This window comes from Strix aluco, unplaced genomic scaffold, assembly GCF_031877795.1.
Source record: "Strix aluco isolate bStrAlu1 unplaced genomic scaffold, bStrAlu1.hap1 HAP1_SCAFFOLD_51, whole genome shotgun sequence".
NCBI classification, from domain to species: Eukaryota; Metazoa; Chordata; class Aves; order Strigiformes; family Strigidae; genus Strix; species Strix aluco.
Genome location: NW_027436653.1, coordinates 2,074,059 through 2,212,764, shown reverse-complemented (window position 1 = coordinate 2,212,764; position 138,706 = coordinate 2,074,059).

Here is a 138,706-nt window from a genome sequence, read left to right as displayed (position 1 = left end):
GAATTCTCTGCCTGCCTTTCCCCAGTGCTCTGCAAGCTCTCCAAGACAACATAAAATCTGGGGCTCTGTGCTTTCTTTCCTTCTGAACAAGTGTTACTGTTTTCTGCACAAAAGCGATTCTGCGAAGCAATGTGAACACTTCTGCTTCCCAGGCACAGAGAAGGTGCTAGCAAGGAATTCTCTGCCTGCCTTTCCCCAGTGCTCTGCAAGCTCTCCAGGACAACATCAAATCTGGGGCTCTGTGCTTTCTTTCCTTCTGAACAAGTGTTACTGTTTTCTGCACAAAAGCGATTCTGCGAAGCAATGTGAACACTTCTGCTTCCCAGGCACAGAGAAGGCGCTAGCAAGGAATTCTCTGCCTGCCTTTCCCCAGTGCTCTGCAAGCTCTCCAGGACAACATAGAATCTGGGGCTCTGTGCTTTCTTTCGTTCTGAACAAGTGTTACTGTTTTCTGCACAAAAGCGATTCTGCGAAGCAATGTGAACACTTCTGCTTCCCAGGCACAGAGAAGGCGCTAGCAAGGAATTCTCTGCCTGCCTTTCCCCAGTGCTCTGCAAGCTCTCCAGGACAACATCAAATCTGGGGCTCTGTGCTTTCTTTCGTTCTGAACAAGTATTACTGTTTTCTGCACAAAAGCGATACAGCAAAGCAATATGAACACTTCTGCTTCCCAGGCACAGAGAAGGTGCTAGCAAGGAATTCTCTGCCTGCCTTTCCCCAGTGCTCTGCAAGCTCTCCAGGACAACATAGAATCTGGGGCTCTGTGCTTTCTTTCGTTCTGAACAAGTGTTAGTGTTTTCTGCACAAAAGCGATACAGCGAAGCAATGTGAACACTTCTGCTTCCCAGGCATGGAGAAGGTGCTAGCAGGGAATTCTCTGCCGGCCTTTCCCCAGTGCTCTGCAAGCTCTCCAGGACAACATAAAATCTGGGGCTCTGTGCTGTCTTTCGTTCTGTACAAGTGTTACTATTTTCTGCACAAAAGCGATTCTGCGAAGCAATGTGAACACTTCTGCTTCCCAGGCACAGAGAAGGTGCTAGCAAGGAATTCTCTGCCTGCCTTTCCCCAGTGCTCTGCAAGCTCTCCAGGGCAACATAGAATCTGGGGCTCTGTCCTTTCTTTCTTTCTGAACAAGTGTTACTGTTTTCTGCACAAAAGCGATTCTGCGAAGCAATGTGAACAGGCACAGAGAAGGTGCTAGCAGGGAATTCTCTGCCTGCCTTTCCCCAGTGCTCTGCAAGCTCTCCAAGACAACATAAAATCTGGGGCTCTGTGCTTTCTTTCCTTCTGAACAAGTGTTACTGTTTTCTGCACAAAAGCGATACAGCGAAGCAATGTGAACACTTCTGCTTCCCAGGCACAGAGAAGGTGCTAGCAGGGAATTCTCTGCCTGCCTTTCCCCAGTGCTCTGCAAGCTCTCCAGGACAACATAGAATCTGGGGCTCTGTGCTTTCTTTCGTTCTGAACAAGTGTTACTGTTTTCTGCACAAAAGCGATTCTGCGAAGCAATGTGAACACTTCTGCTTCCCAGGCACAGAGAAGGTGCTAGCAAGGAATTCTCTGCCTGCCTTTCCCCAGTGCTCTGCAAGCTCTCCAGGACAACAGCAAATCTGGGGCTCTGTGCTTTCTTTCGTTCTGAACAAGTGTTAGTGTTTTCTGCACAAAAGCGATTCTGCGAAGCAATATGAACACTTCTGCTTCCCAGGCACAGAGAAGGTGCTAGCAAGGAATTCTCTGCCTGCCTTTCCCCAGTGCTCTGCAAGCTCTCCAGGACAACATAGAATCTGGGGCTCTGTGCTTTCTTTCGTTCTGAACAAGTGTTAGTGTTTTCTGCACAATAGCGATTCTGCGAAGCAATGTGAACACTTCTGCTTCCCAGGCACAGAGAAGGTGCTAGCAGGGAATTCTCTGCCTGCCTTTCCCCAGTGCTCTGCAAGCTCTCCAGGACAACATAGAATCTGGGGCTCTGTGCTTTCTTTCGTTCTGAACAAGTGTTAGTGTTTTCTGCACAAAAGCGATTCTGCGAAGCAATGTGAACAGGCACAGAGAAGGTGCTAGCAGGGAATTCTCTGCCTGCCTTTCCCCAGTGCTCTGCAAGCTCTCCAGGACAACATAGAATCTGGGGCTCTGTGCTTTCTTTCGTTCTGAACAAGTGTTACTGTTTTCTGCACAAAAGCGATTCTGCCAAGCAATGTGAACACTTCTGCTTCCCAGGCACAGAGAAGGTGCTAGCAGGGAATTCTCTGCCTGCCTTTCCCCAGTGCTCTGCAAGCTCTCCAGGACAACATAGAATTTGGGGCTCTGTGCTTTCTTTCGTTCTGAACAAGTGTTACTGTTTTCTGCACAAAAGCGATTCTGCGAAGCAATGTGAACAGGCACAGAGAGGTGCTAGCAGGAAATTCTCTGCCTGCCTTTCCCCAGTGCTCTGCAAGCGCTCCAGGACAACATAAAATCTGGGGCTCTGTGCTTTCTTTCGTTCTGAACAAGTGTTACTGTTTTCTGCACAAAAGCGATTCTGCGAAGCAATGTGAACACTTCTGCTTCCCAGGCACAGAGAAGGCGCTAGCAAGGAATTCTCTGCCTGCCTTTCCCCAGTGCTCTGCAAGCTCTCCAGGACAACATAGAATCTGGGGCTCTGTGCTTTCTTTCGTTCTGAACAAGTGTTACTGTTTTCTGCACAAAAGCGATTCTGCGAAGCAATGTGAACACTTCTGCTTCCCAGGCACAGAGAAGGCGCTAGCAAGGAATTCTCTGCCTGCCTTTCCCCAGTGCTCTGCAAGCTCTCCAGGACAACATCAAATCTGGGGCTCTGTGCTTTCTTTCGTTCTGAACAAGTATTACTGTTTTCTGCACAAAAGCGATACAGCAAAGCAATATGAACACTTCTGCTTCCCAGGCACAGAGAAGGTGCTAGCAAGGAATTCTCTGCCTGCCTTTCCCCAGTGCTCTGCAAGCTCTCCAGGACAACATAAAATCTGGGGCTCTGTGCTTTCTTTCGTTCTGAACAAGTGTTACTGTTTTCTGCACAAAAGCGATACAGCGAAGCAATGTGAACACTTCTGCTTCCCAGGCATAGAGAAGGTGCTAGCAGGGAATTCTCTGCCGGCCTTTCCCCAGTGCTCTGCAAGCTCTCCAGGACAACATAAAATCTGGGGCTCTGTGCTGTCTTTCGTTCTGTACAAGTGTTACTATTTTCTGCACAAAAGCGATTCTTGCGAAGCAATGTGAACACTTCTGCTTCACAGGCACAGAGAAGGTGCTAGCAAGGAATTCTCTGCCTGCCTTTCCCCAGTGCTCTGCAAGCTCTCCAGGACAACATAGAATCTGGGGCTCTGTGCTTTCTTTCGTTCTGAACAAGTGTTAGTGTTTTCTGCACAAAAGCGATTCTGCGAAGCAATGTGAACACTTCTGCTTCCCAGGCACAGAGAAGGTGCTAGCAAGGAATTCTCTGCCTGCCTTTCCCCAGTGCTCTGCAAGCTCTCCAGGACAACATAGAATCTGGGGCTCTGTGCTTTCTTTCGTTCTGAACAAGTGTTACTGTTTTCTGCACAAAAGCGATTCTGCGAAGCAATGTGAACAGGCACAGAGAAGGTGCTAGCAGGGAATTCTCTGCCTGCCTTTCCCCAGTGCTCTGCAAGCTCTCCAGGACAACATAGAATCTGGGGCTCTGTGCTTTCTTTCGTTCTGAACAAGTGTTAGTGTTTTCTGCACAAAAGCGATTCTGCGAAGCAATATGAACACTTCTGCTTCCCAGGCACAGAGAAGGTGCTAGCAAGGAATTCTCTGCCTGCCTTTCCCCAGTGCTCTGCAAGCTCTCCAGGACAACAGGAAATCTGGGGCTCTGTGCTTTCTTTTGTTCTGAACAAGTGTTAGTGTTTTCTGCACAATAGCGATTCTGCGAAGCAATGTGAACACTTCTGCTTCCCAGGCACAGAGAAGGTGCTAGCAAGGAATTCTCTGCCTGCCTTTCCCCAGTGCTCTGCAAGCTCTCCAGGACAACATAGAATCTGGGGCTCTGTGCTTTCTTTCCTTCTGAACAAGTGTTAGTGTTTTCTGCACAAAAGCGATTCTGCGAAGCAATGTGAACACTTCTGCTTCCCAGGCACAGAGAAGGTGCTAGCAAGGAATTCTCTGCCTGCCTTTCCCCAGTGCTCTGCAAGCTCTCCAGGACAACATAGAATCTGGGGCTCTGTGCTTTCTTTTGTTCTGAACAAGTGTTAGTGTTTTCTGCACAAAAGCGATTCTGCGAAGCAATGTGAACAGGCACAGAGAAGGTGCTAGCAGGGAATTCTCTGCCTCCCTTTCCCCAGTGCTCTGCAAGCTCTCCAGGACAACATAGAATCTGGGGCTCTGTGCTTTCTTTCGTTCTGAACAAGTGTTAGTGTTTTCTGCACAAAAGCGATTCTGCGAAGCAATGTGAACACTTCTGCTTCCCAGGCACAGAGAAGGTGCTAGCAAGGAATTCTCTGCCTGCCTTTCCCCAGTGCTCTGCAAGCTCTCCAGGACAACAGCAAATCTGGGGCTCTGTGCTTTCTTTCGTTCTGAACAAGTGTTAGTGTTTTCTGCACAAAAGCGATTCTGCGAAGCAATATGAACACTTCTGCTTCCCAGGCACAGAGAAGGTGCTAGCAAGGAATTCTCTACCTGCCTTTCCCCAGTGCTCTGCAAGCTCTCCAGGACAACATAGAATCTGGGGCTCTGTGCTTTCTTTCCTTCTGAACAAGTATTACTGTTTTCTGCACAATAGCGATTCTGCGAAGCAATGTGAACACTTCTGCTTCCCAGGCACAGAGAAGGTGGTAGCAGGGAATTCTCTGCCTGCCTTTCCCCAGTGCTCTGCAAGCTCTCCAGGACAACATAGAATCTGGGGCTCTGTGCTTTCTTTCGTTCTGAACAAGTGTTACTGTTTTCTGCACAAAAGCGATACAGCGAAGCAATTTGAACAGGCACAGAGAAGGTGCTAGCAGGGAATTCTCTGCCTGCCTTTCCCCAGTGCTCTGCAAGCTCTCCAGGACAACAACAAATCTGGGGCTCTGTGCTTTCTTTCCTTCTGAACAAGTGTTACTGTTTTCTGCACAAAAGCGATTCTGCGAAGCAATGTGAACACTTCTGCTTCCCAGGCACAGAGAAGGCGCTAGCAAGGAATTCTCTGCCTGCCTTTCCCCAGTGCTCTGCAAGCTCTCCAGGACAACATAGAATCTGGGGCTCTGTGCTTTCTTTCGTTCTGAACAAGTGTTACTGTTTTCTGCACAAAAGCGATTCTGCGAAGCAATGTGAACACTTCTGCTTCCCAGGCACAGAGAAGGCGCTAGCAAGGAATTCTCTGCCTGCCTTTCCCCAGTGCTCTGCAAGCTCTCCAGGACAACATAGAATCTGGGGCTCTGTGCTTTCTTTCCTTCTGAACAAGTGTTACTGTTTTCTGCGCAAAAGCGATTCTGCGAAGCAATGTGAACAGGCACAGAGAAGGTGCTATCAGGGAATTCTCTGCCTGCCTTTCCCCAGTGCTCTGCAAGCTCTCCAGGACAACATAGAATCTGGGGCTCTGTGCTTTCTTTCGTTCTGAACAAGTGTTAGTGTTTTCTGCACAAAAGCGATTCTGCGAAGCAATGTGAACACTTCTGTTTCCCAGGCACAGAGAAGGTGCTAGCAAGGAATTCTCTGCCTGCCTTTCCCCAGTGCTCTGCAAGCTCTCCAGGACAACATAGAATCTGGGGCTCTGTGCTTTCTTTCGTTCTGAACAAGTGTTACTGTTTTCTGCACAAAAGCGATTCTGCGAAGCAATGTGAACAGGCACAGAGAAGGTGCTAGCAGGGAATTCTCTGCCTGCCTTTCCCCAGTGCTCTGCAAGCTCTCCAGGACAACATCAAATCTGGGGCTCTGTGCTTTCTTTCGTTCTGAACAAGTGTTAGTGTTTTCTGCACAAAAGCGATTCTGCAAAGCAATGTGAACACTTCTGCTTCCCAGGCACAGAGAAGGTGCTAGCAGGGAATTCTCTGCCTGCCTTTCCCCAGTGCTCTGCAAGCTCTCCAGGACAACAGCAAATCTGGGGCTCTGTGCTTTCTTTCGTTCTGAACAAGTGTTACTGTTTTCTGCACAAAAGCGATTCTGCGAAGCAATGTGAACACTTCTGCTTCCCAGGCACAGAGAAGGTGCTAGCAAGGAATTCTCTGCCTGCCTTTCCCCAGTGCTCTGCAAGCTCTCCAGGACAACATAAAATCTGGGGCTCTGTGCTTTCTTTCGTTCTAAACAAGTGTTAGTGTTTTCTGCACAAAAGCGATTCTGCAAAGCAATGTGAACACTTCTGCTTCCCAGGCACAGAGAAGGTGCTATCAGGGAATTCTCTGCCTGCCTTTCCCCAGTGCTCTGCAAGCTCTCCAGGACAACATAGAATCTGGGGCTCTGTGCTTTCTTTCCTTCTGAACAAGTGTTACTGTTTTCTGCACAAAAGCGATTCTGCGAAGCAATGTGAACACTTCTGCTTCCCAGGCACAGAGAAGGTGCTAGCAAGGAATTCTCTGCCTGCCTTTCCCCAGTGCTCTGCAAGCTCTCCAGGACAACATAGAATCTGGGGCTCTGTGCTTTCTTTTGTTCTGAACAAGTGTTAGTGTTTTCTGCACAAAAGCGATTCTGCGAAGCAATGTGAACAGGCACAGAGAAGGTGCTAGCAGGGAATTCTCTGCCTCCCTTTCCCCAGTGCTCTGCAAGCTCTCCAGGACAACATAGAATCTGGGGCTCTGTGCTTTCTTTCGTTCTGAACAAGTGTTAGTGTTTTCTGCACAAAAGCGATTCTGCGAAGCAATGTGAACACTTCTGCTTCCCAGGCACAGAGAAGGTGCTAGCAAGGAATTCTCTACCTGCCTTTCCCCAGTGCTCTGCAAGCTCTCCAGGACAACATAGAATCTGGGGCTCTGTGCTTTCTTTCCTTCTGAACAAGTATTACTGTTTTCTGCACAATAGCGATTCTGCGAAGCAATGTGAACACTTCTGCTTCCCAGGCACAGAGAAGGTGGTAGCAGGGAATTCTCTGCCTGCCTTTCCCCAGTGCTCTGCAAGCTCTCCAGGACAACAGCAAATCTGGGGCTCTGTGCTTTCTTTCGTTCTGAACAAGTGTTACTGTTTTCTGCACAAAAGCGATACAGCGAAGCAATTTGAACAGGCACAGAGAAGGTGCTAGCAGGGAATTCTCTGCCTGCCTTTCCCCAGTGCTCTGCAAGCTCTCCAGGACAACATAAAATCTGGGGCTCTGTGCTTTTTTCCTTCTGAACAAGTGTTACTGTTTTCTGCACAAAAGCGATTCTGCGAAGCAATGTGAACACTTCTGCTTCCCAGGCACAGAGAAGGCGCTAGCAAGGAATTCTCTGCCTGCCTTTCCCCAGTGCTCTGCAAGCTCTCCAGGACAACATAGAATCTGGGGCTCTGTGCTTTCTTTCGTTCTGAACAAGTGTTACTGTTTTCTGCACAAAAGCGATTCTGCGAAGCAATGTGAACACTTCTGCTTCCCAGGCACAGAGAAGGCGCTAGCAAGGAATTCTCTGCCTGCCTTTCCCCAGTGCTCTGCAAGCTCTCCAGGACAACATAGAATCTGGGGCTCTGTGCTTTCTTTCCTTCTGAACAAGTGTTACTGTTTTCTGCACAAAAGCGATTCTGCGAAGCAATGTGAACAGGCACAGAGAAGGTGCTATCAGGGAATTCTCTGCCTGCCTTTCCCCAGTGCTCTGCAAGCTCTCCAGGACAACATAGAATCTGGGGCTCTGTGCTTTCTTTCGTTCTGAACAAGTGTTAGTGTTTTCTGCACAAAAGCGATTCTGCCAAGCAATGTGAACACTTCTGTTTCCCAGGCACAGAGAAGGTGCTAGCAAGGAATTCTCTGCCTGCCTTTCCCCAGTGCTCTGCAAGCTCTCCAGGACAACATAGAATCTGGGGCTCTGTGCTTTCTTTCGTTCTGAACAAGTGTTACTGTTTTCTGCACAAAAGCGATTCTGCGAAGCAATGTGAACAGGCACAGAGAAGGTGCTAGCAGGGAATTCTCTGCCTGCCTTTCCCCAGTGCTCTGCAAGCTCTCCAGGACAACATCAAATCTGGGGCTCTGTGCTTTCTTTCGTTCTGAACAAGTGTTAGTGTTTTCTGCACAAAAGCGATTCTGCAAAGCAATGTGAACACTTCTGCTTCCCAGGCACAGAGAAGGTGCTAGCAGGGAATTCTCTGCCTGCCTTTCCCCAGTGCTCTGCAAGCTCTCCAGGACAACAGCAAATCTGGGGCTCTGTGCTTTCTTTCCTTCTGAACAAGTGTTACTGTTTTCTGCACAAAAGCGATTCTGCCAAGCAATGTGAACACTTCTGCTTCCCAGGCACAGAGAAGGTGCTAGCAAGGAATTCTCTGCCTGCCTTTCCCCAGTGCTCTGCAAGCTCTCCAGGACAACATCAAATCTGGGGCTCTGTGCTTTCTTTCGTTCTAAACAAGTGTTAGTGTTTTCTGCACAAAAGCGATTCTGCAAAGCAATGTGAACACTTCTGCTTCCCAGGCACAGAGAAGGTGCTAGCAGGGAATTCTCTGCCTGCCTTTCCCCAGTGCTCTGCAAGCTCTCCAGGACAACATAGAATCTGGGGCTCTGTGCTTTCTTTCGTTCTGAACAAGTGTTACTGTTTTCTGCACAAAAGCGATTCTGCGAAGCAATGTGAACACTTCTGCTTCCCAGGCACAGAGAAGGTGCTAGCAAGGAATTCTCTGCCTGCCTTTCCCCAGTGCTCTGCAAGCTCTCCAGGACAACATCAAATCTGGGGCTCTGTGCTTTCTTTCCTTCTGAACAAGTGTTACTGTTTTCTGCACAAAAGCGATTCTGCGAAGCAATGTGAACACTTCTGCTTCCCAGGCACAGAGAAGGTGCTAGCAAGGAATTCTCTGCCTGCCTTTCCCCAGTGCTGTGCAAGCTCTCCAGGGCAACATAGAATCTGGGGCTCTGTCCTTTCTTTCTTTCTGAACAAGTGTTACTGTTTTCTGCACAAAAGCGATTCTGCGAAGCAATGTGAACAGGCACAGAGAAGGTGCTATCAGGGAATTCTCTGCCTGCCTTTCCCCAGTGCTCTGCAAGCTCTCCAAGACAACATAAAATCTGGGGCTCTGTGCTTTCTTTCCTTCTGAACAAGTGTTACTGTTTTCTGCACAAAAGCGATACAGCGAAGCAATGTGAACACTTCTGCTTCCCAGGCACAGAGAAGGTGCTAGCAGGGAATTCTCTGCCTGCCTTTCCCAAGTGCTCTGCAAGCTCTCCAGGACAAGATAAAATCTGGGGCTCTGTGCTTTCTTTCGTTCTGAACAAGTGTTACTGTTTTCTGCACAAAAGCGATTCTGCGAAGCAATGTGAACAGGCACAGAGAAGGTGCTAGCAGGGAATTCTCTGCCTGCCTTTCCCCAGTGCTCTGCAAGCTCTCCAGGACAACATAGAATCTGGGGCTCTGTGCTTTCTTTCGTTCTGAACAAGTGTTAGTGTTTTCTGCACAAAAGCGATTCTGCCAAGCAATGTGAACACTTCTGCTTCCCAGGCACAGAGAAGGTGCTAGCAAGGAATTCTCTGCCTGCCTTTCCCCAGTGCTCTGCAAGCTCTCCAGGACAACATAGAATCTGGGGCTCTGTGCTTTCTTTCGTTCTGAACAAGTGTTACTGTTTTCTGCACAAAAGCGATTCTGCGAAGCAATGTGAACAGGCACAGAGAAGGTGCTAGCAGGGAATTCTCTGCCTGCCTTTCCCCGGTGCTCTGCAAGCTCTCCAGGACAACATAAAATCTGGGGCTCATGCTTTCTTTCTTTCTGAACAAGTGTTACTGTTTTCTGCACAAAAGCGATTCTGCGAAGCAATGTGAACAGGCACAGAGAAGGTGCTAGCAGGGAATTCTCTGCCTGCCTTTCCCCAGTGCTCTGCAAGCTCTCCAAGACAACATAAAATCTGGGGCTCTGTGCTTTCTTTCGTTCTGAACAAGTGTTAGTGTTTTCTGCACAAAAGCGATTCTGCGAAGCAATGTGAACACTTCTGCTTCCCAGGCACAGAGAAGGTGCTAGCAAGGAATTCTCTGCCTGCCTTTCCCCAGTGCTCTGCAAGCTCTCCAGGACAACATCAAATCTGGGGCTCTGTGCTTTCTTTCCTTCTGAACAAGTGTTACTGTTTTCTGCACAAAAGCGATTCTGCGAAGCAATGTGAACACTTCTGCTTCCCAGGCACAGAGAAGGTGCTAGCAAGGAATTCTCTGCCTGCCTTTCCCCAGTGCTCTGCAAGCTCTCCAGGGCAACATAGAATCTGGGGCTCTGTCCTTTCTTTCTTTCTGAACAAGTGTTACTGTTTTCTGCACAAAAGCGATTCTGCGAAGCAATGTGAACAGGCACAGAGAAGGTGCTAGCAGGGAATTCTCTGCCTGCCTTTCCCCAGTGCTCTGCAAGCTCTCCAAGACAACATAAAATCTGGGGCTCTGTGCTTTCTTTCCTTCTGAACAAGTGTTACTGTTTTCTGCACAAAAGCGATACAGCGAAGCAATGTGAACACTTCTGCTTCCCAGGCACAGAGAAGGTGCTAGCAGGGAATTCTCTGCCTGCCTTTCCCCAGTGCTCTGCAAGCTCTCCAGGACAACATAGAATCTGGGGCTCTGTGCTTTCTTTCGTTCTGAACAAGTGTTACTGTTTTCTGCACAAAAGCGATTCTGCGAAGCAATGTGAACACTTCTGCTTCCCAGGCACAGAGAAGGTGCTAGCAAGGAATTCTCTGCCTGCCTTTCCCCAGTGCTCTGCAAGCTCTCCAGGACAACATCAAATCTGGGGCTCTGTGCTTTCTTTCCTTCTGAACAAGTGTTACTGTTTTCTGCACAAAAGCGATTCTGCGAAGCAATGTGAACACTTCTGCTTCCCAGGCACAGAGAAGGTGCTAGCAAGGAATTCTCTGCCTGCCTTTCCCCAGTGCTGTGCAAGCTCTCCAGGGCAACATAGAATCTGGGGCTCTGTCCTTTCTTTCTTTCTGAACAAGTGTTACTGTTTTCTGCACAAAAGCGATTCTGCGAAGCAATGTGAACAGGCACAGAGAAGGTGCTATCAGGGAATTCTCTGCCTGCCTTTCCCCAGTGCTCTGCAAGCTCTCCAAGACAACATAAAATCTGGGGCTCTGTGCTTTCTTTCCTTCTGAACAAGTGTTACTGTTTTCTGCACAAAAGCGATACAGCGAAGCAATGTGAACACTTCTGCTTCCCAGGCACAGAGAAGGTGCTAGCAGGGAATTCTCTGCCTGCCTTTCCCCAGTGCTCTGCAAGCTCTCCAGGACAAGATAAAATCTGGGGCTCTGTGCTTTCTTTCGTTCTGAACAAGTGTTACTGTTTTCTGCACAATAGCGATTCTGCGAAGCAATGTGAACAGGCACAGAGAAGGTGCTAGCAGGGAATTCTCTGCCTGCCTTTCCCCAGTGCTCTGCAAGCTCTCCAGGACAACATAGAATCTGGGGCTCTGTGCTTTCTTTCGTTCTGAACAAGTGTTAGTGTTTTCTGCACAAAAGCGATTCTGCCAAGCAATGTGAACACTTCTGCTTCCCAGGCACAGAGAAGGTGCTAGCAAGGAATTCTCTGCCTGCCTTTCCCCAGTGCTCTGCAAGCTCTCCAGGACAACATAGAATCTGGGGCTCTGTGCTTTCTTTCGTTCTGAACAAGTGTTACTGTTTTCTGCACAAAAGCGATTCTGCGAAGCAATGTGAACAGGCACAGAGAAGGTGCTAGCAGGGAATTCTCTGCCTGCCTTTCCCCGGTGCTCTGCAAGCTCTCCAGGACAACATAAAATCTGGGGCTCATGCTTTCTTTCTTTCTGAACAAGTGTTACTGTTTTCTGCACAAAAGCGATTCTGCGAAGCAATGTGAACAGGCACAGAGAAGGTGCTAGCAGGGAATTCTCTGCCTGCCTTTCCCCAGTGCTCTGCAAGCTCTCCAAGACAACATAAAATCTGGGGCTCTGTGCTTTCTTTCCTTCTGAACAAGTGTTACTGTTTTCTGCACAAAAGCGATTCTGCGAAGCAATGTGAACACTTCTGCTTCCCAGGCACAGAGAAGGTGCTAGCAAGGAATTCTCTGCCTGCCTTTCCCCAGTGCTCTGCAAGCTCTCCAGGACAACATCAAATCTGGGGCTCTGTGCTTTCTTTCCTTCTGAACAAGTGTTACTGTTTTCTGCACAAAAGCGATTCTGCGAAGCAATGTGAACACTTCTGCTTCCCAGGCACAGAGAAGGTGCTAGCAAGGAATTCTCTGCCTGCCTTTCCCCAGTGCTCTGCAAGCTCTCCAGGGCAACATAGAATCTGGGGCTCTGTCCTTTCTTTCTTTCTGAACAAGTGTTACTGTTTTCTGCACAAAAGCGATTCTGCGAAGCAATGTGAACAGGCACAGAGAAGGTGCTAGCAGGGAATTCTCTGCCTGCCTTTCCCCAGTGCTCTGCAAGCTCTCCAAGACAACATAAAATCTGGGGCTCTGTGCTTTCTTTCCTTCTGAACAAGTGTTACTGTTTTCTGCACAAAAGCGATACAGCGAAGCAATGTGAACACTTCTGCTTCCCAGGCACAGAGAAGGTGCTAGCAGGGAATTCTCTGCCTGCCTTTCCCCAGTGCTCTGCAAGCTCTCCAGGACAACATAGAATCTGGGGCTCTGTGCTTTTTTTCGTTCTGAACAAGTGTTAGTGTTTTCTGCACAAAAGCGATTCTGCGAAGCAATGTGAACACTTCTGCTTCCCAGGCACAGAGAAGGTGCTAGCAAGGAATTCTCTGCCTGCCTTTCCCCAGTGCTCTGCAAGCTCTCCAGGACAACAGCAAATCTGGGGCTCTGTGCTTTCTTTCGTTCTGAACAAGTGTTAGTGTTTTCTGCACAAAAGCGATTCTGCGAAGCAATGTGAACACTTCTGCTTCCCAGGCACAGAGAAGGTGCTAGCAGGGAATTCTCTGCCTGCCTTTCCCCAGTGCTCTGCAAGCTCTCCAGGACAACATAGAATCTGGGGCTCTGTGCTTTCTTTCGTTCTGAACAAGTGTTACTGTTTTCTGCACAAAAGCGATTCTGCGAAGCAATGTGAACAGGCACAGAGAAGGTGCTAGCAGGGAATTCTCTGCCTGCCTTTCCCCAGTGCTCTGCAAGCTCTCCAGGACAACATCAAATCTGGGGCTCTGTGCTTTCTTTCCTTCTGAACAAGTGTTACTGTTTTCTGCACAAAAGCGATTCTGCCAAGCAATGTGAACACTTCTGCTTCCCAGGCACAGAGAAGGTGCTAGCAGGGAATTCTCTGCCTGCCTTTCCCCAGTGCTCTGCAAGCTCTCCAGGACAACATAGAATCTGGGGCTCTGTGCTTTCTTTCATTCTGAACAAGTGTTACTGTTTTCTGCACAAAAGCGATTCTGCGAAGCAATGTGAACAGGCACAGAGAGGTGCTAGCAGGAAATTCTCTGCCTGCCTTTCCCCAGTGCTCTGCAAGCGCTCCAGGACAACATAAAATCTGGGGCTCTGTGCTTTCTTTCGTTCTGAACAAGTGTTACTGTTTTCTGCACAAAAGCGATTCTGCGAAGCAATGTGAACACTTCTGCTTCCCAGGCACAGAGAAGGCGCTAGCAAGGAATTCTCTGCCTGCCTTTCCCCAGTGCTCTGCAAGCTCTCCAGGACAACATAGAATCTGGGGCTCTGTGCTTTCTTTCGTTCTGAACAAGTGTTACTGTTTTCTGCACAAAAGCGATTCTGCGAAGCAATGTGAACACTTCTGCTTCCCAGGCACAGAGAAGGCGCTAGCAAGGAATTCTCTGCCTGCCTTTCCCCAGTGCTCTGCAAGCTCTCCAGGACAACATAAAATCTGGGGCTCTGTGCTTTCTTTCGTTCTGAACAAGTATTACTGTTTTCTGCACAAAAGCGATACAGCAAAGCAATATGAACACTTCTGCTTCCCAGGCACAGAGAAGGTGCTAGCAAGGAATTCTCTGCCTGCCTTTCCCCAGTGCTCTGCAAGCTCTCCAGGACAACATAGAATCTGGGGCTCTGTGCTTTCTTTCGTTCTGAACAAGTGTTAGTGTTTTCTGCACAAAAGCGATACAGCGAAGCAATGTGAACACTTCTGCTTCCCAGGCATGGAGAAGGTGCTAGCAGGGAATTCTCTGCCGGCCATTCCCCAGTGCTCTGCAAGCTCTCCAGGACAACATAAAATCTGGGGCTCTGTGCTGTCTTTCGTTCTGTACAAGTGTTACTATTTTCTGCACAAAAGCGATTCTTGCGAAGCAATGTGAACACTTCTGCTTCACAGGCACAGAGAAGGTGCTAGCAAGGAATTCTCTGCCTGCCTTTCCCCAGTGCTCTGCAAGCTCTCCAGGACAACATAGAATCTGGGGCTCTGTGCTTTCTTTCGTTCTGAACAAGTGTTAGTGTTTTCTGCACAAAAGCGATTCTGCGAAGCAATGTGAACACTTCTGCTTCCCAGGCACAGAGAAGGTGCTAGCAAGGAATTCTCTGCCTGCCTTTCCCCAGTGCTCTGCAAGCTCTCCAGGACAACATAGAATCTGGGGCTCTGTGCTTTCTTTCGTTCTGAACAAGTGTTACTGTTTTCTGCACAAAAGCGATTCTGCGAAGCAATGTGAACAGGCACAGAGAAGGTGCTAGCAGGGAATTCTCTGCCTGCCTTTCCCCAGTGCTCTGCAAGCTCTCCAGGACAACATAGAATCTGGGGCTCTGTGCTTTCTTTCGTTCTGAACAAGTGTTAGTGTTTTCTGCACAAAAGCGATTCTGCCAAGCAATGTGAACACTTCTGCTTCCCAGGCACAGAGAAGGTGCTAGCAAGGAATTCTCTGCCTGCCTTTCCCCAGTGCTCTGCAAGCTCTCCAGGACAACATAGAATCTGGGGCTCTGTGCTTTCTTTCGTTCTGAACAAGTGTTACTGTTTTCTGCACAAAAGCGATTCTGCGAAGCAATGTGAACAGGCACAGAGAAGGTGCTAGCAGGGAATTCTCTGCCTGCCTTTCCCCGGTGCTCTGCAAGCTCTCCAGGACAACATAAAATCTGGGGCTCATGCTTTCTTTCTTTCTGAACAAGTGTTACTGTTTTCTGCACAAAAGCGATTCTGCGAAGCAATGTGAACAGGCACAGAGAAGGTGCTAGCAGGGAATTCTCTGCCTGCCTTTCCCCAGTGCTCTGCAAGCTCTCCAAGACAACATAAAATCTGGGGCTCTGTGCTTTCTTTCCTTCTGAACAAGTGTTACTGTTTTCTGCACAAAAGCGATTCTGCGAAGCAATGTGAACACTTCTGCTTCCCAGGCACAGAGAAGGTGCTAGCAAGGAATTCTCTGCCTGCCTTTCCCCAGTGCTCTGCAAGCTCTCCAGGACAACATCAAATCTGGGGCTCTGTGCTTTCTTTCCTTCTGAACAAGTGTTACTGTTTTCTGCACAAAAGCGATTCTGCGAAGCAATGTGAACACTTCTGCTTCCCAGGCACAGAGAAGGTGCTAGCAAGGAATTCTCTGCCTGCCTTTCCCCAGTGCTCTGCAAGCTCTCCAGGGCAACATAGAATCTGGGGCTCTGTCCTTTCTTTCTTTCTGAACAAGTGTTACTGTTTTCTGCACAAAAGCGATTCTGCGAAGCAATGTGAACAGGCACAGAGAAGGTGCTAGCAGGGAATTCTCTGCCTGCCTTTCCCCAGTGCTCTGCAAGCTCTCCAAGACAACATAAAATCTGGGGCTCTGTGCTTTCTTTCCTTCTGAACAAGTGTTACTGTTTTCTGCACAAAAGCGATACAGCGAAGCAATGTGAACACTTCTGCTTCCCAGGCACAGAGAAGGTGCTAGCAGGGAATTCTCTGCCTGCCTTTCCCCAGTGCTCTGCAAGCTCTCCAGGACAACATAGAATCTGGGGCTCTGTGCTTTCTTTCGTTCTGAACAAGTGTTAGTGTTTTCTGCACAAAAGCGATTCTGCGAAGCAATGTGAACACTTCTGCTTCCCAGGCACAGAGAAGGTGCTAGCAAGGAATTCTCTGCCTGCCTTTCCCCAGTGCTCTGCAAGCTCTCCAGGACAACAGCAAATCTGGGGCTCTGTGCTTTCTTTCGTTCTGAACAAGTCTTAGTGTTTTCTGCACAAAAGCGATTCTGCGAAGCAATGTGAACACTTCTGCTTCCCAGGCACAGAGAAGGTGCTAGCAAGGAATTCTCTGCCTGCCTTTCCCCAGTGCTCTGCAAGCTCTCCAGGACAACATAGAATCTGGGGCTCTGTGCTTTCTTTCGTTCTGAACAAGTGTTAGTGTTTTCTGCACAATAGCGATTCTGCGAAGCAATGTGAACACTTCTGCTTCCCAGGCACAGAGAAGGTGCTAGCAGGGAATTCTCTGCCTGCCTTTCCCCAGTGCTCTGCAAGCTCTCCAGGACAACATAGAATCTGGGGCTCTGTGCTTTCTTTCGTTCTGAACAAGTGTTACTGTTTTCTGCACAAAAGCGATTCTGCGAAGCAATGTGAACAGGCACAGAGAAGGTGCTAGCAGGGAATTCTCTGCCTGCCTTTCCCCAGTGCTCTGCAAGCTCTCCAGGACAACATAGAATCTGGGGCTCTGTGCTTTCTTTCCTTCTGAACAAGTGTTACTGTTTTCTGCACAAAAGCGATTCTGCCAAGCAATGTGAACACTTCTGCTTCCCAGGCACAGAGAAGGTGCTAGCAGGGAATTCTCTGCCTGCCTTTCCCCAGTGCTCTGCAAGCTCTCCAGGACAACATAGAATCTGGGGCTCTGTGCTTTCTTTCGTTCTGAACAAGTGTTACTGTTTTCTGCACAAAAGCGATTCTGCGAAGCAATGTGAACAGGCACAGAGAGGTGCTAGCAGGAAATTCTCTGCCTGCCTTTCCCCAGTGCTCTGCAAGCGCTCCAGGACAACATAAAATCTGGGGCTCTGTGCTTTCTTTTGTTCTGAACAAGTGTTACTGTTTTCTGCACAAAAGCGATTCTGCGAAGCAATGTGAACACTTCTGCTTCCCAGGCACAGAGAAGGCGCTAGCAAGGAATTCTCTGCCTGCCTTTCCCCAGTGCTCTGCAAGCTCTCCAGGACAACATAGAATCTGGGGCTCTGTGCTTTCTTTCGTTCTGAACAAGTGTTAGTGTTTTCTGCACAAAGGCGATTCTGCGAAGCAATGTGAACACTTCTGCTTCCCAGGCACAGAGAAGGCGCTAGCAAGGAATTCTCTGCCTGCCTTTCCCCAGTGCTCTGCAAGCTCTCCAGGACAACATAAAATCTGGGGCTCTGTGCTTTCTTTCGTTCTGAACAAGTGTTACTGTTTTCTGCACAAAAGCGATACAGCGAAGCAATGTGAACACTTCTGCTTCCCAGGCATGGAGAAGGTGCTAGCAGGGAATTCTCTGCCGGCCTTTCCCCAGTGCTCTGCAAGCTCTCCAGGACAACATAAAATCTGGGGCTCTGTGCTGTCTTTCGTTCTGTACAAGTGTTACTATTTTCTGCACAAAAGCGATTCTTGCGAAGCAATGTGAACACTTCTGCTTCACAGGCACAGAGAAGGTGCTAGCAAGGAATTCTCTGCCTGCCTTTCCCCAGTGCTCTGCAAGCTCTCCAGGACAACATAGAATCTGGGGCTCTGTGCTTTCTTTCGTTCTGAACAAGTGTTAGTGTTTTCTGCACAAAAGCGATTCTGCGAAGCAATGTGAACACTTCTGCTTCCCAGGCACAGAGAAGGTGCTAGCAAGGAATTCTCTGCCTGCCTTTCCCCAGTGCTCTGCAAGCTCTCCAGGACAACATAGAATCTGGGGCTCTGTGCTTTCTTTCGTTCTGAACAAGTGTTACTGTTTTCTGCACAAAAGCGATTCTGCGAAGCAATGTGAACAGGCACAGAGAAGGTGCTAGCAGGGAATTCTCTGCCTGCCTTTCCCCAGTGCTCTGCAAGCTCTCCAGGACAACATAGAATCTGGGGCTCTGTGCTTTCTTTCGTTCTGAACAAGTGTTAGTGTTTTCTGCAGAAAAGCGATTCTGCGAAGCAATGTGAACACTTCTGCTTCCCAGGCACAGAGAAGGTGCTAGCAAGGAATTCTCTGCCTGCCTTTCCCCAGTGCTCTGCAAGCTCTCCAGGACAACATAGAATCTGGGGCTCTGTGCTTTCTTTCGTTCTGAACAAGTGTTAGTGTTTTCTGCACAAAAGCGATTCTGCGAAGCAATGTGAACACTTCTGCTTCCCAGGCACAGAGAAGGCGCTAGCAAGGAATTCTCTGCCTGCCTTTCCCCAGTGCTCTGCAAGCTCTCCAGGACAACATCAAATCTGGGGCTCTGTGCTTTCTTTCCTTCTGAACAAGTATTACTGTTTTCTGCACAAAAGCGATACAGCAAAGCAATATGAACACTTCTGCTTCCCAGGCACAGAGAAGGTGCTAGCAAGGAATTCTCTGCCTGCCTTTCCCCAGTGCTCTGCAAGCTCTCCAGGACAACATAGAATCTGGGGCTCTGTGCTTTCTTTCGTTCTGAACAAGTGTTACTGTTTTCTGCACAAAAGCGATACAGCGAAGCAATGTGAACACTTCTGCTTCCCAGGCATAGAGAAGGTGCTAGCAGGGAATTCTCTGCCGGCCTTTCCCCAGTGCTCTGCAAGCTCTCCAGGACAACATAAAATCTGGGGCTCTGTGCTGTCTTTCGTTCTGTACAAGTGTTACTATTTTCTGCACAAAAGCGATTCTTGCGAAGCAATGTGAACACTTCTGCTTCACAGGCACAGAGAAGGTGCTAGCAAGGAATTCTCTGCCTGCCTTTCCCCAGTGCTCTGCAAGCTCTCCAGGACAACATAGAATCTGGGGCTCTGTGCTTTCTTTCGTTCTGAACAAGTGTTAGTGTTTTCTGCACAAAAGCGATTCTGCGAAGCAATGTGAACACTTCTGCTTCCCAGGCACAGAGAAGGTGCTAGCAAGGAATTCTCTGCCTGCCTTTCCCCAGTGCTCTGCAAGCTCTCCAGGACAACATAGAATCTGGGGCTCTGTGCTTTCTTTCGTTCTGAACAAGTGTTACTGTTTTCTGCACAAAAGCGATTCTGCGAAGCAATGTGAACAGGCACAGAGAAGGTGCTAGCAGGGAATTCTCTGCCTGCCTTTCCCCAGTGCTCTGCAAGCTCTCCAGGACAACATAGAATCTGGGGCTCTGTGCTTTCTTTCGTTCTGAACAAGTGTTAGTGTTTTCTGCACAAAAGCGATTCTGCGAAGCAATGTGAACACTTCTGCTTCCCAGGCACAGAGAAGGTGCTAGCAAGGAATTCTCTGCCTGCCTTTCCCCAGTGCTCTGCAAGCTCTCCAGGACAACATAGAATCTGGGGCTCTGTGCTTTCTTTCCTTCTGAACAAGTGTTAGTGTTTTCTGCACAAAAGCGATTCTGCGAAGCAATGTGAACACTTCTGCTTCCCAGGCACAGAGAAGGTGCTAGCAAGGAATTCTCTGCCTGCCTTTCCCCAGTGCTCTGCAAGCTCTCCAGGACAACATAGAATCTGGGGCTCTGTGCTTTCTTTTGTTCTGAACAAGTGTTAGTGTTTTCTGCACAAAAGCGATTCTGCGAAGCAATGTGAACAGGCACAGAGAAGGTGCTAGCAGGGAATTCTCTGCCTGCCTTTCCCCAGTGCTCTGCAAGCTCTCCAGGACAACATAGAATCTGGGGCTCTGTGCTTTCTTTCGTTCTGAACAAGTGTTAGTGTTTTCTGCACAAAAGCGATTCTGCCAAGCAATGTGAACACTTCTGCTTCCCAGGCACAGAGAAGGTGCTAGCAAGGAATTCTCTGCCTGCCTTTCCCCAGTGCTCTGCAAGCTCTCCAGGACAACAGCAAATCTGGGGCTCTGTGCTTTCTTTCGTTCTGAACAAGTGTTAGTGTTTTCTGCACAAAAGCGATTCTGCGAAGCAATATGAACACTTCTGCTTCCCAGGCACAGAGAAGGTGCTAGCAAGGAATTCTCTACCTGCCTTTCCCCAGTGCTCTGCAAGCTCTCCAGGACAACATAGAATCTGGGGCTCTGTGCTTTCTTTTGTTCTGAACAAGTGTTAGTGTTTTCTGCACAATAGCGATTCTGCGAAGCAATGTGAACACTTCTGCTTCCCAGGCACAGAGAAGGTGGTAGCAGGGAATTCTCTGCCTGCCTTTCCCCAGTGCTCTGCAAGCTCTCCAGGACAACATAGAATCTGGGGCTCTGTGCTTTCTTTCGTTCTGAACAAGTGTTACTGTTTTCTGCACAAAAGCGATACAGCGAAGCAATTTGAACAGGCACAGAGAAGGTGCTAGCAGGGAATTCTCTGCCTGCCTTTCCCCAGTGCTCTGCAAGCTCTCCAGGACAACATAGAATCTGGGGCTCTGTGCTTTCTTTCCTTCTGAACAAGTGTTACTGTTTTCTGCACAAAAGCGATTCTGCGAAGCAATGTGAACACTTCTGCTTCCCAGGCACAGAGAAGGCGCTAGCAAGGAATTCTCTGCCTGCCTTTCCCCAGTGCTCTGCAAGCTCTCCAGGACAACATAGAATCTGGGGCTCTGTGCTTTCTTTCCTTCTGAACAAGTGTTACTGTTTTCTGCACAAAAGCGATTCTGCCAAGCAATGTGAACACTTCTGCTTCCCAGGCACAGAGAAGGCGCTAGCAAGGAATTCTCTGCCTGCCTTTCCCCAGTGCTCTGCAAGCTCTCCAGGACAACATAGAATCTGGGGCTCTGTGCTTTCTTTCCTTCTGAACAAGTGTTACTGTTTTCTGCACAAAAGCGATTCAGCGAAGCAATGTGAACAGGCACAGAGAAGGTGCTAGCAGGGAATTCTCTGCCTGCCTTTCCCCAGTGCTCTGCAAGCTCTCCAGAACAACAGCAAATCTGGGGCTCTGTGCTTTCTTTTGTTCTGAACAAGTGTTAGTGTTTTCTGTACAAAAGCGATTCTGCGAAGCAATGTGAACACTTCTGCTTCCCAGGCACAGAGAAGGTGCTAGCAGGGAATTCCCTGCCTGCCTTTCCCCAGTGCTCTGCAAGCTCTCCAGGACTACATAGAATCTGGGGCTCTGTGCTTTCTTTCCTTCTGAACAAGTGTTAGTGTTTTCTGCACAAAGGCGATTCTGCGAAGCAATGTGAACACTTCTGCTTCCCAGGCACAGAGAAGGTGCTAGCAGGGAATTCTCTGCCTGCCTTTCCCCAGTGCTCTGCAAGCTCTCCAGGACAACAGCAAATCTGGGGCTCTGTGCGTTCTTTCGTTCTGAACAAGTGTTAGTGTTTTCTGCACAAAGGCGATTCTGCGAAGCAATGTGAACACTTCTGCTTCCCAGGCACAGAGAAGGTGCTAGCAGGGAATTCTCTGCCTGCCTTTCCCCAGTGCTCTGCAAGCTCTCCAGAACAACATAAAATCTGGGGCTCTGTGCTTTCTTTCCTTCTGAACAAGTGTTAGTGTTTTCTGCACAAAGGCGATTCTGCGAACTAATGTGAACACTTCTGCTTCCCAGGCACAGAGAAGGTGCTAGCAGGGAATTCTCTGCCTGCCTTTCCCCAGTGCTCTGCAAGCTCTCCAGAACAACAGCAAATCTGGGGCTCTGTGCTTTCTTTTGTTCTGAACAAGTGTTAGTGTTTTCTGCACAAAGGCGATTCTGCGAAGTAATGTGAACACTTCTGCTTCCCAGGCACAGAGAAGGTGCTAGCAGGGAATTCTCTGCCTGCCTTTCCCCACTGCTCTGCAAGCTCTCCAGAACAACAGCAAATCTGGGGCTCTGTGCTTTCTTTTGTTCTGAACAAGTGTTAGTGTTTTCTGCACAAAGGCGATTCTGCGAAGTAATGTGAACACTTCTGCTTCCCAGGCACAGAGAAGGTGCTAGCAGGGAATTCTCTGCCTGCCCTTCCCCAGTGCTCTGCAAGCTCTCCAGGACAACAGCAAATCTGGGGCTCTGTGCTTTCTTTTGTTCTGAACAAGTGTTACTGTTTTCTGCACAAAGGCGATTCTGCGAACTAATGTGAACACTTCTGCTTCCCAGGCACAGAGAAGGTGCTAGCAGGGAATTCTCTGCCTGCCTTTCCCCAGTGCTCTGCAAGCTCTCCAGGACAACATAAAATCTGAGGCTCTGTGCTTTCTTTTGTTCTGAACAAGTGTTAGTGTTTTCTGCACAAAAGCGATTCTTGCGAAGCAATGTGAACACTTCTGCTTCCCAGGCACAGAGAAGGTGCTAGCAGGGAATTCTCTGCCTGCCTTTCCCCAGTGCTCTGCAAGCTCTCCAGGACAACAGCAAATCTGGGGCTCTGTGCTTTCTTTCGTTCTGAACAAGTGTTAGTGTTTTCTGCACAAATGCGATTCTGCGAAGCAATGTGAACACTTCTGCTTCCCAGGCACAGAGAAGGTGCTAGCAGGGAATTCTCTGCCTGCCTTTCCCCAGTGCTCTGCAAGCTCTCCAGAACAACATCAAATCTGGGGCTCTGTGCTTTCTTTCGTTCTGAAAAAGTGTTAGTGTTTTCTGCACAAATGCGATTCTGCGAAGCAATGTGAACACTTCTGCTTCCCAGGCACAGAGAAGGTGCTAGCAGGGAATTCTCTGCCTGCCTTTCCCCAGTGCTCTGCAAGCTCTCCAGAACAACAGCAAATCTGGGGCTCTGTGCTTTCTTTTGTTCTGAACAAGTGTTAGTGTTTTCTGCAGAAAAGCGATTCTGCGAAGCAATGTGAACACTTCTGCTTCCCAGGCACAGAGAAGGTGCTAGCAGGGAATTCTCTGCCTGCCTTTCCCCAGTGCTCTGCAAGCTCTCCAGGACAACATAGAATCTGGGGCTCTGTGCTTTCTTTTGTTCTGAACAAGTGTTAGTGTTTTCTGCACAAAGGCGATTCTGCGAAGCAATGTGAACACTTCTGCTTCCCAGGCACAGAGAAGGTGCTAACAGGGAATTCTCTGCCTGCCTTTCCCCAGTGCTCTGCAAGCTCTCCAGGACAACAGCAAATCTGGGGCTCTGTGCTTTCTTTCGTTCTGAACAAGTGTTAGTGTTTTCTGCACAAAAGCGATTCTGCGAAGTAATGTGAACACTTCTGCTTCCCAGGCACAGAGAAGGTGCTAGCAGGGAATTCTCCGCCTGCCTTTCCCCAGTGCTCTGCAAGCTCTCCAGAACAACAGCAAATCTGGGGCTCTGTGCTTTCTTTTGTTCTGAACAAGTGTTAGTGTTTTCTGCACAAAGGCGATTCTGCGAAGCAATGTGAACACTTCTGCTTCCCAGGCACAGAGAAGGTGCTAGCAGGGAATTCTCTGCCTGCCTTTCCCCAGTGCTCTGCAAGCTCTCCAGAACAACAGCAAATCTGGGGCTCTGTGCTTTCTTTTGTTCTGAACAAGTGTTAGTGTTTTCTGCAGAAAAGCGATTCTGCGAAGCAATGTGAACACTTCTGCTTCCCAGGCACAGAGAAGGTGCTAGCAAGGAATTCTCTGCCTGCCTTTCCCCAGTGCTCTGCAAGCTCTCCAGGACAACATCAAATCTGGGGCTCTGTGCTTTCTTTCGTTCTGAACAAGTGTTAGTGTTTTCTGCACAAAAGCGATTCTGCGAAGCAATATGAACACTTCTGCTTCCCAGGCACAGAGAAGGTGCTAGCAAGGAATTCTCTGCCTGCCTTTCCCCAGTGCTCTGCAAGCTCTCCAGGACAACATAAAATCTGGGGCTCTGTGCTTCCTTTCGTTCTGAACAAGTGTTAGTGTTTTCTGTACAAAAGCGATTCTGAGAAGCAATGTGAACACTTCTGCTTCCCAGGCACAGAGAAGGCGCTAGCAAGGAATTCTCTGCCTGCCTTTCCCCAGTGCTCTGCAAGCTCTCCAGGACAACATAGAATCTGGGGCTCTGTGCTTTCTTTTGTTCTGAACAAGTGTTAGTGTTTTCTGCACAAAGGCGATTCTGCGAAGCAATGTGAACACTTCTGCTTCCCAGGCACAGAGAAGGTGCTAGCAGGGAATTCTCTGCCTGCCTTTCCCCAGTGCTCTGCAAGCTCTCCAGGACAACAGGAAATCTGGGGCTCTGTGCTTTCTTTCGTTCTGAACAAGTGTTAGTGTTTTCTGCACAAAAGCGATTCTGCGAAGTAATGTGAACACTTCTGCTTCCCAGGCACAGAGAAGGTGCTAGCAGGGAATTCTCTGCCTGCCTTTCCCCAGTGCTCTGCAAGCTCTCCAGGACAACAGCAAATCTGGGGCTCTGTGCTTTCTTTTGTTCTGAACAAGTGTTAGTGTTTTCTGCACAAAGGCGATTCTGCGAAGTAATGTGAACACTTCTGCTTCCCAGGCACAGACAAGGTGCTAGCAGGGAATTCTCTGCCTGCCTTTCCCCAGTGCTCTGCAAGCGCTCCAGGACAACATAAAATCTGGGGCTCTGTGCTTTCTTTCCTTCTGAACAAGTGTTACTGTTTTCTGCACAATAGCGATTCTGCGAAGCAATGTGAACACTTCTGCTTCCCAGGCACAGAGAAGGTGCTAGCAGGGAATTCTCTGCCTGCCTTTCCCCAGTGCTCTGCAAGCTCTCCAGAACAACAGCAAATCTGGGGCTCTGTGCTTTCTTTTGTTCTGAACAAGTGTTAGTGTTTTCTGCAGAAAAGCGATTCTGCGAAGCAATGTGAACACTTCTGCTTCCCAGGCACAGAGAAGGTGCTAGCAGGGAATTCCCTGCCTGCCTTTCCCCAGTGCTCTGCAAGCTCTCCAGAACAACAGCAAATCTGGGGCTCTGTGCTTTCTTTTGTTCTGAACAAGTGTTAGTGTTTTCTGCACAAAGGCGATTCTGCGAAGCAATGTGAACACTTCTGCTTCCCAGGCACAGAGAAGGTGCTAGCAGGGAATTCTCTGCCTGCCTTTCCCCAGTGCTCTGCAAGCTCTCCAGGACAACATAGAATCTGGGGCTCTGTGCTTTCTTTTGTTCTGAACAAGTGTTAGTGCTTTCTGCACAAAAGCGATTCTGCGAAGCAATGTGAACACTTCTGCTTCCCAGGCACAGAGAAGGTGCTAGCAGGGAATTCTCTGCCTGCCTTTCCCCAGTGCTCTGCAAGCTCTCCAGGACAACATAGAATCTGGGGCTCTGTGCTTTCTTTTGTTCTGAACAAGTGTTAGTGCTTTCTGCACAAAGGCGATTCTGCGAAGCAATGTGAACACTTCTGCTTCCCAGGCACAGAGAAGGTGCTAACAGGGAACTCTCTGCCTGCCTTTCCCCAGTGCTCTGCAAGCTCTCCAGGACAACAGCAAATCTGGGGCTCTGTGCTTTCTTTCGTTCTGAACAAGTGTTAGTGTTTTCTGCACAAAAGCGATTCTGCGAAGTAATGTGAACACTTCTGCTTCCCAGGCACAGAGAAGGTGCTAGCAGGGAATTCTCTGCCTGCCTTTCCCCAGTGCTCTGCAAGCTCTCCAGAACAACAGCAAATCTGGGGCTCTGTGCTTTCTTTTGTTCTGAACAAGTGTTAGTGTTTTCTGCAGAAAAGCGATTCTGCGAAGCAATGTGAACACTTCTGCTTCCCAGGCACAGAGAAGGTGCTAGCAGGGAATTCTCTGCCTGCCTTTCCCCACTGCTCTGCAAGCTCTCCAGAACAACAGCAAATCTGGGGCTCTGTGCTTTCTTTTGTTCTGAACAAGTGTTAGTGTTTTCTGCACAAAAGCGATTCTGCGAAGTAATGTGAACACTTCTGCTTCCCAGGCACAGAGAAGGTGCTAGCAGGGAATTCTCTGCCTGCCTTTCCCCAGTGCTCTGCAAGCTCTCCAGAACAACATAAAATCTGGGGCTCTGTGCTTTCTTTCCTTCTGAACAAGTGTTAGTGTTTTCTGCACAAAGGCGATTCTGTGAACTAATGTGAACACTTCTGCTTCCCAGGCACAGAGAAGGTGCTAGCAGGGAATTCTCTGCCTGCCTTTCCCCACTGCTCTGCAAGCTCTCCAGAACAACAGCAAATCTGGGGCTCTGTGCTTTCTTTTGTTCTGAACAAGTGTTAGTGTTTTCTGCACAAAGGCGATTCTGCGAAGTAATGTGAACACTTCTGCTTCCCAGGCACAGAGAAGGTGCTAGCAGGGAATTCTCTGCCTGCCTTTCCCCACTGCTCTGCAAGCTCTCCAGAACAACAGCAAATCTGGGGCTCTGTGCTTTCTTTTGTTCTGAACAAGTGTTAGTGTTTTCTGCACAAAGGCGATTCTGCGAAGTAATGTGAACACTTCTGCTTCCCAGGCACAGAGAAGGTGCTAGCAGGGAATTCTCTGCCTGCCTTTCCCCAGTGCTCTGCAAGCTCTCCAGGACAACAGCAAATCTGGGGCTCTGTGCTTTCTTTTGTTCTGAACAAGTGTTAGTGTTTTCTGCACAAAGGCGATTCTGCGAACTAATGTGAACACTTCTGCTTCCCAGGCACAGAGAAGGTGCTAGCAGGGAATTCTCTGCCTGCCTTTCCCCAGTGCTCTGCAAGCTCTCCAGAACAACAGCAAATCTGGGGCTCTGTGCTTTCTTTTGTTCTGAACAAGTGTTAGTGTTTTCTGCACAAAAGCGATTCTGCGAAGCAATGTGAACACTTCTACTTCCCAGGCACAGAGAAGGTGCTAGCAGGGAATTCTCTGCCTGCCTTTCCCCAGTGCTCTGCAAGCTCTCCAGGACAACATAAAATCTGAGGCTCTGTGCTTTCTTTTGTTCTGAACAAGTGTTAGTGTTTTCTGCACAAAAGCGATTCTTGCGAAGCAATGTGAACACTTCTGCTTCCCAGGCACAGAGAAGGTGCTAGCAGGGAATTCTCTGCCTGCCTTTCCCCAGTGCTCTGCAAGCTCTCCAGGACAACAGCAAATCTGGGGCTCTGTGCTTTCTTTTGTTCTGAACAAGTGTTACTGTTTTCTGCACAAAGGCGATTCTGCGAAGCAATGTGAACACTTCTGCTTCCCAGGCACAGAGAAGGTGCTAGCAGGGAATTCTCTGCCTGCCTTTCCCCAGTGCTCTGCAAGCTCTCCAGAACAACAGCAAATCTGGGGCTCTGTGCTTTCTTTTGTTCTGAACAAGTGTTAGTGTTTTCTGCAGAAAAGCGATTCTGCGAAGCAATGTGAACACTTCTGCTTCCCAGGCACAGAGAAGGTGCTAGCAGGGAATTCTCTGCCTGCCTTTCCCCAGTGCTCTGCAAGCTCTCCAGGACAACATAGAATCTGGGTCTCTGTGCTTTCTTTTGTTCTGAACAAGTGTTAGTGTTTTCTGCACAAAGGCGATTCTGCGAAGCAATGTGAACACTTCTGCTTCCCAGGCACAGAGAAGGTGCTAACAGGGAATTCTCTGCCTGCCTTTCCCCAGTGCTCTGCAAGCTCTCCAGGACAACAGCAAATCTGGGGCTCTGTGCTTTCTTTCGTTCTGAACAAGTGTTAGTGTTTTCTGCACAAAAGCGATTCTGCGAAGTAATGTGAACACTTCTGCTTCCCAGGCACAGAGAAGGTGCTAGCAGGGAATTCTCTGCCTGCCTTTCCCCAGTGCTCTGCAAGCTCTCCAGAACAACAGCAAATCTGGGGCTCTGTGCTTTCTTTTGTTCTGAACAAGTGTTAGTGTTTTCTGCACAAAGGCGATTCTGCGAAGCAATGTGAACACTTCTGCTTCCCAGGCACAGAGAAGGTGCTAGCAGGGAATTCTCTGCCTGCCTTTCCCCAGTGCTCTGCAAGCTCTCCAGAACAACAGCAAATCTGGGGCTCTGTGCTTTCTTTTGTTCTGAACAAGTGTTAGTGTTTTCTGCAGAAAAGCGATTCTGCGAAGCAATGTGAACACTTCTGCTTCCCAGGCACAGAGAAGGTGCTAGCAAGGAATTCTCTGCCTGCCTTTCCCCAGTGCTCTGCAAGCTCTCCAGGACAACAGCAAATCTGGGGCTCTGTGCTTTCTTTCGTTCTGAACAAGTGTTAGTGTTTTCTGCACAAAAGCGATTCTGTGAAGCAATATGAACACTTCTGCTTCCCAGGCACAGAGAAGGCGCTAGCAAGGAATTCTCTGCCTGCCTTTCCCCACTGCTCTGCAAGCTCTCCAGGACAACATAGAATCTGGGGCTCTGTGCTTTCTTTCGTTCTGAACAAGTGTTACTGTTTTCTGCACAAAAGCGATTCTGCGAAGCAATGTGCACACTTCTGCTTCCCAGGCACAGAGAAGGTGCTAGCAGGGAATTCTCTGCCTGCCTTTCCCCAGTGCTCTGCAAGCTCTCCAGGACAACATAGAATCTGGGGCTCTGTGCTTTCTTTCCTTCTGAACAAGTGTTACTGTTTTCTGCACAAAAGCGATTCTGCGAAGCAATGTGAACACTTCTGCTTCCCAGGCACAGAGAAGGTGCTAGCAAGGAATTCTCTGCCTGCCTTTCCCCAGTGCTCTGCAAGCTCTCCAGGACAACAGCAAATCTGGGGCTCTGTGCTTTCTTTCGTTCTGAACAAGTGTTAGTGTTTTCTGCACAAAAGCGATTCTGCGAAGCAATGTGAACCGGCACAGAGAGGTGCTAGCAGGAAATTCTCTGCCTGCCTTTCCCCAGTGCTCTGCAAGCTCTCCAGGACAACATCAAATCTGGGGCTCTGTGCTTTCTTTCGTTCTGAACAAGTGTTAGTGTTTTCTGCACAAAAGCGATTTTGCGAAGCAATATGAACACTTCTGCTTCCCAGGCACAGAGAAGGTGCTAGCAAGGAATTCTCTGCCTGCCTTTCCCCAGTGCTCTGCAAGCTCTCCAGGACAACATAGAATCTGGGGCTCTGTGCTTTCTTTCCTTCTGAACAAGTGTTACTGTTTTCTGCACAAAAGCGATACAGCGAAGCAATGTGAACAGGCACAGAGAAGGTGCTAGCAAGGAATTCTCTGCCTGCCTTTCCCCAGTGCTCTGCAAGCTCTCCAGGACAACAGCAAATCTGGGGCTCTGTGCTTTCTTTCGTTCTGAACAAGTGTTAGTGTTTTCTGCACAAAAGCGATTCTGCGAAGCAACGTAAACACTTCTGCTTCGCAGGCACAGAGAAGTTGCTAGCAGGGAATTCTCTGCCTGCCTTTCCCCAGTGCTCTGCAAGCTCTCCAGGACAACAGGAAATCTGGGGCTCTGTGCTTTCTTTTGTTCTGAACAAGTGTTAGTGTTTTCTGCACAAAAGCGATTCTGCGAAGTAATGTGAACACTTCTGCTTCCCAGGCACAGAGAAGGTGCTAGCAGGGAATTCTCTGCCTGCCTTTCCCCAGTGCTCTGCAAGCTCTCCAGAACAACATAAAATCTGGGGCTCTGTGCTTTCTTTTGTTCTGAACAAGTGTTAGTGTTTTCTGCACAAATGCGATTCTGCGAACTAATGTGAACACTTCTGCTTCCCAGGCACAGACAAGGTGCTAGCAGGGAATTCTCTACCTGCCTTTCCCCAGTGCTCTGCAAGCTCTCCAGAACAACAGCAAATCTGGGGCTCTGTGCTTTCTTTTGTTCTGAACAAGTGTTAGTGTTTTCTGCACAAAGGCGATTCTGCGAAGTAATGTGAACACTTCTGCTTCCCAGGCACAGAGAAGGTGCTAGCAGGGAATTCTCTGCCTGCCTTTCCCCAGTGCTCTGCAAGCGCTCCAGGACAACATAAAATCTGGGGCTCTGTGCTTTCTTTCCTTCTGAACAAGTGTTACTGTTTTCTGCACAATAGCGATTCTGCGAAGCAATGTGAACACTTCTGCTTCCCAGGCACAGAGAAGGTGCTAGCAGGGAATTCTCTGCCTGCCTTTCCCCAGTGCTCTGCAAGCTCTCCAGAACAACAGCAAATCTGGGGCTCTGTGCTTTCTTTTGTTCTGAACAAGTGTTAGTGTTTTCTGCAGAAAAGCGATTCTGCGAAGCAATGTGAACACTTCTGCTTCCCAGGCACAGAGAAGGTGCTAGCAGGGAATTCTCTGCCTGCCTTTCCCCAGTGCTCTGCAAGCTCTCCAGGACAACAGCAAATCTGGGGCTCTGTGCTTTCTTTCCTTCTGAACAAGTGTTACTGTTTTCTGCACAAAAGCGATTCTGCGAAGCAACGTGAACACTTCTGCTTCCCAGGCACAGAGAAGGTGCTAGCAGGGAATTCTCTGCCTGCCTTTCCCCAGTGCTCTGCAAGCTCTCCAGAACAACAGCAAATCTGGGGCTCTGTGCTTTCTTTTGTTCTGAACAAGTGTTAGTGTTTTCTGCAGAAATGCGATTCTGCGAAGCAATGTGAACACTTCTGCTTCCCAGGCACAGAGAAGGTGCTAGCAGGGAATTCTCTGCCTGCCTTTCCCCACTGCTCTGCAAGCTCTCCAGAACAACATCAAATCTGGGGCTCTGTGCTTTCTTTCGTTCTGAACAAGTGTTACTGTTTTCTGCACAAAGGCGATTCTGCGAAGCAATGTGAACACTTCTGCTTCCCAGGCACAGAGAAGGTGCTAGCAGGGAATTCTCTGCCTGCCTTTCCCCAGTGCTCTGCAAGCTCTCCAGAACAACAGCAAATCTGGGGCTCTGTGCTTTCTTTTGTTCTGAACAAGTGTTAGTGTTTTCTGCAGAAAAGCGATTCTGCGAAGCAATGTGAACACTTCTGCTTCCCAGGCACAGAGAAGGTGCTAGCAGGGAATTCTCTGCCTGCCTTTCCCCAGTGCTCTGCAAGCTCTCCAGGACAACATAAAATCTGAGGCTCTGTGCTTTCTTTTGTTCTGAACAAGTGTTAGTGTTTTCTGCACAAAGGCAATTCTGCCAAGCAATGTGAACACTTCTACTTCCCAGACACAGAGAAGGTGCTAGCAGGGAATTCTCTGCCTGCCTTTCCCCAGTGCTCTGCAAGCTCTCCAGAACAACAGCAAATCTGGGGCTCTGTGCTTTCTTTTGTTCTGAACAAGTGTTAGTGTTTTCTGCACCAAAGCGATTCTGCGAAGCAATGTGAACACTTCTGCTTCCCAGGCACAGAGAAGGTGCTAGCAGGGAATTCCCTGCCTGCCTTTCCCCAGTGCTCTGCAAGATCTCCAGGACAACATAGAATCTGGGGCTCTGTGCTTTCTTTTGTTCTGAACAAGTGTTAGTGTTTTCTGCACAAAGGCGATTCTGCGAAGCAATGTGAACACTTCTGCTTCCCAGGCACAGAGAAGGTGCTAGCAGGGAATTCTCTGCCTGCCTTTCCCCAGTGCTCTGCAAGCTCTCCAGAACAACAGCAAATCTGGGGCTCTGTGCTTTCTTTTGTTCTGAACAAGTGTTAGTTTTTTCTGCACCAAAGCGATTCTGCCAAGCAATGTGAACACTTCTGCTTCCCAGGCACAGAGAAGGTGCTAACAGGGAATTCTCTGCCTGCCTTTCCCCAGTGCTCTGCAAGCTCTCCAGAACAACAGCAAATCTGGGGCTCTGTGCTTTCTTTTGTTCTGAACAAGTGTTAGTGTTTTCTGCACAAAAGCGATTCTGCGAAGCAATGTGAACACTCCTGCTTCCCAGGCACAGAGAAGGTGCTAGCAGGGAATTCTCTGCCTGCCTTTCCCCAGTGCTCTGCAAGCTCTCCAGAACAACAGCAAATCTGGGGCTCTGTGCTTTCTTTTGTTCTGAACAAGTGTTAGTGTTTTCTGCACAAAGGCGATTCTGCGAAGCAATGTGCACACTTCTGCTTCCCAGGCACAGAGAAGGTGCTAGCAGGGAATTCTCTGCCTGCCTTTCCCCAGTGCTCTGCAAGCTCTCCAGGACAGCATAAAATCTGAGGCTCTGTGCTTTCTTTTGTTCTGAACAAGTGTTAGTGTTTTCTGCACAAAAGCAATTCTGCGAAGCAATGTGAACACTTCTGCTTCCCAGGCACAGAGAAGGTGCTAGCAGGGAATTCTCTGCCTGCCTTTCCCCAGTGCTCTGCAAGCTCTCCAGAACAACAGCAAATCTGGGGCTCTGTGCTTTCTTTTGTTCTGAACAAGTGTTAGTGTTTTCTGCACAAATGCGATTCTGCGAAGCAATGTGAACACTTCTGCTTCCCAGGCACAGAGAAGGTGCTAGCAGGGAATTCTCTGCCTGCCTTTCCCCAGTGCTCTGCAAGCTCTCCAGAACAACAGCAAATCTGGGGCTCTGTGCTTTCTTTTGTTCTGAACAAGTGTTAGTGTTTTCTGCACAAAGGCGATTCTGCGAAGCAATGTGAACACTTCTGCTTCCCAGGCACAGAGAAGGTGCTAGCAGGGAATTCTCTGCCTGCCTTTCCCCACTGCTCTGCAAGCTCTCCAGAACAACATAAAATCTGGGGCTCTGTGCTTTCTTTTGTTCTGAACAAGTGTTAGTGCTTTCTGCACAAAAGCGATTCTGCGAAGCAATGTGAACACTTCTGCTTCCCAGGCACAGAGAAGGTGCTAGCAGGGAATTCTCCGCCTGCCTTTCCCCAGTGCTCTGCAAGCTCTCCAGAACAACAGCAAATCTGGGGCTCTGTGCTTTCTTTTGTTCTGAACAAGTGTTAGTGTTTTCTGCACAAAGGCGATTCTGCGAAGCAATGTGAACACTTCTGCTTCCCAGGCACAGAGAAGGTGCTAGCAGGGAATTCTCTGCCTGCCTTTCCCCAGTGCTCTGCAAGCTCTTCAGGACAGCATAAAATCTGAGGCTCTGTGCTTTCTTTTGTTCTGAACAAGTGTTAGTGTTTTCTGCACAAAAGCAATTCTGCGAAGCAATGTGAACAGTTCTGCTTCCCAGGCACAGAGAAGGTGCTAGCAGGGAATTCTCTGCCTGCCTTTCCCCAGTGCTCTGCAAGCTCTCCAGAACAACAGCAAATCTGGGGCTCTGTGCTTTCTTTTGTTCTGAACAAGTGTTAGTGTTTTCTGTACAAAAGCGATTCTGCGAAGCAATGTGAACACTTCTGCTTCCCAGGCACAGAGAAGGTGCTAGCAGGGAATTCCCTGCCTGCCTTTCCCCAGTGCTCTGCAAGCTCTCCAGGACAACATAGAATCTGGGGCTCTGTGCTTTCTTTCGTTCTAAACAAGTGTTAGTGTTTTCTGCACAAAGGCGATTCTGCGAAGCAATGTGAACACTTCTGCTTCCCAGGCACAGAGAAGGTGCTAGCAGGGAATTCTCTGCCTGCCTTTCCCCAGTGCTCTGCAAGCTCTCCAGGACAACATCAAATCTGGGGCTCTGTGCGTTCTTTCGTTCTGAACAAGTGTTAGTGTTTTCTGCACAAAGGCGATTCTGCGAAGCAATGTGAACACTTCTGCTTCCCAGGCACAGAGAAGGTGCTAGCAGGGAATTCTCTGCCTGCCTTTCCCCAGTGCTCTGCAAGCTCTCCAGGACAACAGCAAATCTGGGGCTCTGTGCTTTCTTTTGTTCTGAACAAGTGTTAGTGTTTTCTGCACAAAAGCGATTCTGCCAAGTAATGTGAACACTTCTGCTTCCCAGGCACAGAGAAGGTGCTAGCAGGGAATTCTCTGCCTGCCTTTCCCCAGTGCTCTGCAAGCTCTCCAGAACAACAGCAAATCTGGGGCTCTGTGCTTTCTTTTGTTCTGAACAAGTGTTAGTGTTTTCTGCACAAAGGCGATTCTGCGAAGCAATGTGAACACTTCTGCTTCCCAGGCACAGAGAAGGTGCTAGCAGGGAATTCTCTGCCTGCCTTTCCCCAGTGCTCTGCAAGCTCTCCAGAACAACAGCAAATCTGGGGCTCTGTGCTTTCTTTTGTTCTGAACAAGTGTTAGTGTTTTCTGCAGAAAAGCGATTCTGCGAAGCAATGTGAACACTTCTGCTTCCCAGGCACAGAGAAGGTGCTAGCAAGGAATTCTCTGCCTGCCTTTCCCCAGTGCTCTGCAAGCTCTCCAGGACAACATCAAATCTGGGGCTCTGTGCTTTCTTTCGTTCTGAACAAGTGTTAGTGTTTTCTGCACAAAAGCGATTCTGCGAAGCAATATGAACACTTCTGCTTCCCAGGCACAGAGAAGGTGCTAGCAAGGAATTCTCTGCCTGCCTTTCCCCACTGCTCTGCAAGCTCTCCAGGACAACATAGAATCTGGGGCTCTGTGCTTTCTTTCGTTCTGAACAAGTGTTACTGTTTTCTGCACAATAGCGATTCTGCGAAGCAATGTGAACACTTCTGCTTCCCAGGCACAGAGAAGGTGCTAGCAAGGAATTCTCTGCCTGCCTTTCCCCAGTGCTCTGCAAGCTCTCCAGGACAACATAGAATCTGGGGCTCTGTGCTTTCTTTTGTTCTGAACAAGTGTTAGTGTTTTCTGCACAAAAGCGATTCTGCGAAGCAATGTGAACACTTCTGCTTCCCAGGCACAGAGAAGGTGCTAGCAAGGAATTCTCTGCCTGCCTTTCCCCAGTGCTCTGCAAGCTCTCCAGGACAACATAGAATCTGGGGCTCTGTGCTTTCTTTCGTTCTGAACAAGTGTTACTGTTTTCTGCACAAAAGCGATTCAGCGAAGCAATGTGAACAGGCACAGAGAGGTGCTAGCAGGAAATTCTCTGCCTGCCTTTCCCCAGTGCTCTGCAAGCTCTCCAGGACAACATCAAATCTGGGGCTCTGTGCTTTCTTTCGTTCTGAACAAGTGTTAGTGTTTTCTGCACAAAAGCGATTCTGCGAAGCAATATGAACACTCCTGCTTCCCAGGCACAGAGAAGGTGCTAGCAAGGAATTCTCTGCCTGCCTTTCCCCAGTGCTCTGCAAGCTCTCCAGGACAACATAGAATCTGGGGCTCTGTGCTTTCTTTTGTTCTGAACAAGTGTTAGTGTTTTCTGCACAAAGGCGATTCTGCGAAGCAATGTGAACACTTCTGCTTCCCAGGCACAGAGAAGGTGCTAGCAGGGAATTCTCTGCCTGCCTTTCCCCAGTGCTCTGCAAGCTCTCCAGGACAACAGCAAATCTGGGGCTCTGTGCTTTCTTTTGTTCTGAACAAGTGTTAGTGTTTTCTGCACAAAAGCGATTCTGCCAAGTAATGTGAACACTTCTGCTTCCCAGGCACAGAGAAGGTGCTAGCAGGGAATTCTCTGCCTGCCTTTCCCCAGTGCTCTGCAAGCTCTCCAGAACAACATAAAATCTGGGGCTCTGTGCTTTCTTTCCTTCTGAACAAGTGTTAGTGTTTTCTGCACAAAGGCGATTCTGCGAACTAATGTGAACACTTCTGCTTCCCAGGCACAGAGAAGGTGCTAGCAGGGAATTCTCTGCCTGCCTTTCCCCACTGCTCTGCAAGCTCTCCAGAACAACAGCAAATCTGGGGCTCTGTGCTTTCTTTTGTTCTGAACAAGTGTTAGTGTTTTCTGCACAAAGGCGATTCTGCGAAGTAATGTGAACACTTCTGCTTCCCAGGCACAGAGAAGGTGCTAGCAGGGAATTCTCTGCCTGCCTTTCCCCACTGCTCTGCAAGCTCTCCAGAACAACAGCAAATCTGGGGCTCTGTGCTTTCTTTTGTTCTGAACAAGTGTTAGTGTTTTCTGCACAAAGGCGATTCTGCGAAGTAATGTGAACACTTCTGCTTCCCAGGCACAGAGAAGGTGCTAGCAGGGAATTCTCTGCCTGCCTTTCCCCAGTGCTCTGCAAGCTCTCCAGGACAACAGCAAATCTGGGGCTCTGTGCTTTCTTTTGTTCTGAACAAGTGTTAGTGTTTTCTGCACAAAGGCGATTCTGCGAAGCAATGTGAACACTTCTGCTTCCCAGGCACAGAGAAGGTGCTAGCAGGGAATTCTCTGCCTGCCTTTCCCCAGTGCTCTGCAAGCTCTCCAGAACAACAGCAAATCTGGGGCTCTGTGCTTTCTTTTGTTCTGAACAAGTGTTAGTGTTTTCTGCACAAAAGCGATTCTTGCGAAGCAATGTGAACACTTCTGCTTCCCAGGCACAGAGAAGGTGCTAGCAGGGAATTCTCTGCCTGCCTTTCCCCAGTGCTCTGCAAGCTCTCCAGGACAACAGCAAATCTGGGGCTCTGTGCTTTCTTTTGTTCTGAACAAGTGTTAGTGTTTTCTGCACAAATGCGATTCTGCGAAGCAATGTGAACACTTCTGCTTCCCAGGCACAGAGAAGGTGCTAGCAGGGAATTCTCTGCCTGCCTTTCCCCACTGCTCTGCAAGCTCTCCAGGACAACATAGAATCTGGGGCTCTGTGCTTTCTTTTGTTCTGAACAAGTGTTAGTGTTTTCTGCACAAAGGCGATTCTGCGAAGCAATGTGAACACTTCTGCTTCCCAGGCACAGAGAAGGTGCTAGCAGGGAATTCTCTGCCTGCCTTTCCCCAGTGCTCTGCAAGCTCTCCAGGACAACATAAAATCTGGGGCTCTGTGCTTTCTTTCGTTCTGAACAAGTGTTAGTGTTTTCTGCACAAAAGCGATTCTGCGAAGTAATGTGAACACTTCTGCTTCCCAGGCACAGAGAAGGTGCTAGCAGGGAATTCTCTGCCTGCCTTTCCCCAGTGCTCTGCAAGCTCTCCAGAACAACAGCAAATCTGGGGCTCTGTGCTTTCTTTTGTTCTGAACAAGTGTTAGTGTTTTCTGCACAAAGGCGATTCTGCGAAGCAATGTGAACACTTCTGCTTCCCAGGCACAGAGAAGGTGCTAGCAGGGAATTCTCTGCCTGCCTTTCCCCAGTGCTCTGCAAGCTCTCCAGAACAACAGCAAATCTGGGGCTCTGTGCTTTCTTTTGTTCTGAACAAGTGTTAGTGTTTTCTGCAGAAAAGCGATTCTGCGAAGCAATGTGAACACTTCTGCTTCCCAGGCACAGAGAAGGTGCTAGCAGGGAATTCTCTGCCTGCCTTTCCCCAGTGCTCTGCAAGCTCTCCAGGACAACATCAAATCTGGGGCTCTGTGCTTTCTTTCGTTCTGAACAAGTGTTAGTGTTTTCTGCACAAAAGCGATTCTGCGAAGCAATATGAACACTTCTGCTTCCCAGGCACAGAGAAGGTGCTAGCAAGGAATTCTCTGCCTGCCTTTCCCCACTGCTCTGCAAGCTCTCCAGGACAACATAGAATCTGGGGCTCTGTGCTTTCTTTCGTTCTGAACAAGTGTTACTGTTTTCTGCACAATAGCGATTCTGCGAAGCAATGTGAACACTTCTGCTTCCCAGGCACAGAGAAGGTGCTAGCAAGGAATTCTCTGCCTGCCTTTCCCCAGTGCTCTGCAAGCTCTCCAGGACAACATAGAATCTGGGGCTCTGTGCTTTCTTTTGTTCTGAACAAGTGTTAGTGTTTTCTGCACAAAAGCGATTCTGCGAAGCAATGTGAACACTTCTGCTTCCCAGGCACAGAGAAGGTGCTAGCAAGGAATTCTCTGCCTGCCTTTCCCCAGTGCTCTGCAAGCTCTCCAGGACAACATAGAATCTGGGGCTCTGTGCTTTCTTTCGTTCTGAACAAGTGTTACTGTTTTCTGCACAAAAGCGATTCAGCGAAGCAATGTGAACAGGCACAGAGAGGTGCTAGCAGGAAATTCTCTGCCTGCCTTTCCCCAGTGCTCTGCAAGCTCTCCAGGACAACATAAAATCTGGGGCTCTGTGCTTTCTTTCGTTCTGAACAAGTGTTAGTGTTTTCTGCACAAAAGCGATTCTGCGAAGCAATATGAACACTTCTGCTTCCCAGGCACAGAGAAGGTGCTAGCAAGGAATTCTCTGCCTGCCTTTCCCCAGTGCTCTGCAAGCTCTCCAGGACAACATAGAATCTGGGGCTCTGTGCTTTCTTTCCTTCTGAACAAGTGTTACTGTTTTCTGCACAAAAGCGATACAGCGAAGCAATGTGAACAGGCACAGAGAAGGTGCTAGCAAGGAATTCTCTGCCTGCCTTTCCCCAGTGCTCTGCAAGCTCTCCAGGACAACAGCAAATCTGGGGCTCTGTGCTTTCTTTCGTTCTGAACAAGTGTTAGTGTTTTCTGCACAAAAGCGATTCTGCGAAGTAACGTAAACACTTCTGCTTCGCAGGCACAGAGAAGGTGCTAGCAGGGAATTCTCTGCCTGCCTTTCCCCAGTGCTCTGCAAGCTCTCCAGAACAACAGCAAATCTGGGGCTCTGTGCTTTCTTTTGTTCTGAACAAGTGTTAGTGTTTTCTGCACAAAAGCGATTCTGCGAAGTAATGTGAACACTTCTGCTTCCCAGGCACAGAGAAGGTGCTAGCAGGGAATTCTCTGCCTGCCTTTCCCCAGTGCTCTGCAAGCTCTCCAGAACAACATAAAATCTGGGGCTCTGTGCTTTCTTTTGTTCTGAACAAGTGTTAGTGTTTTCTGCACAAAGGCGATTCTGCGAACTAATGTGAACACTTCTGCTTCCCAGGCACAGACAAGGTGCTAGCAGGGAATTCTCTGCCTGCCTTTCCCCAGTGCTCTGCAAGCTCTCCAGAACAACAGCAAATCTGGGGCTCTGTGCTTTCTTTTGTTCTGAACAAGTGTTAGTGTTTTCTGCACAAAGGCGATTCTGCGAAGTAATGTGAACACTTCTGCTTCCCAGGCACAGAGAAGGTGCTAGCAGGGAATTCTCTGCCTGCCTTTCCCCAGTGCTCTGCAAGCGCTCCAGGACAACATAAAATCTGGGGCTCTGTGCTTTCTTTCCTTCTGAACAAGTGTTACTGTTTTCTGCACAATAGCGATTCTGCGAAGCAATGTGAACACTTCTGCTTCCCAGGCACAGAGAAGGTGCTAGCAGGGAATTCTCTGCCTGCCTTTCCCCAGTGCTCTGCAAGCTCTCCAGGACAACATAAAATCTGGGGCTCTGTGCTTTCTTTCCTTCTGAACAAGTGTTAGTGTTTTCTGCAGAAAAGCGATTCTGCGAAGCAATGTGAACACTTCTGCTTCCCAGGCACAGAGAAGGTGCTAGCAAGGAATTCTCTGCCTGCCTTTCCCCAGTGCTCTGCAAGCTCTCCAGGACAACATAGAATCTGGGGCTCTGTGCTTTCTTTCCTTCTGAACAAGTGTTACTGTTTTCTGCACAAAAGCGATACAGCGAAGCAATGTGAACAGGCACAGAGAAGGTGCTAGCAAGGAATTCTCTGCCTGCCTTTCCCCAGTGCTCTGCAAGCTCTCCACGACAACAGCAAATCTGGGGCTCTGTGCTTTCTTTCGTTCTGAACAAGTGTTAGTGTTTTCTGCACAAAAGCGATTCTGCGAAGCAACGTAAACACTTCTGCTTCGCAGGCACAGAGAAGTTGCTAGCAGGGAATTCTCTGCCTGCCTTTCCCCAGTGCTCTGCAAGCTCTCCAGGACAACATAGAATCTGGGGCTCTGTGCTTTCTTTTGTTCTGAACAAGTGTTAGTGTTTTCTGCACAAAAGAGATTCTGCGAAGTAATGTGAACACTTCTGCTTCCCAGGCACAGAGAAGGTGCTAGCAAGGAATTCTCTGCCTGCCTTTCCCCAGTGCTCTGCAAGCTCTCCAGAACAACATAAAATCTGGGGCTCTGTGCTTTCTTTTGTTCTGAACAAGTGTTAGTGTTTTCTGCACAAAGGCGATTCTGCGAACTAATGTGAACACTTCTGCTTCCCAGGCACAGACAAGGTGCTAGCAGGGAATTCTCTGCCTGCCTTTCCCCAGTGCTCTGCAAGCTCTCCAGAACAACAGCAAATCTGGGGCTCTGTGCTTTCTTTTTGTTCTGAACAAGTGTTAGTGTTTTCTGCACAAAGGCGATTCTGCGAAGTAATGTGAACACTTCTGCTTCCCAGGCACAGAGAAGGTGCTAGCAGGGAATTCTCTGCCTGCCTTTCCCCAGTGCTCTGCAAGCGCTCCAGGACAACATAAAATCTGGGGCTCTGTGCTTTCTTTCCTTCTGAACAAGTGTTACTGTTTTCTGCACAATAGCGATTCTGCGAAGCAATGTGAACACTTCTGCTTCCCAGGCACAGAGAAGGTGCTAGCAGGGAATTCTCTGCCTGCCTTTCCCCAGTGCTCTGCAAGCTCTCCAGGACAACATAGAATCTGGGGCTCTGTGCTTTCTTTCGTTCTGAACAAGTGTTAGTGTTTTCTGCAGAAAAGCGATTCTGCGAAGCAATGTGAACACTTCTGCTTCCCAGGCACAGAGAAGGTGCTAGCAGGGAATTCCCTGCCTGCCTTTCCCCAGTGCTCTGCAAGCTCTCCAGGACAACATAGAATCTGGGGCTCTGTGCTTTCTTTTGTTCTGAACAAGTGTTAGTGTTTTCTGCACAAAGGCGATTCTGCGAAGCAATGTGAACACTTCTGCTTCCCAGGCACAGAGAAGGTGCTAGCAGGGAATTCTCTGCCTGCCTTTCCCCAGTGCTCTGCAAGCTCTCCAGGACAACAGCAAATCTGGGGCTCTGTGCTTTCTTTCCTTCTGAACAAGTGTTACTGTTTTCTGCACAAAAGCGATTCTGCGAAGCAACGTGAACACTTCTGCTTCCCAGGCACAGAGAAGGTGCTAGCAGGGAATTCTCTGCCTGCCTTTCCCCAGTGCTCTGCAAGCTCTCCAGAACAACAGCAAATCTGGGGCTCTGTGCTTTCTTTTGTTCTGAACAAGTGTTAGTGTTTTCTGCACAAATGCGATTCTGCGAAGCAATGTCAACACTTCTGCTTCCCAGGCACAGAGAAGGTGCTAGCAGGGAATTCTCTGCCTGCCTTTCCCCACTGCTCTGCAAGCTCTCCAGAACAACATCAAATCTGGGGCTCTGTGCTTTCTTTCGTTCTGAACAAGTGTTACTGTTTTCTGCACAAAGGCGATTCTGCGAAGCAATGTGAACACTTCTGCTTCCCAGGCACAGAGAAGGTGCTAGCAGGGAATTCTCTGCCTGCCTTTCCCCAGTGCTCTGCAAGCTCTCCAGAACAACAGCAAATCTGGGGCTCTGTGCTTTCTTTTGTTCTGAACAAGTGTTAGTGTTTTCTGCAGAAAAGCGATTCTGCGAAGCAATGTGAACACTTCTGCTTCCCAGGCACAGAGAAGGTGCTAGCAGGGAATTCTCTGCCTGCCTTTCCCCAGTGCTCTGCAAGCTCTCCAGGACAACATAGAATCTGGGGCTCTGTGCTTTCTTTTGTTCTGAACAAGTGTTAGTGTTTTCTGCACAAATGCGATTCTGCGAAGCAATGTGAACACTTCTGCTTCCCAGGCACAGAGAAGGTGCTAGCAGGGAATTCTCTGCCTGCCTTTCCCCAGTGCTCTGCAAGCTCTCCAGGACAACAGCAAATCTGGGGCTCTGTGCTTTCTTTCGTTCTGAACAAGTGTTAGTGTTTTCTGCACAAAAGCGATTCTGCGAAGTAATGTGAACACTTCTGCTTCCCAGGCACAGAGAAGGTGCTAGCAGGGAATTCTCCGCCTGCCTTTCCCCAGTGCTCTGCAAGCTCTCCAGGACAGCATAAAATCTGAGGCTCTGTGCTTTCTTTTGTTCTGAACAAGTGTTAGTGTTTTCTGCACAAAAGCAATTCTGCGAAGCAATGTGAACACTTCTGCTTCCCAGGCACAGAGAAGGTGCTAGCAGGGAATTCTCTGCCTGCCTTTCCCCAGTGCTCTGCAAGCTCTCCAGGACAACATAGAATCTGGGGCTCTGTGCTTTCTTTTGTTCTGAACAAGTGTTAGTGTTTTCTGCACAAATGCGATTCTGCGAAGCAATGTGAACACTTCTGCTTCCCAGGCACAGAGAAGGTGCTAGCAGGGAATTCTCTGCCTGCCTTTCCCCAGTGCTCTGCAAGCTCTCCAGAACAACATCAAATCTGGGGCTCTGTGCTTTCTTTTGTTCTGAACAAGTGTTAGTGTTTTCTGCACAAAGGCGATTCTGCGAAGCAATGTGAACACTTCTGCTTCCCAGGCACAGAGAAGGTGCTAGCAGGGAATTCTCTGCCTGCCTTTCCCCAGTGCTCTGCAAGCTCTCCAGAACAACAGCAAATCTGGGGCTCTGTGCTTTCTTTTGTTCTGAACAAGTGTTAGTGTTTTCTGCACAAAAGCGATTCTGCGAAGCAATGTGAACACTTCTGCTTCCGAGGCACAGAGAAGGTGCTAGCAGGGAATTCTCTGCCTGCCTTTCCCCACTGCTCTGCAAGCTCTCCAGAACAACATAAAATCTGGGGCTCTGTGCTTTCTTTTGTTCTGAACAAGTGTTAGTTCTTTCTGCACAAAAGCGATTCTGCGAAGCAATGTGAACACTTCTGCTTCCCAGGCACAGAGAAGGTGCTAGCAGGGAATTCTCCGCCTGCCTTTCCCCAGTGCTCTGCAAGCTCTCCAGAACAACAGCAAATCTGGGGCTCTGTGCTTTCTTTTGTTCTGAACAAGTGTTAGTGTTTTCTGCACAAAGGCGATTCTGCGAAGCAATGTGAACACTTCTGCTTCCCAGGCACAGAGAAGGTGCTAGCAGGGAATTCTCTGCCTGCCTTTCCCCAGTGCTCTGCAAGCTCTCCAGAACAACAGCAAATCTGGGGCTCTGTGCTTTCTTTTGTTCTGAACAAGTGTTAGTGTTTTCTGTACAAAAGCGATTCTGCGAAGCAATGTGAACACTTCTGCTTCCCAGGCACAGAGAAGGTGCTAGCAGGGAATTCCCTGCCTGCCTTTCCCCAGTGCTCTGCAAGCTCTCCAGGACAACATAGAATCTGGGGCTCTGTGCTTTCTTTCGTTCTAAACAAGTGTTAGTGTTTTCTGCACAAAGGCGATTCTGCGAAGCAATGTGAACACTTCTGCTTCCCAGGCACAGAGAAGGTGCTAGCAGGGAATTCTCTGCCTGCCTTTCCCCAGTGCTCTGCAAGCTCTCCAGGACAACAGCAAATCTGGGGCTCTGTGCGTTCTTTCGTTCTGAACAAGTGTTAGTGTTTTCTGCACAAAAGCGATTCTGCCAAGTAATGTGAACACTTCTGCTTCCCAGGCACAGAGAAGGTGCTAGCAGGGAATTCTCTGCCTGCCTTTCCCCAGTGCTCTGCAAGCTCTCCAGAAGAACATAAAATCTGGGGCTCTGTGCTTTCTTTCCTTCTGAACAAGTGTTAGTGTTTTCTACACAAAGGCGATTCTGCGAACTAATGTGAACACTTCTGCTTCCCAGGCACAGAGAAGGTGCTAGCAGGGAATTCTCTGCCTGCCTTTCCCCACTGCTCTGCAAGCTCTCCAGAACAACAGCAAATCTGGGGCTCTGTGCTTTCTTTTGTTCTGAACAAGTGTTAGTGTTTTCTGCACAAAGGCGATTCTGCGAAGTAATGTGAACACTTCTGCTTCCCAGGCACAGAGAAGGTGCTAGCAGGGAATTCTCTGCCTGCCTTTCCCCACTGCTCTGCAAGCTCTCCAGAACAACAGCAAATCTGGGGCTCTGTGCTTTCTTTTGTTCTGAACAAGTGTTAGTGTTTTCTGCACAAAGGCGATTCTGCGAAGTAATGTGAACACTTCTGCTTCCCAGGCACAGAGAAGGTGCTAGCAGGGAATTCTCTGCCTGCCTTTCCCCAGTGCTCTGCAAGCTCTCCAGGACAACAGCAAATCTGGGGCTCTGTGCTTTCTTTTGTTCTGAACAAGTGTTAGTGTTTTCTGCACAAAGGCGATTCTGCGAACTAATGTGAACACTTCTGCTTCCCAGGCACAGAGAAGGTGCTAGCAGGGAATTCTCTGCCTGCCTTTCCCCAGTGCTCTGCAAGCTCTCCAGAACAACAGCAAATCTGGGGCTCTGTGCTTTCTTTTGTTCTGAACAAGTGTTAGTGTTTTCTGCACAAAAGCGATTCTGCGAAGCAATGTGAACACTTCTGCTTCCCAGGCACAGAGAAGGTGCTAGCAGGGAATTCTCTGCCTGCCTTTCCCCAGTGCTCTGCAAGCTCTCCAGGACAACATAAAATCTGAGGCTCTGTGCTTTCTTTTGTTCTGAACAAGTGTTAGTGTTTTCTGCACAAAAGCGATTCTTGCGAAGCAATGTGAACACTTCTGCTTCCCAGGCACAGAGAAGGTGCTAGCAGGGAATTCTCTGCCTGCCTTTCCCCAGTGCTCTGCAAGCTCTCCAGGACAACAGCAAATCTGGGGCTCTGTGCTTTCTTTTGTTCTGAACAAGTGTTAGTGTTTTCTGCACAAATGCGATTCTGCGAAGCAATGTGAACACTTCTGCTTCCCAGGCACAGAGAAGGTGCTAGCAGGGAATTCTCTGCCTGCCTTTCCCCAGTGCTCTGCAAGCTCTCCAGAACAACATCAAATCTGGGGCTCTGTGCTTTCTTTCGTTCTGAACAAGTGTTACTGTTTTGTGCACAAAGGCGATTCTGCGAAGCAATGTGAACACTTCTGCTTCCCAGGCACAGAGAAGGTGCTAGCAGGGAATTCTCTGCCTGCCTTTCCCCAGTGCTCTGCAAGCTCTCCAGGACAACATAGAATCTGGGGCTCTGTGCTTTCTTTTGTTCTGAACAAGTGTTAGTGTTTTCTGCACAAAGGCGATTCTGCGAAGCAATGTGAACACTTCTGCTTCCCAGGCACAGAGAAGGTGCTAGCAGGGAATTCTCTGCCTGCCTTTCCCCAGTGCTCTGCAAGCTCTCCAGGACAACAGCAAATCTGGGGCTCTGTGCTTTCTTTCGTTCTGAACAAGTGTTAGTGTTTTCTGCACAAAAGCGATTCTGCGAAGTAATGTGAACACTTCTGCTTCCCAGGCACAGAGAAGGTGCTAGCAGGGAATTCTCCGCCTGCCTTTCCCCAGTGCTCTGCAAGCTCTCCAGAACAACAGCAAATCTGGGGCTCTGTGCTTTCTTTTGTTCTGAACAAGTGTTAGTGTTTTCTGCACAAAGGCGATTCTGCGAAGCAATGTGAACACTTCTGCTTCCCAGGCACAGAGAAGGTGCTAGCAGGGAATTCTCTGCCTGCCTTTCCCCAGTGCTCTGCAAGCTCTCCAGAACAACAGCAAATCTGGGGCTCTGTGCTTTCTTTTGTTCTGAACAAGTGTTAGTGTTTTCTGCAGAAAAGCGATTCTGCGAAGCAATGTGAACACTTCTGCTTCCCAGGCACAGAGAAGGTGCTAGCAAGGAATTCTCTGCCTGCCTTTCCCCAGTGCTCTGCAAGCTCTCCAGGACAACATCAAATCTGGGGCTCTGTGCTTTCTTTCGTTCTGAACAAGTGTTAGTGTTTTCTGCACAAAAGCGATTCTGCGAAGCAATATGAACACTTCTGCTTCCCAGGCACAGAGAAGGTGCTAGCAAGGAATTCTCTGCCTGCCTTTCCCCACTGCTCTGCAAGCTCTCCAGGACAACATAGAATCTGGGGCTCTGTGCTTTCTTTCGTTCTGAACAAGTGTTACTGTTTTCTGCACAATAGCGATTCTGCGAAGCAATGTGAACACTTCTGCTTCCCAGGCACAGAGAAGGTGCTAGCAAGGAATTCTCTGCCTGCCTTTCCCCAGTGCTCTGCAAGCTCTCCAGGACAACATAGAATCTGGGGCTCTGTGCTTTCTTTCCTTCTGAACAAGTGTTAGTGTTTTCTGCACAAAAGCGATTCTGCGAAGCAATGTGAACACTTCTGCTTCCCAGGCACAGAGAAGGTGCTAGCAAGGAATTCTCTGCCTACCTTTCCCCAGTGCTCTGAAGCTCTCCAGGACAACACAGAATCTGGGGCTCTGTGCTTTCTTTCGTTCTGAACAAGTGTTACTGTTTTCTGCACAAAAGCGATTCTGCGAAGCAATGTGAACAGGCACAGAGAGGTGCTAGCAGGAAATTCTCTGCCTGCCTTTCCCCAGTGCTCTGCAAGCTCTCCAGGACAACATAGAATCTGGGGCTCTGTGCTTTCTTTCGTTCTGAACAAGTGTTAGTGTTTTCTGCACAAAAGCGATTCTGCGAAGCAATATGAACACTTCTGCTTCCCAGGCACAGAGAAGGTGCTAGCAAGGAATTCTCTGCCTGCCTTTCCCCAGTGCTCTGCAAGCTCTCCAGGACAACATAGAATCTGGGGCTCTGTGCTTTCTTTCCTTCTGAACAAGTGTTACTGTTTTCTGCACAAAAGCGATACAGCGAAGCAATGTGAACAGGCACAGAGAAGGTGCTAGCAAGGAATTCTCTGCCTGCCTTTCCCCAGTGCTCTGCAAGCTCTCCAGGACAACAGCAAATCTGGGGCTCTGTGCTTTCTTTCGTTCTGAACAAGTGTTAGTGTTTTCTGCACAAAAGCGATTCTGCGAAGCAACGTAAACACTTCTGCTTCGCAGGCACAGAGAAGTTGCTAGCAGGGAATTCTCTGCCTGCCTTTCCCCAGTGCTCTGCAAGCTCTCCAGGACAACAGGAAATCTGGGGCTCTGTGCTTTCTTTTGTTCTGAACAAGTGTTAGTGTTTTCTGCACAAAAGCGATTCTGCGAAGTAATGTGAACACTTCTGCTTCCCAGGCACAGAGAAGGTGCTAGCAGGGAATTCTCTGCCTGCCTTTCCCCAGTGCTCTGCAAGCTCTCCAGAACAACATAGAATCTGGGGCTCTGTGCTTTCTTTTGTTCTGAACAAGTGTTAGTGTTTTCTGCACAAAGGCGATTCTGCGAACTAATGTGAACACTTCTGCTTCCCAGGCACAGACAAGGTGCTAGCAGGGAATTCTCTGCCTGCCTTTCCCCAGTGCTCTGCAAGCTCTCCAGAACAACAGCAAATCTGGGGCTCTGTGCTTTCTTTTGTTCTGAACAAGTGTTAGTGTTTTCTGCACAAAGGCGATTCTGCGAACTAATGTGAACACTTCTGCTTCCCAGGCACAGAGAAGGTGCTAGCAGGGAATTCTCTGCCTGCCTTTCCCCAGTGCTCTGCAAGCGCTGCAGGACAACATAAAATCTGGGGCTCTGTGCTTTCTTTCCTTCTGAACAAGTGTTACTGTTTTCTGCACAATAGCGATTCTGCGAAGCAATGTGAACACTTCTGCTTCCCAGGCACAGAGAAGGTGCTAGCAGGGAATTCTCTGCCTGCCTTTCCCCACTGCTCTGCAAGCTCTCCAGAACAACAGCAAATCTGGGGCTCTGTGCTTTCTTTTGTTCTGAACAAGTGTTAGTGTTTTCTGCAGAAAAGCGATTCTGCGAAGCAATGTGAACACTTCTGCTTCCCAGGCACAGAGAAGGTGCTAGCAGGGAATTCCCTGCCTGCCTTTCCCCAGTGCTCTGCAAGCTCTCCAGGACAACATAGAATCTGGGGCTCTGTGCTTTCTTTTTTCTGAACAAGTGTTAGTGTTTTCTGCACAAAGGCGATTCTGCGAAGCAATGTGAACACTTCTGCTTCCCAGGCACAGAGAAGGTGCTAGCAGGGAATTCTCTGCCTGCCTTTCCCCAGTGCTCTGCAAGCTCTCCAGAACAACATAAAATCTGGGGCTCTGTGCTTTCTTTCCTTCTGAACAAGTGTTACTGTTTTCTGCACAAAAGCGATTCTGCGAAGCAACGTGAACACTTCTGCTTCCCAGGCACAGAGAAGGTGCTAGCAGGGAATTCTCTGCCTGCCTTTCCCCACTGCTCTGCAAGCTCTCCAGAACAACATCAAATCTGGGGCTCTGTGTTTTCTTTCGTTCTGAACAAGTGTTACTGTTTTCTGCACAAAGGCGATTCTGCGAAGCAATGTGAACACTTCTGCTTCCCAGGCACAGAGAAGGTGCTAGCAGGGAATTCTCTGCCTGCCTTTCCCCAGTGCTCTGCAAGCTCTCCAGAACAACAGCAAATCTGGGGCTCTGTGCTTTCTTTTGTTCTGAACAAGTGTTAGTGTTTTCTGCAGAAAAGCGATTCTGCGAAGCAATGTGAACACTTCTGCTTCCCAGGCACAGAGAAGGTGCTAGCAGGGAATTCTCTGCCTGCCTTTCCCCAGTGCTCTGCAAGCTCTCCAGGACAACATAAAATCTGAGGCTCTGTGCTTTCTTTTGTTCTGAACAAGTGTTAGTGTTTTCTGCACAAAGGCAATTCTGCCAAGCAATGTGAACACTTCTACTTCCCAGACACAGAGAAGGTGCTAGCAGGGAATTCTCTGCCTGCCTTTCCCCAGTGCTCTGCAAGCTCTCCAGAACAACAGCAAATCTGGGGCTCTGTGCTTTCTTTTGTTCTGAACAAGTGTTAGTGTTTTCTGCACCAAAGCGATTCTGCGAAGCAATGTGAACACTTCTGCTTCCCAGGCACAGAGAAGGTGCTAGCAGGGAATTCCCTGCCTGCCTTTCCCCAGTGCTCTGCAAGCTCTCCAGGACAACATAGAATCTGGGGCTCTGTGCTTTCTTTTGTTCTGAACAAGTGTTAGTGTTTTCTGCACAAAGGCGATTCTGCGAAGCAATGTGAACACTTCTGCTTCCCAGGCACAGAGAAGGTGCTAGCAGGGAATTCTCTGCCTGCCTTTCCCCAGTGCTCTGCAAGCTCTCCAGAACAACAGCAAATCTGGGGCTCTGTGCTTTCTTTTGTTCTGAACAAGTGTTAGTGTTTTCTGCACAAAAGCGATTCTGCGAAGCAATGTGAACACTCCTGCTTCCCAGGCACAGAGAAGGTGCTAGCAGGGAATTCTCTGCCTGCCTTTCCCCAGTGCTCTGCAAGCTCTCCAGAACAACAGCAAATCTGGGGCTCTGTGCTTTCTTTCGTTCTGAACAAGTGTTACTGTTTTCTGCACAAAAGCGATTCTGCGAAGCAATGTGAACACTTCTGCTTCCCAGGCACAGAGAAGGTGCTAGCAGGGAATTCTCTGCCTGCCTTTCCCCAGTGCTCTGCAAGCTCTCCAGAACAACAGCAAATCTGGGGCTCTGTGCTTTCTTTCATTCTGAACAAGTGTTAGTGTTTTCTGCACCAAAGCGATTCTGCCAAGCAATGTGAACACTTCTGCTTCCCAGGCACAGAGAAGGTGCTAACAGGGAATTCTCTGCCTGCCTTTCCCCAGTGCTCTGCAAGCTCTCCAGAACAACAGCAAATCTGGGGCTCTGTGCTTTCTTTTGTTCTGAACAAGTGTTAGTGTTTTCTGCACAAAAGCGATTCTGCGAAGCAATGTGAACACTCCTGCTTCCCAGGCACAGAGAAGGTTCTAGCAGGGAATTCTCTGCCTGCCTTTCCCCAGTGCTCTGCAAGCTCTCCAGAACAACAGCAAATCTGGGGCTCTGTGCTTTCTTTCCTTCTGAACAAGTGTTACTGTTTTCTGCACAAAAGCGATTCTGCGAAGCAATGTGAACACTTCTGCTTCCCAGGCACAGAGAAGGTGCTAGCAGGGAATTCTCTGCCTGCCTTTCCCCACTGCTCTGCAAGCTCTCCAGAACAACATCAAATCTGGGGCTCTGTGCTTTCTTTTGTTCTGAACAAGTGTTAGTGTTTTCTGCACAAAGGCGATTCTGCGAAGCAATGTGAACACTTCTGCTTCCCAGGCACAGAGAAGGTGCTAGCAGGGAATTCTCTGCCTGCCTTTCCCCAGTGCTCTGCAAGCTCTCCAGGACAACAGCAAATCTGGGGCTCTGTGCTTTCTTTCGTTCTGAACAAGTGTTAGTGTTTTCTGCAGAAAAGCGATTCTGCGAAGCAATGTGAACACTTCTGCTTCCCAGGCACAGAGAAGGTGCTAGCAGGGAATTCTCCGCCTGCCTTTCCCCAGTGCTCTGCAAGCTCTCCAGAACAACAGCAAATCTGGGGCTCTGTGCTTTCTTTTGTTCTGAAAAAGTGTTAGTGTTTTCTGCACAAAGGCGATTCTGCGAAGCAATGTGAACACTTCTGCTTCCCAGGCACAGAGAAGGTGCTAGCAGGGAATTCTCTGCCTGCCTTTCCCCAGTGCTCTGCAAGCTCTCCAGGACAACAGCAAATCTGGGGCTCTGTGCTTTCTTTTGTTCTGAACAAGTGTTAGTGTTTTCTGCAGAAAAGCGATTCTGCGAAGCAATGTGAACACTTCTGCTTCCCAGGCACAGAGAAGGTGCTAGCAGGGAATTCTCCGCCTGCCTTTCCCCAGTGCTCTGCAAGCTCTCCAGGACAACATTAAATCTGAGGCTCTGTGCTTTCTTTTGTTCTGAACAAGTGTTAGTGTTTTCTGCACAATGGCAATTCTGCGAAGCAATGTGAACACTTCTGCTTCCCAGGCACAGAGAAGGTGCTAGCAGGGAATTCTCTGCCTGCCTTTCCCCAGTGCTCTGCAAGCTCTCCAGAACAACAGCAAATCTGGGGCTCTGTGCTTTCTTTTGTTCTGAACAAGTGTTAGTGTTTTCTGCACAAATGCGATTCTGCGAAGCAATGTGAACACTTCTGCTTCCCAGGCACAGAGAAGGTGCTAGCAGGGAATTCTCTGCCTGCCTTTCCCCACTGCTCTGCAAGCTCTCCAGAACAACAGCAAATCTGGGGCTCTGTGCTTTCTTTTGTTCTGAACAAGTGTTAGTGTTTTCTGCACAAAGGCGATTCTGCGAAGCAATGTGAACACTTCTGCTTCCCAGGCACAGAGAAGGTGCTAGCAGGGAATTCTCTGCCTGCCTTTCCCCAGTGCTCTGCAAGCTCTCCAGAACAACACCAAATCTGGGGCTCTGTGCTTTCTTTTGTTCTGAACAAGTGTTAGTGTTTTCTGCACAAAAGCGATTCTGCGAAGCAATGTGAACACTTCTGCTTCCCAGGCACAGAGAAGGTGCTAGCAGGGAATTCTCTGCCTGCCTTTCCCCAGTGCTCTGCAAGCTCTCCAGGACAACATAGAATCTGGGGCTCTGTGCTTTCTTTTGTTCTGAACAAGTGTTAGTGTTTTCTGCACAAAGGCGATTCTGCGAAGCAATGTGAACACTTCTGCTTCCCAGGCACAGAGAAGGTGCTAACAGGGAATTCTCTGCCTGCCTTTCCCCAGTGCTCTGCAAGCTCTCCAGGACAACAGCAAATCTGAGGCTCTGTGCTTTCTTTTGTTCTGAACAAGTGTTAGTGTTTTCTGCACAAAGGCAATTCTGCGAAGCAATGTGAACACTTCTGCTTCCCAGGCACAGAGAAGGTGCTAGCAGGGAATTCTCTGCCTGCCTTTCCCCAGTGCTCTGCAAGCTCTCCAGAACAACAGCAAATCTGGGGCTCTGTGCTTTCTTTTGTTCTGAACAAGTGTTAGTGTTTTCTGCACAAAAGCGATTCTGCGAAGTAATGTGAACACTTCTGCTTCCCAGGCACAGAGAAGGTGCTAGCAGGGAATTCTCTGCCTGCCTTTCCCCAGTGCTCTGCAAGCTCTCCAGGACAACAGCAAATCTGGGGCTCTGTGCTTTCTTTTGTTCTGAACAAGTGTTAGTGTTTTCTGCACAAAGGCGATTCTGCGAAGCAATGTGAACACTTCTGCTTCCGAGGCACAGAGAAGGTGCTAGCAGGGAATTCTCTGCCTGCCTTTCCCCACTGCTCTGCAAGCTCTCCAGGACAACATAGAATCTGGGGCTCTGTGCTTTCTTTCGTTCTGAACAAGTGTTACTGTTTTCTGCACAAAAGCGATTCTGCGAAGCAATGTGAACACTTCTGCTTCCCAGGCACAGAGAAGGTGCTAGCAGGGAATTCTGTGCCTGCCTTTCCCCACTGCTCTGCAAGCTCTCCAGAACAACATCAAATCTGGGGCTCTGTGCTTTCTTTCGTTCTGAACAAGTGTTAGTGTTTTCTGCACAAAAGCGATTCTGCGAAGCAATGTGAACACTTCTGCTTCCCAGGCACAGAGAAGGTGCTAGCAGGGAATTCTCTGCCTGCCTTTCCCCAGTGCTCTGCAAGCTCTCCAGGACAACATAGAATCTGGGGCTCTGTGCTTTCTTTTGTTCTGAACAAGTGTTAGTGTTTTCTGCACAAAGGCGTTTCTGCGAAGCAATGTGAACACTTCTGCTTCCCAGGCACAGAGAAGGTGCTAGCAGGGAATTCTCTGCCTGCCTTTCCCCAGTGCTCTGCAAGCTCTCCAGGACAACATAGAATCTGGGGCTCTGTGCTTTCTTTCGTTCTGAACAAGTGTTAGTGTTTTCTGCACAAAGGCGATTCTGCGAAGCAATGTGAACACTTCTGCTTCCCAGGCACAGAGAAGGTGCTAACAGGGAATTCTCTGCCTGCCTTTCCCCAGTGCTCTGCAAGCTCTCCAGGACAACAGCAAATCTGGGGCTCTGTGCTTTCTTTCCTTCTGAACAAGTGTTAGTGTTTTCTGCACAAAAGCGATTCTGCGAAGTAATGTGAACACTTCTGCTTCCCAGGCACAGAGAAGGTGCTAGCAGGCAATTCTTCCCCTGCCTTTCCCCAGTGCTCTGCAAGCTCTCCAGAACAACAGCAAATCTGGGGCTCTGTGCTTTCTTTTGTTCTGAACAAGTGTTAGTGTTTTCTGCACAAAGGCGATTCTGCGAAGCAATGTGAACACTTCTGCTTCCCAGGCACAGAGAAGGTGCTAGCAGGGAATTCTCTGCCTGCCTTTCCCCAGTGCTCTGCAAGCTCTCCAGAACAACAGCAAATCTGGGGCTCTGTGCTTTCTTTTGTTCTGAACAAGTGTTAGTGTTTTCTGCAGAAAAGCGATTCTGCGAAGCAATGTGAACACTTCTGCTTCCCAGGCACAGAGAAGGTGCTAGCAGGGAATTCTCCGCCTGCCTTTCCCCAGTGCTCTGCAAGCTCTCCAGGACAACAGCAAATCTGGGGCTCTGTGCTTTCTTTCGTTCTGAACAAGTGTTAGTGTTTTCTGCACAAAGGCGATTCTGCGAAGCAATGTGAACACTTCTGCTTCCCAGGCACAGAGAAGGTGCTAGCAGGGAATTCTCTGCCTGCCTTTCCCCAGTGCTCTGCAAGCTCTCCAGAACAACAGCAAATCTGGGGCTCTGTGCTTTCTTTTGTTCTGAACAAGTGTTAGTGTTTTCTGCACAAAAGCGATTCTGCGAAGTAATGTGAACACTTCTGCTTCCCAGGCACAGAGAAGGTGCTAGCAGGGAATTCTCTGCCTGCCTTTCCCCAGTGCTCTGCAAGCTCTCCAGGACAACAGCAAATCTGGGGCTCTGTGCTTTCTTTTGTTCTGAACAAGTGTTAGTGTTTTCTGCACAAAGGCGATTCTGCGAAGCAATGTGAACACTTCTGCTTCCCAGGCACAGAGAAGGTGCTAGCAGGGAATTCTCTGCCTGCCTTTCCCCACTGCTCTGCAAGCTCTCCAGGACAACATAGAATCTGGGGCTCTGTGCTTTCTTTCGTTCTGAACAAGTGTTACTGTTTTCTGCACAAATGCGATTCTGCGAAGCAATGTGAACACTTCTGCTTCCCAGGCACAGAGAAGGTGCTAGCAGGGAATTCTCTGCCTGCCTTTCCCCACTGCTCTGCAAGCTCTCCAGAACAACATCAAATCTGGGGCTCTGTGCTTTCTTTTTTCTGAACAAGTGTTAGTGTTTTCTGCACAAAGGCGATTCTGCGAAGCAATGTGAACACTTCTGCTTCCCAGGCACAGAGAAGGTGCTAGCAGGGAATTCTCTGCCTGCCTTTCCCCAGTGCTCTGCAAGCTCTCCAGGACAACATAGAATCTGGGGCTCTGTGCTTTCTTTTGTTCTGAACAAGTGTTAGTGTTTTCTGCACAAAGGCGATTCTGCGAAGCAATGTGAACACTTCTGCTTCCCAGGCACAGAGAAGGTGCTAACAGGGAATTCTCTGCCTGCCTTTCCCCAGTGCTCTGCAAGCTCTCCAGGACAACAGCAAATCTGGGGCTCTGTGCTTTCTTTCCTTCTGAACAAGTGTTAGTGTTTTCTGCACAAAAGCGATTCTGCGAAGTAATGTGAACACTTCTGCTTCCCAGGCACAGAGAAGGTGCTAGCAGGCAATTCTTCCCCTGCCTTTCCCCAGTGCTCTGCAAGCTCTCCAGGACAACATAGAATCTGAGGCTCTGTGCTTTCTTTTGTTCTGAACAAGTGTTAGTGTTTTCTGCACAAAGGCAATTCTGCGAAGCAATGTGAACACTTCTGCTTCCCAGGCACAGAGAAGGTGCTAGCAGGGAATTCTCTGCCTGCCTTTCCCCAGTGCTCTGCAAGCTCTCCAGAACAACAGCAAATCTGGGGCTCTGTGCTTTCTTTTGTTCTGAACAAGTGTTAGTGTTTTCTGCAGAAAAGCGATTCTGCGAAGCAATGTGAACACTTCTGCTTCCCAGGCACAGAGAAGGTGCTAGCAGGGAATTCTCCGCCTGCCTTTCCCCAGTGCTCTGCAAGCTCTCCAGGACAACAGCAAATCTGGGGCTCTGTGCTTTCTTTCGTTCTGAACAAGTGTTAGTGTTTTCTGCACAAAGGCGATTCTGCGAAGCAATGTGAACACTTCTGCTTCCCAGGCACAGAGAAGGTGCTAGCAGGGAATTCTCTGCCTGCCTTTCCCCAGTGCTCTGCAAGCTCTCCAGAACAACAGCAAATCTGGGGCTCTGTGCTTTCTTTTGTTCTGAACAAGTGTTAGTGTTTTCTGCACAAAAGCGATACTGCGAAGTAATGTGAACACTTCTGCTTCCCAGGCACAGAGAAGGTGCTAGCAGGGAATTCTCTGCCTGCCTTTCCCCAGTGCTCTGCAAGCTCTCCAGAACAACAGCAAATCTGGGGCTCTGTGCTTTCTTTTGTTCTGAACAAGTGTTAGTGTTTTCTGCACAAAGGCGATTCTGCGAAGCAATGTGAACAATTCTGCTTCCCAGGCACAGAGAAGGTGCTAGCAGGGAATTCTCTGCCTGCCTTTCCCCAGTGCTCTGCAAGCTCTCCAGAACAACAGCAAATCTGGGGCTCTGTGCTTTCTTTTGTTCTGAACAAGTGTTAGTGTTTTCTGCACAAAAGCGATTCTGCGAAGTAATGTGAACACTTCTGCTTCCCAGGCACAGAGAAGGTGCTAGCAGGGAATTCTCTGCCTGCCTTTCCCCAGTGCTCTGCAAGCTCTCCAGAACAACAGCAAATCTGGGGCTCTGTGCTTTCTTTTGTTCTGAACAAGTGTTAGTGTTTTCTGCAGAAAAGCGATTCTGCGAAGCAATCTGAACACTTCTGCTTCCCAGGCACAGAGAAGGTGCTAGCAGGGAATTCTCTGCCTGCCTTTCCCCAGTGCTCTGCAAGCTCTCCAGAACAACAGCAAATCTGGGGCTCTGTGCTTTCTTTTGTTCTGAACAAGTGTTAGTGTTTTCTGCACAAAAGCGATTCTGCAAAGCAATGTGAACACTTCTGCTTCCCAGGCACAGAGAAGGTGCTAGCAGGGAATTCTCTGCCTGCCTTTCCCCAGTGCTCTGCAAGCTCTCCAGAACAACAGCAAATCTGGGGCTCTGTGCTTTCTTTTGTTCTGAACAAGTGTTAGTGTTTTCTGCACAAAGGCGATTCTGCGAAGCAATGTGAACAGTTCTGCTTCCCAGGCACAGAGAAGGTGCTAGCAGGGAATTCTCTGCCTGCCTTTCCCCAGTGCTCTGCAAGCTCTCCAGAACAACAGCAAATCTGGGGCTCTGTGCTTTCTTTCGTTCTGTACAAGTGTTAGTGTTTTATGCACAAAAGCGATTCTGCGAAGCAATATGAACACTTCTGCTTCCCAGGCACAGAGAAGGTGCTAGCAAGGAATTCTCTGCCTGCCTTTCCCCAGTGCTCTGCAAGCTCTCCAGGACAACATAGAATCTGGGGCTCTGTGCTTTCTTTCCTTCTGAACAAGTGTTACTGTTTTCTGCACAATAGCGATTCTGCGAAGCAATGTGAACACTTCTGCTTCCCAGGCACAGAGAAGGTGCTAGCAGGGAATTCTCTGCCTGCCTTTCCCCAGTGCTCTGCAAGCTATCCAGGACAACATAGAATCTGGGGCTCTGTGCTTTCTTTCGTTCTGAACAAGTGTTACTGTTTTCTGCACAAAAGCGATACAGCGAAGCAATGTGAACAGGCACAGAGAAGGTGCTAGCAGGGAATTCTCTGCCTGCCTTTCCCCAGTGCTCTGCAAGCTCTCCAGGACAACATAGAATCTGGGGCTCTGTGCTTTCTTTTGTTCTGAACAAGTGTTAGTGTTTTCTGCACAAAGGCGATTCTGCGAAGCAATGTGAACACTTCTGCTTCCCAGGCACAGAGAAGGTGCTAACAGGGAATTCTCTGCCTGCCTTTCCCCAGTGCTCTGCAAGCTCTCCAGGACAACAGCAAATCTGGGGCTCTGTGCTTTCTTTCGTTCTGAACAAGTGTTAGTGTTTTCTGCACAAAAGCGATTCTGCGAAGCAATGTGAACACTTCTGCTTCCCAGGCACAGAGAAGGTGCTAGCAGGGAATTCTCTGCCTGCCTTTCCCCAGTGCTCTGCAAGCTCTCCAGAACAACAGCAAATCTGGGGCTCTGTGCTTTCTTTTGTTCTGAACAAGTGTTAGTGTTTTCTGCACAAAGGCGATTCTGCGAAGCAATGTGAACACTTCTGCTTCCCAGGCACAGAGAAGGTGCTAGCAGGGAATTCTCTGCCTGCCTTTCCCCAGTGCTCTGCAAGCTCTCCAGAACAACAGCAAATCTGGGGCTCTGTGCTTTCTTTTGTTCTGAACAAGTGTTAGTGTTTTCTGCAGAAAAGCGATTCTGCGAAGCAATGTGAACACTTCTGCTTCCCAGGCACAGAGAAGGTGCTAGCAGGGAATTCTCTGCCTGCCTTTCCCCAGTGCTCTGCAAGCTCTCCAGGACAACATAAAATCTGAGGCTCTGTGCTTTCTTTCCTTCTGAACAAGTGTTACTGTTTTCTGCACAAAGGCGATTCTGCGAAGCAATGTGAACACTTCTGCTTCCCAGGCACAGAGAAGGTGCTAGCAGGGAATTCTCTGCCTGCCTTTCCCCAGTGCTCTGCAAGCTCTCCAGAACAACAGCAAATCTGGGGCTCTGTGCTTTCTTTTGTTCTGAACAAGTGTTAGTGTTTTCTGCACAAAAGCGATTCTGCGAAGTAATGTGAACACTTCTGCTTCCCAGGCACAGAGAAGGTGCTAGCAGGGAATTCTCTGCCTGCCTTTCCCCAGTGCTCTGCAAGCTCTCCAGAACAACAGCAAATCTGGGGCTCTGTGCTTTCTTTTGTTCTGAACAAGTGTTAGTGTTTTCTGCACAAAGGCGATTCTGCGAAGCAATGTGAACACTTCTGCTTCCCAGGCACAGAGAAGGTGCTAGCAGGGAATTCTCTGCCTGCCTTTCCCCAGTGCTCTGCAAGCTCTCCAGGACAACATAGAATCTGGGGCTCTGTGCTTTCTTTGGTTCTGAAAAAGTGTTACTGTTTTCTGCACAAAAGCGATTCTGCGAAGCAATGTGAACAGGCACAGAGAAGGTGCTAGCAAGAAATTCTCTGCCTGCCTTTCCCCAGTGCTCTGCAAGCTCTCCAGGACAACATAAAATCTGGGGCTCTGTGCTTCCTTTCGTTCTGAACAAGTGTTAGTGTTTTCTGCACAAAAGCGATTCTGCGAAGTAATGTGAACACTCCTGCTTCCCAGGCACAGAGAAGGTGCTAGCAGGGAATTCTCTGCCTGCCTTTCCCCAGTGCTCTGCAAGCTCTCCAGAACAACAGCAAATCTGGGGCTCTGTGCTTTCTTTTGTTCTGAACAAGTGTTAGTGTTTTCTGCACAAAAGCGATTCTGCGAAGTAATGTGAACACTTCTGCTTCCCAGGCACAGAGAAGGTGCTAGCAGGGAATTCTCTGCCTGCCTTTCCCCAGTGCTCTGCAAGCTCTCCAGGACAACAGCAAATCTGGGGCTCTGTGCTTTCTTTTGTTCTGAACAAGTGTTAGTGTTTTCTGCACAAAGGCGATTCTGCGAAGCAATGTGAACACTTCTGCTTCCCAGGCACAGAGAAGGTGCTAGCAGGGAATTCTCTGCCTGCCTTTCCCCACTGCTCTGCAAGCTCTCCAGGACAACATAGAATCTGGGGCTCTGTGCTTTCTTTCGTTCTGAACAAGTGTTACTGTTTTCTGCACAAATGCGATTCTGCGAAGCAATGTGAACACTTCTGCTTCCCAGGCACAGAGAAGGTGCTAGCAGGGAATTCTCTGCCTGCCTTTCCCCACTGCTCTGCAAGCTCTCCAGAACAACATCAAATCTGGGGCTCTGTGCTTTCTTTTTTCTGAACAAGTGTTAGTGTTTTCTGCACAAAGGCGATTCTGCGAAGCAATGTGAACACTTCTGCTTCCCAGGCACAGAGAAGGTGCTAGCAGGGAATTCTCTGCCTGCCTTTCCCCAGTGCTCTGCAAGCTCTCCAGGACAACATAGAATCTGGGGCTCTGTGCTTTCTTTTGTTCTGAACAAGTGTTAGTGTTTTCTGCACAAAGGCGATTCTGCGAAGCAATGTGAACACTTCTGCTTCCCAGGCACAGAGAAGGTGCTAACAGGGAATTCTCTGCCTGCCTTTCCCCAGTGCTCTGCAAGCTCTCCAGGACAACAGCAAATCTGGGGCTCTGTGCTTTCTTTCCTTCTGAACAAGTGTTAGTGTTTTCTGCACAAAAGCGATTCTGCGAAGTAATGTGAACACTTCTGCTTCCCAGGCACAGAGAAGGTGCTAGCAGGCAATTCTTCCCCTGCCTTTCCCCAGTGCTCTGCAAGCTCTCCAGGACAACATAGAATCTGAGGCTCTGTGCTTTCTTTTGTTCTGAACAAGTGTTAGTGTTTTCTGCACAAAGGCAATTCTGCGAAGCAATGTGAACACTTCTGCTTCCCAGGCACAGAGAAGGTGCTAGCAGGGAATTCTCTGCCTGCCTTTCCCCAGTGCTCTGCAAGCTCTCCAGAACAACAGCAAATCTGGGGCTCTGTGCTTTCTTTTGTTCTGAACAAGTGTTAGTGTTTTCTGCAGAAAAGCGATTCTGCGAAGCAATGTGAACACTTCTGCTTCCCAGGCACAGAGAAGGTGCTAGCAGGGAATTCTCCGCCTGCCTTTCCCCAGTGCTCTGCAAGCTCTCCAGGACAACAGCAAATCTGGGGCTCTGTGCTTTCTTTCGTTCTGAACAAGTGTTAGTGTTTTCTGCACAAAGGCGATTCTGCGAAGCAATGTGAACACTTCTGCTTCCCAGGCACAGAGAAGGTGCTAGCAGGGAATTCTCTGCCTGCCTTTCCCCAGTGCTCTGCAAGCTCTCCAGAACAACAGCAAATCTGGGGCTCTGTGCTTTCTTTTGTTCTGAACAAGTGTTAGTGTTTTCTGCACAAAAGCGATACTGCGAAGTAATGTGAACACTTCTGCTTCCCAGGCACAGAGAAGGTGCTAGCAGGGAATTCTCTGCCTGCCTTTCCCCAGTGCTCTGCAAGCTCTCCAGAACAACAGCAAATCTGGGGCTCTGTGCTTTCTTTTGTTCTGAACAAGTGTTAGTGTTTTCTGCACAAAGGCGATTCTGCGAAGCAATGTGAACAGTTCTGCTTCCCAGGCACAGAGAAGGTGCTAGCAGGGAATTCTCTGCCTGCCTTTCCCCAGTGCTCTGCAAGCTCTGCAGAACAACAGCAACTCTGGGGCTCTGTGCTTTCTTTTGTTCTGAACAAGTGTTAGTGTTTTCTGCACAAAAGCGATTCTGCGAAGTAATGTGAACACTTCTGCTTCCCAGGCACAGAGAAGGTGCTAGCAGGGAATTCTCTGCCTGCCTTTCCCCAGTGCTCTGCAAGCTCTCCAGAACAACAGCAAATCTGGGGCTCTGTGCTTTCTTTTGTTCTGAACAAGTGTTAGTGTTTTCTGCAGAAAAGCGATTCTGCGAAGCAATCTGAACACTTCTGCTTCCCAGGCACAGAGAAGGTGCTAGCAGGGAATTCTCTGCCTGCCTTTCCCCAGTGCTCTGCAAGCTCTCCAGAACAACAGCAAATCTGGGGCTCTGTGCTTTCTTTTGTTCTGAACAAGTGTTAGTGTTTTCTGCACAAAAGCGATTCTGCAAAGCAATGTGAACACTTCTGCTTCCCAGGCACAGAGAAGGTGCTAGCAGGGAATTCTCTGCCTGCCTTTCCCCAGTGCTCTGCAAGCTCTCCAGAACAACAGCAAATCTGGGGCTCTGTGCTTTCTTTTGTTCTGAACAAGTGTTAGTGTTTTCTGCACAAAGGCGATTCTGCGAAGCAATGTGAACAGTTCTGCTTCCCAGGCACAGAGAAGGTGCTAGCAGGGAATTCTCTGCCTGCCTTTCCCCAGTGCTCTGCAAGCTCTCCAGGACAACAGCAAATCTGGGGCTCTGTGCTTTCTTTCGTTCTGTACAAGTGTTAGTGTTTTATGCACAAAAGCGATTCTGCGAAGCAATATGAACACTTCTGCTTCCCAGGCACAGAGAAGGTGCTAGCAAGGAATTCTCTGCCTGCCTTTCCCCAGTGCTCTGCAAGCTCTCCAGGACAACATAGAATCTGGGGCTCTGTGCTTTCTTTCCTTCTGAACAAGTGTTACTGTTTTCTGCACAATAGCGATTCTGCGAAGCAATGTGAACACTTCTGCTTCCCAGGCACAGAGAAGGTGCTAGCAGGGAATTCTCTGCCTGCCTTTCCCCAGTGCTCTGCAAGCTATCCAGGACAACATAGAATCTGGGGCTCTGTGCTTTCTTTCGTTCTGAACAAGTGTTACTGTTTTCTGCACAAAAGCGATACAGCGAAGCAATGTGAACAGGCACAGAGAAGGTGCTAGCAGGGAATTCTCTGCCTGCCTTTCCCCAGTGCTCTGCAAGCTCTCCAGGACAACATAGAATCTGGGGCTCTGTGCTTTCTTTTGTTCTGAACAAGTGTTAGTGTTTTCTGCACAAAGGCGATTCTGCGAAGCAATGTGAACACTTCTGCTTCCCAGGCACAGAGAAGGTGCTAACAGGGAATTCTCTGCCTGCCTTTCCCCAGTGCTCTGCAAGCTCTCCAGGACAACAGCAAATCTGGGGCTCTGTGCTTTCTTTCGTTCTGAACAAGTGTTAGTGTTTTCTGCACAAAAGCGATTCTGCGAAGCAATGTGAACACTTCTGCTTCCCAGGCACAGAGAAGGTGCTAGCAGGGAATTCTCTGCCTGCCTTTCCCCAGTGCTCTGCAAGCTCTCCAGAACAACAGCAAATCTGGGGCTCTGTGCTTTCTTTTGTTCTGAACAAGTGTTAGTGTTTTCTGCACAAAGGCGATTCTGCGAAGCAATGTGAACACTTCTGCTTCCCAGGCACAGAGAAGGTGCTAGCAGGGAATTCTCTGCCTGCCTTTCCCCAGTGCTCTGCAAGCTCTCCAGAACAACAGCAAATCTGGGGCTCTGTGCTTTCTTTTGTTCTGAACAAGTGTTAGTGTTTTCTGCAGAAAAGCGATTCTGCGAAGCAATGTGAACACTTCTGCTTCCCAGGCACAGAGAAGGTGCTAGCAGGGAATTCTCTGCCTGCCTTTCCCCAGTGCTCTGCAAGCTCTCCAGGACAACATAAAATCTGAGGCTCTGTGCTTTCTTTCCTTCTGAACAAGTGTTACTGTTTTCTGCACAAAGGCGATTCTGCGAAGCAATGTGAACACTTCTGCTTCCCAGGCACAGAGAAGGTGCTAGCAGGGAATTCTCTGCCTGCCTTTCCCCAGTGCTCTGCAAGCTCTCCAGAACAACAGCAAATCTGGGGCTCTGTGCTTTCTTTTGTTCTGAACAAGTGTTAGTGTTTTCTGCACAAAAGCGATTCTGCGAAGTAATGTGAACACTTCTGCTTCCCAGGCACAGAGAAGGTGCTAGCAGGGAATTCTCTGCCTGCCTTTCCCCAGTGCTCTGCAAGCTCTCCAGAACAACAGCAAATCTGGGGCTCTGTGCTTTCTTTTGTTCTGAACAAGTGTTAGTGTTTTCTACACAAAGGCGATTCTGCGAAGCAATGTGAACACTTCTGCTTCCCAGGCACAGAGAAGGTGCTAGCAGGGAATTCTCTGCCTGCCTTTCCCCAGTGCTCTGCAAGCTCTCCAGGACAACATAGAATCTGGGGCTCTGTGCTTTCTTTGGTTCTGAAAAAGTGTTACTGTTTTCTGCACAAAAGCGATTCTGCGAAGCAATGTGAACAGGCACAGAGAAGGTGCTAGCAAGAAATTCTCTGCCTGCCTTTCCCCAGTGCTCTGCAAGCTCTCCAGGACAACATAAAATCTGGGGCTCTGTGCTTCCTTTCGTTCTGAACAAGTGTTAGTGTTTTCTGCACAAAAGCGATTCTGCGAAGTAATGTGAACACTCCTGCTTCCCAGGCACAGAGAAGGTGCTAGCAGGGAATTCTCTGCCTGCCTTTCCCCAGTGCTCTGCAAGCTCTCCAGAACAACAGCAAATCTGGGGCTCTGTGCTTTCTTTTGTTCTGAACAAGTGTTAGTGTTTTCTGCACAAAGGCGATTCTGCGAAGCAATGTGAACACTTCTGCTTCCCAGGCACAGAGAAGGTGCTAGCAGGGAATTCTCTGCCTGCCTTTCCCCAGTGCTCTGCAAGCTCTCCAGAACAACAGCAAATCTGGGGCTCTGTGCTTTCTTTTGTTCTGAACAAGTGTTAGTGTTTTCTGCACAAAAGCGATTCTGCGAAGCAATGTGAACACTTCTGCTTCCCAGGCACAGAGAAGGTGCTAGCAGGGAATTCTCTGCCTGCCTTTCCCCAGTGCTCTGCAAGCTCTCCAGGACAACATAGAATCTGGGGCTCTGTGCTTTCTTTTGTTCTGAACAAGTGTTAGTGCTTTCTGCACAAAAGCGATTCTGCGAAGCAATGTGAACACTTCTGCTTCCCAGGCACAGAGAAGGTGCTAGCAGGGAATTCTCTGCCTGCCTTTCCCCAGTGCTCTGCAAGCTCTCCAGGACAACAGCAAATCTGGGGCTCTGTGCTTTCTTTCATTCTGAACAAGTGTTAGTGTTTTCTGCACAAAGGCGATTCTGCGAAGCAATGTGAACACTTCTGCTTCCCAGGCACAGAGAAGGTGCTAACAGGGAATTCTCTGCCTGCCTTTCCCCAGTGCTCTGCAAGCTCTCCAGGACAACAGCAAATCTGGGGCTCTGTGCTTTCTTTCGTTCTGAACAAGTGTTAGTGTTTTCTGCACAAAAGCGATTCTGCGAAGCAATGTGAACACTCCTGCTTCCCAGGCACAGAGAAGGTGCTAGCAGGGAATTCTCTGCCTGCCTTTCCCCAGTGCTCTGCAAGCTCTCCAGAACAACAGCAAATCTGGGGCTCTGTGCTTTCTTTTGTTCTGAACAAGTGTTAGTGTTTTCTGCACAAAAGCGATTCTGCAAAGCAATGTGAACACTTCTGCTTCCCAGGCACAGAGAAGGTGCTAGCAGGGAATTCTCTGCCTGCCTTTCCCCACTGCTCTGAAGCTCTCCAGGACAACATAGAATCTGGGGCTCTGTGCTTTCTTTTGTTCTGAACAAGTGTTAGTGCTTTCTGCACAAAAGCGATTCTGCGAAGCAATGTGAACACTTCTGCTTCCCAGGCACAGAGAAGGTGCTAGCAGGGAATTCTCTGCCTGCCTTTCCCCAGTGCTCTGCAAGCTCTCCAGGACAACATAGAATCTGGGGCTCTGTGCTTTCTTTTGTTCTGAACAAGTGTTAGTGTTTTCTGCACAAAGGCGATTCTGCGAACTAATGTGAACACTTCTGCTTCCCAGGCACAGAGAAGGTGCTAGCAGGGAATTCTCTGCCTGCCTTTCCCCAGTGCTCTGCAAGCTCTCCAGAACAACAGCAAATCTGGGGCTCTGTGCTTTCTTTTGTTCTGAACAAGTGTTAGTGTTTTCTGCACAAAAGCGATTCTGCGAAGTAATGTGAACACTTCTGCTTCCCAGGCACAGAGAAGGTGCTAGCAGGGAATTCTCTGCCTGCCTTTCCCCAGTGCTCTGCAAGCTCTCCAGGACAACAGCAAATCTGGGGCTCTGTGCTTTCTTTTGTTCTGAACAAGTGTTAGTGTTTTCTGCACAAAGGCGATTCTGCGAAGCAATGTGAACACTTCTGCTTCCCAGGCACAGAGAAGGTGCTAGCAGGGAATTCTCTGCCTGCCTTTCCCCACTGCTCTGCAAGCTCTCCAGGACAACATAGAATCTGGGGCTCTGTGCTTTCTTTCGTTCTGAACAAGTGTTACTGTTTTCTGCACAAAAGCGATTCTGCGAAGCAATGTGAACACTTCTGCTTCCCAGGCACAGAGAAGGTGCTAGCAGGGAATTCTCTGCCTGCCTTTCCCCACTGCTCTGCAAGCTCTCCAGAACAACATCAAATCTGGGGCTCTGTGCTTTCTTTTGTTCTGAACAAGTGTTAGTGTTTTCTGCACAAAGGCGATTCTGCGAAGCAATGTGAACACTTCTGCTTCCCAGGCACAGAGAAGGTGCTAGCAGGGAATTCTCTGCCTGCCTTTCCCCAGTGCTCTGCAAGCTCTCCAGGACAACAGCAAATCTGGGGCTCTGTGCTTTCTTTCGTTCTGAACAAGTGTTAGTGTTTTCTGCACAAAAGCGATTCTGCGAAGTAATGTGAACACTTCTGCTTCCCAGGCACAGAGAAGGTGCTAGCAGGGAATTCTCCGCCTGCCTTTCCCCAGTGCTCTGCAAGCTCTCCAGAACAACAGCAAATCTGGGGCTCTGTGCTTTCTTTTGTTCTGAAAAAGTGTTAGTGTTTTCTGCACAAAGGCGATTCTGCGAAGCAATGTGAACACTTCTGCTTCCCAGGCACAGAGAAGGTGCTAGCAGGGAATTCTCTGCCTGCCTTTCCCCAGTGCTCTGCAAGCTCTCCAGGACAACAGCAAATCTGGGGCTCTGTGCTTTCTTTTGTTCTGAACAAGTGTTAGTGTTTTCTGCAGAAAAGCGATTCTGCGAAGCAATGTGAACACTTCTGCTTCCCAGGCACAGAGAAGGTGCTAGCAGGGAATTCTCCGCCTGCCTTTCCCCAGTGCTCTGCAAGCTCTCCAGGACAACATTAAATCTGAGGCTCTGTGCTTTCTTTTGTTCTGAACAAGTGTTAGTGTTTTCTGCACAATGGCAATTCTGCGAAGCAATGTGAACACTTCTGCTTCCCAGGCACAGAGAAGGTGCTAGCAGGGAATTCTCTGCCTGCCTTTCCCCAGTGCTCTGCAAGCTCTCCAGAACAACAGCAAATCTGGGGCTCTGTGCTTTCTTTTGTTCTGAACAAGTGTTAGTGTTTTCTGCACAAATGCGATTCTGCGAAGCAATGTGAACACTTCTGCTTCCCAGGCACAGAGAAGGTGCTAGCAGGGAATTCTCTGCCTGCCTTTCCCCACTGCTCTGCAAGCTCTCCAGAACAACAGCAAATCTGGGGCTCTGTGCTTTCTTTTGTTCTGAACAAGTGTTAGTGTTTTCTGCACAAAGGCGATTCTGCGAAGCAATGTGAACACTTCTGCTTCCCAGGCACAGAGAAGGTGCTAGCAGGGAATTCTCTGCCTGCCTTTCCCCAGTGCTCTGCAAGCTCTCCAGAACAACACCAAATCTGGGGCTCTGTGCTTTCTTTTGTTCTGAACAAGTGTTAGTGTTTTCTGCACAAAAGCGATTCTGCGAAGCAATGTGAACACTTCTGCTTCCCAGGCACAGAGAAGGTGCTAGCAGGGAATTCTCTGCCTGCCTTTCCCCAGTGCTCTGCAAGCTCTCCAGGACAACATAGAATCTGGGGCTCTGTGCTTTCTTTTGTTCTGAACAAGTGTTAGTGCTTTCTGCAGAAAAGCGATTCTGCGAAGCAATGTGAACACTTCTGCTTCCCAGGCACAGAGAAGGTGCTAGCAGGGAATTCTCTGCCTGCCTTTCCCTAGTGCTCTGCAAGCTCTCCAGGACAACATAGAATCTGGGGCTCTGTGCTTTCTTTTGTTCTGAACAAGTGTTAGTGTTTTCTGCACAAAGGCGATTCTGCGAAGCAATGTGAACACTTCTGCTTCCCAGGCACAGAGAAGGTGCTAACAGGGAATTCTCTGCCTGCCTTTCCCCAGTGCTCTGCAAGCTCTCCAGGACAACAGCAAATCTGAGGCTCTGTGCTTTCTTTTGTTCTGAACAAGTGTTAGTGTTTTCTGCACAAAGGCAATTCTGCGAAGCAATGTGAACACTTCTGCTTCCCAGGCACAGAGAAGGTGCTAGCAGGGAATTCTCTGCCTGCCTTTCCCCAGTGCTCTGCAAGCTCTCCAGAACAACAGCAAATCTGGGGCTCTGTGCTTTCTTTTGTTCTGAACAAGTGTTAGTGTTTTCTGCACAAAAGCGATTCTGCGAAGTAATGTGAACACTTCTGCTTCCCAGGCACAGAGAAGGTGCTAGCAGGGAATTCTCTGCCTGCCTTTCCCCAGTGCTCTGCAAGCTCTCCAGGACAACAGCAAATCTGGGGCTCTGTGCTTTCTTTTGTTCTGAACAAGTGTTAGTGTTTTCTGCACAAAGGCGATTCTGCGAAGCAATGTGAACACTTCTGCTTCCCAGGCACAGAGAAGGTGCTAGCAGGGAATTCTCTGCCTGCCTTTCCCCACTGCTCTGCAAGCTCTCCAGGACAACATAGAATCTGGGGCTCTGTGCTTTCTTTCGTTCTGAACAAGTGTTACTGTTTTCTGCACAAAAGCGATTCTGCGAAGCAATGTGAACACTTCTGCTTCCCAGGCACAGAGAAGGTGCTAGCAGGGAATTCTGTGCCTGCCTTTCCCCACTGCTCTGCAAGCTCTCCAGAACAACATCAAATCTGGGGCTCTGTGCTTTCTTTTGTTCTGAACAAGTGTTAGTGTTTTCTGCACAAAGGCGATTCTGCGAAGCAATGTGAACACTTCTGCTTCCCAGGCACAGAGAAGGTGCTAGCAGGGAATTCTCTGCCTGCCTTTCCCCAGTGCTCTGCAAGCTCTCCAGGACAACATAGAATCTGGGGCTCTGTGCTTTCTTTTGTTCTGAACAAGTGTTAGTGTTTTCTGCACAAAGGCGTTTCTGCGAAGCAATGTGAACACTTCTGCTTCCCAGGCACAGAGAAGGTGCTAGCAGGGAATTCTCTGCCTGCCTTTCCCCAGTGCTCTGCAAGCTCTCCAGGACAACATAGAATCTGGGGCTCTGTGCTTTCTTTCGTTCTGAACAAGTGTTAGTGTTTTCTGCACAAAGGCAATTCTGCGAAGCAATGTGAACACTTCTGCTTCCCAGGCACAGAGAAGGTGCTAACAGGGAATTCTCTGCCTGCCTTTCCCCAGTGCTCTGCAAGCTCTCCAGGACAACAGCAAATCTGGGGCTCTGTGCTTTCTTTCCTTCTGAACAAGTGTTAGTGTTTTCTGCACAAAAGCGATTCTGCGAAGTAATGTGAACACTTCTGCTTCCCAGGCACAGAGAAGGTGCTAGCAGGCAATTCTTCCCCTGCCTTTCCCCAGTGCTCTGCAAGCTCTCCAGAACAACAGCAAATCTGGGGCTCTGTGCTTTCTTTTGTTCTGAACAAGTGTTAGTGTTTTCTGCACAAAGGCGATTCTGCGAAGCAATGTGAACACTTCTGCTTCCCAGGCACAGAGAAGGTGCTAGCAGGGAATTCTCTGCCTGCCTTTCCCCAGTGCTCTGCAAGCTCTCCAGAACAACAGCAAATCTGGGGCTCTGTGCTTTCTTTTGTTCTGAACAAGTGTTAGTGTTTTCTGCAGAAAAGCGATTCTGCGAAGCAATGTGAACACTTCTGCTTCCCAGGCACAGAGAAGGTGCTAGCAGGGAATTCTCCGCCTGCCTTTCCCCAGTGCTCTGCAAGCTCTCCAGGACAACAGCAAATCTGGGGCTCTGTGCTTTCTTTCGTTCTGAACAAGTGTTAGTGTTTTCTGCACAAAGGCGATTCTGCGAAGCAATGTGAACACTTCTGCTTCCCAGGCACAGAGAAGGTGCTAGCAGGGAATTCTCTGCCTGCCTTTCCCCAGTGCTCTGCAAGCTCTCCAGAACAACAGCAAATCTGGGGCTCTGTGCTTTCTTTTGTTCTGAACAAGTGTTAGTGTTTTCTGCACAAAAGCGATTCTGCGAAGTAATGTGAACACTTCTGCTTCCCAGGCACAGAGAAGGTGCTAGCAGGGAATTCTCTGCCTGCCTTTCCCCAGTGCTCTGCAAGCTCTCCAGGACAACAGCAAATCTGGGGCTCTGTGCTTTCTTTTGTTCTGAACAAGTGTTAGTGTTTTCTGCACAAAGGCGATTCTGCGAAGCAATGTGAACACTTCTGCTTCCCAGGCACAGAGAAGGTGCTAGCAGGGAATTCTCTGCCTGCCTTTCCCCACTGCTCTGCAAGCTCTCCAGGACAACATAGAATCTGGGGCTCTGTGCTTTCTTTCGTTCTGAACAAGTGTTACTGTTTTCTGCACAAAAGCGATTCTGCGAAGCAATGTGAACACTTCTGCTTCCCAGGCACAGAGAAGGTGCTAGCAGGGAATTCTCTGCCTGCCTTTCCCCAGTGCTCTGCAAGCTCTCCAGAACAACATCAAATCTGGGGCTCTGTGCTTTCTTTTTTCTGAACAAGTGTTAGTGTTTTCTGCACAAAGGCGATTCTGCGAAGCAATGTGAACACTTCTGCTTCCCAGGCACAGAGAAGGTGCTAGCAGGGAATTCTCTGCCTGCCTTTCCCCAGTGCTCTGCAAGCTCTCCAGGACAACATAGAATCTGGGGCTCTGTGCTTTCTTTTGTTCTGAACAAGTGTTAGTGTTTTCTGCACAAAGGCGATTCTGCGAAGCAATGTGAACACTTCTGCTTCCCAGGCACAGAGAAGGTGCTAACAGGGAATTCTCTGCCTGCCTTTCCCCAGTGCTCTGCAAGCTCTCCAGAACAACAGCAAATCTGGGGCTCTGTGCTTTCTTTCCTTCTGAACAAGTGTTAGTGTTTTCTGCACAAAAGCGATTCTGCGAAGTAATGTGAACACTTCTGCTTCCCAGGCACAGAGAAGGTGCTAGCAGGGAATTCTCTGCCTGCCTTTCCCCAGTGCTCTGCAAGCTCTCCAGAACAACAGCAAATCTGGGGCTCTGTGCTTTCTTTTGTTCTGAACAAGTGTTAGTGTTTTCTGCAGAAAAGCGATTCTGCGAAGCAATGTGAACACTTCTGCTTCCCAGGCACAGAGAAGGTGCTAGCAGGGAATTCTCCGCCTGCCTTTCCCCAGTGCTCTGCAAACTCTCCAGGACAACAGCAAATCTGGGGCTCTGTGCTTTCTTTCGTTCTGAACAAGTGTTAGTGTTTTCTGCACAAAGGCGATTCTGCGAAGCAATGTGAACACTTCTGCTTCCCAGGCACAGAGAAGGTGCTAGCAGGGAATTCTCTGCCTGCCTTTCCCCAGTGCTCTGCAAGCTCTCCAGAACAACAGCAAATCTGGGGCTCTGTGCTTTCTTTTGTTCTGAACAAGTGTTAGTGTTTTCTGCACAAAAGCGATACTGCGAAGTAATGTGAACACTTCTGCTTCCCAGGCACAGAGAAGGTGCTAGCAGGGAATTCTCTGCCTGCCTTTCCCCAGTGCTCTGCAAGCTCTCCAGAACAACAGCAAATCTGGGGCTCTGTGCTTTCTTTTGTTCTGAACAAGTGTTAGTGTTTTCTGCACAAAGGCGATTCTGCGAAGCAATGTGAACAGTTCTGCTTCCCAGGCACAGAGAAGGTGCTAGCAGGGAATTCTCTGCCTGCCTTTCCCCAGTGCTCTGCAAGCTCTCCAGAACAACAGCAAATCTGGGGCTCTGTGCTTTCTTTTGTTCTGAACAAGTGTTAGTGTTTTCTGCACAAAAGCGATTCTGCGAAGTAATGTGAACACTTCTGCTTCCCAGGCACAGAGAAGGTGCTAGCAGGGAATTCTCTGCCTGCCTTTCCCCAGTGCTCTGCAAGCTCTCCAGAACAACAGCAAATCTGGGGCTCTGTGCTTTCTTTTGTTCTGAACAAGTGTTAGTGTTTTCTGCAGAAAAGCGATTCTGCGAAGCAATGTGAACCCTTCTGCTTCCCAGGCACAGAGAAGGTGCTAGCAGGGAATTCTCTGCCTGCCTTTCCCCAGTGCTCTGCAAGCTCTCCAGAACAACAGCAAATCTGGGGCTCTGTGCTTTCTTTTGTTCTGAACAAGTGTTAGTGTTTTCTGCACAAAAGCGATTCTGCAAAGCAATGTGAACACTTCTGCTTCCCAGGCACAGAGAAGGTGCTAGCAGGGAATTCTCTGCCTGCCTTTCCCCAGTGCTCTGCAAGCTCTCCAGAACAACAGCAAATCTGGGGCTCTGTGCTTTCTTTTGTTCTGAACAAGTGTTAGTGTTTTCTGCACAAAGGCGATTCTGCGAAGCAATGTGAACAGTTCTGCTTCCCAGGCACAGAGAAGGTGCTAGCAGGGAATTCTCTGCCTGCCTTTCCCCAGTGCTCTGCAAGCTCTCCAGAACAACAGCAAATCTGGGGCTCTGTGCTTTCTTTCGTTCTGAACAAGTGTTAGTGTTTTATGCACAAAAGCGATTCTGCGAAGCAATATGAACACTTCTGCTTCCCAGGCACAGAGAAGGTGCTAGCAAGGAATTCTCTGCCTGCCTTTCCCCAGTGCTCTGCAAGTTCTCCAGGACAACATAGAATCTGGGGCTCTGTGCTTTCTTTCCTTCTGAACAAGTGTTACTGTTTTCTGCACAATAGCGATTCTGCGAAGCAATGTGAACACTTCTGCTTCCCAGGCACAGAGAAGGTGCTAGCAGGGAATTCTCTGCCTGCCTTTCCCCAGTGCTCTGCAAGCTATCCAGGACAACATAGAATCTGGGGCTCTGTGCTTTCTTTCGTTCTGAACAAGTGTTACTGTTTTCTGCACAAAAGCGATACAGCGAAGCAATGTGAACAGGCACAGAGAAGGTGCTAGCAGGGAATTCTCTGCCTGCCTTTCCCCAGTGCTCTGCAAGCTCTCCAGGACAACATAGAATCTGGGGCTCTGTGCTTTCTTTTGTTCTGAACAAGTGTTAGTGTTTTCTGCACAAAGGCGATTCTGCGAAGCAATGTGAACACTTCTGCTTCCCAGGCACAGAGAAGGTGCTAACAGGGAATTCTCTGCCTGCCTTTCCCCAGTGCTCTGCAAGCTCTCCAGGACAACAGCAAATCTGGGGCTCTGTGCTTTCTTTCGTTCTGAACAAGTGTTAGTGTTTTCTGCACAAAAGCGATTCTGCGAAGCAATGTGAACACTTCTGCTTCCCAGGCACAGAGAAGGTGCTAGCAGGGAATTCTCTGCCTGCCTTTCCCCAGTGCTCTGCAAGCTCTCCAGAACAACAGCAAATCTGGGGCTCTGTGCTTTCTTTTGTTCTGAACAAGTGTTAGTGTTTTCTGCACAAAGGCGATTCTGCGAAGCAATGTGAACACTTCTGCTTCCCAGGCACAGAGAAGGTGCTAGCAGGGAATTCTCTGCCTGCCTTTCCCCAGTGCTCTGCAAGCTCTCCAGAACAACAGCAAATCTGGGGCTCTGTGCTTTCTTTTGTTCTGAACAAGTGTTAGTGTTTTCTGCAGAAAAGCGATTCTGCGAAGCAATGTGAACACTTCTGCTTCCCAGGCACAGAGAAGGTGCTAGCAGGGAATTCTCTGCCTGCCTTTCCCCAGTGCTCTGCAAGCTCTCCAGGACAACATAAAATCTGAGGCTCTGTGCTTTCTTTTGTTCTGAACAAGTGTTAGTGTTTTCTGCACAAAGGCAATTCTGCGAAGCAATGTGAACACTTCTGCTTCCCAGGCACAGAGAAGGTGCTAGCAGGGAATTCTCTGCCTGCCTTTCCCCAGTGCTCTGCAAGCTCTCCAGAACAACAGCAAATCTGGGGCTCTGTGCTTTCTTTTGTTCTGAACAAGTGTTAGTGTTTTCTGCACAAAAGCGATTCTGCGAAGTAATGTGAACACTTCTGCTTCCCAGGCACAGAGAAGGTGCTAGCAGGGAATTCTCTGCCTGCCTTTCCCCAGTGCTCTGCAAGCTCTCCAGAACAACAGCAAATCTGGGGCTCTGTGCTTTCTTTTGTTCTGAACAAGTGTTAGTGTTTTCTGCACAAAGGCGATTCTGCGAAGCAATGTGAACACTTCTGCTTCCCAGGCACAGAGAAGGTGCTAGCAGGGAATTCTCTGCCTGCCTTTCCCCAGTGCTCTGCAAGCTCTCCAGGACAACATAGAATCTGGGGCTCTGTGCTTTCTTTGGTTCTGAACAAGTGTTACTGTTTTCTGCACAAAAGCGATTCTGCGAAGCAATGTGAACAGGCACAGAGAAGGTGCTAGCAAGAAATTCTCTGCCTGCCTTTCCCCAGTGCTCTGCAAGCTCTCCAGGACAACATAAAATCTGGGGCTCTGTGCTTCCTTTCGTTCTGAACAAGTGTTAGTGTTTTCTGCACAAAAGCGATTCTGCGAAGTAATGTGAACACTCCTGCTTCCCAGGCACAGAGAAGGTGCTAGCAGGGAATTCTCTGCCTGCCTTTCCCCAGTGCTCTGCAAGCTCTCCAGAACAACAGCAAATCTGGGGCTCTGTGCTTTCTTTTGTTCTGAACAAGTGTTAGTGTTTTCTGCACAAAGGCGATTCTGCGAAGCAATGTGAACACTTCTGCTTCCCAGGCACAGAGAAGGTGCTAGCAGGGAATTCTCTGCCTGCCTTTCCCCAGTGCTCTGCAAGCTCTCCAGAACAACAGCAAATCTGGGGCTCTGTGCTTTCTTTTGTTCTGAACAAGTGTTAGTGTTTTCTGCACAAAAGCGATTCTGCGAAGCAATGTGAACACTTCTGCTTCCCAGGCACAGAGAAGGTGCTAGCAGGGAATTCTCTGCCTGCCTTTCCCCAGTGCTCTGCAAGCTCTCCAGGACAACATAGAATCTGGGGCTCTGTGCTTTCTTTTGTTCTGAACAAGTGTTAGTGCTTTCTGCACAAAAGCGATTCTGCGAAGCAATGTGAACACTTCTGCTTCCCAGGCACAGAGAAGGTGCTAGCAGGGAATTCTCTGCCTGCCTTTCCCCAGTGCTCTGCAAGCTCTCCAGGACAACATAGAATCTGGGGCTCTGTGCTTTCTTTTGTTCTGAACAAGTGTTAGTGTTTTCTGCACAAAGGCGATTCTGCGAAGCAATGTGAACACTTCTGCTTCCCAGGCACAGAGAAGGTGCTAACAGGGAATTCTCTGCCTGCCTTTCTCCAGTGCTCTGCAAGCTCTCCAGGACAACAGCAAATCTGGGGCTCTGTGCTTTCTTTCGTTCTGAACAAGTGTTAGTGTTTTCTGCACAAAAGCGATTCTGCGAAGTAATGTGAACACTTCTGCTTCCCAGGCACAGAGAAGGTGCTAGCAGGGAATTCTCCGCCTGCCTTTCCACAGTGCTCTGCAAGCTCTCCAGAACAACAGCAAATCTGGGGCTCTGTGCTTTCTTTTGTTCTGAACAAGTGTTAGTGTTTTCTGCACAAAGGCGATTCTGCGAAGCAATGTGAACACTTCTGCATCCCAGGCACAGAGAAGGTGCTAGCAGGGAATTCTCTGCCTGCCTTTCCCCAGTGCTCTGCAAGCTCTCCAGGACAACATAGAATCTGGGGCTCTGTGCTTTCTTTTGTTCTGAACAAGTGTTAGTGTTTTCTGCAGAAAAGCGATTCTGCGAAGCAATGTGAACACTTCTGCTTCCCAGGCACAGAGAAGGTGCTAGCAGGGAATTCTCTGCCTGCCTTTCCCCAGTGCTCTGCAAGCTCTCCAGGACAACATAGAATCTGGGGCTCTGTGCTTTCTTTTGTTCTGAACAAGTGTTAGTGTTTTCTGCAGAAAGGCGATTCTGCGAAGCAATGTGAACACTTCTGCTTCCCAGGCACAGAGAAGGTGCTAGCAGGGAATTCTCTGCCTGCCTTTCCCCAGTGCTCTGCAAGCTCTCCAGGACAACAGCAAATCTGGGGCTCTGTGCTTTCTTTCGTTCTGAACAAGTGTTAGTGTTTTCTGCACAAAAGCGATTCTGCGAAGCAACGTAAACACTTCTGCTTCCCAGGCACAGAGAAGGTGCTAGCAGGGAATTCTCTGCCTGCCTTTCCCCAGTGCTCTGCAAGCTCTCCAGGACAACAGCAAATCTGGGGCTCTGTGCATTCTTTTGTTCTGAACAAGTGCTAGTGTTTTCTGCACAAAAGCGATTCTGCGAAGTAATGTGAACACTTCTGCTTCCCAGGCACAGAGAAGGTGCTAGCAAGGAATTCTCTGCCTGCCTTTCCCCAGTGCTCTGCAAGCTCTCCAGGACAACATAGAATCTGGGGCTCTGTGCTTTCTTTCGTTCTGAACAAGTCTTACTGTTTTCTGCACAAAGGCGATTCTGCGAAGCAATGTGAACAGGCACAGAGAAGGTGCTAGCAGGAAATTCTCCGCCTGCCTTTCCCCAGTGCTCTGCAAGCTCTCCAGGACAACATAAAATCAGGGGCTCTGTGCTTCCTTTCGTTCTGAACAAGTGTTAGTGTTTTCTGTACAAAAGCGATTCTGCGAAGCAATGTGAACACTTCTGCTTCCCAGGCACAGAGAAGGCACTAGCAAGGAATTCTCTGCCTGCCTTTCCCCAGTGCTCTGCAAGCTCTCCAGGACAACAGCAATTCTGGGGCTCTGTGCTTTCTTTTGTTCTGAACAAGTGTTAGTGTTTTCTGCACAAAGGCGATTCTGCGAACTAATGTGAACACTTCTGCTTCCCAGGCACAGAGAAGGTGCTAGCAGGGAATTCCCTGCCTGCCTTTCCCCAGTGCTCTGCAATCTCTCCAGGACAACATCAAATCTGGGGCTCTGTGCTTTCTTTTGTTCTGAACAAGTGTTAGTGTTTTCTGCAGAAAAGCGATTCTGCGAAGCAATGTGAACACTTCTGCTTCCCAGGCACAGAGAAGCTGCTAACAGGGAATTCTCTGCCTGCCTTTCCCCAGTGCTCTGCAAGCTCTCCAGGACAACATAGAATCTGGGGCTCTGTGCTTTCTTTTGTTCTGAACAAGTGTTAGTGTTTTCTGCACAAAAGCGATTCTGCGAAGTAATGTGAACACTTCTGCTTCCCAGGCACAGAGAAGGTGCTAGCAGGGAATTCTCCGCCTGCCTTTCCCCAGTGCTCTGCAAGCTCTCCAGAACAACAGCAAATCTGGGGCTCTGTGCTTTCTTTTGTTCTGAACAAGTGTTAGTGTTTTCTGCACAAAGGCGATTCTGCGAAGCAATGTGAACACTTCTGCTTCCCAGGCACAGAGAAGGTGCTAGCAGGGAATTCTCTGCCTGCCTTTCCCCAGTGCTCTGCAAGCTCTCCAGAACAACAGCAAATCTGGGGCTCTGTGCTTTCTTTTGTTCTGAACAAGTGTTAGTGTTTTCTGCAGAAAAGCGATTCTGCGAAGCAATGTGAACACTTCTGCTTCCCAGGCACAGAGAAGGTGCTAGCAGGGAATTCTCTGCCTGCCTTTCCCCAGTGCTCTGCAAATTCTCCAGGACAATATAAAATCTGAGGCTCTGTGCTTTCTTTTGTTCTGAACAAGTGTTAGTGTTTTCTGCACAAAGGCGATTCTGCGAAGCAATGTGAACACTTCTGCTTCCCAGGCACAGAGAAGGTGCTAGCAGGGAATTCTCTGCCTGCCTTTCCCCAGTGCTCTGCAAGCTCTCCAGGACAACATAGAATCTGGGGCTCTGTGCTTTCTTTCCTTCTGAACAAGTGTTACTGTTTTCTGCACAATAGCGATTCTGCGAAGCAATGTGAACACTTCTGCTTCCCAGGCACAGAGAAGGTGCTAGCAGGGAATTCTCTGCCTGCCTTTCCCCAGTGCTCTGCAAGCTCTCCAGGACAACATAGAATCTGGGGCTCTGTGCTTTCTTTCGTTCTGAACAAGTGTTACTGTTTTCTGCACAAAAGCGATTCTGCAAAGCAATGTGAACAGGCACAGAGAAGGTGCTAGCAGGGAATTCTCTGCCTGCCTTTCCCCAGTGCTCTGAAAGCTCTCCAGGACAATATCAAATCTGAGGCTCTGTGCTTTCTTTCCTTCTGAACAAGTGTTACTGTTTTCTGCACAAAGGCGATTCTGCGAAGCAATGTGAACACTTCTGCTTCCCAGGCACAGAGAAGGTGCTAGCAGGGAATTCTCTGCCTGCCTTTCCCCAGTGCTCTGCAAGCTCTCCAGAACAACAGCAAATCTGGGGCTCTGTGCTTTCTTTTGTTCTGAACAAGTGTTAGTGTTTTCTGCACAAAAGCGATTCTGCGAAGTAATGTGAACACTTCTGCTTCCCAGGCACAGAGAAGGTGCTAGCAGGGAATTCTCTGCCTGCCTTTCCCCAGTGCTCTGCAAGCTCTCCAGAACAACAGCAAATCTGGGGCTCTGTGCTTTCTTTTGTTCTGAACAAGTGTTAGTGTTTTCTGCACAAAGGCGATACTGCGAAGCAATGTGAACACTTCTGCTTCCCAGGCACAGAGAAGGTGCTAGCAGGGAATTCTCTGCCTGCCTTTCCCCAGTGCTCTGCAAGCTCTCCAGAACAACAGCAAATCTGGGGCTCTGTGCTTTCTTTTGTTCTGAACAAGTGTTAGTGTTTTCTGCACAAAAGCGATTCTGCAAAGCAATGTGAACACTTCTGCTTCCCAGGCACAGAGAAGGTGCTAGCAGGGAATTCTCCGCCTGCCTTTCCCCAGTGCTCTGCAAGCTCTCCAGAACAACAGCAAATCTGGGGCTCTGTGCTTTCTTTTGTTCTGAACAAGTGTTAGTGTTTTCTGCACAAAGGCGATTCTGCGAAGCAATGTGAACACTTCTGCTTCCCAGGCACAGAGAAGGTGCTAGGAGGGAATTCTCTGCCTGCCTTTCCCCAGTGCTCTGCAAGCTCTCCAGAACAACAGCAAATCTGGGGCTCTGTGCTTTCTTTCGTTCTGAACAAGTGTTAGTGTTTTCTGCACAAAAGCGATTCTGCGAAGCAATATGAACACTTCTGCTTCCCAGGCACAGAGAAGGTGCTAGCAAGGAATTCTCTGCCTGCCTTTCCCCAGTGCTCTGCAAGCTCTCCAGGACAACATAGAATCTGGGGCTCTGTGCTTTCTTTCCTTCTGAACAAGTGTTACTGTTTTCTGCACAATAGCGATTCTGCGAAGCAATGTGAACACTTCTGCTTCCCAGGCACAGAGAAGGTGCTAGCAGGGAATTCTCTGCCTGCCTTTCCCCAGTGCTCTGCAAGCTCTCCAGGACAACATAGAATCTGGGGCTCTGTGCTTTCTTTTGTTCTGAACAAGTGTTAGTGTTTTCTGCAGAAAGGCGATTCTGCGAAGCAATGTGAACACTTCTGCTTCCCAGGCACAGAGAAGGTGCTAACAGGGAATTCTCTGCCTGCCTTTCCCCAGTGCTCTGCAAGCTCTCCAGGACAACAGCAAATCTGGGGCTCTGTGCTTTCTTTCGTTCTGAACAAGTGTTAGTGTTTTCTGCACAAAAGCGATTCTGCGAAGTAATGTGAACACTTCTGCTTCCCAGGCACAGAGAAGGTGCTAGCAGGGAATTCTCCGCCTGCCTTTCCACAGTGCTCTGCAAGCTCTCCAGAACAACAGCAAATCTGGGGCTCTGTGCTTTCTTTTGTTCTGAACAAGTGTTAGTGTTTTCTGCACAAAGGCGATTCTGCGAAGCAATGTGAACACTTCTGCTTCCCAGGCACAGAGAAGGTGCTAGCAGGGAATTCTCTGCCTGCCTTTCCCCAGTGCTCTGCAAGCTCTCCAGAACAACAGCAAATCTGGGGCTCTGTGCTTTCTTTCCTTCTGAACAAGTGTTAGTGTTTTCTGCAGAAAAGCGATTCTGCGAAGCAATGTGAACACTTCTGCTTCCCAGGCACAGAGAAGGTGCTAGCAGGGAATTCTCTGCCTGCCTTTCCCCAGTGCTCTGCAAGCTCTCCAGGACAACATAAAATCTGAGGCTCTGTGCTTTCTTTTGTTCTGAACAAGTGTTAGTGTTTTCTGCACAAAGGCAATTCTGCGAAGCAATGTGAACACTTCTGCTTCCCAGGCACAGAGAAGGTGCTAGCAGGGAATTCTCTGCCTGCCTTTCCCCAGTGCTCTGCAAGCTCTCCAGAACAACAGCAAATCTGGGGCTCTGTGCTTTCTTTTGTTCTGAACAAGTGTTAGTGTTTTCTGCACAAAAGCGATTCTGCGAAGTAATGTGAACACTTCTGCTTCCCAGGCACAGAGAAGGTGCTAGCAGGGAATTCTCTGCCTGCCTTTCCCCAGTGCTCTGCAAGCTCTCCAGAACAACAGCAAATCTGGGGCTCTGTGCTTTCTTTTGTTCTGAACAAGTGTTAGTGTTTTCTGCACAATAGCGATTCTGCGAAGCAATGTGAACACTTCTGCTTCCCAGGCACAGAGAAGGTGCTAGCAGGGAATTCTCTGCCTGCCTTTCCCCAGTGCTCTGCAAGCTCTCCAGGACAACATAGAATCTGGGGCTCTGTGCTTTCTTTGGTTCTGAACAAGTGTTACTGTTTTCTGCACAAAAGCGATTCTGCGAAGCAATGTGAACAGGCACAGAGAAGGTGCTAGCAGGGAATTCTCTGCCTGCCTTTCCCCAGTGCTCTGCAAGCTCTCCAGGACAACATAGAATCTGGGGCTCTGTGCTTTCTTTTGTTCTGAACAAGTGTTAGTGTTTTCTGCACAAAGGCGATTCTGCGAAGCAATGTGAACACTTCTGCTTCCCAGGCACAGAGAAGGTGCTAACAGGGAATTCTCTGCCTGCCTTTCCCCAGTGCTCTGCAAGCTCTCCAGGACAACAGCAAATCTGGGGCTCTGTGCTTTCTTTCGTTCTGAACAAGTGTTAGTGTTTTTTGCACAAAAGCGATTCTGCGAAGTAATGTGAACACTTCTGCTTCCCAGGCACAGAGAAGGTGCTAGCAGGGAATTCTCCGCCTGCCTTTCCACAGTGCTCTGCAAGCTCTCCAGAACAACAGCAAATCTGGGGCTCTGTGCTTTCTTTTGTTCTGAACAAGTGTTAGTGTTTTCTGCACAAAGGCGATTCTGCGAAGCAATGTGAACACTTCTGCTTCCCAGGCACAGAGAAGGTGCTAGCAGGGAATTCTCTGCCTGCCTTTCCCCAGTGCTCTGCAAGCTCTCCAGAACAACAGCAAATCTGGGGCTCTGTGCTTTCTTTCCTTCTGAACAAGTGTTAGTGTTTTCTGCAGAAAAGCGATTCTGCGAAGCAATGTGAACACTTCTGCTTCCCAGGCACAGAGAAGGTGCTAGCAGGGAATTCTCTGCCTGCCTTTCCCCAGTGCTCTGCAAGCTCTCCAGGACAACATAAAATCTGAGGCTCTGTGCTTTCTTTTGTTCTGAACAAGTGTTAGTGTTTTCTGCACAAAGGCAATTCTGCGAAGCAATGTGAACACTTCTGCTTCCCAGGCACAGAGAAGGTGCTAGCAGGGAATTCTCTGCCTGCCTTTCCCCAGTGCTCTGCAAGCTCTCCAGAACAACAGCAAATCTGGGGCTCTGTGCTTTCTTTTGTTCTGAACAAGTGTTAGTGTTTTCTGCACAAAGGCGATTCTGCGAAGTAATGTGAACACTTCTGCTTCCCAGGCACAGAGAAGGTGCTAGCAGGGAATTCTCTGCCTGACTTTCCCCAGTGCTCTGCAAGCTCTCCAGAACAACATCAAATCTGGGGCTCTGTGCTTTCTTTTGTTCTGAACAAGTGTTAGTGTTTTCTGCACAAAGGCGATTCTGCGAAGCAATGTGAACACTTCTGCATCCCAGGCACAGAGAAGGTGCTAGCAGGGAATTCTCTGCCTGCCTTTCCCCAGTGCTCTGCAAGCTCTCCAGGACAACATAGAAACTGGGGCTCTGTGCTTTCTTTCGTTCTGAACAAGTGTTACTGTTTTCTGCACAAAAGCGATTCTGCGAAGCAATGTGAACAGGCACAGAGAAGGTGCTAGCAGGAAATTCTCTGCCTGCCTTTCCCCAGTGCTCTGCAAGCTCTCCAGGACAACATAAAATCTGGGGCTCTGTGCTTCCTTTCGTTCTGAACAAGTGTTACTGTTTTCTGTACTAAAGCGATTCTGCGAAGCAATGTGAACACTTCTGCTTCCCAGGCACAGAGAAGGCGCTAGCAAGGAATTCTCTGCCTGCCTTTCCCCAGTGCTCTGCAAGCTCTCCAGGACAACATAGAATCTGGGGCTCTGTGCTTTCTTTTGTTCTGAACAAGTGTTAGTGTTTTCTGCACAAAGGCGATTCTGCGAAGCAATGTGAACACTTCTGCTTCCCAGGCACAGAGAAGGCGCTAGCAAGGAATTCTCTGCCTGCCTTTCCCCAGTGCTCTGCAAGCTCTCCAGGACAACATAGAATCTGGGGCTCTGTGCTTTCTTTCCTTCTGAACAAGTGTTACTGTTTTCTGCACAAAAGCGATTCTGCGAAGCAATGTGAACAGGCACAGAGAAGGTGCTAGCAGGGAATTCTCTGCCTGCCTTTCCCCAGTGCTCTGCAAGCTCTCCAGAACAACAGCAAATCTGGGGCTCTGTGCTTTCTTTTGTTCTGAACAAGTGTTAGTGTTTTCTGCAGAAAAGCGATTCTGCGAAGCAATGTGAACACTTCTGCTTCCCAGGCACAGAGAAGGTGCTAGCAGGGAATTCTCTGCCTGCCTTTCCCCAGTGCTCTGCAAGCTCTCCAGGACAACATAGAATCTGGGGCTCTGTGCTTTCTTTTGTTCTGAACAAGTGTTAGTGTTTTCTGCACAAAGGCGATTCTGCGAAGCAATGTGAACACTTCTGCTTCCCAGGCACAGAGAAGGTGCTAGCAGGGAATTCTCTGCCTGCCTTTCCCCAGTGCTCTGCAAGCTCTCCAGGACAACAGCAAATCTGGGGCTCTGTGCTTTCTTTCGTTCTGAACAAGTGTTAGTGTTTTCTGCACAAAAGCGATTCTGCGAAGCAACGTAAACACTTCTGCTTCCCAGGCACAGAGAAGGTGCTAGCAGGGAATTCTCTGCCTGCCTTTCCCCAGTGCTCTGCAAGCTCTCCAGGACAACAGCAAATCTGGGGCTCTGTGCATTCTTTTGTTCTGAACAAGTGTTAGTGTTTTCTGCACAAAGGCGATTCTGCGAAGCAATGTGAACACTTCTGCTTCCCAGGCACAGAGAAGGTGCTAGCAGGGAATTCTCTGCCTGCCTTTCCCCAGTGCTCTGCAAGCTCTCCAGAACAACAGCAAATCTGGGGCTCTGTGCTTTCTTTTGTTCTGAACAAGTGTTAGTGTTTTCTGCACAAAGGCGATTCTGCGAAGCAATGTGAACACTTCTGCTTCCCAGGCACAGAGAAGGTGCTAGCAGGGAATTCTCTGCCTGCCTTTCCCCAGTGCTCTGCAAGCTCTCCAGAACAACAGCAAATCTGGGGCTCTGTGCTTTCTTTTGTTCTGAACAAGTGTTAGTGTTTTCTGCACAAAGGCGATTCTGCGAAGTAATGTGAACACTTCTGCTTCCCAGGCACAGAGAAGGTGCTAGCAGGGAATTCTCTGCCTGCCTTTCCCCAGTGCTCTGCAAGCTCTCCAGGACAACATAGAATCTGGGGCTCTGTGCTTTCTTTTGTTCTGAACAAGTGTTAGTGTTTTCTGCACAAAGGCGATTCTGCGAAGCAATGTGAACACTTCTGCTTCCCAGGCACAGAGAAGGTGCTAGCAAGGAATTCTCTGCCTGCCTTTCCCCAGTGCTCTGCAAGCTCTCCAGAACAACAGCAAATCTGGGGCTCTGTGCTTTCTTTTGTTCTGAACAAGTGTTAGTGTTTTCTGCAGAAAAGCGATTCTGCGAAGCAATGTGAACACTTCTGCTTCCCAGGCACAGAGAAGGTGCTAGCAGGGAATTCCCTGCCTGCCTTTCCCCAGTGCTCTGCAAGCTCTCCAGGACAACATAGAATCTGGGGCTCTGTGCTTTCTTTTGTTCTGAACAAGTGTTAGTGTTTTCTGCACAAAGGCGATTCTGCGAAGCAATGTGAACAGGCACAGAGAAGGTGCTAGCAGGGAATTCTCTGCCTGCCTTTCCCCAGTGCTCTGCAAGCTCTCCAGAACAACAGCAAATCTGGGGCTCTGTGCTTTCTTTCGTTCTGAACAAGTGTTAGTGTTTTCTGCACAAAAGCGATTCTGCGAAGCAATGTGAACACTTCTGCTTCCCAGGCACAGAGAAGGTGCTAGCAGGGAATTTTCTGCCTGCCTTTCCCCAGTGCTCTGCAAGCTCTCCAGGACAACATAGAATCTGGGGCTCTGTGCTTTCTTTTGTTCTGAACAAGTGTTAGTGTTTTCTGCACAAAGGCGATTCTGCGAAGCAATGTGAACACTTCTGCTTCCCAGGCACAGAGAAGGTGCTAGCAGGGAATTCTCTGCCTGCCTTTCCCCAGTGCTCTGCAAGCTCTCCAGGACAACAGCAAATCTGGGGCTCTGTGCTTTCTTTCGTTCTGAACAAGTGTTAGTGTTTTCTGCACAAAAGCGATTCTGCGAAGCAACGTAAACACTTCTGCTTCCCAGGCACAGAGAAGGTGCTAGCAGGGAATTCTCTGCCTGCCTTTCCCCAGTGCTCTGCAAGCTCTCCAGGACAACAGCAAATCTGGGGCTCTGTGCTTTCTTTCGTTCTGAACAAGTGTTACTGTTTTCTGCACAAAAGCGATTCTGCGAAGCAATGTGAACACTTCTGCTTCCCAGGCACAGAGAAGGCGCTAGCAAGGAATTCTCTGCCTGCCTTTCCCCAGTGCTCTGCAAGCTCTCCAGGACAACATAGAATCTGGGGCTCTGTGCTTTCTTTCCTTCTGAACAAGTGTTACTGTTTTCTGCACAAAAGCGATACAGCGAAGCAATGTGAACAGGCACAGAGAAGGTGCTAGCAGGGAATTCTCTGCCTGCCTTTCCCCAGTGCTCTGCAAGCTCTCCAGAACAACAGCAAATCTGGGGCTCTGTGCTTTCTTTTGTTCTGAACAAGTGTTAGTGTTTTCTGCAGAAAAGCGATTCTGCGAAGCAATGTGAACACTTCTGCTTCCCAGGCACAGAGAAGGTGCTAGCAGGGAATTCTCCGCCTGCCTTTCCCCAGTGCTCTGCAAACTCTCCAGGACAACAGCAAATCTGGGGCTCTGTGCTTTCTTTCGTTCTGAACAAGTGTTAGTGTTTTCTGCACAAAGGCGATTCTGCGAAGCAATGTGAACACTTCTGCTTCCCAGGCACAGAGAAGGTGCTAGCAGGGAATTCTCTGCCTGCCTTTCCCCAGTGCTCTGCAAGCTCTCCAGAACAACAGCAAATCTGGGGCTCTGTGCTTTCTTTTGTTCTGAACAAGTGTTAGTGTTTTCTGCACAAAAGCGATACTGCGAAGTAATGTGAACACTTCTGCTTCCCAGGCACAGAGAAGGTGCTAGCAGGGAATTCTCTGCCTGCCTTTCCCCAGTGCTCTGCAAGCTCTCCAGAACAACAGCAAATCTGGGGCTCTGTGCTTTCTTTTGTTCTGAACAAGTGTTAGTGTTTTCTGCACAAAGGCGATTCTGCGAAGCAATGTGAACAGTTCTGCTTCCCAGGCACAGAGAAGGTGCTAGCAGGGAATTCTCTGCCTGCCTTTCCCCAGTGCTCTGCAAGCTCTCCAGAACAACAGCAAATCTGGGGCTCTGTGCTTTCTTTTGTTCTGAACAAGTGTTAGTGTTTTCTGCAGAAAAGCGATTCTGCGAAGCAATGTGAACACTTCTGCTTCCCAGGCACAGAGAAGGTGCTAGCAGGGAATTCTCTGCCTGCCTTTCCCCAGTGCTCTGCAAGCTCTCCAGAACAACAGCAAATCTGGGGCTCTGTGCTTTCTTTTGTTCTGAACAAGTGTTAGTGTTTTCTGCACAAAAGCGATTCTGCAAAGCAATGTGAACACTTCTGCTTCCCAGGCACAGAGAAGGTGCTAGCAGGGAATTCTCTGCCTGCCTTTCCCCAGTGCTCTGCAAGCTCTCCAGAACAACAGCAAATCTGGGGCTCTGTGCTTTCTTTTGTTCTGAACAAGTGTTAGTGTTTTCTGCACAAAGGCGATTCTGCGAAGCAATGTGAACAGTTCTGCTTCCCAGGCACAGAGAAGGTGCTAGCAGGGAATTCTCTGCCTGCCTTTCCCCAGTGCTCTGCAAGCTCTCCAGAACAACAGCAAATCTGGGGCTCTGTGCTTTCTTTCGTTCTGAACAAGTGTTAGTGTTTTATGCACAAAAGCGATTCTGCGAAGCAATATGAACACTTCTGCTTCCCAGGCACAGAGAAGGTGCTAGCAAGGAATTCTCTGCCTGCCTTTCCCCAGTGCTCTGCAAGTTCTCCAGGACAACATAGAATCTGGGGCTCTGTGCTTTCTTTCCTTCTGAACAAGTGTTACTGTTTTCTGCACAATAGCGATTCTGCGAAGCAATGTGAACACTTCTGCTTCCCAGGCACAGAGAAGGTGCTAGCAGGGAATTCTCTGCCTGCCTTTCCCCAGTGCTCTGCAAGCTATCCAGGACAACATAGAATCTGGGGCTCTGTGCTTTCTTTCGTTCTGAACAAGTGTTACTGTTTTCTGCACAAAAGCGATACAGCGAAGCAATGTGAACAGGCACAGAGAAGGTGCTAGCAGGGAATTCTCTGCCTGCCTTTCCCCAGTGCTCTGCAAGCTCTCCAGGACAACATAGAATCTGGGGCTCTGTGCTTTCTTTTGTTCTGAACAAGTGTTAGTGTTTTCTGCACAAAGGCGATTCTGCGAAGCAATGTGAACACTTCTGCTTCCCAGGCACAGAGAAGGTGCTAACAGGGAATTCTCTGCCTGCCTTTCCCCAGTGCTCTGCAAGCTCTCCAGGACAACAGCAAATCTGGGGCTCTGTGCTTTCTTTCGTTCTGAACAAGTGTTAGTGTTTTCTGCACAAAAGCGATTCTGCGAAGCAATGTGAACACTTCTGCTTCCCAGGCACAGAGAAGGTGCTAGCAGGGAATTCTCTGCCTGCCTTTCCCCAGTGCTCTGCAAGCTCTCCAGAACAACAGCAAATCTGGGGCTCTGTGCTTTCTTTTGTTCTGAACAAGTGTTAGTGTTTTCTGCACAAAGGCGATTCTGCGAAGCAATGTGAACACTTCTGCTTCCCAGGCACAGAGAAGGTGCTAGCAGGGAATTCTCTGCCTGCCTTTCCCCAGTGCTCTGCAAGCTCTCCAGAACAACAGCAAATCTGGGGCTCTGTGCTTTCTTTTGTTCTGAACAAGTGTTAGTGTTTTCTGCAGAAAAGCGATTCTGCGAAGCAATGTGAACACTTCTGCTTCCCAGGCACAGAGAAGGTGCTAGCAGGGAATTCTCTGCCTGCCTTTCCCCAGTGCTCTGCAAGCTCTCCAGGACAACATAAAATCTGAGGCTCTGTGCTTTCTTTTGTTCTGAACAAGTGTTAGTGTTTTCTGCACAAAGGCAATTCTGCGAAGCAATGTGAACACTTCTGCTTCCCAGGCACAGAGAAGGTGCTAGCAGGGAATTCTCTGCCTGCCTTTCCCCAGTGCTCTGCAAGCTCTCCAGAACAACAGCAAATCTGGGGCTCTGTGCTTTCTTTTGTTCTGAACAAGTGTTAGTGTTTTCTGCACAAAAGCGATTCTGCGAAGTAATGTGAACACTTCTGCTTCCCAGGCACAGAGAAGGTGCTAGCAGGGAATTCTCTGCCTGCCTTTCCCCAGTGCTCTGCAAGCTCTCCAGAACAACAGCAAATCTGGGGCTCTGTGCTTTCTTTTGTTCTGAACAAGTGTTAGTGTTTTCTGCACAAAGGCGATTCTGCGAAGCAATGTGAACACTTCTGCTTCCCAGGCACAGAGAAGGTGCTAGCAGGGAATTCTCTGCCTGCCTTTCCCCAGTGCTCTGCAAGCTCTCCAGGACAACATAGAATCTGGGGCTCTGTGCTTTCTTTGGTTCTGAAAAAGTGTTACTGTTTTCTGCACAAAAGCGATTCTGCGAAGCAATGTGAACAGGCACAGAGAAGGTGCTAGCAAGAAATTCTCTGCCTGCCTTTCCCCAGTGCTCTGCAAGCTCTCCAGGACAACATAAAATCTGGGGCTCTGTGCTTCCTTTCGTTCTGAACAAGTGTTAGTGTTTTCTGCACAAAAGCGATTCTGCGAAGTAATGTGAACACTCCTGCTTCCCAGGCACAGAGAAGGTGCTAGCAGGGAATTCTCTGCCTGCCTTTCCCCAGTGCTCTGCAAGCTCTCCAGAACAACAGCAAATCTGGGGCTCTGTGCTTTCTTTTGTTCTGAACAAGTGTTAGTGTTTTCTGCACAAAGGCGATTCTGCGAAGCAATGTGAACACTTCTGCTTCCCAGGCACAGAGAAGGTGCTAGCAGGGAATTCTCTGCCTGCCTTTCCCCAGTGCTCTGCAAGCTCTCCAGAACAACAGCAAATCTGGGGCTCTGTGCTTTCTTTTGTTCTGAACAAGTGTTAGTGTTTTCTGCACAAAAGCGATTCTGCGAAGCAATGTGAACACTTCTGCTTCCCAGGCACAGAGAAGGTGCTAGCAGGGAATTCTCTGCCTGCCTTTCCCCAGTGCTCTGCAAGCTCTCCAGGACAACATAGAATCTGGGGCTCTGTGCTTTCTTTTGTTCTGAACAAGTGTTAGTGCTTTCTGCACAAAAGCGATTCTGCGAAGCAATGTGAACACTTCTGCTTCCCAGGCACAGAGAAGGTGCTAGCAGGGAATTCTCTGCCTGCCTTTCCCCAGTGCTCTGCAAGCTCTCCAGGACAACATAGAATCTGGGGCTCTGTGCTTTCTTTTGTTCTGAACAAGTGTTAGTGTTTTCTGCACAAAGGCGATTCTGCGAAGCAATGTGAACACTTCTGCTTCCCAGGCACAGAGAAGGTGCTAACAGGGAATTCTCTGCCTGCCTTTCCCCAGTGCTCTGCAAGCTCTCCAGGACAACAGCAAATCTGGGGCTCTGTGCTTTCTTTCGTTCTGAACAAGTGTTAGTGTTTTCTGCACAAAAGCGATTCTGCGAAGTAATGTGAACACTTCTGCTTCCCAGGCACAGAGAAGGTGCTAGCAGGGAATTCTCCGCCTGCCTTTCCACAGTGCTCTGCAAGCTCTCCAGAACAACAGCAAATCTGGGGCTCTGTGCTTTCTTTTGTTCTGAACAAGTGTTAGTGTTTTCTGCACAAAGGCGATTCTGCGAAGCAATGTGAACACTTCTGCATCCCAGGCACAGAGAAGGTGCTAGCAGGGAATTCTCTGCCTGCCTTTCCCCAGTGCTCTGCAAGCTCTCCAGGACAACATAGAATCTGGGGCTCTGTGCTTTCTTTTGTTCTGAACAAGTGTTAGTGTTTTCTGCAGAAAAGCGATTCTGCGAAGCAATGTGAACACTTCTGCTTCCCAGGCACAGAGAAGGTGCTAGCAGGGAATTCTCTGCCTGCCTTTCCCCAGTGCTCTGCAAGCTCTCCAGGACAACATAGAATCTGGGGCTCTGTGCTTTCTTTTGTTCTGAACAAGTGTTAGTGTTTTCTGCACAAAGGCGATTCTGCGAAGCAATGTGAACACTTCTGCTTCCCAGGCACAGAGAAGGTGCTAGCAGGGAATTCTCTGCCTGCCTTTCCCCAGTGCTCTGCAAGCTCTCCAGGACAACAGCAAATCTGGGGCTCTGTGCTTTCTTTCGTTCTGAACAAGTGTTAGTGTTTTCTGCACAAAAGCGATTCTGCGAAGCAACGTAAACACTTCTGCTTCCCAGGCACAGAGAAGGTGCTAGCAGGGAATTCTCTGCCTGCCTTTCCCCAGTGCTCTGCAAGCTCTCCAGGACAACAGCAAATCTGGGGCTCTGTGCATTCTTTTGTTCTGAACAAGTGCTAGTGTTTTCTGCACAAAAGCGATTCTGCGAAGTAATGTGAACACTTCTGCTTCCCAGGCACAGAGAAGGTGCTAGCAAGGAATTCTCTGCCTGCCTTTCCCCAGTGCTCTGCAAGCTCTCCAGGACAACATAGAATCTGGGGCTCTGTGCTTTCTTTCGTTCTGAACAAGTGTTACTGTTTTCTGCACAAAGGCGATTCTGCGAAGCAATGTGAACAGGCACAGAGAAGGTGCTAGCAGGAAATTCTCCGCCTGCCTTTCCCCAGTGCTCTGCAAGCTCTCCAGGACAACATAAAATCAGGGGCTCTGTGCTTCCTTTCGTTCTGAACAAGTGTTAGTGTTTTCTGTACAAAAGCGATTCTGCGAAGCAATGTGAACACTTCTGCTTCCCAGGCACAGAGAAGGCACTAGCAAGGAATTCTCTGCCTGCCTTTCCCCAGTGCTCTGCAAGCTCTCCAGGACAACAGCAATTCTGGGGCTCTGTGCTTTCTTTTGTTCTGAACAAGTGTTAGTGTTTTCTGCACAAAGGCGATTCTGCGAACTAATGTGAACACTTCTGCTTCCCAGGCACAGAGAAGGTGCTAGCAGGGAATTCCCTGCCTGCCTTTCCCCAGTGCTCTGCAATCTCTCCAGGACAACATCAAATCTGGGGCTCTGTGCTTTCTTTTGTTCTGAACAAGTGTTAGTGTTTTCTGCAGAAAAGCGATTCTGCGAAGCAATGTGAACACTTCTGCTTCCCAGGCACAGAGAAGCTGCTAACAGGGAATTCTCTGCCTGCCTTTCCCCAGTGCTCTGCAAGCTCTCCAGGACAACATAGAATCTGGGGCTCTGTGCTTTCTTTTGTTCTGAACAAGTGTTAGTGTTTTCTGCACAAAAGCGATTCTGCGAAGTAATGTGAACACTTCTGCTTCCCAGGCACAGAGAAGGTGCTAGCAGGGAATTCTCCGCCTGCCTTTCCCCAGTGCTCTGCAAGCTCTCCAGAACAACAGCAAATCTGGGGCTCTGTGCTTTCTTTTGTTCTGAACAAGTGTTAGTGTTTTCTGCACAAAGGCGATTCTGCGAAGCAATGTGAACACTTCTGCTTCCCAGGCACAGAGAAGGTGCTAGCAGGGAATTCTCTGCCTGCCTTTCCCCAGTGCTCTGCAAGCTCTCCAGAACAACAGCAAATCTGGGGCTCTGTGCTTTCTTTTGTTCTGAACAAGTGTTAGTGTTTTCTGCAGAAAAGCGATTCTGCGAAGCAATGTGAACACTTCTGCTTCCCAGGCACAGAGAAGGTGCTAGCAGGGAATTCTCTGCCTGCCTTTCCCCAGTGCTCTGCAAATTCTCCAGGACAATATAAAATCTGAGGCTCTGTGCTTTCTTTTGTTCTGAACAAGTGTTAGTGTTTTCTGCACAAAGGCGATTCTGCGAAGCAATGTGAACACTTCTGCTTCCCAGGCACAGAGAAGGTGCTAGCAGGGAATTCTCTGCCTGCCTTTCCCCAGTGCTCTGCAAGCTCTCCAGGACAACATAGAATCTGGGGCTCTGTGCTTTCTTTCCTTCTGAACAAGTGTTACTGTTTTCTGCACAATAGCGATTCTGCGAAGCAATGTGAACACTTCTGCTTCCCAGGCACAGAGAAGGTGCTAGCAGGGAATTCTCTGCCTGCCTTTCCCCAGTGCTCTGCAAGCTCTCCAGGACAACATAGAATCTGGGGCTCTGTGCTTTCTTTCGTTCTGAACAAGTGTTACTGTTTTCTGCACAAAAGCGATTCTGCAAAGCAATGTGAACAGGCACAGAGAAGGTGCTAGCAGGGAATTCTCTGCCTGCCTTTCCCCAGTGCTCTGAAAGCTCTCCAGGACAATATCAAATCTGAGGCTCTGTGCTTTCTTTCCTTCTGAACAAGTGTTACTGTTTTCTGCACAAAGGCGATTCTGCGAAGCAATGTGAACACTTCTGCTTCCCAGGCACAGAGAAGGTGCTAGCAGGGAATTCTCTGCCTGCCTTTCCCCAGTGCTCTGCAAGCTCTCCAGAACAACAGCAAATCTGGGGCTCTGTGCTTTCTTTTGTTCTGAACAAGTGTTAGTGTTTTCTGCACAAAAGCGATTCTGCGAAGTAATGTGAACACTTCTGCTTCCCAGGCACAGAGAAGGTGCTAGCAGGGAATTCTCTGCCTGCCTTTCCCCAGTGCTCTGCAAGCTCTCCAGAACAACAGCAAATCTGGGGCTCTGTGCTTTCTTTTGTTCTGAACAAGTGTTAGTGTTTTCTGCACAAAGGCGATTCTGCGAAGCAATGTGAACACTTCTGCTTCCCAGGCACAGAGAAGGTGCTAGCAGGGAATTCTCTGCCTGCCTTTCCCCAGTGCTCTGCAAGCTCTCCAGAACAACAGCAAATCTGGGGCTCTGTGCTTTCTTTTGTTCTGAACAAGTGTTAGTGTTTTCTGCACAAAAGCGATTCTGCAAAGCAATGTGAACACTTCTGCTTCCCAGGCACAGAGAAGGTGCTAGCAGGGAATTCTCCGCCTGCCTTTCCCCAGTGCTCTGCAAGCTCTCCAGAACAACAGCAAATCTGGGGCTCTGTGCTTTCTTTTGTTCTGAACAAGTGTTAGTGTTTTCTGCACAAAGGCGATTCTGCGAAGCAATGTGAACACTTCTGCTTCCCAGGCACAGAGAAGGTGCTAGGAGGGAATTCTCTGCCTGCCTTTCCCCAGTGCTCTGCAAGCTCTCCAGAACAACAGCAAATCTGGGGCTCTGTGCTTTCTTTCGTTCTGAACAAGTGTTAGTGTTTTCTGCACAAAAGCGATTCTGCGAAGCAATATGAACACTTCTGCTTCCCAGGCACAGAGAAGGTGCTAGCAAGGAATTCTCTGCCTGCCTTTCCCCAGTGCTCTGCAAGCTCTCCAGGACAACATAGAATCTGGGGCTCTGTGCTTTCTTTCCTTCTGAACAAGTGTTACTGTTTTCTGCACAATAGCGATTCTGCGAAGCAATGTGAACACTTCTGCTTCCCAGGCACAGAGAAGGTGCTAGCAGGGAATTCTCTGCCTGCCTTTCCCCAGTGCTCTGCAAGCTCTCCAGGACAACATAGAATCTGGGGCTCTGTGCTTTCTTTTGTTCTGAACAAGTGTTAGTGTTTTCTGCAGAAAGGCGATTCTGCGAAGCAATGTGAACACTTCTGCTTCCCAGGCACAGAGAAGGTGCTAACAGGGAATTCTCTGCCTGCCTTTCCCCAGTGCTCTGCAAGCTCTCCAGGACAACAGCAAATCTGGGGCTCTGTGCTTTCTTTCGTTCTGAACAAGTGTTAGTGTTTTCTGCACAAAAGCGATTCTGCGAAGTAATGTGAACACTTCTGCTTCCCAGGCACAGAGAAGGTGCTAGCAGGGAATTCTCCGCCTGCCTTTCCACAGTGCTCTGCAAGCTCTCCAGAACAACAGCAAATCTGGGGCTCTGTGCTTTCTTTTGTTCTGAACAAGTGTTAGTGTTTTCTGCACAAAGGCGATTCTGCGAAGCAATGTGAACACTTCTGCTTCCCAGGCACAGAGAAGGTGCTAGCAGGGAATTCTCTGCCTGCCTTTCCCCAGTGCTCTGCAAGCTCTCCAGAACAACAGCAAATCTGGGGCTCTGTGCTTTCTTTCCTTCTGAACAAGTGTTAGTGTTTTCTGCAGAAAAGCGATTCTGCGAAGCAATGTGAACACTTCTGCTTCCCAGGCACAGAGAAGGTGCTAGCAGGGAATTCTCTGCCTGCCTTTCCCCAGTGCTCTGCAAGCTCTCCAGGACAACATAAAATCTGAGGCTCTGTGCTTTCTTTTGTTCTGAACAAGTGTTAGTGTTTTCTGCACAAAGGCAATTCTGCGAAGCAATGTGAACACTTCTGCTTCCCAGGCACAGAGAAGGTGCTAGCAGGGAATTCTCTGCCTGCCTTTCCCCAGTGCTCTGCAAGCTCTCCAGAACAACAGCAAATCTGGGGCTCTGTGCTTTCTTTTGTTCTGAACAAGTGTTAGTGTTTTCTGCACAAAAGCGATTCTGCGAAGTAATGTGAACACTTCTGCTTCCCAGGCACAGAGAAGGTGCTAGCAGGGAATTCTCTGCCTGCCTTTCCCCAGTGCTCTGCAAGCTCTCCAGAACAACAGCAAATCTGGGGCTCTGTGCTTTCTTTTGTTCTGAACAAGTGTTAGTGTTTTCTGCACAATAGCGATTCTGCGAAGCAATGTGAACACTTCTGCTTCCCAGGCACAGAGAAGGTGCTAGCAGGGAATTCTCTGCCTGCCTTTCCCCAGTGCTCTGCAAGCTCTCCAGGACAACATAGAATCTGGGGCTCTGTGCTTTCTTTGGTTCTGAACAAGTGTTACTGTTTTCTGCACAAAAGCGATTCTGCGAAGCAATGTGAACAGGCACAGAGAAGGTGCTAGCAGGGAATTCTCTGCCTGCCTTTCCCCAGTGCTCTGCAAGCTCTCCAGGACAACATAGAATCTGGGGCTCTGTGCTTTCTTTTGTTCTGAACAAGTGTTAGTGTTTTCTGCACAAAGGCGATTCTGCGAAGCAATGTGAACACTTCTGCTTCCCAGGCACAGAGAAGGTGCTAACAGGGAATTCTCTGCCTGCCTTTCCCCAGTGCTCTGCAAGCTCTCCAGGACAACAGCAAATCTGGGGCTCTGTGCTTTCTTTCGTTCTGAACAAGTGTTAGTGTTTTTTGCACAAAAGCGATTCTGCGAAGTAATGTGAACACTTCTGCTTCCCAGGCACAGAGAAGGTGCTAGCAGGGAATTCTCCGCCTGCCTTTCCACAGTGCTCTGCAAGCTCTCCAGAACAACAGCAAATCTGGGGCTCTGTGCTTTCTTTTGTTCTGAACAAGTGTTAGTGTTTTCTGCACAAAGGCGATTCTGCGAAGCAATGTGAACACTTCTGCTTCCCAGGCACAGAGAAGGTGCTAGCAGGGAATTCTCTGCCTGCCTTTCCCCAGTGCTCTGCAAGCTCTCCAGAACAACAGCAAATCTGGGGCTCTGTGCTTTCTTTCCTTCTGAACAAGTGTTAGTGTTTTCTGCAGAAAAGCGATTCTGCGAAGCAATGTGAACACTTCTGCTTCCCAGGCACAGAGAAGGTGCTAGCAGGGAATTCTCTGCCTGCCTTTCCCCAGTGCTCTGCAAGCTCTCCAGGACAACATAAAATCTGAGGCTCTGTGCTTTCTTTTGTTCTGAACAAGTGTTAGTGTTTTCTGCACAAAGGCAATTCTGCGAAGCAATGTGAACACTTCTGCTTCCCAGGCACAGAGAAGGTGCTAGCAGGGAATTCTCTGCCTGCCTTTCCCCAGTGCTCTGCAAGCTCTCCAGAACAACAGCAAATCTGGGGCTCTGTGCTTTCTTTTGTTCTGAACAAGTGTTAGTGTTTTCTGCACAAAGGCGATTCTGCGAAGTAATGTGAACACTTCTGCTTCCCAGGCACAGAGAAGGTGCTAGCAGGGAATTCTCTGCCTGACTTTCCCCAGTGCTCTGCAAGCTCTCCAGAACAACATCAAATCTGGGGCTCTGTGCTTTCTTTTGTTCTGAACAAGTGTTAGTGTTTTCTGCACAAAGGCGATTCTGCGAAGCAATGTGAACACTTCTGCATCCCAGGCACAGAGAAGGTGCTAGCAGGGAATTCTCTGCCTGCCTTTCCCCAGTGCTCTGCAAGCTCTCCAGGACAACATAGAAACTGGGGCTCTGTGCTTTCTTTCGTTCTGAACAAGTGTTACTGTTTTCTGCACAAAAGCGATTCTGCGAAGCAATGTGAACAGGCACAGAGAAGGTGCTAGCAGGAAATTCTCTGCCTGCCTTTCCCCAGTGCTCTGCAAGCTCTCCAGGACAACATAAAATCTGGGGCTCTGTGCTTCCTTTCGTTCTGAACAAGTGTTACTGTTTTCTGTACTAAAGCGATTCTGCGAAGCAATGTGAACACTTCTGCTTCCCAGGCACAGAGAAGGCGCTAGCAAGGAATTCTCTGCCTGCCTTTCCCCAGTGCTCTGCAAGCTCTCCAGGACAACATAGAATCTGGGGCTCTGTGCTTTCTTTTGTTCTGAACAAGTGTTAGTGTTTTCTGCACAAAGGCGATTCTGCGAAGCAATGTGAACACTTCTGCTTCCCAGGCACAGAGAAGGCGCTAGCAAGGAATTCTCTGCCTGCCTTTCCCCAGTGCTCTGCAAGCTCTCCAGGACAACATAGAATCTGGGGCTCTGTGTTTTCTTTCCTTCTGAACAAGTGTTACTGTTTTCTGCACAAAAGCGATTCTGCGAAGCAATGTGAACAGGCACAGAGAAGGTGCTAGCAGGGAATTCTCTGCCTGCCTTTCCCCAGTGCTCTGCAAGCTCTCCAGAACAACAGCAAATCTGGGGCTCTGTGCTTTCTTTTGTTCTGAACAAGTGTTAGTGTTTTCTGCAGAAAAGCGATTCTGCGAAGCAATGTGAACACTTCTGCTTCCCAGGCACAGAGAAGGTGCTAGCAGGGAATTCTCTGCCTGCCTTTCCCCAGTGCTCTGCAAGCTCTCCAGGACAACATAGAATCTGGGGCTCTGTGCTTTCTTTTGTTCTGAACAAGTGTTAGTGTTTTCTGCACAAAGGCGATTCTGCGAAGCAATGTGAACACTTCTGCTTCCCAGGCACAGAGAAGGTGCTAGCAGGGAATTCTCTGCCTGCCTTTCCCCAGTGCTCTGCAAGCTCTCCAGGACAACAGCAAATCTGGGGCTCTGTGCTTTCTTTCGTTCTGAACAAGTGTTAGTGTTTTCTGCACAAAAGCGATTCTGCGAAGCAACGTAAACACTTCTGCTTCCCAGGCACAGAGAAGGTGCTAGCAGGGAATTCTCTGCCTGCCTTTCCCCAGTGCTCTGCAAGCTCTCCAGGACAACAGCAAATCTGGGGCTCTGTGCATTCTTTTGTTCTGAACAAGTGTTAGTGTTTTCTGCACAAAGGCGATTCTGCGAAGCAATGTGAACACTTCTGCTTCCCAGGCACAGAGAAGGTGCTAGCAGGGAATTCTCTGCCTGCCTTTCCCCAGTGCTCTGCAAGCTCTCCAGAACAACAGCAAATCTGGGGCTCTGTGCTTTCTTTTGTTCTGAACAAGTGTTAGTGTTTTCTGCACAAAGGCGATTCTGCGAAGCAATGTGAACACTTCTGCTTCCCAGGCACAGAGAAGGTGCTAGCAGGGAATTCTCTGCCTGCCTTTCCCCAGTGCTCTGCAAGCTCTCCAGAACAACAGCAAATCTGGGGCTCTGTGCTTTCTTTTGTTCTGAACAAGTGTTAGTGTTTTCTGCACAAAGGCGATTCTGCGAAGTAATGTGAACACTTCTGCTTCCCAGGCACAGAGAAGGTGCTAGCAGGGAATTCTCTGCCTGCCTTTCCCCAGTGCTCTGCAAGCTCTCCAGGACAACATAGAATCTGGGGCTCTGTGCTTTCTTTTGTTCTGAACAAGTGTTAGTGTTTTCTGCACAAAGGCGATTCTGCGAAGCAATGTGAACACTTCTGCTTCCCAGGCACAGAGAAGGTGCTAGCAAGGAATTCTCTGCCTGCCTTTCCCCAGTGCTCTGCAAGCTCTCCAGAACAACAGCAAATCTGGGGCTCTGTGCTTTCTTTTGTTCTGAACAAGTGTTAGTGTTTTCTGCAGAAAAGCGATTCTGCGAAGCAATGTGAACACTTCTGCTTCCCAGGCACAGAGAAGGTGCTAGCAGGGAATTCCCTGCCTGCCTTTCCCCAGTGCTCTGCAAGCTCTCCAGGACAACATAGAATCTGGGGCTCTGTGCTTTCTTTTGTTCTGAACAAGTGTTAGTGTTTTCTGCACAAAGGCGATTCTGCGAAGCAATGTGAACAGGCACAGAGAAGGTGCTAGCAGGGAATTCTCTGCCTGCCTTTCCCCAGTGCTCTGCAAGCTCTCCAGAACAACAGCAAATCTGGGGCTCTGTGCTTTCTTTCGTTCTGAACAAGTGTTAGTGTTTTCTGCACAAAAGCGATTCTGCGAAGCAATGTGAACACTTCTGCTTCCCAGGCACAGAGAAGGTGCTAGCAGGGAATTTTCTGCCTGCCTTTCCCCAGTGCTCTGCAAGCTCTCCAGGACAACATAGAATCTGGGGCTCTGTGCTTTCTTTTGTTCTGAACAAGTGTTAGTGTTTTCTGCACAAAGGCGATTCTGCGAAGCAATGTGAACACTTCTGCTTCCCAGGCACAGAGAAGGTGCTAGCAGGGAATTCTCTGCCTGCCTTTCCCCAGTGCTCTGCAAGCTCTCCAGGACAACAGCAAATCTGGGGCTCTGTGCTTTCTTTCGTTCTGAACAAGTGTTAGTGTTTTCTGCACAAAAGCGATTCTGCGAAGCAACGTAAACACTTCTGCTTCCCAGGCACAGAGAAGGTGCTAGCAGGGAATTCTCTGCCTGCCTTTCCCCAGTGCTCTGCAAGCTCTCCAGGACAACAGCAAATCTGGGGCTCTGTGCTTTCTTTCGTTCTGAACAAGTGTTACTGTTTTCTGCACAAAAGCGATTCTGCGAAGCAATGTGAACACTTCTGCTTCCCAGGCACAGAGAAGGCGCTAGCAAGGAATTCTCTGCCTGCCTTTCCCCAGTGCTCTGCAAGCTCTCCAGGACAACATAGAATCTGGGGCTCTGTGCTTTCTTTCGTTCTGAACAAGTGTTACTGTTTTCTGCACAAAAGCGATACAGCGAAGCAATGTGAACAGGCACAGAGAAGGTGCTAGCAGGGAATTCTCTGCCTGCCTTTCCCCAGTGCTCTGCAAGCTCTCCAGAACAACAGCAAATCTGGGGCTCTGTGCTTTCTTTTGTTCTGAACAAGTGTTAGTGTTTTCTGCAGAAAAGCGATTCTGCGAAGCAATGTGAACACTTCTGCTTCCCAGGCACAGAGAAGGTGCTAGCAGGGAATTCTCTGCCTGCCTTTCCCCAGTGCTCTGCAAGCTCTCCAGGACAACATAGAATCTGGGGCTCTGTGCTTTCTTTTGTTCTGAACAAGTGTTAGTGTTTTCTGCACAAAGGCGATTCTAGGAAGCAATGTGAACACTTCTGCTTCCCAGGCACAGAGAAGGTGCTAGCAGGGAATTCTCTGCCTGCCTTTCCCCAGTGCTCTGCAAGCTCTCCAGAACAACAGCAAATCTGGGGCTCTGTGCTTTCTTTTGTTCTGAACAAGTGTTAGTGTTTTCTGCACAAAAGCGATTCTGCGAAGCAATGTGAACACTTCTGCTTCCCAGGCACAGAGAAGGTGCTAGCAGGGAATTCTCTGCCTGCCTTTCCCCAGTGCTCTGCAAGCTCTCCAGGACAACATAGAATCTGGGGCTCTGTGCTTTCTTTCGTTCTGAACAAGTGTTACTGTTTTCTGCACAAAAGCGATTCTGCGAAGCAATGTGAACAGGCACAGAGAAGGTGCTAGCAGGAAATTCTCTGCCTGCCTTTCCCCAGTGCTCTGCAAGCTCTCCAGGACAACATAAAATCTGGGGCTCTGTGCTTCCTTTCGTTCTGAACAAGTGTTAGTGTTTTCTGTACAAAAGCGATTCTGCGAAGCAATGTGAACACTTCTGCTTCCCAGGCACAGAGAAGGCGCTAGCAAGGAATTCTCTGCCTGCCTTTCCCCAGTGCTCTGCAAGCTCTCCAGGACAACATAGAATCTTGGGCTCTGTGCATTCTTTCGTTCTGAACAAGTGTTACTGTTTTCTGCACAAAAGCGATTCTGCGAAGCAATGTGAACACTTCTGCTTCCCAGGCACAGAGAAGGCGCTAGCAAGGAATTCTCTGCCTGCCTTTCCCCAGTGCTCTGCAAGCTCTCCAGGACAACATAGAATCTGGGGCTCTGTGCTTTCTTTCCTTCTGAACAAGTGTTACTGTTTTCTGCACAAAAGCGATACAGCGAAGCAATGTGAACAGGCACAGAGAAGGTGCTAGCAGGGAATTGTCTGCCTGCCTTTCCCCAGTGCTCTGCAAGCTCTCCAGAACAACAGCAAATCTGGGGCTCTGTGCTTTCTTTTGTTCTGAACAAGTGTTAGTGTTTTCTGCACAAAGGCGATTCTGCGAAGTAATGTGAACACTTCTGCTTCCCAGGCACAGAGAAGGTGCTAGCAGGGAATTCTCTGCCTGCCTTTCCCCAGTGCTCTGCAAGCTCTCCAGGACAACATAGAATCTGGGGCTCTGTGCTTTCTTTTGTTCTGAACAAGTGTTAGTGTTTTCTGCACAAAGGCGATTCTGCGAAGCAATGTGAACACTTCTGCTTCCCAGGCACAGAGAAGGTGCTAGCAGGGAATTCTCTGCCTGCCTTTCCCCAGTGCTCTGCAAGCTCTCCAGGACAACATAGAATCTGGGGCTCTGTGCTTTCTTTTGTTCTGAACAAGTGTTAGTGTTTTCTGCACAAAAGCGATTCTGCGAAGCAATGTGAACAGGCACAGAGAAGGTGCTAGCAGGGAATTCTCTGCCTGCCTTTCCCCAGTGCTCTGCAAGCTCTCCAGAACAACAGCAAATCTGGGGCTCTGTGCTTTCTTTTGTTCTGAACAAGTGTTAGTGTTTTCTGCAGAAAAGCGATTCTGCGAAGCAATCTGAACACTTCTGCTTCCCAGGCACAGAGAAGGTGCTAGCAGGGAATTCTCTGCCTGCCTTTCCCCAGTGCTCTGCAAGCTCTCCAGAACAACAGCAAATCTGGGGCTCTGTGCTTTCTTTTGTTCTGAACAAGTGTTAGTGTTTTCTGCACAAAAGCGATTCTGCAAAGCAATGTGAACACTTCTGCTTCCCAGGCACAGAGAATGTGCTAGCAGGGAATTCTCTGCCTGCCTTTCCCCAGTGCTCTGCAAGCTCTCCAGAACAACAGCAAATCTGGGGCTCTGTGCTTTCTTTTGTTCTGAACAAGTGTTAGTGTTTTCTGCACAAAGGCGATTCTGCGAAGCAATGTGAACAGTTCTGCTTCCCAGGCACAGAGAAGGTGCTAGCAGGGAATTCTCTGCCTGCCTTTCCCCAGTGCTCTGCAAGCTCTCCAGAACAACAGCAAATCTGGGGCTCTGTGCTTTCTTTCGTTCTGTACAAGTGTTAGTGTTTTATGCACAAAAGCGATTCTGCGAAGCAATATGAACACTTCTGCTTCCCAGGCACAGAGAAGGTGCTAGCAAGGAATTCTCTGCCTGCCTTTCCCCAGTGCTCTGCAAGCTCTCCAGGACAACATAGAATCTGGGGCTCTGTGCTTTCTTTCCTTCTGAACAAGTGTTACTGTTTTCTGCACAATAGCGATTCTGCGAAGCAATGTGAACACTTCTGCTTCCCAGGCACAGAGAAGGTGCTAGCAGGGAATTCTCTGCCTGCCTTTCCCCAGTGCTCTGCAAGCTATCCAGGACAACATAGAATCTGGGGCTCTGTGCTTTCTTTCGTTCTGAACAAGTGTTACTGTTTTCTGCACAAAAGCGATACAGCGAAGCAATGTGAACAGGCACAGAGAAGGTGCTAGCAGGGAATTCTCTGCCTGCCTTTCCCCAGTGCTCTGCAAGCTCTCCAGGACAACATAGAATCTGGGGCTCTGTGCTTTCTTTTGTTCTGAACAAGTGTTAGTGTTTTCTGCACAAAGGCGATTCTGCGAAGCAATGTGAACACTTCTGCTTCCCAGGCACAGAGAAGGTGCTAACAGGGAATTCTCTGCCTGCCTTTCCCCAGTGCTCTGCAAGCTCTCCAGGACAACAGCAAATCTGGGGCTCTGTGCTTTCTTTCGTTCTGAACAAGTGTTAGTGTTTTCTGCACAAAAGCGATTCTGCGAAGCAATGTGAACACTTCTGCTTCCCAGGCACAGAGAAGGTGCTAGCAGGGAATTCTCTGCCTGCCTTTCCCCAGTGCTCTGCAAGCTCTCCAGAACAACAGCAAATCTGGGGCTCTGTGCTTTCTTTTGTTCTGAACAAGTGTTAGTGTTTTCTGCACAAAGGCGATTCTGCGAAGCAATGTGAACACTTCTGCTTCCCAGGCACAGAGAAGGTGCTAGCAGGGAATTCTCTGCCTGCCTTTCCCCAGTGCTCTGCAAGCTCTCCAGAACAACAGCAAATCTGGGGCTCTGTGCTTTCTTTTGTTCTGAACAAGTGTTAGTGTTTTCTGCAGAAAAGCGATTCTGCGAAGCAATGTGAACACTTCTGCTTCCCAGGCACAGAGAAGGTGCTAGCAGGGAATTCTCTGCCTGCCTTTCCCCAGTGCTCTGCAAGCTCTCCAGGACAACATAAAATCTGAGGCTCTGTGCTTTCTTTTGTTCTGAACAAGTGTTAGTGTTTTCTGCACAAAGGCAATTCTGCGAAGCAATGTGAACACTTCTGCTTCCCAGGCACAGAGAAGGTGCTAGCAGGGAATTCTCTGCCTGCCTTTCCCCAGTGCTCTGCAAGCTCTCCAGAACAACAGCAAATCTGGGGCTCTGTGCTTTCTTTTGTTCTGAACAAGTGTTAGTGTTTTCTGCACAAAAGCGATTCTGCGAAGTAATGTGAACACTTCTGCTTCCCAGGCACAGAGAAGGTGCTAGCAGGGAATTCTCTGCCTGCCTTTCCCCAGTGCTCTGCAAGCTCTCCAGAACAACAGCAAATCTGGGGCTCTGTGCTTTCTTTCATTCTGAACAAGTGTTAGTGTTTTCTGCACAAAGGCGATTCTGCGAAGCAATGTGAACACTTCTGCTTCCCAGGCACAGAGAAGGTGCTAACAGGGAATTCTCTGCCTGCCTTTCCCCAGTGCTCTGCAAGCTCTCCAGGACAACAGCAAATCTGGGGCTCTGTGCTTTCTTTCGTTCTGAACAAGTGTTAGTGTTTTCTGCACAAAAGCGATTCTGCGAAGCAATGTGAACACTCCTGCTTCCCAGGCACAGAGAAGGTGCTAGCAGGGAATTCTCTGCCTGCCTTTCCCCAGTGCTCTGCAAGCTCTCCAGAACAACAGCAAATCTGGGGCTCTGTGCTTTCTTTTGTTCTGAACAAGTGTTAGTGTTTTCTGCACAAAAGCGATTCTGCAAAGCAATGTGAACACTTCTGCTTCCCAGGCACAGAGAAGGTGCTAGCAGGGAATTCTCTGCCTGCCTTTCCCCACTGCTCTGAAGCTCTCCAGGACAACATAGAATCTGGGGCTCTGTGCTTTCTTTTGTTCTGAACAAGTGTTAGTGCTTTCTGCACAAAAGCGATTCTGCGAAGCAATGTGAACACTTCTGCTTCCCAGGCACAGAGAAGGTGCTAGCAGGGAATTCTCTGCCTGCCTTTCCCCAGTGCTCTGCAAGCTCTCCAGGACAACATAGAATCTGGGGCTCTGTGCTTTCTTTTGTTCTGAACAAGTGTTAGTGTTTTCTGCACAAAGGCGATTCTGCGAACTAATGTGAACACTTCTGCTTCCCAGGCACAGAGAAGGTGCTAACAGGGAATTCTCTGCCTGCCTTTCCCCAGTGCTCTGCAAGCTCTCCAGGACAACAGCAAATCTGAGGCTCTGTGCTTTCTTTTGTTCTGAACAAGTGTTAGTGTTTTCTGCACAAAGGCGATTCTGCGAAGCAATGTGAACACTTCTGCTTCCCAGGCACAGAGAAGGTGCTAGCAGGGAATTCTCTGCCTGCCTTTCCCCAGTGCTCTGCAAGCTCTCCAGAACAACAGCAAATCTGGGGCTCTGTGCTTTCTTTTGTTCTGAACAAGTGTTAGTGTTTTCTGCACAAAAGCGATTCTGCGAAGTAATGTGAACACTTCTGCTTCCCAGGCACAGAGAAGGTGCTAGCAGGGAATTCTCTGCCTGCCTTTCCCCAGTGCTCTGCAAGCTCTCCAGGACAACAGCAAATCTGGGGCTCTGTGCTTTCTTTTGTTCTGAACAAGTGTTAGTGTTTTCTGCACAAAGGCGATTCTGCGAAGCAATGTGAACACTTCTGCTTCCCAGGCACAGAGAAGGTGCTAGCAGGGAATTCTCTGCCTGCCTTTCCCCAGTGCTCTGCAAGCTCTCCAGGACAACATAGAATCTGGGGCTCTGTGCTTTCTTTCGTTCTGAACAAGTGTTACTGTTTTCTGCACAAAAGCGATTCTGCGAAGCAATGTGAACACTTCTGCTTCCCAGGCACAGAGAAGGTGCTAGCAGGGAATTCTCTGCCTGCCTTTCCCCACTGCTCTGCAAGCTCTCCAGAACAACATCAAATCTGGGGCTCTGTGCTTTCTTTTGTTCTGAACAAGTGTTAGTGTTTTCTGCACAAAGGCGATTCTGCGAAGCAATGTGAACACTTCTGCTTCCCAGGCACAGAGAAGGTGCTAGCAGGGAATTCTCTGCCTGCCTTTCCCCAGTGCTCTGCAAGCTCTCCAGGACAACAGCAAATCTGGGGCTCTGTGCTTTCTTTCGTTCTGAACAAGTGTTAGTGTTTTCTGCACAAAAGCGATTCTGCGAAGTAATGTGAACACTTCTGCTTCCCAGGCACAGAGAAGGTGCTAGCAGGGAATTCTCCGCCTGCCTTTCCCCAGTGCTCTGCAAGCTCTCCAGAACAACAGCAAATCTGGGGCTCTGTGCTTTCTTTTGTTCTGAAAAAGTGTTAGTGTTTTCTGCACAAAGGCGATTCTGCGAAGCAATGTGAACACTTCTGCTTCCCAGGCACAGAGAAGGTGCTAGCAGGGAATTCTCTGCCTGCCTTTCCCCAGTGCTCTGCAAGCTCTCCAGGACAACAGCAAATCTGGGGCTCTGTGCTTTCTTTTGTTCTGAACAAGTGTTAGTGTTTTCTGCAGAAAAGCGATTCTGCGAAGCAATGTGAACACTTCTGCTTCCCAGGCACAGAGAAGGTGCTAGCAGGGAATTCTCTGCCTGCCTTTCCCCAGTGCTCTGCAAGCTCTCCAGGACAACATAGAATCTGGGGCTCTGTGCTTTCTTTTGTTCTGAACAAGTGTTAGTGTTTTCTGCACAAAGGCGATTCTGCGAACTAATGTGAACACTTCTGCTTCCCAGGCACAGAGAAGGTGCTAACAGGGAATTCTCTGCCTGCCTTTCCCCAGTGCTCTGCAAGCTCTCCAGGACAACAGCAAATCTGAGGCTCTGTGCTTTCTTTTGTTCTGAACAAGTGTTAGTGTTTTCTGCACAAAGGCGATTCTGCGAAGCAATGTGAACACTTCTGCTTCCCAGGCACAGAGAAGGTGCTAGCAGGGAATTCTCTGCCTGCCTTTCCCCAGTGCTCTGCAAGCTCTCCAGAACAACAGCAAATCTGGGGCTCTGTGCTTTCTTTTGTTCTGAACAAGTGTTAGTGTTTTCTGCACAAAAGCGATTCTGCGAAGTAATGTGAACACTTCTGCTTCCCAGGCACAGAGAAGGTGCTAGCAGGGAATTCTCTGCCTGCCTTTCCCCAGTGCTCTGCAAGCTCTCCAGGACAACAGCAAATCTGGGGCTCTGTGCTTTCTTTTGTTCTGAACAAGTGTTAGTGTTTTCTGCACAAAGGCGATTCTGCGAAGCAATGTGAACACTTCTGCTTCCCAGGCACAGAGAAGGTGCTAGCAGGGAATTCTCTGCCTGCCTTTCCCCAGTGCTCTGCAAGCTCTCCAGGACAACATAGAATCTGGGGCTCTGTGCTTTCTTTCGTTCTGAACAAGTGTTACTGTTTTCTGCACAAAAGCGATTCTGCGAAGCAATGTGAACACTTCTGCTTCCCAGGCACAGAGAAGGTGCTAGCAGGGAATTCTCTGCCTGCCTTTCCCCACTGCTCTGCAAGCTCTCCAGAACAACATCAAATCTGGGGCTCTGTGCTTTCTTTTGTTCTGAACAAGTGTTAGTGTTTTCTGCACAAAGGCGATTCTGCGAAGCAATGTGAACACTTCTGCTTCCCAGGCACAGAGAAGGTGCTAGCAGGGAATTCTCTGCCTGCCTTTCCCCAGTGCTCTGCAAGCTCTCCAGGACAACAGCAAATCTGGGGCTCTGTGCTTTCTTTCGTTCTGAACAAGTGTTAGTGTTTTCTGCACAAAAGCGATTCTGCGAAGTAATGTGAACACTTCTGCTTCCCAGGCACAGAGAAGGTGCTAGCAGGGAATTCTCCGCCTGCCTTTCCCCAGTGCTCTGCAAGCTCTCCAGAACAACAGCAAATCTGGGGCTCTGTGCTTTCTTTTGTTCTGAAAAAGTGTTAGTGTTTTCTGCACAAAGGCGATTCTGCGAAGCAATGTGAACACTTCTGCTTCCCAGGCACAGAGAAGGTGCTAGCAGGGAATTCTCTGCCTGCCTTTCCCCAGTGCTCTGCAAGCTCTCCAGGACAACAGCAAATCTGGGGCTCTGTGCTTTCTTTTGTTCTGAACAAGTGTTAGTGTTTTCTGCAGAAAAGCGATTCTGCGAAGCAATGTGAACACTTCTGCTTCCCAGGCACAGAGAAGGTGCTAGCAGGGAATTCTCCGCCTGCCTTTCCCCAGTGCTCTGCAAGCTCTCCAGGACAACATTAAATCTGAGGCTCTGTGCTTTCTTTTGTTCTGAACAAGTGTTAGTGTTTTCTGCACAATGGCAATTCTGCGAAGCAATGTGAACACTTCTGCTTCCCAGGCACAGAGAAGGTGCTAGCAGGGAATTCTCTGCCTGCCTTTCCCCAGTGCTCTGCAAGCTCTCCAGAACAACAGCAAATCTGGGGCTCTGTGCTTTCTTTTGTTCTGAACAAGTGTTAGTGTTTTCTGCACAAATGCGATTCTGCGAAGCAATGTGAACACTTCTGCTTCCCAGGCACAGAGAAGGTGCTAGCAGGGAATTCTCTGCCTGCCTTTCCCCACTGCTCTGCAAGCTCTCCAGAACAACAGCAAATCTGGGGCTCTGTGCTTTCTTTTGTTCTGAACAAGTGTTAGTGTTTTCTGCACAAAGGCGATTCTGCGAAGCAATGTGAACACTTCTGCTTCCCAGGCACAGAGAAGGTGCTAGCAGGGAATTCTCTGCCTGCCTTTCCCCAGTGCTCTGCAAGCTCTCCAGAACAACACCAAATCTGGGGCTCTGTGCTTTCTTTTGTTCTGAACAAGTGTTAGTGTTTTCTGCACAAAAGCGATTCTGCGAAGCAATGTGAACACTTCTGCTTCCCAGGCACAGAGAAGGTGCTAGCAGGGAATTCTCTGCCTGCCTTTCCCCAGTGCTCTGCAAGCTCTCCAGGACAACATAGAATCTGGGGCTCTGTGCTTTCTTTTGTTCTGAACAAGTGTTAGTGCTTTCTGCAGAAAAGCGATTCTGCGAAGCAATGTGAACACTTCTGCTTCCCAGGCACAGAGAAGGTGCTAGCAGGGAATTCTCTGCCTGCCTTTCCCTAGTGCTCTGCAAGCTCTCCAGGACAACATAGAATCTGGGGCTCTGTGCTTTCTTTTGTTCTGAACAAGTGTTAGTGTTTTCTGCACAAAGGCGATTCTGCGAAGCAATGTGAACACTTCTGCTTCCCAGGCACAGAGAAGGTGCTAACAGGGAATTCTCTGCCTGCCTTTCCCCAGTGCTCTGCAAGCTCTCCAGGACAACAGCAAATCTGAGGCTCTGTGCTTTCTTTTGTTCTGAACAAGTGTTAGTGTTTTCTGCACAAAGGCAATTCTGCGAAGCAATGTGAACACTTCTGCTTCCCAGGCACAGAGAAGGTGCTAGCAGGGAATTCTCTGCCTGCCTTTCCCCAGTGCTCTGCAAGCTCTCCAGAACAACAGCAAATCTGGGGCTCTGTGCTTTCTTTTGTTCTGAACAAGTGTTAGTGTTTTCTGCACAAAAGCGATTCTGCGAAGTAATGTGAACACTTCTGCTTCCCAGGCACAGAGAAGGTGCTAGCAGGGAATTCTCTGCCTGCCTTTCCCCAGTGCTCTGCAAGCTCTCCAGGACAACAGCAAATCTGGGGCTCTGTGCTTTCTTTTGTTCTGAACAAGTGTTAGTGTTTTCTGCACAAAGGCGATTCTGCGAAGCAATGTGAACACTTCTGCTTCCCAGGCACAGAGAAGGTGCTAGCAGGGAATTCTCTGCCTGCCTTTCCCCACTGCTCTGCAAGCTCTCCAGGACAACATAGAATCTGGGGCTCTGTGCTTTCTTTCGTTCTGAACAAGTGTTACTGTTTTCTGCACAAAAGCGATTCTGCGAAGCAATGTGAACACTTCTGCTTCCCAGGCACAGAGAAGGTGCTAGCAGGGAATTCTGTGCCTGCCTTTCCCCACTGCTCTGCAAGCTCTCCAGAACAACATCAAATCTGGGGCTCTGTGCTTTCTTTTGTTCTGAACAAGTGTTAGTGTTTTCTGCACAAAGGCGATTCTGCGAAGCAATGTGAACACTTCTGCTTCCCAGGCACAGAGAAGGTGCTAGCAGGGAATTCTCTGCCTGCCTTTCCCCAGTGCTCTGCAAGCTCTCCAGGACAACATAGAATCTGGGGCTCTGTGCTTTCTTTTGTTCTGAACAAGTGTTAGTGTTTTCTGCACAAAGGCGTTTCTGCGAAGCAATGTGAACACTTCTGCTTCCCAGGCACAGAGAAGGTGCTAGCAGGGAATTCTCTGCCTGCCTTTCCCCAGTGCTCTGCAAGCTCTCCAGGACAACATAGAATCTGGGGCTCTGTGCTTTCTTTCGTTCTGAACAAGTGTTAGTGTTTTCTGCACAAAGGCGATTCTGCGAAGCAATGTGAACACTTCTGCTTCCCAGGCACAGAGAAGGTGTAAACAGGGAATTCTCTGCCTGCCTTTCCCCAGTGCTCTGCAAGCTCTCCAGGACAACAGCAAATCTGGGGCTCTGTGCTTTCTTTCCTTCTGAACAAGTGTTAGTGTTTTCTGCACAAAAGCGATTCTGCGAAGTAATGTGAACACTTCTGCTTCCCAGGCACAGAGAAGGTGCTAGCAGGCAATTCTTCCCCTGCCTTTCCCCAGTGCTCTGCAAGCTCTCCAGAACAACAGCAAATCTGGGGCTCTGTGCTTTCTTTTGTTCTGAACAAGTGTTAGTGTTTTCTGCACAAAGGCGATTCTGCGAAGCAATGTGAACACTTCTGCTTCCCAGGCACAGAGAAGGTGCTAGCAGGGAATTCTCTGCCTGCCTTTCCCCAGTGCTCTGCAAGCTCTCCAGAACAACAGCAAATCTGGGGCTCTGTGCTTTCTTTTGTTCTGAACAAGTGTTAGTGTTTTCTGCAGAAAAGCGATTCTGCGAAGCAATGTGAACACTTCTGCTTCCCAGGCACAGAGAAGGTGCTAGCAGGGAATTCTCCGCCTGCCTTTCCCCAGTGCTCTGCAAGCTCTCCAGGACAACAGCAAATCTGGGGCTCTGTGCTTTCTTTCGTTCTGAACAAGTGTTAGTGTTTTCTGCACAAAGGCGATTCTGCGAAGCAATGTGAACACTTCTGCTTCCCAGGCACAGAGAAGGTGCTAGCAGGGAATTCTCTGCCTGCCTTTCCCCAGTGCTCTGCAAGCTCTCCAGAACAACAGCAAATCTGGGGCTCTGTGCTTTCTTTTGTTCTGAACAAGTGTTAGTGTTTTCTGCACAAAAGCGATTCTGCGAAGTAATGTGAACACTTCTGCTTCCCAGGCACAGAGAAGGTGCTAGCAGGGAATTCTCTGCCTGCCTTTCCCCAGTGCTCTGCAAGCTCTCCAGGACAACAGCAAATCTGGGGCTCTGTGCTTTCTTTTGTTCTGAACAAGTGTTAGTGTTTTCTGCACAAAGGCGATTCTGCGAAGCAATGTGAACACTTCTGCTTCCCAGGCACAGAGAAGGTGCTAGCAGGGAATTCTCTGCCTGCCTTTCCCCACTGCTCTGCAAGCTCTCCAGGACAACATAGAATCTGGGGCTCTGTGCTTTCTTTCGTTCTGAACAAGTGTTACTGTTTTCTGCACAAAAGCGATTCTGCGAAGCAATGTGAACACTTCTGCTTCCCAGGCACAGAGAAGGCGCTAGCAAGGAATTCTCTGCCTGCCTTTCCCCAGTGCTCTGCAAGCTCTCCAGGACAACATAGAATCTGGGGCTCTGTGCTTTCTTTCCTTCTGAACAAGTGTTACTGTTTTCTGCACAAAAGCGATACAGCGAAGCAATGTGAACAGGCACAGAGAAGGTGCTAGCAGGGAATTGTCTGCCTGCCTTTCCCCAGTGCTCTGCAAGCTCTCCAGAACAACAGCAAATCTGGGGCTCTGTGCTTTCTTTTGTTCTGAACAAGTGTTAGTGTTTTCTGCACAAAGGCGATTCTGCGAAGTAATGTGAACACTTCTGCTTCCCAGGCACAGAGAAGGTGCTAGCAGGGAATTCTCTGCCTGCCTTTCCCCAGTGCTCTGCAAGCTCTCCAGGACAACATAGAATCTGGGGCTCTGTGCTTTCTTTTGTTCTGAACAAGTGTTAGTGTTTTCTGCACAAAGGCGATTCTGCGAAGCAATGTGAACACTTCTGCTTCCCAGGCACAGAGAAGGTGCTAGCAGGGAATTCTCTGCCTGCCTTTCCCCAGTGCTCTGCAAGCTCTCCAGGACAACATAGAATCTGGGGCTCTGTGCTTTCTTTTGTTCTGAACAAGTGTTAGTGTTTTCTGCACAAAAGCGATTCTGCGAAGCAATGTGAACAGGCACAGAGAAGGTGCTAGCAGGGAATTCTCTGCCTGCCTTTCCCCAGTGCTCTGCAAGCTCTCCAGAACAACAGCAAATCTGGGGCTCTGTGCTTTCTTTTGTTCTGAACAAGTGTTAGTGTTTTCTGCAGAAAAGCGATTCTGCGAAGCAATCTGAACACTTCTGCTTCCCAGGCACAGAGAAGGTGCTAGCAGGGAATTCTCTGCCTGCCTTTCCCCAGTGCTCTGCAAGCTCTCCAGAACAACAGCAAATCTGGGGCTCTGTGCTTTCTTTTGTTCTGAACAAGTGTTAGTGTTTTCTGCACAAAAGCGATTCTGCAAAGCAATGTGAACACTTCTGCTTCCCAGGCACAGAGAATGTGCTAGCAGGGAATTCTCTGCCTGCCTTTCCCCAGTGCTCTGCAAGCTCTCCAGAACAACAGCAAATCTGGGGCTCTGTGCTTTCTTTTGTTCTGAACAAGTGTTAGTGTTTTCTGCACAAAGGCGATTCTGCGAAGCAATGTGAACAGTTCTGCTTCCCAGGCACAGAGAAGGTGCTAGCAGGGAATTCTCTGCCTGCCTTTCCCCAGTGCTCTGCAAGCTCTCCAGAACAACAGCAAATCTGGGGCTCTGTGCTTTCTTTCGTTCTGTACAAGTGTTAGTGTTTTATGCACAAAAGCGATTCTGCGAAGCAATATGAACACTTCTGCTTCCCAGGCACAGAGAAGGTGCTAGCAAGGAATTCTCTGCCTGCCTTTCCCCAGTGCTCTGCAAGCTCTCCAGGACAACATAGAATCTGGGGCTCTGTGCTTTCTTTCCTTCTGAACAAGTGTTACTGTTTTCTGCACAATAGCGATTCTGCGAAGCAATGTGAACACTTCTGCTTCCCAGGCACAGAGAAGGTGCTAGCAGGGAATTCTCTGCCTGCCTTTCCCCAGTGCTCTGCAAGCTATCCAGGACAACATAGAATCTGGGGCTCTGTGCTTTCTTTCGTTCTGAACAAGTGTTACTGTTTTCTGCACAAAAGCGATACAGCGAAGCAATGTGAACAGGCACAGAGAAGGTGCTAGCAGGGAATTCTCTGCCTGCCTTTCCCCAGTGCTCTGCAAGCTCTCCAGGACAACATAGAATCTGGGGCTCTGTGCTTTCTTTTGTTCTGAACAAGTGTTAGTGTTTTCTGCACAAAGGCGATTCTGCGAAGCAATGTGAACACTTCTGCTTCCCAGGCACAGAGAAGGTGCTAACAGGGAATTCTCTGCCTGCCTTTCCCCAGTGCTCTGCAAGCTCTCCAGGACAACAGCAAATCTGGGGCTCTGTGCTTTCTTTCGTTCTGAACAAGTGTTAGTGTTTTCTGCACAAAAGCGATTCTGCGAAGCAATGTGAACACTTCTGCTTCCCAGGCACAGAGAAGGTGCTAGCAGGGAATTCTCTGCCTGCCTTTCCCCAGTGCTCTGCAAGCTCTCCAGAACAACAGCAAATCTGGGGCTCTGTGCTTTCTTTTGTTCTGAACAAGTGTTAGTGTTTTCTGCACAAAGGCGATTCTGCGAAGCAATGTGAACACTTCTGCTTCCCAGGCACAGAGAAGGTGCTAGCAGGGAATTCTCTGCCTGCCTTTCCCCAGTGCTCTGCAAGCTCTCCAGAACAACAGCAAATCTGGGGCTCTGTGCTTTCTTTTGTTCTGAACAAGTGTTAGTGTTTTCTGCAGAAAAGCGATTCTGCGAAGCAATGTGAACACTTCTGCTTCCCAGGCACAGAGAAGGTGCTAGCAGGGAATTCTCTGCCTGCCTTTCCCCAGTGCTCTGCAAGCTCTCCAGGACAACATAAAATCTGAGGCTCTGTGCTTTCTTTTGTTCTGAACAAGTGTTAGTGTTTTCTGCACAAAGGCAATTCTGCGAAGCAATGTGAACACTTCTGCTTCCCAGGCACAGAGAAGGTGCTAGCAGGGAATTCTCTGCCTGCCTTTCCCCAGTGCTCTGCAAGCTCTCCAGAACAACAGCAAATCTGGGGCTCTGTGCTTTCTTTTGTTCTGAACAAGTGTTAGTGTTTTCTGCACAAAAGCGATTCTGCGAAGTAATGTGAACACTTCTGCTTCCCAGGCACAGAGAAGGTGCTAGCAGGGAATTCTCTGCCTGCCTTTCCCCAGTGCTCTGCAAGCTCTCCAGAACAACAGCAAATCTGGGGCTCTGTGCTTTCTTTCATTCTGAACAAGTGTTAGTGTTTTCTGCACAAAGGCGATTCTGCGAAGCAATGTGAACACTTCTGCTTCCCAGGCACAGAGAAGGTGCTAACAGGGAATTCTCTGCCTGCCTTTCCCCAGTGCTCTGCAAGCTCTCCAGGACAACAGCAAATCTGGGGCTCTGTGCTTTCTTTCGTTCTGAACAAGTGTTAGTGTTTTCTGCACAAAAGCGATTCTGCGAAGCAATGTGAACACTCCTGCTTCCCAGGCACAGAGAAGGTGCTAGCAGGGAATTCTCTGCCTGCCTTTCCCCAGTGCTCTGCAAGCTCTCCAGAACAACAGCAAATCTGGGGCTCTGTGCTTTCTTTTGTTCTGAACAAGTGTTAGTGTTTTCTGCACAAAAGCGATTCTGCAAAGCAATGTGAACACTTCTGCTTCCCAGGCACAGAGAAGGTGCTAGCAGGGAATTCTCTGCCTGCCTTTCCCCACTGCTCTGAAGCTCTCCAGGACAACATAGAATCTGGGGCTCTGTGCTTTCTTTTGTTCTGAACAAGTGTTAGTGCTTTCTGCACAAAAGCGATTCTGCGAAGCAATGTGAACACTTCTGCTTCCCAGGCACAGAGAAGGTGCTAGCAGGGAATTCTCTGCCTGCCTTTCCCCAGTGCTCTGCAAGCTCTCCAGGACAACATAGAATCTGGGGCTCTGTGCTTTCTTTTGTTCTGAACAAGTGTTAGTGTTTTCTGCACAAAGGCGATTCTGCGAACTAATGTGAACACTTCTGCTTCCCAGGCACAGAGAAGGTGCTAACAGGGAATTCTCTGCCTGCCTTTCCCCAGTGCTCTGCAAGCTCTCCAGGACAACAGCAAATCTGAGGCTCTGTGCTTTCTTTTGTTCTGAACAAGTGTTAGTGTTTTCTGCACAAAGGCGATTCTGCGAAGCAATGTGAACACTTCTGCTTCCCAGGCACAGAGAAGGTGCTAGCAGGGAATTCTCTGCCTGCCTTTCCCCAGTGCTCTGCAAGCTCTCCAGAACAACAGCAAATCTGGGGCTCTGTGCTTTCTTTTGTTCTGAACAAGTGTTAGTGTTTTCTGCACAAAAGCGATTCTGCGAAGTAATGTGAACACTTCTGCTTCCCAGGCACAGAGAAGGTGCTAGCAGGGAATTCTCTGCCTGCCTTTCCCCAGTGCTCTGCAAGCTCTCCAGGACAACAGCAAATCTGGGGCTCTGTGCTTTCTTTTGTTCTGAACAAGTGTTAGTGTTTTCTGCACAAAGGCGATTCTGCGAAGCAATGTGAACACTTCTGCTTCCCAGGCACAGAGAAGGTGCTAGCAGGGAATTCTCTGCCTGCCTTTCCCCAGTGCTCTGCAAGCTCTCCAGGACAACATAGAATCTGGGGCTCTGTGCTTTCTTTCGTTCTGAACAAGTGTTACTGTTTTCTGCACAAAAGCGATTCTGCGAAGCAATGTGAACACTTCTGCTTCCCAGGCACAGAGAAGGTGCTAGCAGGGAATTCTCTGCCTGCCTTTCCCCACTGCTCTGCAAGCTCTCCAGAACAACATCAAATCTGGGGCTCTGTGCTTTCTTTTGTTCTGAACAAGTGTTAGTGTTTTCTGCACAAAGGCGATTCTGCGAAGCAATGTGAACACTTCTGCTTCCCAGGCACAGAGAAGGTGCTAGCAGGGAATTCTCTGCCTGCCTTTCCCCAGTGCTCTGCAAGCTCTCCAGGACAACAGCAAATCTGGGGCTCTGTGCTTTCTTTCGTTCTGAACAAGTGTTAGTGTTTTCTGCACAAAAGCGATTCTGCGAAGTAATGTGAACACTTCTGCTTCCCAGGCACAGAGAAGGTGCTAGCAGGGAATTCTCCGCCTGCCTTTCCCCAGTGCTCTGCAAGCTCTCCAGAACAACAGCAAATCTGGGGCTCTGTGCTTTCTTTTGTTCTGAAAAAGTGTTAGTGTTTTCTGCACAAAGGCGATTCTGCGAAGCAATGTGAACACTTCTGCTTCCCAGGCACAGAGAAGGTGCTAGCAGGGAATTCTCTGCCTGCCTTTCCCCAGTGCTCTGCAAGCTCTCCAGGACAACAGCAAATCTGGGGCTCTGTGCTTTCTTTTGTTCTGAACAAGTGTTAGTGTTTTCTGCAGAAAAGCGATTCTGCGAAGCAATGTGAACACTTCTGCTTCCCAGGCACAGAGAAGGTGCTAGCAGGGAATTCTCTGCCTGCCTTTCCCCAGTGCTCTGCAAGCTCTCCAGGACAACATAGAATCTGGGGCTCTGTGCTTTCTTTTGTTCTGAACAAGTGTTAGTGTTTTCTGCACAAAGGCGATTCTGCGAACTAATGTGAACACTTCTGCTTCCCAGGCACAGAGAAGGTGCTAACAGGGAATTCTCTGCCTGCCTTTCCCCAGTGCTCTGCAAGCTCTCCAGGACAACAGCAAATCTGAGGCTCTGTGCTTTCTTTTGTTCTGAACAAGTGTTAGTGTTTTCTGCACAAAGGCGATTCTGCGAAGCAATGTGAACACTTCTGCTTCCCAGGCACAGAGAAGGTGCTAGCAGGGAATTCTCTGCCTGCCTTTCCCCAGTGCTCTGCAAGCTCTCCAGAACAACAGCAAATCTGGGGCTCTGTGCTTTCTTTTGTTCTGAACAAGTGTTAGTGTTTTCTGCACAAAAGCGATTCTGCGAAGTAATGTGAACACTTCTGCTTCCCAGGCACAGAGAAGGTGCTAGCAGGGAATTCTCTGCCTGCCTTTCCCCAGTGCTCTGCAAGCTCTCCAGGACAACAGCAAATCTGGGGCTCTGTGCTTTCTTTTGTTCTGAACAAGTGTTAGTGTTTTCTGCACAAAGGCGATTCTGCGAAGCAATGTGAACACTTCTGCTTCCCAGGCACAGAGAAGGTGCTAGCAGGGAATTCTCTGCCTGCCTTTCCCCAGTGCTCTGCAAGCTCTCCAGGACAACATAGAATCTGGGGCTCTGTGCTTTCTTTCGTTCTGAACAAGTGTTACTGTTTTCTGCACAAAAGCGATTCTGCGAAGCAATGTGAACACTTCTGCTTCCCAGGCACAGAGAAGGTGCTAGCAGGGAATTCTCTGCCTGCCTTTCCCCACTGCTCTGCAAGCTCTCCAGAACAACATCAAATCTGGGGCTCTGTGCTTTCTTTTGTTCTGAACAAGTGTTAGTGTTTTCTGCACAAAGGCGATTCTGCGAAGCAATGTGAACACTTCTGCTTCCCAGGCACAGAGAAGGTGCTAGCAGGGAATTCTCTGCCTGCCTTTCCCCAGTGCTCTGCAAGCTCTCCAGGACAACAGCAAATCTGGGGCTCTGTGCTTTCTTTCGTTCTGAACAAGTGTTAGTGTTTTCTGCACAAAAGCGATTCTGCGAAGTAATGTGAACACTTCTGCTTCCCAGGCACAGAGAAGGTGCTAGCAGGGAATTCTCCGCCTGCCTTTCCCCAGTGCTCTGCAAGCTCTCCAGAACAACAGCAAATCTGGGGCTCTGTGCTTTCTTTTGTTCTGAAAAAGTGTTAGTGTTTTCTGCACAAAGGCGATTCTGCGAAGCAATGTGAACACTTCTGCTTCCCAGGCACAGAGAAGGTGCTAGCAGGGAATTCTCTGCCTGCCTTTCCCCAGTGCTCTGCAAGCTCTCCAGGACAACAGCAAATCTGGGGCTCTGTGCTTTCTTTTGTTCTGAACAAGTGTTAGTGTTTTCTGCAGAAAAGCGATTCTGCGAAGCAATGTGAACACTTCTGCTTCCCAGGCACAGAGAAGGTGCTAGCAGGGAATTCTCCGCCTGCCTTTCCCCAGTGCTCTGCAAGCTCTCCAGGACAACATTAAATCTGAGGCTCTGTGCTTTCTTTTGTTCTGAACAAGTGTTAGTGTTTTCTGCACAATGGCAATTCTGCGAAGCAATGTGAACACTTCTGCTTCCCAGGCACAGAGAAGGTGCTAGCAGGGAATTCTCTGCCTGCCTTTCCCCAGTGCTCTGCAAGCTCTCCAGAACAACAGCAAATCTGGGGCTCTGTGCTTTCTTTTGTTCTGAACAAGTGTTAGTGTTTTCTGCACAAATGCGATTCTGCGAAGCAATGTGAACACTTCTGCTTCCCAGGCACAGAGAAGGTGCTAGCAGGGAATTCTCTGCCTGCCTTTCCCCACTGCTCTGCAAGCTCTCCAGAACAACAGCAAATCTGGGGCTCTGTGCTTTCTTTTGTTCTGAACAAGTGTTAGTGTTTTCTGCACAAAGGCGATTCTGCGAAGCAATGTGAACACTTCTGCTTCCCAGGCACAGAGAAGGTGCTAGCAGGGAATTCTCTGCCTGCCTTTCCCCAGTGCTCTGCAAGCTCTCCAGAACAACACCAAATCTGGGGCTCTGTGCTTTCTTTTGTTCTGAACAAGTGTTAGTGTTTTCTGCACAAAAGCGATTCTGCGAAGCAATGTGAACACTTCTGCTTCCCAGGCACAGAGAAGGTGCTAGCAGGGAATTCTCTGCCTGCCTTTCCCCAGTGCTCTGCAAGCTCTCCAGGACAACATAGAATCTGGGGCTCTGTGCTTTCTTTTGTTCTGAACAAGTGTTAGTGCTTTCTGCAGAAAAGCGATTCTGCGAAGCAATGTGAACACTTCTGCTTCCCAGGCACAGAGAAGGTGCTAGCAGGGAATTCTCTGCCTGCCTTTCCCTAGTGCTCTGCAAGCTCTCCAGGACAACATAGAATCTGGGGCTCTGTGCTTTCTTTTGTTCTGAACAAGTGTTAGTGTTTTCTGCACAAAGGCGATTCTGCGAAGCAATGTGAACACTTCTGCTTCCCAGGCACAGAGAAGGTGCTAACAGGGAATTCTCTGCCTGCCTTTCCCCAGTGCTCTGCAAGCTCTCCAGGACAACAGCAAATCTGAGGCTCTGTGCTTTCTTTTGTTCTGAACAAGTGTTAGTGTTTTCTGCACAAAGGCAATTCTGCGAAGCAATGTGAACACTTCTGCTTCCCAGGCACAGAGAAGGTGCTAGCAGGGAATTCTCTGCCTGCCTTTCCCCAGTGCTCTGCAAGCTCTCCAGAACAACAGCAAATCTGGGGCTCTGTGCTTTCTTTTGTTCTGAACAAGTGTTAGTGTTTTCTGCACAAAAGCGATTCTGCGAAGTAATGTGAACACTTCTGCTTCCCAGGCACAGAGAAGGTGCTAGCAGGGAATTCTCTGCCTGCCTTTCCCCAGTGCTCTGCAAGCTCTCCAGGACAACAGCAAATCTGGGGCTCTGTGCTTTCTTTTGTTCTGAACAAGTGTTAGTGTTTTCTGCACAAAGGCGATTCTGCGAAGCAATGTGAACACTTCTGCTTCCCAGGCACAGAGAAGGTGCTAGCAGGGAATTCTCTGCCTGCCTTTCCCCACTGCTCTGCAAGCTCTCCAGGACAACATAGAATCTGGGGCTCTGTGCTTTCTTTCGTTCTGAACAAGTGTTACTGTTTTCTGCACAAAAGCGATTCTGCGAAGCAATGTGAACACTTCTGCTTCCCAGGCACAGAGAAGGTGCTAGCAGGGAATTCTGTGCCTGCCTTTCCCCACTGCTCTGCAAGCTCTCCAGAACAACATCAAATCTGGGGCTCTGTGCTTTCTTTTGTTCTGAACAAGTGTTAGTGTTTTCTGCACAAAGGCGATTCTGCGAAGCAATGTGAACACTTCTGCTTCCCAGGCACAGAGAAGGTGCTAGCAGGGAATTCTCTGCCTGCCTTTCCCCAGTGCTCTGCAAGCTCTCCAGGACAACATAGAATCTGGGGCTCTGTGCTTTCTTTTGTTCTGAACAAGTGTTAGTGTTTTCTGCACAAAGGCGTTTCTGCGAAGCAATGTGAACACTTCTGCTTCCCAGGCACAGAGAAGGTGCTAGCAGGGAATTCTCTGCCTGCCTTTCCCCAGTGCTCTGCAAGCTCTCCAGGACAACATAGAATCTGGGGCTCTGTGCTTTCTTTCGTTCTGAACAAGTGTTAGTGTTTTCTGCACAAAGGCGATTCTGCGAAGCAATGTGAACACTTCTGCTTCCCAGGCACAGAGAAGGTGTAAACAGGGAATTCTCTGCCTGCCTTTCCCCAGTGCTCTGCAAGCTCTCCAGGACAACAGCAAATCTGGGGCTCTGTGCTTTCTTTCCTTCTGAACAAGTGTTAGTGTTTTCTGCACAAAAGCGATTCTGCGAAGTAATGTGAACACTTCTGCTTCCCAGGCACAGAGAAGGTGCTAGCAGGCAATTCTTCCCCTGCCTTTCCCCAGTGCTCTGCAAGCTCTCCAGAACAACAGCAAATCTGGGGCTCTGTGCTTTCTTTTGTTCTGAACAAGTGTTAGTGTTTTCTGCACAAAGGCGATTCTGCGAAGCAATGTGAACACTTCTGCTTCCCAGGCACAGAGAAGGTGCTAGCAGGGAATTCTCTGCCTGCCTTTCCCCAGTGCTCTGCAAGCTCTCCAGAACAACAGCAAATCTGGGGCTCTGTGCTTTCTTTTGTTCTGAACAAGTGTTAGTGTTTTCTGCAGAAAAGCGATTCTGCGAAGCAATGTGAACACTTCTGCTTCCCAGGCACAGAGAAGGTGCTAGCAGGGAATTCTCCGCCTGCCTTTCCCCAGTGCTCTGCAAGCTCTCCAGGACAACAGCAAATCTGGGGCTCTGTGCTTTCTTTCGTTCTGAACAAGTGTTAGTGTTTTCTGCACAAAGGCGATTCTGCGAAGCAATGTGAACACTTCTGCTTCCCAGGCACAGAGAAGGTGCTAGCAGGGAATTCTCTGCCTGCCTTTCCCCAGTGCTCTGCAAGCTCTCCAGAACAACAGCAAATCTGGGGCTCTGTGCTTTCTTTTGTTCTGAACAAGTGTTAGTGTTTTCTGCACAAAAGCGATTCTGCGAAGTAATGTGAACACTTCTGCTTCCCAGGCACAGAGAAGGTGCTAGCAGGGAATTCTCTGCCTGCCTTTCCCCAGTGCTCTGCAAGCTCTCCAGGACAACAGCAAATCTGGGGCTCTGTGCTTTCTTTTGTTCTGAACAAGTGTTAGTGTTTTCTGCACAAAGGCGATTCTGCGAAGCAATGTGAACACTTCTGCTTCCCAGGCACAGAGAAGGTGCTAGCAGGGAATTCTCTGCCTGCCTTTCCCCACTGCTCTGCAAGCTCTCCAGGACAACATAGAATCTGGGGCTCTGTGCTTTCTTTCGTTCTGAACAAGTGTTACTGTTTTCTGCACAAAAGCGATTCTGCGAAGCAATGTGAACACTTCTGCTTCCCAGGCACAGAGAAGGTGCTAGCAGGGAATTCTCTGCCTGCCTTTCCCCAGTGCTCTGCAAGCTCTCCAGAACAACATCAAATCTGGGGCTCTGTGCTTTCTTTTTTCTGAACAAGTGTTAGTGTTTTCTGCACAAAGGCGATTCTGCGAAGCAATGTGAACACTTCTGCTTCCCAGGCACAGAGAAGGTGCTAGCAGGGAATTCTCTGCCTGCCTTTCCCCAGTGCTCTGCAAGCTCTCCAGGACAACATAGAATCTGGGGCTCTGTGCTTTCTTTTGTTCTGAACAAGTGTTAGTGTTTTCTGCACAAAGGCGATTCTGCGAAGCAATGTGAACACTTCTGCTTCCCAGGCACAGAGAAGGTGCTAACAGGGAATTCTCTGCCTGCCTTTCCCCAGTGCTCTGCAAGCTCTCCAGGACAACAGCAAATCTGGGGCTCTGTGCTTTCTTTCCTTCTGAACAAGTGTTAGTGTTTTCTGCACAAAAGCGATTCTGCGAAGTAATGTGAACACTTCTGCTTCCCAGGCACAGAGAAGGTGCTAGCAGGCAATTCTTCCCCTGCCTTTCCCCAGTGCTCTGCAAGCTCTCCAGGACAACATAGAATCTGAGGCTCTGTGCTTTCTTTTGTTCTGAACAAGTGTTAGTGTTTTCTGCACAAAGGCAATTCTGCGAAGCAATGTGAACACTTCTGCTTCCCAGGCACAGAGAAGGTGCTAGCAGGGAATTCTCTGCCTGCCTTTCCCCAGTGCTCTGCAAGCTCTCCAGAACAACAGCAAATCTGGGGCTCTGTGCTTTCTTTTGTTCTGAACAAGTGTTAGTGTTTTCTGCAGAAAAGCGATTCTGCGAAGCAATGTGAACACTTCTGCTTCCCAGGCACAGAGAAGGTGCTAGCAGGGAATTCTCCGCCTGCCTTTCCCCAGTGCTCTGCAAGCTCTCCAGGACAACAGCAAATCTGGGGCTCTGTGCTTTCTTTCGTTCTGAACAAGTGTTAGTGTTTTCTGCACAAAGGCGATTCTGCGAAGCAATGTGAACACTTCTGCTTCCCAGGCACAGAGAAGGTGCTAGCAGGGAATTCTCTGCCTGCCTTTCCCCAGTGCTCTGCAAGCTCTCCAGAACAACAGCAAATCTGGGGCTCTGTGCTTTCTTTTGTTCTGAACAAGTGTTAGTGTTTTCTGCACAAAAGCGATACTGCGAAGTAATGTGAACACTTCTGCTTCCCAGGCACAGAGAAGGTGCTAGCAGGGAATTCTCTGCCTGCCTTTCCCCAGTGCTCTGCAAGCTCTCCAGAACAACAGCAAATCTGGGGCTCTGTGCTTTCTTTTGTTCTGAACAAGTGTTAGTGTTTTCTGCACAAAGGCGATTCTGCGAAGCAATGTGAACAGTTCTGCTTCCCAGGCACAGAGAAGGTGCTAGCAGGGAATTCTCTGCCTGCCTTTCCCCAGTGCTCTGCAAGCTCTCCAGAACAACAGCAAATCTGGGGCTCTGTGCTTTCTTTTGTTCTGAACAAGTGTTAGTGTTTTCTGCACAAAAGCGATTCTGCGAAGTAATGTGAACACTTCTGCTTCCCAGGCACAGAGAAGGTGCTAGCAGGGAATTCTCTGCCTGCCTTTCCCCAGTGCTCTGCAAGCTCTCCAGAACAACAGCAAATCTGGGGCTCTGTGCTTTCTTTTGTTCTGAACAAGTGTTAGTGTTTTCTGCAGAAAAGCGATTCTGCGAAGCAATGTGAACACTTCTGCTTCCCAGGCACAGAGAAGGTGCTAGCAGGGAATTCTCTGCCTGCCTTTCCCCAGTGCTCTGCAAGCTCTCCAGAACAACAGCAAATCTGGGGCTCTGTGCTTTCTTTTGTTCTGAACAAGTGTTAGTGTTTTCTGCACAAAAGCGATTCTGCAAAGCAATGTGAACACTTCTGATTCCCAGGCACAGAGAAGGTGCTAGCAGGGAATTCTCTGCCTGCCTTTCCCCAGTGCTCTGCAAGCTCTCCAGAACAACAGCAAATCTGGGGCTCTGTGCTTTCTTTTGTTCTGAACAAGTGTTAGTGTTTTCTGCACAAAGGCGATTCTGCGAAGCAATGTGAACAGTTCTGCTTCCCAGGCACAGAGAAGGTGCTAGCAGGGAATTCTCTGCCTGCCTTTCCCCAGTGCTCTGCAAGCTCTCCAGAACAACAGCAAATCTGGGGCTCTGTGCTTTCTTTCGTTCTGAACAAGTGTTAGTGTTTTATGCACAAAAGCGATTCTGCGAAGCAATATGAACACTTCTGCTTCCCAGGCACAGAGAAGGTGCTAGCAAGGAATTCTCTGCCTGCCTTTCCCCAGTGCTCTGCAAGCTCTCCAGGACAACATAGAATCTGGGGCTCTGTGCTTTCTTTCCTTCTGAACAAGTGTTACTGTTTTCTGCACAATAGCGATTCTGCGAAGCAATGTGAACACTTCTGCTTCCCAGGCACAGAGAAGGTGCTAGCAGGGAATTCTCTGCCTGCCTTTCCCCAGTGCTCTGCAAGCTATCCAGGACAACATAGAATCTGGGGCTCTGTGCTTTCTTTCGTTCTGAACAAGTGTTACTGTTTTCTGCACAAAAGCGATTCTGCGAAGCAATGTGAACAGGCACAGAGAAGGTGCTAGCAGGGAATTCTCTGCCTGCCTTTCCCCAGTGCTCTGCAAGCTCTCCAGGACAACATAGAATCTGGGGCTCTGTGCTTTCTTTTGTTCTGAACAAGTGTTAGTGTTTTCTGCACAAAGGCGATTCTGCGAAGCAATGTGAACACTTCTGCTTCCCAGGCACAGAGAAGGTGCTAACAGGGAATTCTCTGCCTGCCTTTCCCCAGTGCTCTGCAAGCTCTCCAGGACAACAGCAAATCTGGGGCTCTGTGCTTTCTTTCGTTCTGAACAAGTGTTAGTGTTTTCTGCACAAAAGCGATTCTGCGAAGCAATGTGAACACTTCTGCTTCCCAGGCACAGAGAAGGTGCTAGCAGGGAATTCTCTGCCTGCCTTTCCCCAGTGCTCTGCAAGCTCTCCAGAACAACAGCAAATCTGGGGCTCTGTGCTTTCTTTTGTTCTGAACAAGTGTTAGTGTTTTCTGCACAAAGGCGATTCTGCGAAGCAATGTGAACACTTCTGCTTCCCAGGCACAGAGAAGGTGCTAGCAGGGAATTCTCTGCCTGCCTTTCCCCAGTGCTCTGCAAGCTCTCCAGAACAACAGCAAATCTGGGGCTCTGTGCTTTCTTTTGTTCTGAACAAGTGTTAGTGTTTTCTGCAGAAAAGCGATTCTGCGAAGCAATGTGAACACTTCTGCTTCCCAGGCACAGAGAAGGTGCTAGCAGGGAATTCTCTGCCTGCCTTTCCCCAGTGCTCTGCAAGCTCTCCAGGACAACATAAAATCTGAGGCTCTGTGCTTTCTTTTGTTCTGAACAAGTGTTAGTGTTTTCTGCACAAAGGCAATTCTGCGAAGCAATGTGAACACTTCTGCTTCCCAGGCACAGAGAAGGTGCTAGCAGGGAATTCTCTGCCTGCCTTTCCCCAGTGCTCTGCAAGCTCTCCAGAACAACAGCAAATCTGGGGCTCTGTGCTTTCTTTTGTTCTGAACAAGTGTTAGTGTTTTCTGCACAAAAGCGATTCTGCGAAGTAATGTGAACACTTCTGCTTCCCAGGCACAGAGAAGGTGCTAGCAGGGAATTCTCTGCCTGCCTTTCCCCAGTGCTCTGCAAGCTCTCCAGAACAACAGCAAATCTGGGGCTCTGTGCTTTCTTTTGTTCTGAACAAGTGTTAGTGTTTTCTGCACAAAGGCGATTCTGCGAAGCAATGTGAACACTTCTGCTTCCCAGGCACAGAGAAGGTGCTAGCAGGGAATTCTCTGCCTGCCTTTCCCCAGTGCTCTGCAAGCTCTCCAGGACAACATAGAATCTGGGGCTCTGTGCTTTCTTTGGTTCTGAAAAAGTGTTACTGTTTTCTGCACAAAAGCGATTCTGCGAAGCAATGTGAACAGGCACAGAGAAGGTGCTAGCAAGAAATTCTCTGCCTGCCTTTCCCCAGTGCTCTGCAAGCTCTCCAGGACAACATAAAATCTGGGGCTCTGTGCTTCCTTTCGTTCTGAACAAGTGTTAGTGTTTTCTGCACAAAAGCGATTCTGCGAAGTAATGTGAACACTCCTGCTTCCCAGGCACAGAGAAGGTGCTAGCAGGGAATTCTCTGCCTGCCTTTCCCCAGTGCTCTGCAAGCTCTCCAGAACAACAGCAAATCTGGGGCTCTGTGCTTTCTTTTGTTCTGAACAAGTGTTAGTGTTTTCTGCACAAAGGCGATTCTGCGAAGCAATGTGAACACTTCTGCTTCCCAGGCACAGAGAAGGTGCTAGCAGGGAATTCTCTGCCTGCCTTTCCCCAGTGCTCTGCAAGCTCTCCAGAACAACAGCAAATCTGGGGCTCTGTGCTTTCTTTTGTTCTGAACAAGTGTTAGTGTTTTCTGCACAAAAGCGATTCTGCGAAGCAATGTGAACACTTCTGCTTCCCAGGCACAGAGAAGGTGCTAGCAGGGAATTCTCTGCCTGCCTTTCCCCAGTGCTCTGCAAGCTCTCCAGGACAACATAGAATCTGGGGCTCTGTGCTTTCTTTTGTTCTGAACAAGTGTTAGTGCTTTCTGCACAAAAGCGATTCTGCGAAGCAATGTGAACACTTCTGCTTCCCAGGCACAGAGAAGGTGCTAGCAGGGAATTCTCTGCCTGCCTTTCCCCAGTGCTCTGCAAGCTCTCCAGGACAACATAGAATCTGGGGCTCTGTGCTTTCTTTTGTTCTGAACAAGTGTTAGTGTTTTCTGCACAAAGGCGATTCTGCGAAGCAATGTGAACACTTCTGCTTCCCAGGCACAGAGAAGGTGCTAACAGGGAATTCTCTGCCTGCCTTTCCCCAGTGCTCTGCAAGCTCTCCAGGACAACAGCAAATCTGGGGCTCTGTGCTTTCTTTCGTTCTGAACAAGTGTTAGTGTTTTCTGCACAAAAGCGATTCTGCGAAGTAATGTGAACACTTCTGCTTCCCAGGCACAGAGAAGGTGCTAGCAGGGAATTCTCCGCCTGCCTTTCCACAGTGCTCTGCAAGCTCTCCAGAACAACAGCAAATCTGGGGCTCTGTGCTTTCTTTTGTTCTGAACAAGTGTTAGTGTTTTCTGCACAAAGGCGATTCTGCGAAGCAATGTGAACACTTCTGCATCCCAGGCACAGAGAAGGTGCTAGCAGGGAATTCTCTGCCTGCCTTTCCCCAGTGCTCTGCAAGCTCTCCAGGACAACATAGAATCTGGGGCTCTGTGCTTTCTTTTGTTCTGAACAAGTGTTAGTGTTTTCTGCAGAAAAGCGATTCTGCGAAGCAATGTGAACACTTCTGCTTCCCAGGCACAGAGAAGGTGCTAGCAGGGAATTCTCTGCCTGCCTTTCCCCAGTGCTCTGCAAGCTCTCCAGGACAACATAGAATCTGGGGCTCTGTGCTTTCTTTTGTTCTGAACAAGTGTTAGTGTTTTCTGCACAAAGGCGATTCTGCGAAGCAATGTGAACACTTCTGCTTCCCAGGCACAGAGAAGGTGCTAGCAGGGAATTCTCTGCCTGCCTTTCCCCAGTGCTCTGCAAGCTCTCCAGGACAACAGCAAATCTGGGGCTCTGTGCTTTCTTTCGTTCTGAACAAGTGTTAGTGTTTTCTGCACAAAAGCGATTCTGCGAAGCAACGTAAACACTTCTGCTTCCCAGGCACAGAGAAGGTGCTAGCAGGGAATTCTCTGCCTGCCTTTCCCCAGTGCTCTGCAAGCTCTCCAGGACAACAGCAAATCTGGGGCTCTGTGCATTCTTTTGTTCTGAACAAGTGCTAGTGTTTTCTGCACAAAAGCGATTCTGCGAAGTAATGTGAACACTTCTGCTTCCCAGGCACAGAGAAGGTGCTAGCAAGGAATTCTCTGCCTGCCTTTCCCCAGTGCTCTGCAAGCTCTCCAGGACAACATAGAATCTGGGGCTCTGTGCTTTCTTTCGTTCTGAACAAGTGTTACTGTTTTCTGCACAAAGGCGATTCTGCGAAGCAATGTGAACAGGCACAGAGAAGGTGCTAGCAGGAAATTCTCCGCCTGCCTTTCCCCAGTGCTCTGCAAGCTCTCCAGGACAACATAAAATCAGGGGCTCTGTGCTTCCTTTCGTTCTGAACAAGTGTTAGTGTTTTCTGTACAAAAGCGATTCTGCGAAGCAATGTGAACACTTCTGCTTCCCAGGCACAGAGAAGGCACTAGCAAGGAATTCTCTGCCTGCCTTTCCCCAGTGCTCTGCAAGCTCTCCAGAACAACAGCAAATCTGGGGCTCTGTGCTTTCTTTTGTTCTGAACAAGTGTTAGTGTTTTCTGCACAAAGGCGATTCTGCGAAGCAATGTGAACACTTCTGCTTCCCAGGCACAGAGAAGGTGCTAGCAGGGAATTCTCTGCCTGCCTTTCCCCAGTGCTCTGCAAGCTCTCCAGGACAACAGCAAATCTGGGGCTCTGTGCTTTCTTTTGTTCTGAACAAGTGTTAGTGTTTTCTGCAGAAAAGCGATTCTGCGAAGCAATGTGAACACTTCTGCTTCCCAGGCACAGAGAAGGTGCTAGCAGGGAATTCTCTGCCTGCCTTTCCCCAGTGCTCTGCAAATTCTCCAGGACAATATAAAATCTGAGGCTCTGTGCTTTCTTTTGTTCTGAACAAGTGTTAGTGTTTTCTGCACAAAGGCGATTCTGCGAAGCAATGTGAACACTTCTGCTTCCCAGGCACAGAGAAGGTGCTAGCAGGGAATTCTCTGCCTGCCTTTCCCCAGTGCTCTGCAAGCTCTCCAGGACAACAGCAAATCTGGGGCTCTGTGCTTTCTTTCCTTCTGAACAAGTGTTACTGTTTTCTGCACAATAGCGATTCTGCGAAGCAATGTGAACACTTCTGCTTCCCAGGCACAGAGAAGGTGCTAGCAGGGAATTCTCTGCCTGCCTTTCCCCAGTGCTCTGCAAGCTCTCCAGAACAACAGCAAATCTGGGGCTCTGTGCTTTCTTTTGTTCTGAACAAGTGTTAGTGTTTTCTGCACAAAAGCGATTCTGCAAAGCAATGTGAACACTTCTGCTTCCCAGGCACAGAGAAGGTGCTAGCAGGGAATTCTCTGCCTGCCTTTCCCCAGTGCTCTGCAAGCTCTCCAGAACAACAGCAAATCTGGGGCTCTGTGCTTTCTTTTGTTCTGAACAAGTGTTAGTGTTTTCTGCACAAAGGCGATTCTGCGAAGCAATGTGAACACTTCTGCTTCCCAGGCACAGAGAAGGTGCTAGGAGGGAATTCTCTGCCTGCCTTTCCCCAGTGCTCTGCAAGCTCTCCAGAACAACAGCAAATCTGGGGCTCTGTGCTTTCTTTCGTTCTGAACAAGTGTTAGTGTTTTCTGCACAAAAGCGATTCTGCGAAGCAATATGAACACTTCTGCTTCCCAGGCACAGAGAAGGTGCTAGCAAGGAATTCTCTGCCTGCCTTTCCCCAGTGCTCTGCAAGCTCTCCAGGACAACATAGAATCTGGGGCTCTGTGCTTTCTTTTGTTCTGAACAAGTGTTACTGTTTTCTGCACAATAGCGATTCTGCGAAGCAATGTGAACACTTCTGCTTCCCAGGCACAGAGAAGGTGCTAGCAGGGAATTCTCTGCCTGCCTTTCCCCAGTGCTCTGCAAGCTCTCCAGGACAACATAGAATCTGGGGCTCTGTGCTTTCTTTTGTTCTGAACAAGTGTTAGTGTTTTCTGCACAAAGGCGATTCTGCGAAGCAATGTGAACACTTCTGCTTCCCAGGCACAGAGAAGGTGCTAACAGGGAATTCTCTGCCTGCCTTTCCCCAGTGCTCTGCAAGCTCTCCAGGACAACAGCAAATCTGGGGCTCTGTGCTTTCTTTCGTTCTGAACAAGTGTTAGTGTTTTCTGCACAAAAGCGATTCTGCGAAGTAATGTGAACACTTCTGCTTCCCAGGCACAGAGAAGGTGCTAGCAGGGAATTCTCCGCCTGCCTTTCCACAGTGCTCTGCAAGCTCTCCAGAACAACAGCAAATCTGGGGCTCTGTGCTTTCTTTTGTTCTGAACAAGTGTTAGTGTTTTCTGCACAAAGGCGATTCTGCGAAGCAATGTGAACACTTCTGCTTCCCAGGCACAGAGAAGGTGCTAGCAGGGAATTCTCTGCCTGCCTTTCCCCAGTGCTCTGCAAGCTCTCCAGAACAACAGCAAATCTGGGGCTCTGTGCTTTCTTTCCTTCTGAACAAGTGTTAGTGTTTTCTGCAGAAAAGCGATTCTGCGAAGCAATGTGAACACTTCTGCTTCCCAGGCACAGAGAAGGTGCTAGCAGGGAATTCTCTGCCTGCCTTTCCCCAGTGCTCTGCAAGCTCTCCAGGACAACATAAAATCTGAGGCTCTGTGCTTTCTTTTGTTCTGAACAAGTGTTAGTGTTTTCTGCACAAAGGCAATTCTGCGAAGCAATGTGAACACTTCTGCTTCCCAGGCACAGAGAAGGTGCTAGCAGGGAATTCTCTGCCTGCCTTTCCCCAGTGCTCTGCAAGCTCTCCAGAACAACAGCAAATCTGGGGCTCTGTGCTTTCTTTTGTTCTGAACAAGTGTTAGTGTTTTCTGCACAAAAGCGATTCTGCGAAGTAATGTGAACACTTCTGCTTCCCAGGCACAGAGAAGGTGCTAGCAGGGAATTCTCTGCCTGCCTTTCCCCAGTGCTCTGCAAGCTCTCCAGAACAACAGCAAATCTGGGGCTCTGTGCTTTCTTTTGTTCTGAACAAGTGTTAGTGTTTTCTGCACAATAGCGATTCTGCGAAGCAATGTGAACACTTCTGCTTCCCAGGCACAGAGAAGGTGCTAGCAGGGAATTCTCTGCCTGCCTTTCCCCAGTGCTCTGCAAGCTCTCCAGGACAACATAGAATCTGGGGCTCTGTGCTTTCTTTGGTTCTGAACAAGTGTTACTGTTTTCTGCACAAAAGCGATTCTGCGAAGCAATGTGAACAGGCACAGAGAAGGTGCTAGCAGGGAATTCTCTGCCTGCCTTTCCCCAGTGCTCTGCAAGCTCTCCAGGACAACATAGAATCTGGGGCTCTGTGCTTTCTTTTGTTCTGAACAAGTGTTAGTGTTTTCTGCACAAAGGCGATTCTGCGAAGCAATGTGAACACTTCTGCTTCCCAGGCACAGAGAAGGTGCTAGCAGGGAATTCTCCGCCTGCCTTTCCACAGTGCTCTGCAAGCTCTCCAGAACAACAGCAAATCTGGGGCTCTGTGCTTTCTTTTGTTCTGAACAAGTGTTAGTGTTTTCTGCACAAAGGCGATTCTGCGAAGCAATGTGAACACTTCTGCTTCCCAGGCACAGAGAAGGTGCTAGCAGGGAATTCTCTGCCTGCCTTTCCCCAGTGCTCTGCAAGCTCTCCAGAACAACAGCAAATCTGGGGCTCTGTGCTTTCTTTCCTTCTGAACAAGTGTTAGTGTTTTCTGCAGAAAAGCGATTCTGCGAAGCAATGTGAACACTTCTGCTTCCCAGGCACAGAGAAGGTGCTAGCAGGGAATTCTCTGCCTGCCTTTCCCCAGTGCTCTGCAAGCTCTCCAGGACAACATAAAATCTGAGGCTCTGTGCTTTCTTTTGTTCTGAACAAGTGTTAGTGTTTTCTGCACAAAGGCAATTCTGCGAAGCAATGTGAACACTTCTGCTTCCCAGGCACAGAGAAGGTGCTAGCAGGGAATTCTCTGCCTGCCTTTCCCCAGTGCTCTGCAAGCTCTCCAGAACAACAGCAAATCTGGGGCTCTGTGCTTTCTTTTGTTCTGAACAAGTGTTAGTGTTTTCTGCACAAAGGCGATTCTGCGAAGTAATGTGAACACTTCTGCTTCCCAGGCACAGAGAAGGTGCTAGCAGGGAATTCTCTGCCTGCCTTTCCCCAGTGCTCTGCAAGCTCTCCAGAACAACAGCAAATCTGGGGCTCTGTGCTTTCTTTTGTTCTGAACAAGTGTTAGTGTTTTCTGCAGAAAAGCGATTCTGCGAAGCAACGTAAACACTTCTGCTTCCCAGGCACAGAGAAGGTGCTAGCAGGGAATTCTCTGCCTGCCTTTCCCCAGTGCTCTGCAAGCTCTCCAGGACAACATAGAAACTGGGGCTCTGTGCTTTCTTTCGTTCTGAACAAGTGTTACTGTTTTCTGCACAAAAGCGATTCTGCGAAGCAATGTGAACAGGCACAGAGAAGGTGCTAGCAGGAAATTCTCTGCCTGCCTTTCCCCAGTGCTCTGCAAGCTCTCCAGGACAACATAAAATCTGGGGCTCTGTGCTTCCTTTCGTTCTGAACAAGTGTTACTGTTTTCTGTACTAAAGCGATTCTGCGAAGCAATGTGAACACTTCTGCTTCCCAGGCACAGAGAAGGTGCTAGCAGGGAATTCTCTGCCTGCCTTTCCCCAGTGCTCTGCAAGCTCTCCAGGACAACATAGAATCTGGGGCTCTGTGCTTTCTTTTGTTCTGAACAAGTGTTAGTGTTTTCTGCACAAAGGCGATTCTAGGAAGCAATGTGAACACTTCTGCTTCCCAGGCACAGAGAAGGTGCTAGCAGGGAATTCTCTGCCTGCCTTTCCCCAGTGCTCTGCAAGCTCTCCAGAACAACAGCAAATCTGGGGCTCTGTGCTTTCTTTTGTTCTGAACAAGTGTTAGTGTTTTCTGCACAAAAGCGATTCTGCGAAGCAATGTGAACACTTCTGCTTCCCAGGCACAGAGAAGGTGCTAGCAGGGAATTCTCTGCCTGCCTTTCCCCAGTGCTCTGCAAGCTCTCCAGGACAACATAGAATCTGGGGCTCTGTGCTTTCTTTCGTTCTGAACAAGTGTTACTGTTTTCTGCACAAAAGCGATTCTGCGAAGCAATGTGAACAGGCACAGAGAAGGTGCTAGCAGGAAATTCTCTGCCTGCCTTTCCCCAGTGCTCTGCAAGCTCTCCAGGACAACATAAAATCTGGGGCTCTGTGCTTCCTTTCGTTCTGAACAAGTGTTAGTGTTTTCTGTACAAAAGCGATTCTGCGAAGCAATGTGAACACTTCTGCTTCCCAGGCACAGAGAAGGCGCTAGCAAGGAATTCTCTGCCTGCCTTTCCCCAGTGCTCTGCAAGCTCTCCAGGACAACATAGAATCTTGGGCTCTGTGCTTTCTTTCGTTCTGAACAAGTGTTACTGTTTTCTGCACAAAAGCGATTCTGCGAAGCAATGTGAACACTTCTGCTTCCCAGGCACAGAGAAGGCGCTAGCAAGGAATTCTCTGCCTGCCTTTCCCCAGTGCTCTGCAAGCTCTCCAGGACAACATAGAATCTGGGGCTCTGTGCTTTCTTTCCTTCTGAACAAGTGTTACTGTTTTCTGCACAAAAGCGATACAGCGAAGCAATGTGAACAGGCACAGAGAAGGTGCTAGCAGGGAATTGTCTGCCTGCCTTTCCCCAGTGCTCTGCAAGCTCTCCAGAACAACAGCAAATCTGGGGCTCTGTGCTTTCTTTTGTTCTGAACAAGTGTTAGTGTTTTCTGCACAAAGGCGATTCTGCGAAGTAATGTGAACACTTCTGCTTCCCAGGCACAGAGAAGGTGCTAGCAGGGAATTCTCTGCCTGCCTTTCCCCAGTGCTCTGCAAGCTCTCCAGGACAACATAGAATCTGGGGCTCTGTGCTTTCTTTTGTTCTGAACAAGTGTTAGTGTTTTCTGCACAAAGGCGATTCTGCGAAGCAATGTGAACACTTCTGCTTCCCAGGCACAGAGAAGGTGCTAGCAGGGAATTCTCTGCCTGCCTTTCCCCAGTGCTCTGCAAGCTCTCCAGGACAACATAAAATCTGGGGCTCTGTGCTTTCTTTTGTTCTGAACAAGTGTTAGTGTTTTCTGCAGAAAAGCGATTCTGCGAACTAATGTGAACACTTCTGCTTCCCAGGCACAGAGAAGCTGCTAACAGGGAAATCTCTGCCTGCCTTTCCCCAGTGCTCTGCAAGCTCTCCAGGACAACATAGAATCTGGGGCTCTGTGCTTTCTTTTGTTCTGAACAAGTGTTAGTGTTTTCTGCACAAAAGCGATTCTGCGAAGCAATGTGAACAGGCACAGAGAAGGTGCTAGCAGGGAATTCTCTGCCTGCCTTTCCCCAGTGCTCTGCAAGCTCTCCAGAACAACAGCAAATCTGGGGCTCTGTGCTTTCTTTTGTTCTGAACAAGTGTTAGTGTTTTCTGCAGAAAAGCGATTCTGCGAAGCAATGTGAACACTTCTGCTTCCCAGGCACAGAGAAGGTGCTAGCAAGGAATTCTCTGCCTGCCTTTCCCCAGTGCTCTGCAAGCTCTCCAGGACAACATAGAATCTGGGGCTCTGTGCTTTCTTTCCTTCTGAACAAGTGTTACTGTTTTCTGCACAATAGCGATTCTGCGAAGCAATGTGAACACTTCTGCTTCCCAGGCACAGAGAAGGTGCTAGCAGGGAATTCTCTGCCTGCCTTTCCCCAGTGCTCTGCAAGCTCTCCAGGACAACATAGAATCTGGGGCTCTGTGCTTTCTTTCGTTCTGAACAAGTGTTACTGTTTTCTGCACAAAAGCGATTCTGCGAAGCAATGTGAACACTCCTGCTTCCCAGGCACAGAGAAGGTGCTAGCAGGGAATTCTCTGCCTGCCTTTCCCCAGTGCTCTGCAAGCTCTCCAGAACAACAGCAAATCTGGGGCTCTGTGCTTTCTTTTGTTCTGAACAAGTGTTAGTGTTTTCTGCACAAATGCGATTCTGCGAAGCAATGTGAACACTTCTGCTTCCCAGGCACAGAGAAGGTGCTAGCAGGGAATTCTCTGCCTGCCTTTCCCCACTGCTCTGCAAGCTCTCCAGAACAACATCAAATCTGGGGCTCTGTGCTTTCTTTTGTTCTGAACAAGTGTTAGTGTTTTCTGCACAAAGGCGAGTCTGCGAAGCAATGTGAACACTTCTGCTTCCCAGGCACAGAGAAGGTGCTAGCAGGGAATTCTCTGCCTGCCTTTCCCCAGTGCTCTGCAAGCTCTCCAGAACAACATCAAATCTGGGGCTCTGTGCTTTCTTTTGTTCTGAACAAGTGTTAGTGTTTTCTGCACAAAAGCGATTCTGCGAAGCAATGTGAACACTTCTGCTTCCCAGGCACAGAGAAGGTGCTAGCAGGGAATTCTCTGCCTGCCTTTCCCCAGTGCTCTGCAAGCTCTCCAGAACAACAGCAAATCTGGGGCTCTGTGCTTTCTTTTGTTCTGAACAAGTGTTAGTGTTTTCTGCACAAAGGCGATTCTGCGAAGCAATGTGAACACTTCTGCTTCCCAGGCACAGAGAAGGTGCTAGCAGGGAATTCTCTGCCTGCCTTTCCCCAGTGCTCTGCAAGCTCTCCAGAACAACAGCAAATCTGGGGCTCTGTGCTTTCTTTCGTTCTGAACAAGTGTTAGTGTTTTCTGCACAAAAGCGATTCTGCGAAGCAATATGAACACTTCTGCTTCCCAGGCACAGAGAAGGTGCTAGCAAGGAATTCTCTGCCTGCCTTTCCCCAGTGCTCTGCAAGCTCTCCAGGACAACATAGAATCTGGGGCTCTGTGCTTTCTTTCCTTCTGAACAAGTGTTACTGTTTTCTGCACAATAGCGATTCTGCGAAGCAATGTGAACACTTCTGCTTCCCAGGCACAGAGAAGGTGCTAGCGGGGAATTCTCTGCCTGCCTTTCCCCAGTGCTCTGCAAGCTCTCCAGGACAACATAGAATCTGGGGCTCTGTGCTTTCTTTCGTTCTGAACAAGTGTTACTGTTTTCTGCACAAAAGCGATTCTGCCAAGCAATGTGAACACTTCTGCTTCCCAGGAACAGAGAAGGTGCTAGCAAGGAATTCTCTGCCTGCCTTTCCCCAGTGCTCTGCAAGCTCTCCAGGACAACATAGAATCTGGGGCTCTGTGCTTTCTTTCGTTCTGAACAAGTGTTACTGTTTTCTGCACAAAAGCGATTCTGCGAAGCAATGTGAACACTCCTGCTTCCCAGGCACAGAGAAGGTGCTAGCAGGGAATTCTCTGCCTGCCTTTCCCCAGTGCTCTGCAAGCTCTCCAGAACAACAGCAAATCTGGGGCTCTGTGCTTTCTTTTGTTCTGAACAAGTGTTAGTGTTTTCTGCACAAAAGCGATTCTGCCAAGCAATGTGAACACTTCTGCTTCCCAGGCACAGAGAAGGTGCTAGCAGGGAATTCTCTGCCTGCCTTTCCCCACTGCTCTGCAAGCTCTCCAGAACAACATCAAATCTGGGGCTCTGTGCTTTCTTTTGTTCTGAACAAGTGTTAGTGTTTTCTGCACAAAGGCGAGTCTGCGAAGCAATGTGAACACTTCTGCTTCCCAGGCACAGAGAAGGTGCTAGCAGGGAATTCTCTGCCTGCCTTTCCCCAGTGCTCTGCAAGCTCTCCAGAACAACATCAAATCTGGGGCTCTGTGCTTTCTTTTGTTCTGAACAAGTGTTAGTGTTTTCTGCACAAAAGCGATTCTGCGAAGCAATGTGAACACTTCTGCTTCCCAGGCACAGAGAAGGTGCTAGCAGGGAATTCTCTGCCTGCCTTTCCCCAGTGCTCTGCAAGCTCTCCATGACAACATAGAATCTGGGGCTCTGTGCTTTCTTTTGTTCTGAACAAGTGTTAGTGCTTTCTGCACAAAAGCGATTCTGCGAAGCAATGTGAACACTTCTGCTTCCCAGGCACAGAGAAGGTGCTAGCAGGGAATTCTCTGCCTGCCTTTCCCCAGTGCTCTGCAAGCTCTCCAGGACAACATAGAATCTGGGGCTCTGTGCTTTCTTTTGTTCTGAACAAGTGTTAGTGTTTTCTGCACAAAGGCGATTCTGCGAAGCAATGTGAACACTTCTGCTTCCCAGGCACAGAGAAGGTGCTAACAGGGAATTCTCTGCCTGCCTTTCCCCAGTGCTCTGCAAGCTCTCCAGGACAACAGCAAATCTGGGGCTCTGTGCTTTCTTTCGTTCTGAACAAGTGTTAGTGTTTTCTGCAGAAAAGCGATTCTGCGAAGTAATGTGAACACTTCTGCTTCCCAGGCACAGAGAAGGTGCTAGCAGGGAATTCTCCGCCTGCCTTTCCCCAGTGCTCTGCAAGCTCTCCAGAACAACAGCAAATCTGGGGCTCTGTGCTTTCTTTTATTCTGAACAAGTGTTAGTGTTTTCTGCACAAAGGCGATTCTGCGAAGCAATGTGAACACTTCTGCTTCCCAGGCACAGAGAAGGTGCTAGCAGGGAATTCTCTGCCTGCCTTTCCCCAGTGCTGTGCAAGCTCTCCAGGACAACATAAAATCTGAGGCTCTGTGCTTTATTTTGTTCTGAACAAGTGTTAGTGTTTTCTGCACAAAGGCGATTCTGCGAAGCAATGTGAACACTTCTGCTTCCCAGGCACAGAGAAGGTGCTAGCAGGGAATTCTCTGCCTGCCTTTCCCCAGTGCTCTGCAAGCTCTCCAGAACAACAGCAAATCTGGGGCTCTGTGCTTTCTTTTGTTCTGAACAAGTGTTAGTGTTTTCTGCACAAAAGCGATTCTGCGAAGTAATGTGAACACTTCTGCTTCCCAGGCACAGAGAAGGTGCTAGCAGGGAATTCTCTGCCTGCCTTTCCCCAGTGCTCTGCAAGCTCTCCAGAACAACAGCAAATCTGGGTCTCTGTGCTTTCTTTTGTTCTGAACAAGTGTTAGTGTTTTCTGCACAAAGGCGATTCTGCGAAGCAATGTGAACACTTCTGCTTCCCAGGCACAGAGAAGGTGCTAGCAGGGAATTCTCTGCCTGCCTTTCCCCAGTGCTCTGCAAGCTCTCCAGGACAACATAGAATCTGGGGCTCTGTGCTTTCTTTTGTTCTGAACAAGTGTTACTGTTCTCTGCACAAAAGCGATTCTGCGAAGCAATGTGAACACTTCTGCTTCCCAGGCACAGAGAAGGTGCTAGCAGGGAATTCTCTGCCTGCCTTTCCCCAGTGCTCTGCAAGCTCTCCATGACAACATAGAATCTGGGGCTCTGTGCTTTCTTTTGTTCTGAACAAGTGTTAGTGCTTTCTGCACAAAAGCGATTCTGCGAAGCAATGTGAACACTTCTGCTTCCCAGGCACAGAGAAGGTGCTAGCAGGGAATTCTCTGCCTGCCTTTCCCCAGTGCTCTGCAAGCTCTCCAGGACAACATAGAATCTGGGGCTCTGTGCTTTCTTTTGTTCTGAACAAGTGTTAGTGTTTTCTGCACAAAGGCGATTCTGCGAAGCAATGTGAACACTTCTGCTTCCCAGGCACAGAGAAGGTGCTAACAGGGAATTCTCTGCCTGCCTTTCCCCAGTGCTCTGCAAGCTCTCCAGGACAACAGCAAATCTGGGGCTCTGTGCTTTCTTTCGTTCTGAACAAGTGTTAGTGTTTTCTGCACAAAAGCGATTCTGCGAAGTAATGTGAACACTTCTGCTTCCCAGGCACAGAGAAGGTGCTAGCAGGGAATTCTCCGCCTGCCTTTTCCCAGTGCTCTGCAAGCTCTCCAGAACAACAGCAAATCTGGGGCTCTGTGCTTTCTTTTATTCTGAACAAGTGTTAGTGTTTTCTGCACAAAGGCGATTCTGCGAAGCAATGTGAACACTTCTGCTTCCCAGGCACAGAGAAGGTGCTAGCAGGGAATTCTCTGCCTGCCTTTCCCCAGTGCTCTGCAAGCTCTCCAGAACAACAGCAAATCTGGGGCTCTGTGCTTTCTTTTGTTCTGAACAAGTGTTAGTGTTTTCTGCAGAAAAGCGATTCTGCGAAGCAATGTGAACACTTCTGCTTCCCAGGCACAGAGAAGGTGCTAGCAGGGAATTCTCTGCCTGCCTTTCCCCAGTGCTGTGCAAGCTCTCCAGGACAACATAAAATCTGAGGCTCTGTGCTTTATTTTGTTCTGAACAAGTGTTAGTGTTTTCTGCACAAAGGCAATTCTGCGAAGCAATGTGAACACTTCTGCTTCCCAGGCACAGAGAAGGTGCTAGCAGGGAATTCTCTGCCTGCCTTTCCCCAGTGCTCTGCAAGCTCTCCAGAACAACAGCAAATCTGGGGCTCTGTGCTTTCTTTTGTTCTGAACAAGTGTTAGTGTTTTCTGCACAAAAGTGATTCTGCGAAGTAATGTGAACACTTCTGCTTCCCAGGCACAGAGAAGGTGCTAGCAGGGAATTCTCTGCCTGCCTTTCCCCAGTGCTCTGCAAGCTCTCCAGAACAACAGCAAATCTGGGTCTCTGTGCTTTCTTTTGTTCTGAACAAGTGTTAGTGTTTTCTGCACAAAGGCGATTCTGCGAAGCAATGTGAACACTTCTGCTTCCCAGGCACAGAGAAGGTGCTAGCAGGGAATTCTCTGCCTGCCTTTCCCCAGTGCTCTGCAAGCTCTCCAGGACAACATAGAATCTGGGGCTCTGTGCTTTCTTTTGTTCTGAACAAGTGTTAGTGTTTTCTGCACAAAAGCGATTCTGCGAAGTAATGTGAACACTTCTGCTTCCCAGGCACAGAGAAGGTGCTAGCAGGGAATTCTCTGCCTGCCTTTCCCCAGTGCTCTGCAAGCTCTCCAGAACAACAGCAAATCTGGGGCTCTGTGCTTTCTTTTGTTCTGAACAAGTGTTAGTGTTTTCTGCTCAAAGGCGATTCTGCGAAGCAATGTGAACACTTCTGCTTCCCAGGCACAGAGAAGGTGCTAGCAGGGAATTCTCTGCCTGCCTTTCCCCAGTGCTCTGCAAGCTCTCCAGAACAACAGCAAATCTGGGGCTCTGTGCTTTCTTTCGTTCTGAACAAGTGTTAGTGTTTTCTGCACAAAAGCGATTCTGCGAAGCAATATGAACACTTCTGCTTCCCAGGCACAGAGAAGGTGCTAGCAAGGAATTCTCTGCCTGCCTTTCCCCAGTGTTCTGCAAGCTCTCCAGGACAACATAGAATCTGGGGCTCTGTGCTTTCTTTCCTTCTGAACAAGTGTTAGTGTTTTCTGCACAAAGGCGATTCTGCGAAGCAATGTGAACACTTCTGCTTCCCAGGCACAGAGAAGGTGCTAGCAGGGAATTCTCTGCCTGCCTTTCCCCAGTGCTCTGCAAGCTCTCCAGGACAACATAGAATCTGGGGCTCTGTGCTTTCTTTCGTTCTGAACAAGTGTTACTGTTTTCTGCACAAAAGCGATACAGCGAAGCAATGTGAACAGGCACAGAGAAGGTGCTAGCAGGGAATTCTCTGCCTGCCTTTCCCCAGTGCTCTGCAAGCTCTCCAGAACAACAGCAAATCTGGGGCTCTGTGCTTTCTTTCGTTCTGAACAAGTGTTAGTGTTTTCTGCACAAAAGCGATTCGCGAAGCTATATGAACACTTCTGCTTCCCAGGCACAGAGAAGGTGCTAGCAAGGAATTCTCTGCCTGCCTTTCCCCAGTGCTCTGCAAGCTCTCCAGGACAACATAGAATCTGGGGCTCTGTGCTTTCTTTCCTTCTGAACAAGTGTTACTGTTTTCTGCACAATAGCGATTCTGCGAAGCAATGTGAACACTTCTGCTTCCCAGGAACAGAGAAGGTGCTAGCAAGGAATTCTCTGCCTGCCTTTCCCCAGTGCTCTGCAAGCTCTCCAGGACAACATAGAATCTGGGGCTCTGTGCTTTCTTTCGTTCTGAACAAGTGTTACTGTTTTCTGCACAAAAGCGATTCTGCGAAGCAATGTGAACAGGCACAGAGAAGGTGCTAGCAGGAAATTCTCTGCCTGCCTTTCCCCAGTGCTCTGCAAGCTCTCCAGAACAAGAGCAAATCTGGGGCTCTGTGCTTTCTTTTGTTCTGAACAAGTGTTAGTGTTTTCTGCACAAAGGCGATTCTGCGAAGCAATGTGAACACTCCTGCTTCCCAGGCACAGAGAAGGTGCTAGCAGGGAATTCTCTGCCTGCCTTTCCCCAGTGCTCTGCAAGCTCTCCAGAACAACATCAAATCTGGGGCTCTGTGCTTTCTTTTGTTCTGAACAAGTGTTAGTGTTTTCTGCACAAAGGCGATTCTGCGAAGCAATGTGAACACTTCTGCTTCCCAGGCACAGAGAAGGTGCTAGCAGGGAATTCTCTGCCTGCCTTTCCCCACTGCTCTGCAAGCTCTCCAGGACAACATCAAATCTGGGGCTCTGTGCTTTCTTTTGTTCTGAACAAGTGTTAGTGTTTTCTGCACAAAGGCGATTCTGCGAAGCAATGTGAACACTTCTGCTTCCCAGGCACAGAGAAGGTGCTAGCAGGGAATTCTCTGCCTGCCTTTCCCCAGTGCTCTGCAAGCTCTCCAGAACAACATCAAATCTGGGGCTCTGTGCTTTCTTTTGTTCTGAACAAGTGTTAGTGTTTTCTGCACAAAAGCGATTCTGCGAAGCAATGTGAACACTTCTGCTTCCCAGGCACAGAGAAGGTGCTAGCAGGAAATTCTCTGCCTGCCTTTCGCCAGTGCTCTGCAAGCTCTCCATGACAACATAGAATCTGGGGCTCTGTGCTTTCTTTTGTTCTGAACAAGTGTTAGTGCTTTCTGCACAAAAGCGATTCTGCGAAGCAATGTGAACACTTCTGCTTCCCAGGCACAGAGAAGGTGCTAGCAGGGAATTCTCTGCCTGCCTTTCCCCAGTGCTCTGCAAGCTCTCCAGGACAACATAGAATCTGGGGCTCTGTACTTTGTTTTGTTCTGACCAAGTGTTAGTGTTTTCTGCACAAAGGCGATTCTGCGAAGCAATGTGAACACTTCTGCTTCCCAGGCACAGAGAAGGTGCTAACAGGGAATTCTCTGCCTGCCTTTCCCCAGTGCTCTGCAAGCTCTCCAGGACAACAGCAAATCTGGGGCTCTGTGCTTTCTTTCGTTCTGAACAAGTGTTAGTGTTTTCTGCACAAAAGCGATTCTGCGAAGTAATGTGAACACTTCTGCTTCCCAGGCACAGAGAAGGTGCTAGCAGGGAATTCTCCGCCTGCCTTTCCCCAGTGCTCTGCAAGCTCTCCAGAACAACAGCAAATCTGGGGCTCTGTGCTTTCTTTTGTTCTGAACAAGTGTTAGTGTTTTCTGCACAAAGGCGATTCTGCGAAGCAATGTGAACACTTCTGCTTCCCAGGCACAGAGAAGGTGCTAGCAGGGAATTCTCTGCCTGCCTTTCCCCAGTGTTCTGCAAGCTCTCCAGAACAACAGCAAATCTGGGGCTCTGTGCTTTCTTTTGTTCTGAACAAGTGTTAGTGTTTTCTGCAGAAAAGCGATTCTGCGAAGCAATGTGAACACTTCTGCTTCCCAGGCACAGAGAAGGTGCTAGCAGGGAATTCTCTGCCTGCCTTTCCCCAGTGCTGTGCAAGCTCTCCAGGACAACATAAAATCTGAGGCTCTGTGCTTTCTTTTGTTCTGAACAAGTGTTAGTGTTTTCTGCACAAAGGCAATTCTGCGAAGCAATGTGAACACTTCTGCTTCCCAGGCACAGAGAAGGTGCTAGCAGGGAATTCTCTGCCTGCCTTTCCCCAGTGCTCTGCAAGCTCTCCAGAACAACAGCAAATCTGGGGCTCTGTGCTTTCTTTTGTTCTGAACAAGTGTTAGTGTTTTCTGCACAAAGGCGATTCTGCGAAGCAATGTGAACACTTCTGCTTCCCAGGCACAGAGAAGGTGCTAGCAGGGAATTCTCTGCCTGCCTTTCCCCAGTGCTCTGCAAGCTCTCCAGGACAACATAGAATCTGGGGCTCTGTGCTTTCTTTCGTTCTGAACAAGTGTTACTGTTTTCTGCACAAAAGCGATACAGCGAAGCAATGTGAACAGGCACAGAGAAGGTGCTAGCAGGGAATTCTCTGCCTGCCTTTCCCCAGTGCTCTGCAAGCTCTCCAGGACAACATAGAATCTGGGGCTCTGTGCTTTCTTTCGTTCTGAACAAGTGTTACTGTTTTCTGCACAAAAGCGATTCTGCGAAGCAATGTGAACACTTCTGCTTCCCAGGCACAGAGAAGGTGCTAGCAGGGAATTCTCCGCCTGCCTTTCCCCAGTGCTCTGCAAGCTCTCCAGAACAACAGCAAATCTGGGGCTCTGTTCTTTCTTTTGTTCTGAACAAGTGTTAGTGTTTTCTGCACAAAGGCGATTCTGCGAAGCAATGTGAACACTTCTGCTTCCCAGGCACAGAGAAGGTGCTAGCAGGGAATTCTCTGCCTGCCTTTCCCCAGTGCTCTGCAAGCTCTCCAGAACAACAGCAAATCTGGGGCTCTGTGCTTTCTTTTGTTCTGAACAAGTGTTAGTGTTTTCTGCAGAAAAGCGATTCTGCGAAGCAACGTAAACACTTCTGCTTCCCAGGCACAGAGAAGGTGCTAGCAGGGAATTCTCTGCCTGCCTTTCCCCAGTGCTCTGCAAGCTCTCCAGGACAACATAAAATCTGAGGCTCTGTGCTTTCTTTTGTTCTGAACAAGTGTTAGTGTTTTCTGCACAAATGCGATTCTGCGAAGCAATGTGAACACTTCTGCTTCCCAGGCACAGAGAAGGTGCTAGCAGGGAATTCTCTGCCTGCCTTTCCCCAGTGCTCTGCAAGCTCTCCAGAACAACATCAAATCTGGGGCTCTGTGCTTTCTTTTGTTCTGAACAAGTGTTAGTGTTTTCTGCACAAAGGCGATTCTGCGAAGCAATGTGAACACTTCTGCTTCCCAGGCACAGAGAAGGTGCTAGCAGGGAATTCTCTGCCTGCCTTTCCCCAGTGCTCTGCAAGCTCTCCAGAACAACATAAAATCTGGGGCTCTGTGCTTTCTTTCCTTCTGAACAAGTGTTAGTGTTTTCTGCACAAAAGCGATTCTGCGAAGCAATGTGAACACTTCTGCTTCCCAGGCACAGAGAAGGTGCTAGCAGGGAATTCTCTGCCTGCCTTTCCCCAGTGCTCTGCAAGCTCTCCATGACAACATAGAATCTGGGGCTCTGTGCTTTC